Genomic DNA, 120,288 nt, shown 5'->3' on the forward strand with positions numbered 1-120,288 from the left:
GTATGGGGACCAACAAATGAGACAACAAACATGAAACCCAAGACCCATTATGGTGGCAAATATTGCAAAACTGGAAGGACAAACATCCTCCATCTACAACTCAGTGGCCTGAAGATCTCACTGCCCCATTCTCTGATTAAATGTGTCTTCATCTTGGTAAGTGAGTTGTTCACTATGAATCTGGACACTTCTTAAGATATCGCAACCAAATTCTGCATGGGAGTTCCTGAGATCAAGGAGCAGGTTCAAAATAGCTGAGGTTTCTTCCATAATGGGGAAAAACTGATTTTAATAACTGAATACAGAATATTTGTCACTTAAGAGAAGTGTTGAAGCTGCAAAGAGACAGAGGGAAGTCAATTAATATAGCAGGGATTTATTTTACAGAAATAAAGTGACTGTAAAGAAAGAGAAGAAAAACTACAAATGTATTTCTTTCTGAGAACCTGGCATCTAGAATATTCAGACTTCTATTTGTATCCTTTGAATAATTTTGTGTACTTGATCAATTCTTTTTCATTTTTTTAATCTTTCTTTTCTTCTATTTTATATATTTTTATCTATTTTTGCATTTTTTCCTTTTCTTTTTGGAATATATGAATGTAATCTTTAATTTATGCTTTCTCTGTAATTTTTTTAAAAATGCAATAAAGATTTAAAAAAATAATAAAAAGCAAGCAAGCTGAGGGTTTTCTTCTTCTTCTCATGGGCTAACACAGCTACTTTTGACTTTTAAGAAAAATGTTCCAAATACATAGAGCTGGTGCCCCCACATGAATCCAATACTGCTAAAATCTAAAGAGCTCTCCCCTGGGGCACCCTGTCATTGTGCAACAGGAATTAGGTAAGGCCATAGGGGAAAAGGCGGGCTGTATATCAGAGAAGCTGTTTACGAGTCCTCTTAATTGAGGATAGCACACCCACAATGTCATCGTTTGTGCAATCAGGCTCAAATTGGTTTTAATTAAATCTCAGCCAAGTAGTTTGAACCAGCGACATCTGTCCCATCCCCAGCTGCTTCAGAACGTGCTTCTGATCATTTTTCTTTCTTCTGGGGACAGTTTACCTTTCCATTCCTCCTTTGTGGGATAACTGAATGTAAATAACTGTAGCAATAGGACTGTCCCCCAAACTCCATGCTTGGGACTCCGTCCTTGATGGTGTCCTGTGTATGTGTAGGATGGGGAAAGCCAACATAGCGCTCCTCAAAAGTTGCCGCACAGCAGACCTTGAGACTCCATAGCATCTCTTTGAACAAGATGAGTTCTGTGCAAATCAAAAGCTTGCCAATATATTTTACTATCATAGCCCACCCAAAAGCAGTGTCTTAGCAGTTCTAGACCTTGCAATACTTTGGGACAAACTGAGCACCCATTCTTGTGCTTTTAAGGCAACACGCACCTTGCAGTCCAGTGCACTCAGCTCTAAACATTGTGCGACATCTTCCGACAGAACTGCAACCCCGAATGCTCTTTCTCTCTAGAGATTCCCAGTGAAGTCAGTGCACGACCTGTCTTTCAAGCAAAAGCGATAGACACAACAAACTCAAGGTGTTCAACTGTTTGAGTGCGACTGTTTAGGACATGCAACCGTAACATTCCCAGCAGTCTGGTTGTATCCAGAGTTTTAGAAGCCAAGGGATAAGATGTGATAAGCTAGTAAAACAAAATGATTCAAGCAACAATTTAGCAGAACTAGACTAATCCTTGTATTGTATAAATGTAAGTTAGTAGGGAGATAAAAAGAGACTATATAAGAAATATGCAACTGTGTGGTATAAAGTACAGTGAGATTAATTGGAAGTCATTTTTAATTTTTTTCTTTATAAGTTTTATAATTGATTTCAGTATCGGGAGTATAAATGATGTTAGTTATACTAATTTTGTTGTTTCCTATATTGTTGTTTGTTTGACTTCATTATTTGTTTAATTGTTTGTATGTTTCCCTATAAATTTATTTACTTTAAATCAATAAAGATACACTTAAAAAAAAAATGATTCAAGCAACAGGTAGCTAAAAGTGGTGGTGGATGTAGATCAGGTGCTTTGAGAGAAAATTACCATACTCTTAGAGCCTAAACCAGCACCACAGTGTAGTAAATAGCTGTATTACAGATTTGTAACCCCTTAGATTCAGCCAGAACACAGACAGTGAACATAAAGGTTCAAACCAGCAACTACAGCCCAATTCTGCATGGAGGCTGCAGGTGAAGCTGTGGGAACATCCCTCACTACTGATAAATCAAGGATGTTGTTTCCTGCCGTTTGGCTGTGACAAGAGGTGCTCCTTCTTCCCAGCCCACAGGATGCTACTTGTACCACACTATATTAGTATAAAAAGACAAGATAGGATACCCTGTTGTTTATGGGCACATCCTGCCACCTACTGACAAGACCCGTGCTAGACATTTTAAGACGCTGCTGCCACTCTTTCCCAACCTCCTTTGTTTGCACTTATGAGGACATCTCACTAGGACAGCAACCTGGGTTGTTGCTGTTTTAATGCAAATCTTGTTAGGCAAAGGTAAAGGGACTCCTGACCATTAGGTCCAGTCGTGGCCGACTCTGTGGTTGCGGCGCTTATCTCGCTTTACTGGCCGAGGGAGCTGGTGTACATCTTCCGGGTCATGTGGCCAGCATGACTAAGCCGCTTCTGGCAAACCAGAGCAGCACACGGAAACACCGTTTACCTTCCCGCCAGAGCGGTACCTATTTATCTACTTGCACTTTGACTTGCTTTCGAACTGCTAGGTTGGCAGGAGCAGGGACCGAGCAATGGGAGCTCACCCCGTCGCGGGGATTCAAACCACCGACCTTCTGATTGGCAAGTCCTAGGCTCTGTGGTTTAACCCACAGCGCCACCAGCATCCCTCTTAGGAGGAAGTAAATTGCTCCTGTTTTCAATTAACTATTGTGAGTGACTGAAGCTAGAAGCCTTGAAGAATATTGGGGGAGGGACAGGGGAGAGAAGAGAGAAATGGAATAAGTCTTTCCCCCCTCTTAGTTTCACCAGCCCCACATTCCAGTATGGAATTAAGTATTTTAGCCTTTTTCGTAATGGCGTCCCGGTTTAGAAATGCCTTCCCCAAAGAAAGGTATACCCGGTGCTGACTGTCGGATCTCTAGTGCCAAGTAACAACCTTCCTATTTGCCCAGGCATTTTAGACCTTGCCTACTTCAACCTATCCCATTAAAAAAAAAAAAAGTTTGATATTTTGGGGGTTTTGGAACCTTTTGATGGTGGGCAGTTAAAGTATTGCAAAGCAGGAGACTTGCTTTCTGTTCCACCCTGAATAGGCTGTCACTGGAAGGCATCTTCCTGGGAGACTTCCATCCCAATACTGGATGGGAGTCACAAGGGAGCACTATCTGCTCTGAAGCCTCATCCCACTGCAGGGAAAATAACTCTCTTTGCAACTAGAACAGGACAGCAGAGAAGAGACACAGCAATGCCTCCTAGCTGCCGGGAGAGAAGAGGCAACAGATCTGGTAGCAGAGTGGGAGAGCTAAAAATAATCCCAAGGTATTTCAAAGCTGGCAACTCACATGCTCCTTGGCTTTCAGATAGTACAGGCATGTCCAACTTTCAAGAGACTGAGATCTACTCCCACTACAAAAAAACTGGCAGTGATCTACCGAAGTTTCGAGCTTTTTTGGGGGGGGGAGGAGCTCCCACAATCTACCACAGAGCCCTCGCGATCTACCAGATGCTCACAATCTCACAATCTACCTGTTCGCCATCCCTGAAATAGTACATAGGATAGAGGAGTCTAAAAAGCCCAGGACCCTCTTGTGGCTCATTTTCCAGAAGGAATGTATTCAGCGTTGAGTACAGTGGTGCCTTGGTTCTCAAACTTAATCCATTCCGGGAGTCAGTTCGACTACCGAAACCATTCGAAAACCAAGGTGCAGCTTCTGACTGAGTGCAGGAACTTCCTGAGGCCAATCAGAAGCCACGGAAGCCGTGTCGGAACAATTACGGCATTTGGGAGCCAAGCCGTTTGGGAACCAAGGTACCACTGTATGCACTTCCAGAGTTAACACTAAATACATTACTTCTGGTAAATGAGTCACCATAGCCGCCAGATGGCTGTGAAAATTTGTATCCCAGGCTTTTTAGACTCTTCTACCCATGTACTATCTGAAACCAAAGGGGCACATGGGTTGCCAGGTGTGAATTTTGTTCCAGCTCTCCTACCACACTACAGTGGGAAGCAGCATTTCCTCTATTTCTGCTCCAAAACTCATTTGCAGGCTAAACAGGGACCGCATTTTCCAAACCGGTCAAAGGTCTCAATAGTATCTGCTTGTATGAGACAAGAGCAAGCAGTCCAATCATCTCTAACTTTTTTTGTTTTTGAAGCTGCCAATAATAAAGGAGGGGATCCAGCTTGGAATTTTTGCCTTTTCTTCTGGCACATCAGAGAAGTAGATAGGGAAAATTGTGCATCTCTCGAGAAATACCAGTGTAATATTAAACAGAAGAACGATTTCTGACCACCTTCCAGCCACAAGAGGAAGACCAAGCTGGGAAGAAATGTATCTTAACCCTAAACAGCTTTGCTTGGCAATCCTCTTTCTCCTTTCACATCTTATTTATCTTTGTGCCAGTGCATTGAGAGTGGGAGCAAAATGTGTTTCTCCAACTTTGTGGGGGAATATATGGATGCAGAGTTGCGCTGGGCAGTTAGCAGCAAGAAACAGAACTTGCCACCGATACTGAAAAGGCAGGAATAACTGAGCACTGGGCCTTTCATAACCTTTAAAATCAAATGAGACCATTTTGCTTTGTTGTCATTTTCAGGGTGCTATTTTCATTCCACATTCCTCTGCCAAATGGCTGCACCAGTGGATAATATAAATATATTTATTCGGTGTAATTGCCTCCGAGACCAATCCCATTCTAGTACTTCTACTCTGAATCCCAGAGGAAAGCTAAGAGAAGATTACAGAACCCCCAGGTTGCTAAGATCACTAGGCATGAAGTTCCAAGGTTGAGTCTAGAAAAATTCCACTGTATACACTTCGCTCTGCTTCTGGAAGTAGCAGATGACTGCCATATTGCCCAATGCGTACAACACTAGTCAGTCTTGCTGGTCCTGATGGCTTAATGCGGTCATCCAAAAAGAGGACCGTTTAAATACCCCGCCATCTTGGCTGCTGCTCTGTCCTTGTATTAAAATGTTTCTTCCTGTTTTCTGGCACAGTGGAAGCATTCCGACATCTCAGACGGGCTTCTTTAGTTTGTCAATAGCAAGCTGACTTTCAGACATTTGCTGCTGCTTGCGTTTCTTTATGTCCCGGTAAGCTTGGACAACCCTTTCTCTTTCCTCCTGCACAATCCTCTGGCGAGCAAGGGATGTGTGGAACACTTTTGGAGTGGAGGGTGTCCCACCGGAGCCCAAGAGAGATGTCAGCAGAAGCTCCTTCTTGCCGGCCTGGAATGTAAGAGAGATTGGCTCAAGTTAAAGAAGCACACAGAGGAAAGAGGTTATAGATTGAGTATGAACATGAACACAGAATCAGCTTACAGAAAACAAACAAACAAACAAACCCTGAAATACCCGAAACTCTGATACTAGTTTGATAATAGTATTGCTAACACCAAACCAGTGTTCTTCCCCAAGCTTTGCTACCGATCGTGTAAAATTATTTCCTGTATAGGTAGCAGGGTCACTGGCAAAGTTAGAAGACACAGATAGAATTTCATGCAGCTACATAACTTACCTTGTCTTTGACAACACTCTTTCTAGGTTTCGCTGTAATTGTTGGGGGCTGTTCAGCAACCTCACCAAACTTCACCGAGTCTGAAAGGAATGGCAAAGAGGTAAGCTCCAAGGGACTGAATTGAGATGGAGATAGGAGCCTGACTCTAGCCTGAAGTCCAGTCTAGAGGCTAATACAGCCACTCCTATTTGTCATGTCACAGCAAAGAACAAGTGCCTTTCCGTCCTGTACGCTAATCCCCACAGTACACAGTAACAGAGACTATGGTTCAGCTCCCATTCAAATGTACCTGTCCCTATTACAAAATTCAGCACAATGCAACTACACTTTTATATATTTCAGCTGGGAATTTGTTGCTTTGGACATAAAGGTGTGCCCTAAAAAGCAGGTGTCCAAACTTTGGAAGTGGAGCCGGAACCAAGCTTCCTCTTGACCATAGATTTGCTTGATATCAAAGACCACCAGGCTTTGGCTTTTAATTATCTGGTTTCTTCAGTGTTTGGTATGTTTTAGTCCTACCTTTTAAAAATACGAACAAGTTTGCATTTTTATTCTGTTTCAGCTTTATGTTGGTTTTACTCCATGTGTTATTTATTTATTTATTTGTTGTTATTACATTTGATTAAAAAAGTGACTAATGAGTAACAACAACAACAACTGACAGAGAGACTGGTGGTTCAATTGATGAAAGTGTTTGCAGTGCTAAAAACTCCTAACAGCAGCTCTCCATGGCTGGATGCTACAGCAGATGGCATGTAGCTTAAGGGTGCATTCATTTTCCAATCGTGCTTGGCTGTGTTGTTTGTATGTGTGGAATTTTAGGTGTTTTTAAGCTGCCCTGAGTGGGGATTTTGCACCAGAAGAGCGGGATAATAAATAATAGGCAACTGATTTAACATATCACTGTAAACAGTGATATGCTAAATCAACTTTCTGTTCCCGCACAAACGGCAAGTTTTTGTTTTCTAAAGTACAAAGAAAGAAAGATACTTTTTGAGTTGAACTGAGTAGACTACAGCCTTATGAAGATCCAGACAAATCCCATAATCGAAAGCAATTGTGTATCCTATTGTAACATAAGTCAACACCACAATCCTTCTCCTCAGTAAGAAATTCTCAATATCCAGATAGAACTACCACCACAAAAATAAATGCACACTCAAAGCACCCATTGGAAAAAAATATACATGCAGGAAACATCAAGAAAGATGTGGTGGTTTTCAAATCCTTGGAATTCTGTAGCAGAGATTTGGGGTGTTCTGAAACTCTGAAGAAAGCCAAAGAGTCATACATTGAAAAATATTTCCCCTACCTTTGAGAAAGTCTTTCTCCAGCAATGCTGCTTTTTTCTCCTCTTTCTTCCTACGGATTTTATCCAGCTTCTTCTTCTGAAAACTAGAAAGCAAGTTTTGTTGAAGAAAGGATGCAACAGGAGCTGTACACATGAATTTCAACGGAGGATGAAGGGAATACAATTCAGGGCCCCAATCAGAGCAAAGAGGGCTACAAAACTACTGTGTCAGTAAAAGGCATTGTGTACCTGGCTACTGGCCACCTGTGGCCAAGTGCAGATGCCTGGGTACCAGGATGGTGCCTGACATCTCCACCACCTGGAGGTGCATGCCTGAACCGTTTGCACACACTAATACCACATCCCGTATAATTCTATCAGTTATATTTTATCTGCACAATGGGAATGAATTTTAGGAACCAAATTGCTTTTTCTGTGCTGCCTGAGCTGGAGCAGTGAAGAACGTTAACAGTTTGTTGTTGTAGCTTGCCTTCACTTACCCCACCCCACTGCCTTGCTCACAGTTGTGAAGAATATTCTTACATTATGAATAGTCTGTGTCACCATTAAGAAAAAGAGGTAGGAACAGGCCAATATCTCTGTGGACTGTCCCTGGATCAAGTGACTTTTCTTCCTTAAGTTTGCAAAGTTCTCACCCTAGCTCAAGGTTGTCATCTGAACTTGCCAGATGTTTAACTGAGAATCAATCACAGACAGCCCATCATTTGAAAAATAAGACTTTAGAGCCATCTTGCCCCAAAATGGCAATGAGACATTTCATTTTGGTGACAGTAAGCTTGGTTTAAGGAACCATTTGGCACCTAGCTTATATATCTGAGTTTCCAACATTAGCTGCAAACTAAGGACGTGGGTGGCGCTGTGGGTTAAACCACAGAGCCTAGGGCTTGCCAATCAGAAGGTTGGTGGTTCAAATCCCTGCGACGGGGTGAGCTCCCGTTGCTCGGTCCCTGCTCCTGCCAACCTAGCAGTTTGAAAACACGTCAAATTGCAAGTAGATAAATAGGTACCACTCCGGCGGGAAGGTAAACAGCGTTTCCATGCGCTGCTCTGGTTCGCCAGAAGTGGCTTAGTCATGCTGGCCACATGACCCAGAAGCTGTACGCCGGCTCCCTTGGCCCATAAAGTGAGATGAGCGCTGCAACCCGAGTCTACGACTGGACCTAATGGTCAGGGGTCCCTTTACCTAAGGGATCAAGCTTACTCTTTCTTCCTCTGGGACTTTTCTGGGACTGGCTCTTCTTTTTCAGGTTCACGCTGCAGCTGGTATTTGGTAAGGAACATCACATGCTGAGTTTCCCGCTCAATGCGCCCGATGTAGGTAGAATCTCCCTCTCCTTTTCGCCGCTTGAATTTTGGCACAGGTATGTCGCCCTCCAGTATATGACTTGGTTGCTTTTCTGAGATGAAAACACAAACTATTACAGTCTTACTGTGCCCAACAGCACCCAGAGAAATAAAGCAAGATGAAGACAAAAAAACCCTTTATTTCCCTGGCCCTCTGCAAAACAAAAATAGACAAGCACAGCATCTATTTGACAGTGGTCCAAGCTAGAGCAGTCTAACATACTTCTGTGGGGCATAAATGGGTGTCACACCATGTCCAACCACCCTAGATTTCCCCACCCCCAAAATGTCACAGTCCTGGTGCTAGCTAGGAGGACTGGCTCCGCAACTGAATATAGGATCAAATTACATTGGAATCCATTAACTTCCCAATATAGCATGTGTTTTTTCCATTGATTGTGTTTATTATTACAGAGCTCCTTAGTACTGGCCCTCTGCCATAAGCAGGCAACGGATGTTGTTGCCAAAAGACAAATGGATTGGCAATGAGTTATTTATTTCCTTAATAAATTTACACCCAGTTTTCACGAAAACAAATCCAGAACAGTTATGCTGTTAATGACTGATCAATTCCCTATGCCAAAGCTTAATGAACTGAAAGTTGCAGAGGGACGTATTGTGCTATTATGGTAAAGAGACAGTAATCCTAGAATTGTAGAGTTGGAAGGACCCTGAGGATCACCTAGTCCAGGCATTCCCAACCTGCAGCCCTCCAGATGTTTTGGCCTACAACTCCCATGATCCCTAGCTAACAGGACCAGTGTTCAGGAATGATGGGAATTGTAGTCCAAAACTTCTGGAGGGCCGAAGGTTGGGGATGCCTGATCTAGTCCAATCCCCTGCAATGCACAAATATGCAGCTGTCCCATATAGGGATCGAACCTGCAACCTTGGTGTTATCAGAACCATGCTCTAACCAACTGAGCTATCAGAGTTGGGTCCATAGTGTATGTTGGAAAAACATGAAGACTGTTTTTTTACCCTTTTTCTTTTTCTTCTTGCTCTTGGGGTTCTTTAATTCATCACGGCTCCTCATTATTTCCCGCAACCGAAAAGGAATTTCTTGCTCATCTAGGCACTGAGTTTTCTTCTTCTTCATTTCTCTACAGGTTTTAAAAGGGGGGTGTTATTGGCAAGCTTGTTATTGGCAGTTTGTTTCAACAACAGCTGCCACCAATTAAAATTTCAAAATTCCTTTGTTAAGTATGACTTGAAGACCAGCTTGAATGACAGGTTTAGAGCAGCTGTCCATCACACAGGCAACTAGCAGGCAAAAGCTTGTGCTCACAATTTCACAGGCTGCTCCATATTAGAATGTCAAGGCTACACCATCTGTACGGGGCAGCTACAACAATGCCCACATACAGGACAGCTGCAACAGCATCATTTATTTGATTGATGTCACAGCATCATGACATCAATGTTTTAAGCAGGGGTACCTATGCCCCTCCAGATGTTGCAGGGCTAAAACTCCCATAACCTCTGACAAGCAACAGAAATTGGGAAGCCAAGACCTGAAGGGAAACAGGGTAAGCACTCCTGGTATAAAGTGGCAATTGATTACATTTACCCGAAAGCAACACAAGATTAGGATAATAGTTATAGTTTAGCAACACCTGGAAGGTGTTTATATATACAGTGGTACCTCGGGTTAAGAACTTAATTCATTCCAGAGGTCCCTTCTTAACCTGAAACTGCTCTTAACCTGAGGTACCACTTTAGCTAATGGGGCCTCCTGCTGCCGCTGCACGATTTCAGTTCTCATCCTGAAGCAAAGTTCTTAACCTGAAGCACTATTTCTGGGTTAACGGAGTCTGTTACTTGAAGCGTATGTAACCTGAGGCACCACTGTATGTCGAACACTGAGCACTGAGTCTACCACTACTGATCATCTGAATAAAAACAATGAACCTCAAGCTTGACCTCAAGTTTAAGCCGCACCCACCCCGAGTACAGTATTAAAGCAAGTTTTGTTGCGTGAGTTTTGGTGATCTTGAGCCAGGTTCCAGACGCAGCTGACATTCCCAGTGCCAAAAAAAAGAGAGAGAAAGAAACCCCAAAGACACGCTTACCCCACTACCGGGAATCGCACAACCGAAACCCGACATCGGCCGGCTTTTTGAGCAAGCCTCTGAAAAACCTTTCAATCCTCAGCTCCGCGTCTGCGATAAGGAGGGTGATGCGCATCACGCGGGCCTACCTTACAGGGCTGTTGTTTGCCAGCACCCCCCCCCCCGGGACAACGCGCACACCGAAACATCACCGGCGGGATAAACACTCACCTGCCCCTTGGAGCAGCCCCTTCCCGCGAGGCGGTGGCAGCAGTCGCCACCTGCGTCCGCGCCTTCCTTTTGCCCATCGCGCCTCTTCTTTCCTTTCCGCTTCACCCACGTGCGCCAGCTCTACTTCCGGTGCCCCCCCTTTGCCCGCTCTCCATTGGCTGAGCGCTTTTTTTTTCACACGCCCACCGTTTGACATCTCGTCGTTCCCCTCCCTCGAGGCCGCTGAGATCATTGGCCGAGAGAGATGTCAGTCTCGGCGCCCGGAGCAGGGACGGGGCGTGGCTTCTTCCCAGGCAATCCGGAGCTGATGTTGATGCTGCTGTTAGTGGGCGCCCTCCGCTGCAGCCGGCGGCTGGCCGGGGCTCAGGCTGCAGCAGCAGCAGCAGCGGCCGGGCGCTCGCCGGGGAAGGTGAGGGGGTCCGGCGGCGGGGCGAAGCTGCTGAAGGGCACAATTGCATGCCTGGTCCTGAGCGCGTTTCCTGGGCAGCGGGTCGCTCTTGCCCGCGGACGGAGAAGCTGCTGGGAGGAGGCAAAGGGAGAGAGCAGCCTGGAGTCGGCTGTGCCTAAAATGCCCGCTTGAAGAGGCACCCCGCTTTTCCCTTTCGCTTTTTAGAGTTACAGGCCTCAGGAGATGGCTTGTGGCTTGTTTATAGGGCGCCACAGCAAATAGCAATAATGTTGTGGCGACTGTTTCTAGAAGGGGATTTGTGTGTTGCTCCACCATGAAAGACTCTGATCACAATTATTATTACCATTATTATTATTATTATTGTAGAATAGTGGGTAGACATGGCAGATGACACAGCGATTTCTCCAAAGCAGCTCTTTATTTTATAAGCTGGAACAGAAAACTGAACAGCAAACAGCTCAGCCGGCCTGCTTTTATAGGCAGCCGGCTGTCAACATTGTAGCAACAACAACCCAGAGTTTCCCGCCTAAAATAACTGACGTGGACCTGAGTGAAAACTATCTACAGACCTGAGTGAAAACTATCTACAATATCCCCCTGCTGGCCCAGGATGAACTTCACTACATAACAATTATTATCATCATCATCATTATTATTATTTAATACCCTGCCCAGTGTTTTTATTCTAGAAAATAAGGGGCCAGTACTCACCATGAAGTTGGTACACTTAGTGCCACATTTTAAACCAGTGTTTTCTTTTAGAAAAGGTGCCAACCCTGCATACCCCATAAAAAAAAAAGAAAGCACTGATCCTATCTGACTGGGTTGCCAATGGCTCCAGGCAGCTTCCATTATCATCATCATTATCATTACAGTCAAACCTTGGTTCCTAAACAACTCTGTCATTGTATGTTTTGATTCCCAGACGCCGAAAACCCGGAAGTAAATGTTCCGGTTTTCGAACATTTTTTTGGAACTCAAGCGTCCAGCATGGCTTACACTTGAGTGCAAGAAGCTCTCGCAACCAATTGGAAGCCACGCCTCAGTTGTCAAACGTTTCGGAAGCCGAACGGTATTCCAGAACGGATTACGTTTGACAACCAAGATTTGACTGTATTTTATTTGTACCCTGCCCAGTGTTTTTCTTCTAAAAAAGGGGAGGGGAAGTACTCGCCATGAAGTTGTTACAGTAAGCACCATATTTTTAACCAGTGATTTTCTTCTAGAAGAAAAAAGTGCCGGTACGGCATGCCCTCATAAAAAAGCACTCACCCTGCCCACCTGACTGGGTTGCCCCAGCCACTCTGGGCAGCTTCCAACATATACAAAAACATATTGAAACAGTAAACATTAAGAACTTCCCAATACAGGGCTGCCTTCAGATGTCTTCTGAAGGTTGCGTAGTTCTTCATCTCCTTGTCACTTGATGGGAGAGTGTGCCACTCAGCTATAATAGCCCTAGATGTTTTCCCCAAGTCCTCAGCATCCCCCAACCCACAGGAACCATGGATCAGGGGTGGTGGGACTTGGAAGTCCAGTAACAGCACCTGGAGGACCACAGGTTTGCATCTCCCTGTGTGGCATTTAGTATACATGCATTTGTTGATGCTCCATTTCTCTTCAGACTTCCCCCAACACACACTTTATTTACGGGACTTGTTGCCTCAAAACGTGATAGCTGACTGAGATGGTTTTAACAGGAGTTGGGCAGATTCAAGGAGGATGGCTGCTTGCCCCAGAGGCAAGACGTACAAGTTTAATATGTCACAGATTTTTAAACCGTTCGGAGTTTGAATTTGTCATTACTGATACTGCAATTGGGATATACGTTATAGCACATGGGTAGGCAAACTAAGGCCCAGGGGCCGGATCCGGCCCAATTGCCTTCTAAATCTGACCCGCGAACGGTCCGGGAATCAGCATATTTTTACATGAGTAGAATGTGTCCTTTTATTTAAAATGCATCTCTGGGTTATCTGTGGGGCCTGCCTGGTGTTTTTACATAAGTAGAATGTGTGCTTTTGTTTAAAATGTATCTCTGGGGCATAGGAATTTGTTTTTCTTTTCCCCAAAAAAATATAGTCCGGCCCCCCACAAAGTCTGAGGGACAGTGGACCGGCCCTCTGCTGAAAAAGTTTGCTGACCCCTGGTATAGCACGTGTTACAAATTCTATGAATAAAATACATGAAATCTGGCAGGTCACACCCTGGGTTGGATGGGAAGTACTGGAAATAAGCGGCGGGGATATAGAAAGGGTTTAATCCATTTGTTTCTGTTTTTGTTCTTGCTAGGAATGCATCTATCTATCCGGGCACTCACACAATAGTGGGACTGCAGTGCTTTTGCACAGATCCCATCACAAGTACTTAGTTAACTTGTGGAGGTTTCCTGCAATGCTGATGGTCGATGGACGGCGGTACATGCACGCAGATGCACAGGGCAATGGTTCCAAAAATGCTACTTCCCTGATGGACAAGGAGCCTGGCTCCAAGGAAGAGGCTGCTTCTTCAGAGGACAAAGATTCTGCTTTTGCCATCCCTCCAACACTTCTCCCCCCCACAAACTGTTGTATGAGTGGATGCCACAACTGTGTGTGGATTGCATACACTGACGAGCTTCTGAAGTATTACCAGGACGGTGGAGAACAGGCATTAGCAGCTGTGGACAAACACATACAGGATGAGAATATAAAAACGATCTTAAAGATGGAGATCAGATTCCGAATGAAGAAAGACTGAAACCTTTTTAGAAGAAAAACAACAACACTGTCACAGCTACATACCTCATGCCTGGTCTTGGGCCATAACAGATTATGAAGGAAAAATCTATCCTGATTGTTTATTCTCCCTTTTCTGAAGTAGAAGGGGCAATTCTAATTTTATACAGGAGTCCCAGTATTATTAAGCCTATTGAGATGATATGCAGTCCTAATATTCAGTTAAATTTAAACTACCTGTTCTTAAAAAGATGTCCTTAACCTGTATCCTATGATGACTATTATGTTTAACTGTATTTATTATTTAATAATGGGGGGAAATACTGGTTTAAGATCAGAGTTAAGGCTGTCTCAGGTTGGCTGACGATATAACAAGAGTGCCACTCAGTAGGATGATAATGTTATTTACTATGACTGTTCAAAGAGCTTAGCGTGCATTATTTCAGTAATCCTTATAGCTGTCCTGTTACATAGATTGAGGATGAGCCATAAAAGTGAATGGCTTCCATTGTCCTCTACTTCCCCCATAAAAGGCCTACAATCAGCAGTGCTGCTAAGGATTCAGCAAAACAATATTGAGCAGGGCAGAGGGCTTGGCAGATTTTGTCTCCATTTCCAGCAGTGCTGCCAATTGTAGCTCTTACTTTCCCCCCTCAATGATAGGAAGAGTTTTTTCTAGGCTTTTGTGGAAGAGAACTAGCACCCACAAAAGTGCATGCCCCTTCTAGGCCAGAAGGCGCAACCGACTGGAAACCCAGTGTATCAAGAGGCATATATTTCTGCGTAATATTATTATTGGGGAGCTGCCTAACCATGTGATACCTGCATATAGAGCACTGCCTATGATTGCCAACTGACCACAAAAAAACTGGCAAAACTGGCTTTGTACCTTTAAGATCACTGTTGACTGGCACAAATCTGCCAGTGAACCTTTTTTGCAGAATGGATGAACATTGTGCTGGCTGTTAAAGGAGCCAATTAAAAAGATGGCATTCCTAAAAAAGAGAAATTTCCATTTGGTTGTGTTAATTCCACTTAATTCAGACCAGCCAACAATAGCCTTGCTTCATCGGTAAAAAGGCACAAACCGCATTTCAAAATCCCAGCGAAGGATCTTGTGCAAAGCTTTGCATTTCCTCTGGCCCCTTCTAGAAAAGCAAACCACCACCCTTGTCCTTGGTTTGCCTACCAGGATAATATCACTTACGATCCTTTCCTAACCCCCTTGCTCTAAAGGATTTCTCAGACAGCCTAATCGCAGGTCACTTTAATGGAACTGCTGAACGTTCCACGAATTACAGCTAGCTAGACTTTAGTAAATAGGATTAAGCTACATTCTGTTAAGTGAACACAGCTGGATCACTTTGTGTACCAACTTTTTTAAAAGAAATGCTTAATTTGGTGCAAGTGGCGTGAAACTCATTGTACTGAAATGCATTGGTAGGAATTCTTGCCTGTGAGAAAGAAGGACACCAGAAGCCTTGAATTCACCACCCCACCTTATGTTTACACAGACAGCCCTTTGTTTGTGATTCTTGCACAGAGTATAGCTGCAGCTATCTTCTTACTTTAAGATCACCAGCTCTTTTTTTTAACCAGTTCCCGTGGCAGTGCCTCCCAAAGCAACTTGATGGGCATATATTTTAAGGTGCAAAAGCAGGTCAGGTCAGGTCAGGTCAGGACAGGTTTTGTTTTGTTTTCTAGCCAGATGGCAAGCTTACTTTCAGGACATTTTGCTTTGTAATGATCTCTTCTTTCCTATTGGGGGAGTGGTGTGGAGGAACATTTTGCAAGCAATATAGACCATTAGGTGGAAATGGCCTTAGCTCCCTGTAACCTACAGTTTCCTATTGCTCTGCTGAACAGCTGATCATTAAAGGGGACCTCTCTGCATCTTCTTGCACCCTTCTCTGCCCCTGAGTGCAATGCATTGAGAAGTCTTGCCTGCAGCCATCATCTCCCACAATCACTCAGCACTTGGTTGTTGCAGATCTTGTTTGTACAAGTATTCCACAACTGCTGTCTAAACATAGATAACACTTGGTAATTTGGGTTGTTCTGCTGGATGCCTCCAAACTCCTCTCACTAAGCCTTGCCATTCCTGCCCAAACCATGTAAAACAGAAGTGGGTGTGCAGGCCCAATTATTTTGATTTCATATGGCGACAATGTCTGCTGGCACAGGAGTATATGAGCCAGTGTGGTGTAGCGGTTAAGAGCGGTAGACTCGTAATCTGGTGAATCGGGTTCGTGTCCCTGCTCCTCCACATGCAGCTGCTGGGTGACCTTGGGCCAGTCACACTTCTCCGAAGTCTCTCAGCCTCACTCACCTCACAGAGTGTTTGTTGTGGGGGAGGAAGGGAAAAGGAGATTGTTAGCCGCTTTGAGACTCCTTTGGGTAGTGATAAAGCGGGATTTCAAATCCAAACTCCTCCTCCTCCTCTTCTTCAAACTGCACAGAACATCATTGGGCATGTAGTGTCATGGAAGCGCATTTGTCTACTGGTTCTAGAGGCAACGGGCAGATGCTGAGTCTTATCACAATTGATCTGGAAAAATTTCCATACATTTCCCCCGCTCCCCCTGTTCTGAACATCCAGCCCACAATGTACCTGTCATTGAGGTTGAAACCGGATTAGAAACAAGAGATATAATCCTATTAGGAGGAGCAGAATAAATCTAGCAAACCCCTTTGAAACCTCTCCAGAGTGTTTGCAAGCTAGAGATACACTCACTGGCAACTCTTAATTCTTGCTGCAGTGGTTCAGGCAAAGGTTGACACTGGCGTCTGGTGAGTAGCAGCCCCCTTATGTTTTTCTTTGGCTCCTAGTTACTGACCTGTTTAGCCCACCCAACTTGCAGCTTCTGCTTTAATGTGGGTCCCGTTGTGGTTGTATTCCTGGGAGGACAGACCCTGCTATAGGAGCGGAGGCCCACGGGTGCAACAGACTCTGTGTTGAATTTTATTCTAATGCTTCTTCAGCCATGGGATGTCACTGGGTAGCTATGGGCAAATACTGCTTTTCTGCCATAGGGTGGCTATTAGCATGCAGAATAATAATAATTTTATTCTTTGCACCCTGCCTATCTAACTGGGTTGCCCAGCCACTCTGGGCAGCTTCCAACAAATATAAAAGCATCATAAAACTGACTGATCCTGCAATGCTATGCATACTGACATGGGAGGAAGTGAGACTTCCAAGGAATAGCAAGGCAGCCAAAATATTTAAAAAATGAACAGCTTTTTGTAGCTTGACGAGACAGCTTGGCGTTGACAAATAACAATGAAGTTAATGGATACAGAAGCATAAAAGTAGATGTGGCTAATTTTGTATAATTAAACAATGGGGTGAATGTGCGCATTTATTTGACTGGCTGCATATCTGAATCATAACTTTTTTAATGGTTTGGCTTTTTAGATACAAGGTGTGGGAATCCTCAAAACAGCAATTAAGCTGCTAAGTCTTCCCTCATTTGCTAGAATATCTGTGGAATAAATATCATGATCTGTGTGATCTGGATAAATTAACATTACTGAGACTGGGAGTAGCAGGGCTATGCAGGATATGCATCAGTTTTCAGAGAGGGATGGTAATAACTAATGAACAAAAATAAAATCCTCTCCTCTTGAAATAATAATCCTGTAAACAAGTGCAAATATTAGCAAGCTTGTTTACTGGAGAGGGGGAGAAAAGGTTTAATCAGATTAGCATTTGTTTAGGGATTTATCTATGAACAAAATAAACGCAACAGTGCACCAGACCAATGGCCCATTTATCCTAGTGTCCTAACGACAACAGCCGGCAGCTTTTCTTTGGCTAGGCTGTGCGATCTGCTGAGGGCACATAAAGCAACAAACCAAATTTAGCTGTCCATTGGGTGCGCACTGGGCACATTCTATCTGCACTGCTGTGTGTCAAGTGCATTGCCATGCCAGGTGTGTTTGGCACGCATCATTCGCCGAGAATAAATTTCACATGGCACTCTCCTCCTGTGCAACCCCATTCCAGTGTCTTCTTGCCCTCATTCCTAGGGATGAAAGTGAAATAGAAAACATCAGGTGAGTTGAACAGGGAGCGGCTTCTACAAGGCCAATATAGGTATTTCCTGAATCCTAGTAAGCTACTTTTTGAGTGGCTCTGAACATTATACAGTGGTACCTCGGGTTAAGTGCTTAATTCGTTCCGGACATCCGTTCTTAACCTGAAACTGTTCTTAACCTGAAGCACCACTTTAGCTAATGGGGCCTCCTGCCGCCGCTGCGCCGCCGGACCACAATTTCTGTTCTCATCCTGAAGCAAAGTTCTTAACCTGAGGTACTATTTCTGGGTTAGCGGAGTCTGTAACCTGAAGCGTATGTAACCCGAGGTACCACTGTAATCCGAAGTTTCAGATGGAATAATTAGTGTTTCAACATCAATGCTTGGTCCACATGTGGGTTCCAGTCCAAGTGTAGAGATAGTCAAGTCACATGAACTACAAACTAAATATTTTGCTCTGTGCTACTTAAAAGAGTGAATGGTGATGAACCTGGAACGATACGATACAATACGATACAATATGATAATCTTTATTGTCATTGTCCCATACAGAACAATGAAATTGAAAAAGTCTACATCAGACATTCAAAAACCAACAAGCCTGCTATCCCAGCTATCCCAGCCCGGTTAACCCCCCAAAAACTCTGATACCCCATAATTAAATAAAATATACTCCCACAGAGACTACCTTACACTGCATTTAAAACCAACATCACATTTGGATAGAAACTGTTTCTCAGGTGGCTAGTCTTAGTCTTTATAACCCTGTACCTTCTTCCAGAAGGCAGAAGCTAAAAGAGATAATTTCCGGGGTGCGCACTATCCTGCACTATCCCTGCAGCTTTCTTATGGCACCTGGAAGCATAGATTTGATCCAAAGTGGGAAGAGTACACCCAATTATTCTCTCCGCAGTCTTTACAACCCTGGACAGCATTGTTTTTTCCCTGACCATGCAGCTCCCAAACCACACACACAGACCATAAGTTAATACACTCTCAACAGTACAATGGTAAAATGCCATCAACAGGTCCTGGAACTGTTATGTATGGAAATATCTGTGAGGAATTGTGTCTTAGAAGGCAAAAGCTTTACCCTGGCATCTTCAGGTGGGTTTGGGAATGCCCCCTGCCTGAAACCCTGCAGAGCCACTACCAGTTAGTATTAACTTCACTGGATTAGATGAGTTAATGGTCTGACTCAGTATATATATTCTGGAGTTAAAGATGTTGCACCTCATTTGTTTCTCTTCTTTGGAACACGAACTCAAGATGTGATGGAAGTTCAACAGCTGACGTAATTAGCTGTCCGCAGAAACACTAGACCTGGGAGTATAATTCTTTTCCTTCCTTTCTTCACAACAGATTAAACCACAGGAATTGGAAGCCATTTTTGGTGCCACGGCGTTTTCTCTTCACGGCAGCCATGAGCCTCGAACCTCCCAAGCCGGAAATCAAATCGGCCACCAGAGTGACTGGAGGTCCTGTCACCCCGAGAAAAGGACCCCCCAAATTCAAGCAGAGGCAAACCAGGCAGTTTAAAAGCAAGCCACCAAAGAAGGGTGTCCAAGGGTGAGAGATGGAGACGTTGCTTGGGTGAAGAGGACTGATTTCACTTTCCTCCAAAAACAGCCAGTGTGGTGTCGTGGTTAAGAGCAGTAGTCTTGTAATCTGGTGAACCGGGTTTGCTTCCCCGCTCCTCCACATGCAGCTGCTGGGTGACCTTGGGCTAGTCACACTTCTCTGAAGTCTCTCAGCCTCACTCACCTCACAGAGTGTTTGTTGTGGGGGAGGAATGTTAGCCGCTTTGAGACTCCTTCAGGTAGTGATAAAGTGGGATATCAAATCCAAACTCCTACTCTTCTTCTTCTTCTTCTTCTTCTTCTTCTTCTTCTTCTTCTTCTTCTTCTTCTTCTCCTCCTCCTCCTCCTCCTCCTCCTCCTCCTCCTCCTTCTTCTTCTTCTTCTTCTTCTTCTTCTTCTTCTTCTTCTTCTTCTTCTTCTTCTTCTTCTTCTTCTTCTTCTTCCCCACCACTATCAACAGCTAGCATCCCTACCAGTCCAGGAGCAGTTTTAAAACCATTGTTTTGTGTATAGGAAGCAGGAGCTACCTGGGGTGTTTTGTCACCTGCTGCGTACCCTCCAACATTCCTCCAGTGAAAATAGAGACGTCCCATTCTATAATGATAATTTTACTATTTACATCCCACACATCTTACTGGGTTGCCCCAGCCACTCTGGGCAGCTTCTGGGATGGCTTCTCTAAATCAGGGATGTCCCTGGAAAATAGGGACACCTGGAGGGTCTGCTGCTGACAGGAGGGGAGGTATTCTGCAGAGCTTTGACACTGGTAATAATAATAATAATAATAATAATAATAATAATAATAATAATAAATTATTTATACCCCGCCCATCTGGCTGAGTTTCCCCAGCCACTCTGGGCGGCTTCCAATCAAGTCCCCTAGAGGCTGGGGAGACCAGCAGCAAAGCTGGGTGGCAGAACATGGCTGCCACCACTTAGGTAGGTGCCGTCTGAGGTAACCGCCTCACCCTGCTTCATGAGGGTGGGCCAGCTTTAGAGAACACATTCAGTCTATAGGTCACACATTTAGTTCCAGTCTTCACAGCAGGTTTCAACAACATTCCTGTTTCTCCTCTCCTGCACCCAGATGACTCAAAATGGGAATTTCTGTGTTTGCCACAATGCTAGCAATTTTGGGGGATTCGGATAAACCGTGGTATAGGGTCCCCCAAAATAAAGGAGAAACTTTCTATGAGTGGAATTCAATGCAATGCTAAGTGGGATATGCAAACAGGGAACAAGGTCTGCTCACACATAAATAACTGTATTTTTCCATGTATAAGACTGTATTTTCCCCTAAATTTTTAAAGTTTGAAATTGGGGGTCGTCTTATACATGGAACGTTGCAATTAAATATTCTTAATTTTGGGCTCAAAAAATAGGGGTCGTCTTATACATGGGGGCGTCTTATACACGGAAATATACAGTACCTTCCTTCTCCTTCCTTCCCTCCTTTCCTTCATGTACCCCCATATTTGTCTAGGCGTTCCCTTAACCTTCCAGTGCAGATTTATGGGGTACACATGGGCAAGGGAGGTGAAGTTCTGTTGCGTGATTGGACCCTGCTCTGCACATGCAACACCTTGAATCCTGCCCTGGGATAACAATTGCCATCCATACACATTTTTTATCTGACGGTATTGGGATTTAAACTAGTGAAGCTATCCAGTTTGCACCCACAAGGAACAGAATGGTTTCTTATGAGTCAGCATGCCAGCCTGCTATGTGGAACAGCAAGTCAGAATGCTGACTCATTAATCAATCTGTTGGTAACTGAGGGCACAGGTCCAATCCTGCTGCTTGTAACATTCTTCTCTCTGCCAGCAGATTTTTGTGGCTGGGAACGATTTCTTTACAAGCAGCAGGTTGGAACGTTTCCCATCAGTGAATCTAGTCATTTGCCTATTCAGGAACAAATCTCCTTTACAATGCCTCTTCCACTATCATCTTTCTCAATTAAGGAACTCACTTTCTCACTGCCAACCTAGCAGTTTGAAAGCATGTCAAAGTGCAAGTAGATAAATAGGTACCACTGCGGCGGGAAGGTAAACGGCATTTCCGTGCGCTGCTCTGGTTCGCCAGAAGCGGCTTAGTCATGCTGGCCACATGGCCTGGAAGCTGTATGCCGGCTCCCTCAGCCAATAAAGTGAGATGAGCGCCACAACCCTAGAGTCGGTCATGACTGGACCTAATGGTCAAGGGTCCCTTTACCTTTAATATGTCAGGCACCATGGCAATAGTAATATGTCAGGCACCATGGCCTTTTAGACTGTGTTTCGGTTGTGTCCTGCAAGGAATCTGCAGCAACTTTGCCCAAAGCTGGTGAGGGTTCTGCCATGTATGGAATTATTGAATCAGTGGCTGTCCTGAGACTTAAGCTCTTGCATGGAAAAATAACCATTCTGCCTTAAACTGCTCCACGTGGAGCCCTATAAAGAAATGATATCAGGGATAGACAACATGTTGCCCTCCAGATTTTATTGGACCACAACTCTCATTATCCCTGGTTGTTGGTCAGGTTAGCTGGGGCTGATGGGAGTTGTCGTCCAACATCTGGAGGGCATCACATTGGCCATCCATGGATTATATAATGTGGAGGAATGATCCCGGTTGGGTGAAAAAGCCAAATGCATCGTAGACTGCTCTTTCTCTTTTCCTTTGCAGATTTGGCGATGACATCCCTGGTATGGAGGGCTTGGGGACAGGTACCAAAGATTCCTATTTTTAGCACACCGCACAACATTAATCTGCACCTTTGTTAGTACAAAAACTGCCTGGTTTCTCTTTATTGACATTTTCCCCCTACCAAGGAATCTATGTGTTTTGCCTAAGGATGGAGGCAGGCCTGGGAACCAGCTTGTGTTTTTGTCCTGAGATTGTTTCTCCTTCCCATAAGGCCTTAGTGCAACCCACTACCTCCACAGCACTTGCAGCGCTTTCTTTGCGTGTCTGCTAGTGCTACCTCCTGCCATTCATTGGTTGAGGGCTGTTTTTAATCACTTGTCTTGGCATCCCCACTTTTGGGTAAGGCCATGCCAACATACCATGCAGTGTTTTGATAGAGTCCCCTCTCTCTAAAGCACCACTGCACAGAAACTGAAGTCCTTACTTCACATGAGCTACATTTATGATTATGAACCCCCACAATTGCTTCCTCAACCAGTGTGAGAGCCAGTGTGGTGTAGTGGTTAAGAGTGATGGACTCGTAATCTGGTGAACCGGGTTCGCGTCTCCGCTCCTCCGCATGCAGCTATTGGGTTTACCTTGGGCTAGTCACACTTCTCTGAAGTCTCTCAGCCTCACTCACCTCACAGAGTGTTGTGGGGGAGGAAGGGAAAGGAGATTGTGAGCCACTTTGAGACACCTTAGGGTAGTGATAAAGGAGGATATCAAATCCAAACTCTTCTTCTTCAGTTGTCACCATAGGCCTTTGGGGCAGATTTCAGCACAGAAGCACAATGGCCTTTGGCAATAAGCATATACATAGGTTGCCCTGATGCTTCTCTCTTTCTTTCAGATATTACTGTGATCTGCCCCTGGGAAGCCTTCAGCCACTTGGAGCTACACGAGCTGGCCCAATATGGCATCGTATAAACACACAGAGGGCAAACGTGGGGCTGCAAGGATATTTGCCTTCCCTCCAGTTGAGGAGGCAGCTTCTGTGACCTTCCTTCTATCTCTGCTCCTAGCCTCTTCAAATCAACCAACTTTGCAGAAATCAGCTCTTGGCCTCCAGCAATTGATAAAACCAAAATAAAACCCAAGTTAGCAAGTATTACGCTTGACTTGAGGTCTATCTGCGATGAACCTCCCCCCATTGCAGCTATAGTTTGCAAAAATAGACATCTTTACATGTATAGTAGTTTCTCCATTTTACTATGACATCATACCCTCCCAACATTTATCCAATGAAAATAGGGATTTCCCATTCCATTATGATAATTTTACTACTCCACACATCTTACTGGGTTGCCCCAGCCACTCTGGGCAGCTTCCAACATATATAAAAACATAATAAAACATTAAACATTTTTTAAAAATCCCTATCCAGGATTGCCTTCAGGTGGCTTGGGGGTTAGATAACTCCATACCCTCCAATGTTTCTCCTATGAAAATAGGAATGTCCTAAGGAAAAGCAGGACATTCCGGGATCAAATCAGAAACTGGGATGGGCTTCTGTAAATCAGGGACTGTCCCTGGAAAATAGGGACACCTGGAGGGACTGCGCAGTGATCCCGCTTGCAGTCCTGGCTTCTGGGATTCAGAATATTTTTTTTCTTGTTTTCCTCTTCCAAAAACTAGGTGTGTCTTATGGTCTGGTGCGTCTTATAGAGTGAAAAATACAGTAGTTTCTCCAGAGAGGTTGTAGGGTAGCCATAAAAGGTTTGCTGGCTTGTAATCTCTGTTTTCACTGCCTGCTGAAAGGCATACAGAGAGGGGATAGGTAAGATTCCTACCGGCGTATGTTCCCTAAATCTTGCCATTGCAGAGGAACACACCTTAGGAATGTTGGTTTTGGGAAGAGTGGGGGAAGCCAGTGGTTGGGCCAAAAATGCTTTCTAGGCACATTTTAGAAACCGGCTTTGAGAAAGGGCTACAGGAAACTAATGGATGGATTTCCACAAGAACATTCCACAACACATGGAGGCCAGATCCTGAAAGGGAGCTGTTCCGCTGCAACACTCTTCTTCTTTCTCTATATTTTGGAGGGTGTGTCGCAGGAAGAAAGACAGTACTGATGGAACAGAATGCAGCCGGAGGAGAATCAGGGACAGAGAATAAGGAGGAAGGGTATGACGTAAGCAAGAGAAATCCAAGCACAAAGGGTCTCCCTGTCCTTCATACCAGGTGCAAACCCTGCTCTGAGGAATTAAACAGTATATCATAACAGGGTGAAATAGACTCTGAGTCCTTTAGTGATTTCATGCTCTTTATTGCAGCTTGTAAAACAGTGACTGAATTGCCCCCCAAACCTCAGGCTTTTATATACATTATTTGCACAATGAGTCCCATCTGATTGACTGATTCTGCTTCCCTCCTGGAGCCTGATTGGTCTTTTCCTGCAGGCCAATCAGTTGTTGCATTCTAGGATCCTACTTGCCTATTGTTCTAGGATCCAAGCTTAGTACATAACACCCCTCCTCTCTAAGTTCCTGTTGCGCTCAGAAGGTTATTCTGGATTCATAGTTTGCAGCAGATCATGAGCAAAATCCCTTTTGTCTCTGATGATAGGAGAGCAAATGTGTTTCCTCCCTGTCACTGGAATCCCGAGTCCTAGCAAGGACAATGCCTGCCAGGAGCTTAGCGGTCAGTAATAAGCTTCCTACTTCAATCACAATCAGAAGCACACAATACAAGCCAATCACTCCCGCATGATTATTAAGCCATCTGCTCAGCTGGGGAACGCAGCCTCCGAGATAGATGGTGCTTTGAGCCACAAACTCCTCCAGGGCCAGGGTGCCAAAGCCACACTGGGAATTCGGGATGGTGCCGTTTTCCAGTGGATCCAGGCAGCAGGAAGCTGGGACGCCACAGGCTTGCACTCCTGGAGAACTGCAGTTAAAATATCTGGAATGTAATAACAGGAAGAATCATTTCACAGAGGTTCTCTGCCTCTTCCAGCACACCCACTCTGTTTTCTGCATGTGAATGCAGAAGATATCCAGGCAAAGGATGGCATTCCTGCTGGTAAGGATGGTCTGCACATGGATTCGCTAACTTGACCAGGACCGATGCATGCAGAGGCATACTTTGCAAAAGGAAACTGCACACCCAGCACTGTGTGCACAGTGTGATCCATGCGTAATTGACTTTAGGCATGCGTTGCTGAATGGACGGACGGCAGCAGCAGGTTTGACACTGCCTGTTAGGGTTTGAGCTCACAGCAATTCTTGAACGGAGGACGGGAGAGGTGGCAGGTGTGGATTCAAGCTGTGCACCACTTACCAGCTCACACCAAAGGAGGGGAGCACAGAGAGAGACCAGATGCGGCAGCTAAGGAAGCCTCTTAACAAGAACGAGCCAGAGCAGCTCATACAGTACTTCCTGCCAGTGTTAAAGCCAATTGTGCCAATTATCAGTGGGTCTGCACATGCAGGTCCTGAGTAAATACGTTAAATCTGTACGTGAACGTTGCCTTGGAACAAAAGATGAGACTAAACTGACACAGCCTTAGAAACTGTCCAGCACTTCTTGCATTTACAGACAATAACATGGCACAATATGCTTTTATAAAGGGCAAAAACCCCACAAAAATTACAAGTTTGTTATTGTACTTATCCTAAACTTAACCTAATACCTCAATGTTTGTAAGGTTTTTTCTGTTGTCTTTTCACATGGCTGTATCTTAACAACTGTTATTTCCCCCCATAATCTTATTTTACCTTGTGCACTTATAATTTTATACTAGGTACAATTCCTTTTTCAATGAAGAATGTGTGTGTGGAAAGATGAAGGAGATGAATATTAGCAGCCCAGAAACAATAGACAAGATTTTCTGCGGCTGTGAGGTTTCCTTGCATATTCTGGAGCCGATCCAGAGAAAATTAGTCATGCTTAAGTTATTCACAAGCAACATGTCCCACTGATTTTAGTGTGGCTAAACTGCTTATTGACTGGGCCCTCTCTCAGCATGATTCTGGTTAGAAATGAACTCAATTAGGTCTCTTAAAATGAAAGCAAGCAGGAGGATCAACCCAGATTAGTAGCCCAGGTGAAACCCAAGTAAAATGTGAATACCATGCTGGTGAAGCAAGATGGGCATTGATCAATCACACACTGTCTTCCTAGGCTTCCCAGGCTTCTTGCAAGCATTATGTGAGGAGAACACAATATAGTTTTGTTTCAATCACATAAACTGTAGATGAAAATAATAATAATAATAATAATAATAATAATAATAATAATAATAATTTATTTGTACCCTGCCCATCTGGCTGGGTTTTCCCCAGCCACTCTGGGCGGCTTCCAACAAAGATTAAAAATACATTAAAATGTCACACATTAAAAACTTCTCTGAGCAGGGCTGCCTTCAGGTGTCTTCTAAATTTTAGGTAGTTGTTTATCTTTTTGAAATCTGATGGAAGGGCGTTCCACAGGGTGGGCGCCACTACCGAGAAGGCCCTCTGTCTGGTTCCCTGTAAGCTCACTTCTCTCAATGAGGGAACTGCCAGAAGGCCCTCTGCGCTGGATCTCAGTGTCTGGGCTGAACGATGGGGGTGGAGATGCTCCTTCAGGTATACTGGGCCAAGGCCATTTAGGGCTTTAAAGGTCAACACCAACACTTTGAATTGTTGAAAACAGATGGCATTATTAGCAATTTTGATTGATGGGTGATGATGACGATGATTGGGCTACATTGTGCTGTGATGTGCTAATGTTCTCCCACCTTTCCTAGGTGTTAACAGAACAGGGCAAGGGGAATTCTCCAAGTAGGCTCATACTCACAAATTTGTTTTCCAGTCTAGGTAGGATTCCACCCCACAGCACTGCAGGCCCATCTGAATTTCATCCATGATGAATTTGAGATCTGGGTCATCCTGGTATCGTAACACGGCCACCGTGAGGGACTCTTGCAAGGAGGTCTTGATTTGGCGTCTCAGAGAAAAGAAAACGATTCCACCCAGAGTTTCCAGGATCACAAACATCATGATTCCTCCCGTAAAAAGCTTCAAGAGGCAGGTGTTTTCAAAGAGGGCTCCTAGGCAGCCCAAGAGAGAGATCGTGCTGGCTACAAGACCCGCTAACACAAAAAAGAGCATGGGGTCGCTGCCCAAATAAGTTATCCGCTCACTTGCCAGTGACTCTTTGTCGGAGAGACCCCAGATCCCTATGGCCAAAATGAGCAATCCTGTAATGGAGAAGGCCAGATTCCAAACAAAGGTCAAGTATTTCACACAGTGGCTAAGTGAATCCAGAGGGTGATGGGAAGATGGGCAGAGGCGCCATTTTCTAGTCCGTTTCCAAAGATGCCATGCTTCTCTTCCTCTGCTGGGATTCAGCAGGGAGCCCTGTGCATTAGAGGGGCAAAAGATGTCCACTTTGTCCACCTAAACAAAGAAGAGAACCAAAGAAAATGTAGACCAAGTGTCAGAGATAAGGAACAAAACCAAAAAGGGAGGTACAGGAAGCATTTCCCCTCCTATAATATCCTGTTGTATAACTGGAGGCCTTTGGCATAACAGTAGGGTAGAGAGCAGGGACACGGGTGGTGCTGTGGTCTAAACCACTGAGCCTAGGGCTTACCGATCAGAAGGTCAGCGGTTCGAATCCCTGCAACGGGGTGAGCTCCTGTTGCTCAGTCCCTGCTCTTGCCAACCTAGCAGTTCTAAAGCACGTCAAAGTGCAAGTAGATAAATAGGTAACACTCCAGCAAGAAGGTAAACGGTGTCTCTGTGCGCTGCTCTGGTTCACCAGAAGCAGCTTAGTCATGCTGGCCACATGACCCGGAAGCTGTATGCCGGCTCCTTCAGCCAATAAAGTGAGATGAGCGCCACAACCCTAGAGTCGGTCATGACTGGACCTAATGGTCAGGGGTCACTTTACTTTTAGGGTAGAGAACAGAGGACAGGGCAGAAAAGAGATTTTTGATTAACTTATATGGCAGAGGGGAATAATACATTATGGCTGCGTTATCATCTAGTCAGTGAAGACTTGATCCCCTGTGGCTTTACTTTATAAGACAGCTGGAGGCAGAAGCATAGATTAAGGGAAGATCCACACCATACATTTAAAGTACAGTGGTACCTTGGGTTACATACGCTTCAGGTTACAGACTCCGCAAATAGTGCTTCAAGTTAAGAAATTTGCTTCAGGATGAGAACAGAAATCGTGCTCCGGCGGTGTGGCAGCAGCAGCATTAGGCCCCATTAGCGAAAGTGGTGCTTCAGGTTAAGAACAGACCTCCGGAACAAATTAAGTACTTAACCCAAGGTACCACTGTACATTCAATGAACATTTAATATACATGACTCCCCTCAGAGAATCTTGGGAACTGAGTTTACCCCTCACAGAGCTGCAATGTAATCATCTAGAGTCCCCAAGATTCTTTGGGGGGAAGCCATTTGTTTTAAATTATGACTGGGAACTGCCCTATGCATAGTGATGACAGAGGTTTCTGATGTATCACTGCTGAGCTATAGTGGGCAGAGGGCAACATTATGGGGAAATCTGATGGGAAGGACAAAGCATATGTGATCCATTCAAGAGAGAGAAGAGGCCATTTAAAATGACTGAGGGAAGCGGCAGGCAAAGTGATTGATGGTGTGATTGAACTTGGAATAGAATAAAAGGTACGTATGTAAGACCAAGGAACGTCAAATTGTCATTTTAAGGCATTCTTCTTAGTAGACAGGCTAATACACAGTCTTAGGTATATTTCATTGGAAGAATGTCTGACAGAACTCAGGGGACTTACTTCAACGTAAACTTATTTAGGATTATTCTTAATATTTTCATATTGATGACCATGCAGCATGATGGACTAGGGAAAAATTCCGTCTCTGCAGAATTAGGTCAACAGTCTTTCTTTCTTTCTTTCTTTCTTTCTTTCTTTCTTTCTTTCTTTCTTTCTTTCTTTCTTTCTTTCTTTCGCTCTCTTTCTCTCTCTCTGTCTCTCCCCACCACGTGCTATTAGAAAATCTCATTTGTTTTCCCCTCCACACAAATAGGAAAATGATGCCATATATAGAGGACTAAAGATCTCCAAAGACAAGGGTAAACTCAGAAACAATATGCAAATCAAAATAATTACCTTTGGTAGCAATGCACTGGTTTCATCAACTTCCATCTTGTTGTCCTGCAAAGATAGTCCTAGCAAAAAAGGATTTAAAAATGCAGCAAGTTTCTCTCTCATATTTCTAAGGCTGTAAAAGCAATTAATTGGATATCATTCTGCCCTTCTCCTGGCTAATCAAGTGAGAAAGCTGCAAATGTTATGCACTGCGTAGGGGGAGGGAGTTTCAGGGCAGACCCCGCTACAGTCATACTTGTATCATGTGAGAAATCACATTTCCTGGCTCAAAGAGGCCACCTTTGTGTTGCTTATGAATTATCCACTAAGTAGTTATATGTTCCAAGCTATAATTAATACCACACAACTGAATGCATTTCATACACACACACATATATAATATTCAGACTTACAAAGATAAGGGTTGCTGCTGCACTGTAGCCTTTCACGACAGATAAAATTGCAAGATCAAGATGAGATTCACCTTACCCTGAAAATTAGCTATGTCCTTATTTGGCCCAAATTCTTAACTGTACTGCCAAACAGGAGAAACACTGAACATCAAAAAGAGCATAAAAGCATCACAGTTTTACATTCTGCAGAACTTCTGATCTGTAACATATGGATTCAAGTTCCAATTCAGTCATGGATTTGCTGAGTGGCCATAAAGAAATTCCAAGCTCTGGCTTCCCATCTGTAAAATAGAAATGTGACAGATCAGGGGTGCCAACTTGAATAAAATATGGGGGGGTGCAAGCTGATAAGCCCCACCCTACATAATTCAGCACATGACACGGTGCACACTCACTATTTGAATACCATGAACTGGTGGGGGGGGTGTTAACCTCCCTTCATACGCCCCTGTGGGGGGGATATGCTGTGAGTCCCTGTGTTCTACAACCGTTCTAAAAGTAAACAACTATTTCTCTAAAAGAAGCCAACAACTTTGGGGTCCCCCCCTAAAAAAAGGTCGACAACTCTGGGTAACCTAGGGGCGCCGGGTGGATCTTTGTACCCCGGTGCCACATATGCTGAAGACGGCCCTGTGAATGAGCTCAGTAGAAGGCAGTTCTCTCCTCCTGTTCTGCTTAGGAGTGTCTCCTTCTTTCCTCTTTACAGACTGTAGTTTCAAGGATGGGATTGGGGCAACGACAAGATGATTGTCACCTCCACTTGGGTTGACTGTGTGCTATAAGACCGGTCTCCTCATACTGCAGGGTCTTCCATTTTAGAGTGTACATTCAAAGAAGGGGAGGGGAGGGCAAGTGCCCTGCTGCAGGAATTCCTTTAGCTAATGGGGCCTCCTGCTGCCGCTGCGCCACTGCTGCACGATTTCTGTTCTCATCCTGAAGCAAAGTTCTTAACCTGAGGTAATATTTCTGGGTTAGCGGAGTCTGTAACCTGAAGCGTATGTAATCCGAGGTACCACTGTATGTATATATATATGTGTGTGTGTGTGTGTGTGTGTGTATCGCTTTGGTTCATGCAATGCCGCTCTGTCAGTAGAACCAATGTTATATATATGTTATATATGATTATATGTACAGACACACACACACATATATGTGTGTTATGTGTGTGTGTGTGTGTAACAAAAATCCTAGAACAAGCACTGGAATTGCCATTGCTAGTTAAAACCGTTTCCCCGTCTGCCATAAGCCATTCTCAGGCAGGAGAAGGGAAAGCATGAATGAATCGCGACTGGAGAGAGCAGCTTCCAGAGGACATTTTGGAGCAACTGCGCGCATTACAAGACATGGGAAGCACAACTGCATTGAAACTTAACGACGAAACAAAAGTTGGCAGACGGCTTGCTACCTTTCTAAGAAACTTCTCTTCATAAATAAATAAATAAATAAAACCTTCTGGCGGGGCGTGTCACGTGCGCGGCGTAGAATCCGCGTGGAACCTATGATCTCTCTCGTGAGAGAGAGACCAGAGACGGAGTCCTGAGTGGGCGGAGCCTAAGCGCAAAAGAAGAAGAAGAAAGGGCGGGGGGAGAGCAGCGGACCGTTTCTCCCCCGGAACCTTGTTGCCTCCGCTTGCGTTACCGGGCGGGAACGGTGACGCGGCACTATTGGCGGTGCACAAGCTGGCTGGCAGACAGGAGGCGGCGCTACCGGTGCCGGGGCAGGACGCGGGGTCGGGAGCGGTGGCGAGGACATGGCGGAGAATATTGTAAGTTGGGCTTGAGGGGGGGGGGGAGAGAAAAGAAGGGGGCACCTGGGGTCATCTGTCGTCGTCCTATTCCCGCCCCCAGCCAGCCAGCCCTGGGTTGCCCCGGGTTCCCCCGACGTGAGGCCTGTGAGGGAACAGGAGGCGCCGCCGCTCCCTCCCTCCCTCTTTGTCATGGTGAGGGAGGCGGCGAGTCTTGGGAGCGCCCCCCCTGCCCCGACTGCCTCGCCCTGCCTCTGGATCCCCACCCCAGTGGGGGGGGGGGTGGCATTGGCCAACTGTGTCTGATTCCCCTCCAGCTTCTCCATGCAGGTTCTGTGAAGGAGGCGGAAGAATGATTTCTCCGTGGGGGATACCTCGGCCCTTCTTTCTGAGAGAGGGGGGGGCGGTCCGGCCTGGAGATACTGGCACTGGCGGTGGCTTGCGTCCGACGTCCCCCCCCCCCAAAAAAAAACCACAACAACTTGGAAGTATCAAGCGATCCCTCTTCTGCTTTCACCAAAGGGCGGAGGAGTGCGGAAAAGACGGGGCACCGCAGGGCTAAGCCGCTTTAATCACAATTTCTTCTCTCCCCCCCACCCCCCAAAGGGAGAACAGTGGGAGCTGCAGTTCCCGACGTTGGGGGGGAGGGGCTGCGAACTAAGAATTCCCAGCAGAGCACCAAACTACAATTCCCAGAATCCTCTAGGTGAAACCATGACACTTCAGCTAGCATAAAACTAAAAAAAAAACCAGTGTGCATATGCCTAGTTAGTCTCCCTTAACTTCTGTCAAAAACCCATGGAAGCGGGGAGCATGTGCGGCCAGTGTGCAACCCACGGGAACATAGTTTCTGCAACAGCAACTGTCTTTTTTGTTTTGCCTTCGGTTTAGTGACCATTTTATTTCTCAGCGTCCAGGTTCAGTTGCTATTTTTTCAAGATCAATGTGCTGTTGGGCTATTTAGCGGCCTGCCCTTGTGTGTGTGCATGCGTGCAAGTGTGGGCATAGGGGTGAGTGGGGCAAGTGGTGTTGGATCCTTAATATTTTTCAGAATTAAGTAGGAGGGTAGCACACAGGCTGTAATTGTAATTCTGGGCCTCGTGAGATAAGTAACTCTTAATGTATGGTCATAAGTAGCTGAGTTATTTTCCACTTGAAGCTTTAGATGCATTTATATCCATCTGACAATACCCAGTTAGGTTGGGCACAAGGCAAAAAAACAACAACCCCTGGATTTAACTTGTAGAAAATTCATAAGCATTCTTGGCTTAGCTCCAGTTGTAGAATGTCAGAGGATTATGTTCCTTACTGAATAAGGGAAACTTAGTTCATGCTAGAATGTGGGAATACTCCAGCAGTTGCCTTACATTAAGTTGTTCTTGTGAAGAAGCCTTCACATTGTTTTCCTATCTCCATGTGGACAAGGTGAGAAATTAATCCCTTCAAATATAAGTTGAGTTAAGGCATTTTTAATGGAACGAAGGAAGAAAATTTAGGGAATTATTTGAGGCATTTGGGAAAGAACAGATTTATCTTAATGCCATATGCAACATAGGAAGCTCTCCTGCACCAGGACAGTCTATACTAGCCAAGTATAAGCTACTCTTAATTGGCTGCAGCTTTGCAGCATCTTAGACAAAAACCTCTCATGTTACTTGCTGCTTGACCCTTTTTTAATTGGAGATACTACAGACGAAATGCAGGACATTCTGTGTGCAAAGTGTGTGCTCTACTTGTGTGCTCCACCTCCTTCCTATAGATGTTTGAAGACTCTGTTCCATAAGAGCACACACGTCTGAAGGTTGAATTACATATAGTGTGGGTGTATCCCTCCCTATAGTGCATAGAGATTAATATCACATAGGCATGAACACATAATCATGAGAAACCATGGGCAGCTTGAAATGCTGTCTTTTGAATTATTAGGTCACTAGTACTCAGTTTTCTCAACAGCCTGGTCCTGTGAAGATTCAGGTGTATGTAACTGCATAGGAGCGGACAGCACAAGTTATAGTAATGTGTGTGTGTTAGCTAGATGTAGCTTATGCCATTGTTAATAAATTGTTGCCAGTATCTATGATAGTCTTGACCATATGTATCAATATTCATTAACTGTCCATACAAGTAAACGAGGCAGGGCCTTATTTGGGCATTTTTGGCATGCAGTCAGAGCCTTCAGTCTCTAGAGCGAGACTGGTGTGGTTTTAATGGCATTCTAGTTAAACCTGTTTTTGGTAGGGTTAGATCATCCACTTTGATTGTAGCTAAACGGAATGTAAGTGCCACTGTTTAACCTGCTTAAAAGGTAGGTTGTTTATGTAGTATTCTTTGTGGCAATTAAATGCTCCACTTGGTTGCTGACACCTGGTTTTCAGTGTAAACCAAATTTTAGTAGTAGAACTGAGTCAGCATAGTTTTCAGTAGGAAGTGCAAATCACATGAAAGACTTGACAGACGATAGTTTTAGGAAAGTGCTCTTGTTGGGGCTTCTCTCAAAATTATCTTGTCCTTGCCTGTCTAGGAAACAGGGTAGTTTCCCTGCTTGTAAAGGATTCTAATGCATGTCACTATTATAAGATTCTGACTTACAGGTGGCATTTAATATTGGCGGGTTTCTTGGATGATATTCTGTGCTTTGGGCTATCTGCTGAGGCAGCTTATCTGCCTATCATCATCATCTGGACACTGCAACCTTTCAGTTTCAAAAACCTTTAAGGTTACTTTTCTAAAGCTACACAGCAAGCATTTTAAAAGTGTCTTCTAATAGTCTTTTATGTTATCACGATTGAGGAATACTACAGTTTCAGAGTAATTATGGACAAATGCTATATACTGTATTATTCAGATCCATTTTTCTCTCTATGTGTGATTGGCATGTTAACACCCACAAGGTGAGTGCTGGTTGCTATTCTGTGTGCCGTCTACACCAATGGATGGAGCTTTGGGGAATGTATCCTGCCTTTTGGAGAGGGGCTTTCCACTCAAATCATTATTTGCCCGCCCTCTGCTACTTGTTTCTAATTTGGGCATGCACTTTCTGTACTGCATGTGCACACTTTGGGAGAGGGGAAAATAATCACAGAAGTGCACCAGAGCAAACATTACTAGCTCTTAGTTGTCATATGTCCCAATAAATTAAATATAGGCTTTCACTTTTTTGGAAGGTGGGATGCAGGGTTATACATTCCCATTTGGTTTTAATTTAAAAACATAGGGAGACCTTGAACATAAGGGGCATTTAGCTATGTTAAACTGCTAATTGATTTGAGGGACAAGGTGGGGTGTGTCAATAAAAAAACAAAACAAAATCCCATATCCATAAGGTGCACAACTGCACATTACTCCCCTCCAAAAAAAGTACTGCAGCATGGAATACTGGACATTCTGATAAAGAGGTCTTACCTAATTCTGTGTAATTTTTTAAAAAATAAATAGGTTATTGGTTTTAGATGTATAAATAAGACAATACAAGCTAACATCCATTAACAATGTTTATATATGGTAGGTGCATCAGTGGGATGGAGCAGGCTGACTCAATAGTTACTATTTTTTTAAAAAAATAATAATCCCAGTGTATTTACCATGATCTCAGAAGTAATTCCCACATTTACTGTGTGAAAATAGTGAGCAAATTGATCCTGCGAACTGTGTGTGCCTTCAGCATGTGGCAGTCTGAGGGAAGAGAGGTCTTTCATTTAGGCTGGTGGAAGCATAACAGTTAAGTTGTGTTCCAATGAGCAAATGGAAAATATGGGTTTGGTCACCATGGACTGCTAGACACATGACAAACCACCCATCCAAAAATGCACCAGTGAGCTTCCACACCAGCAATGACTGCAGTTTTTATAACTGGCCATTTTTACTTACTGAATTTTCCATGGTAAGGGAAAATCTGGATTCAACAAAGAAAAAGTATAGGCTGGCATTTTGATGGCAGCAGTGCCATGTGGATGCTGTGAAAAGATGTGTGTATGAGCACCAATTCCCCCAGTAAATTCCCATCTGGAAAAGCCCACAAGTTTGAAGGTGATTTTTCAAATGGAAAAGAAAAGACCTATTGCATGCTGTTGAAATTCAGGGTTGGGCCTGGAATTAATAGCGTGACTTGGTCTTAGTATTAGTCATTCTGCTTTCACTCCAGAGTGGAATACTACAGAGAGTCACTGCATGTTTACTGACAAGTCAGTTCTGTTGAATTCAGTGGGACTTGCTCCCAGGCAACATGCTGCTTTGTCATGTTGGATTTTGTTAGGTAATAAAAGCAAACATCAGAAAAATTGAATGTTAAAACAGTGTTACAAAACCACATTATGTTTATATACTTAAAACTCATAGAAAGTATCAAGGTGGTGCAAAGCAGTATGTGCCAGTACAATAAAAAATAAAACACTATTCAAACAATGCAAGATATATGCCCTAACTGTATGTGTACATTTAAAACATGGGCAGAACAATCTAAAGAGGGTGAATGAGGAAGAACCCAAGACAGAGGAACCACCAAATCCAAAGGCCTGTCAGGTTTATGTCAACAGAATAAAAGCAATGTTTGTTTCCTTTCCTCTTTCCCTTTCTGCAGTCTTTTAAAAGACAAATCCCTTCCATTGGTCCCAGTAGATGGGAAAATAAGTACCGTATTGGCCCGAATATAAGCTGCACCGAAATATAGTCATACCTTTAGTTACGTACTGCTCTGGTTACGTAACTAAAGGTTATGGACGTGGCAAACCTGGCAGTGTTTACTTCCAGGTTCGCTGCACACGCAGAAGCGTTCTGCGTGCTTCATGCATGCACAGAAGCGATCTGCACGCACGCACAGTAGCGGCCCTCTACTTATGGACTTTTTGGGGTGTGGCCAGTACCCCGGAAGAGATCATGTTCGTAAGTAGAGGTACCACTGTATAAGCCACACCTTTAAAACTGGAGGTGAAAAAAAGAAGAAACACCCAAATATAAGCTGCTCCCTTCTTCACTGGCTGCATACTGGGTAGGGTGGGGGAGCCATGCTATGTTGCCGGCACCCTTTCCCCATCCTTCCTTCCTCGCTTTCTCCCTTTCTGGCCTTGGGGAAAGGGGGAGACTTTGCCATGCTCCTGGAGCTGTTTGCCCCGCACTCCTGGCTGCATACTGTAAGGTCGCGAATAGCAGCCGCACTTTAACTATTCATGGTTGAAATTTTGGGGGAAAGTGAGGCTTATATTCAGGCCAATACGGTATGTTGGAACCAGAGCCAATGTACTCACCCTGTCCCTGTTGTGTGTGTGTTGGGAACAGGAGAAATTCGGATCCAGCGCCTCCCTTAACATACTCACCTACTACATGATGGGGGAGACAGCTGCAAAAATTTCCATGACTGCAGCATGGAGACATCCATGCTCCACCCACCAAGAGGCAGACCTCTTGCTCCACCCATGGAGAGGTAGATCCACAAAATCCTGTGACCCCTAGGTTACCTTCTAGGGACTTAAGGATAGCTCTCCAGCTGAGGTTGCCCTTCATTTTTTCACAGGGCAAAATTGCAAAGGGATATCAGATTATTTTTCTTGACCTCTATGTATGAAAGCTTCAGAAGTGTAAAACAAGGCAGCAGTGCTTCAGGCCCAAGATTACCTTCCTAGGGACAATTACCTTGAGCTGTTGTTTTCCCAGAGTAGATAGCTGCCTTTCTTTTTCCATCTCAAGAGATTGCTCCATTGTTGCATGTCCCGTAGGACTTGCATGATTTAATGCACTGTACTGCTGTGGTGTTTGAACTCTAGCTGCAGTTGGCCCTGCCACCATGTGCAGTGGTCAGAAATGATGGAAGCTGTAGTTCATCAGCATCTGGAAGACCAGTTTCCCCACCCCTGTGCTAAAATGAGAGCCACTGGCAGTTAATGTAATTTGTAATTGATGTAATTTTTTTTTCTGCTAAGAGAACAGCCTGAAAACTCATGAATGTTTATTGCTGAGCTTGCATATAATTCCTGCTGTTTTTGATTTGTAAACTCAGTCTCTATCAGGAAAATAACTTAGAAACCTATCATTGTGTGTCTTTAAAAAAGATTGTATGAAAATGCTTTAGATTTTACTATTCCACTTATTCCTCTTCCTGCCAGTTATACATTCCTGCATTAAATTTTGTATTACTGTCCTCTTAGGGAATTTCAGGCTGCATTTGTGCTGGTTTATTTCCTACATTTAAAAGCCAGTTCTCTATGTTCAGCCTCTTTTGCCCCAAAACTCAGAACTTCACAGTTTTGTTTTATTTCTAATTTTCTTCAAAACCTTTGCCATTCTTAATAGATAATTCGTGTCCAATCACCCGATGGAGTGAAACGCATCACAGCAACAAAGCGGGAAACTGCTGCAACGTTTCTGAAAAAGGTATTATAGCATGGCATATTCTTTGCTGTTCTTCTAAGGAAGCAACAATAGGGAACCTCTGTTTTCGCATCACAGCCAGTTTGTGCACCTGCTCTTTAGGCTTTGGTTGGATTTACCCAGAAGCTTTCTTTGACGATGATTTAACATAATTAGAAGAGAGTAGTGATGGCTTTGTGGTTCAACACACATCACAGAAGAAGCTAATCTTTCCAAAATTAAACTCCAACACCCTTTGGTTGGAAACCCGCATTTGAAACTTTTATCAAAGCCTAACCTCAGTGCATCGTAAAATGTCACCAGGGCTGTTTCAATCAGAGGTGTATTTTTTATTTTTATTTTTAAAAAAAACCTTTTGATGGCAGAGGATCAGATGTAGTGGTTCAATACACCAGGCACTTACAAGCTTTACAAGTAGTGGGGTGGCCTCTGTGTTTATGCTTGCTTCTTTGGGGACTAGGGGGATTGATTTGTATGCTCATAAGCCAAAACAGTGACTGTGGTGCAAAATTCATCTGTTAGTTGGGAACCTCTTCCATAATTTAGTTGCCAAGCAAAACAAATCAGATGTCTTGATGCAGCCTGAGTCTGTAGTCCAAAGCATCTATGGCAGGAATTGAGTTATATTGAATCCAGTGGAACTTGAGCAAAAATGGTTTCAGATTGGACTGTGTTATTATAACTTATTGTATGGCTGCCTTTTTAACTGAAATATAACCAAAGTGGTATGCAACACAAACAATATTTCATTTCCAAACACTACTCAGCAATAAAATTTATGCTCAATATAAGCTTCATGAAAACGGCCTAAAATTGCAATGCAACTGAAACCAAAACCATAAGTACTGTAATTCAGGTTTTCACCTATAGAACCTGTACAGTGGCATACGTCAAAATTTAGGGAAGATCTTCCAGTAGGCAAGGACCCACAAATACACTTGCAAGTGCCCCATTTTTATTTTTATTTTGCTCTATCAAGAGGATGACAGAGGGTCTCCACTGTTCTTGGAGACGTTTGAGGACAGTCCCTGGCTCCAAGTTGACTCAGAAGCATGGAAGAATGGCAGAGGCTTTTTCTGAGACTGCCCTGAACCACAGTGATTGTTGGAAAACCCTGACATTTCCTGCTGCTTTCTCAGCACCTGAGGCTTACTGCAGTGGGGTTAAGCTCTTAGCCCTTTTTCAGCAGGGGCTCTTCCCCACCTCCATTGTACTAAACTTTGTTACCCACTGCCAATGGAACAAGTTCTTTTTATGGGAAGTGGCTAGGTGAAACCCCACTGAGAGCAAACTCCATAATCCAAGACTGGCGTTTCTTACACTGAGCTCCATTTTCAAAGTCGAATGGCTGATTTGGACAACTGTTTAATTTATAACCATCTTATCAGCTCTAATGGGCTTTATTTTGTGCATTTGCCAGAGTTGCAGTAAGGTACTTTGCCTAATTACCTATACAACTAAACAACAGATTATGTTTCCACAGTAATTCCCATGTACTTTTACCTGTGAACAGGAAGACTTGAAAGATCTTGATGACATTTTCCTCTTCTAATCTGTATTTTACTTTCATTTAGAAATTTCTTTTACCAGGTTTAAACAATTGGGAGTGCACCAGTTGGGCTTGCCTGCTCCCTGTTTTCCGGAGTGAAAATTATTCCCTGAAATGGGCCTAACCCTGTTTCAGCATTGACTTCAACGTTAATTGCTGACAAGTGTAGCTTAATTTGAAATTTCCACCCATACAATGTCTACATAATATGTATTGTGGATTCTGTGAGTGTACATTTCAGATATTTCCGCTTCCACTTTTGTGTAATAAACTCCATGTGGAGATAACATCTGAGTCTTGTGTTGTAGGGATAAACATACCGTAACTGTATGAGATTTCTGCTGTAGACATTATGTTCTCTTTTTTTTCTAGGTTGCAAAAGAATTTGGCTTCAGAAATAATGGATTTTCTGTGTACATCAATAGAAACAGGACTGGTGAGATCACATCATCTCCCAATAAGTCCCTCAACTTATTAAAAATCAAGTAAGTACTTTGCAAAAGACATGGAGCCACTGTTGGACTATAGTAGGCTCTGTTTCTTTTTGGCCAAGGCTGCTCAGATTTCTTGACAGTGCCTCTCTTGGCAACTGAACAAAAATACCCACTCTAATATTCCCTATGTGGTGTTGTCTGTCCTATTTATGTCTATGGGTTTAGATGAAGCAGATCTCTTGAATCAAGATTTTGCAAGAATTATGAAGTACTACTTAGTAACGTATTCTAATATGTTACAGTGCATTAATTCTTTTTTGACCCCCAAAATTGTTTTAATCCATTTCTTTCTTTGTTTACATGCACTTGGTCTAGAAAGGAGATGGGAGAGTTGGGCTGCTTCTGCTGCACAATTTTTCCTTGGATACCTAATTTCATGATACAGTGGTACCTTGGTTTTCGAACGTCTCCGTCGACGAACATTTCGGTTTTCAAATGCCGTAAACCCGGAAGTAAATGTTTTGGTTTTCGAACTCACCTTGGAAGTGGAACAGGCTTCCATATTGAGTTTTCAGTTTTAGAACATTTCAGAACTCGAACGGTCTTCCAGAACGGATTATGTTCGAAAACCAAGGTACCACTGTACTAGTTAAAATAAAATGGATTTTAGAATACTATATGCTCAATATTGTAAGAACCAAATTTGGAAGGGATGTTGCTTGCCCTCTAATGGCAATGCTGGATCTATTGGACCCTTCAGCTTGGATACAGACACGGGGGTCCCGTTCCTGGCCCCTGTGTGTGTTGGCGGAGCATGCATAAGCCCTGCCCCGTTCTGCCCTCTTCCAGATCTAAATGGTACACACATGTTGTTGGCAGTCGTGATAGCAATTGACAACAATTAAAACAGTAATAATTATTATTCTGATAAAATTAAAATGGGGTAGAGCAGTAGCTAATTCCCAGCGAAACAAGGAAGTTCTCACTTGTTTGTAAAAAGCCAGCAGGGAGGAAGCTGTTTCATTTCCCTTGGATGGATGTTCTATTTAAGGGCAGGTGACTAATTGGCTCCTCTGTTAGCTTTTCCTTTTCTTTTTTAATTGCCTTTCGCTTTGGAACGAAAAAGCAGCTGAACAGCAGCCAGATGCACCTATGTTTTCTTTAATTGCATGAACTCTAATGGATAAGTCTCCTGCTTATAGGCTAATTTGTGGCTTAGCAATAAGTTTCCTAGCTGTTCCTGTTGGTTTGCAGAGTATGGCATGCAGTCTTCATGTTTTTTGCACTTAACATTACATCCAGTCTGACGCCTCGTGCATTCAGGTTTACATGGGTTGAATAATGAGCCCATTGGAAATCTGTGCTTACCCACTTTTGTTTAGAAATGTAGTAGAAGCAGCAAAAGCAGTAATATTTTACCATCATCCTGGAACGATATTGTCAAGTAGGTAAACCATTTTACAGATAAAAGCAGAACACCAGAAAACATTGTTTTTAGTAATAAAACGATCCTATTGTAGCATCTCGGACTTCCTGACTAACTGTCTTCATTACAGTTAATAGAATAAAGAATTAAAAATAAACCCAGAAAATAATAATATTAATAATAAAGTAATTTCAGTGCCATTAAAGGAATTCAAAACTATACTATTGCCTTAGAGTCAGGAGTAATTTTGACTGCATTCAAAGAAATAGTTTGCAGTAAATTAATTTTGTCTTTGACCCATCTCATCAGATCTCAGAAAAGCCGTCAATTTTGACATTAAAATGAATTTCCAACCTTGATCCATTCATTGATATTAATTACTAAAGGGGACTTCCATTTCTGCACAAGCAGCATTATTCCAGGAACTGTCTATTAGATATTTTGTGTAATTTAATCGTAATAATAATAGAATGGTATTTCATATCCCAATACACTGCTTGTTTTCTGACTTTTTTGCAGTAAGCTACATTTCCATCACATATGAAAATGGTCTCCTGGTTCCTTCCTACACCTCCAACACATTTTTGCCTTGTTTCTATTTTGCTTAACATCACAGGACTTAAATACCAGTATTGCCTTACAGTAGTTTCCCCTTATTGTTATAGTCTATGAGAATCTCTGGCATAAAACCCAGACTCTCACGGAGATATTGCTACCAACACCTTGCACCACTAACCCAAGCACATTAGTTCACTTGCTCAAAAACAGTTGATATTTTCTGGATAGTAGCCTTTTCCAAGTGCACGTAGCTTCTTATTTTTTATTATTTTATCTAAATAGAGCGCTCCTTCTCCAGTTCTTAAAGCTGTGGTCTGAGTCTGCTAAGCTTGGATGTTTCTGTTTAGGAGAAGAAAAGTTAGGCTTGGTGTAGCAAGGTTCTTTCCAGAACCCTGGCACAGAGCCGGCTCAGCTATTAAGCAGACTGAGGCGACTACCTCAGGTGGCAGAAGTCCGCAAGGTGGCAGAAGAGAGACTGGAACAAAAGAGACACCGGAAGCAGCCAAAATTGTGCGAGATCTTGTTGAGCGTGCAAGATTTCAGCAAGATCTTGCCTGAAATTGGTGCTGTTTATCTGCCAGCAGTGAAGGTGGCAGGGCAGGCAGAGAAGCAGCAGCAGCAGTAGGTATGGTGTTGGCAGCAGGAGGGCAGGGCAAGATGACACTTCCTGCTTTGCCTCAAGCAGCAAAATGGGATGTGCTGCCCCTACCCTGGTGAATAGCCTTCCCCCTGTCTGCTGTTCTTGGTAGCCTATCAATAACGATAGAAGGGAATGTGCTGTTTAGAAGGAGAATCTGGAAAAGCTTTTATGTTTTCCATGGATTCTCAATTGTTCCATCCCTGATTGGGGAGGAGAGATGGGAACATCTTTAAAATGTAGCACTGGACAGAAGTTGAGTGATTGTGCTCTGTTGGCTCATCTTGGGGAAACTGCATCACCGAAAACCACGTCTTTAAAAAAGCAGCATCATTGATTGGCGTAAATTAGAAAGAAACATCATGCAGAGAGCCAGAGATTCTTTTAAGATTGCAGTCCTCTGCACAGGTACTTGAGCACAACTAGATTTAACTTCCAAGTTAGCATGCACACGAATGCTCTGTAACTGATGCAGTGGTACCTTGGGTTACAGACGCTTCAAGTTACAGACTCCGCTAACCCAGAAGTAGTACCTCGGGTTAAGAACTTCGCTTCAGGATGAGAACAGAAATCACATGGCAATCACGCGGCAGCAGCAGGAGGCCCCATTAGCTAAAGTGGTGCTTCAGGTTAAGAACAGTTTCAGGTTAAGAACGGACCTCCGGAACAAATTAAGTTCTTAACCCGAGGTACCACTGTACTGATTTAGGCTGGATCCGGAGCTCCTGCTTGAGGAAAGGTGGGAGCATTTCCCCCCCTTCAGCCCCCTATGCCCCCCGAAAAGTTGCTCTGAAGGGTTAGAAGGACCATTCTACAGGGGACTACAAGGGGAAGGGAATGGGTAAAAAAAATTCTCCCTTCCTCCTCCAGTAGGAGCCTTCATAAGACCTTATTTCTTCTGGATTAGAAAAAGCCTTTCCCTTTGCAGAAGGGACACTCTAGATCCAACCTGTAATGTATAGTGCTAATGTCAAGACTATAGAACAGGCAGGTGGTCCCCCAGGCCTCTGAATCCGGACTCCTGTTCTCACGTAAGCCATACCCTCTTACCCCTAGGATCTACCCCACCAGTCCTGTTCCATGGTGAGTGGCCATGCAGGAGAAAATAGCTTCCTGTAAGGACCACTTATGGGACGCGGGTGGCGCTGTGGGTTAAACCACAGAGCCTAGGACTTGCCGATAAGAAGGTTGGCAGTTCGAATCCCTGTGACAGGGTGAGCGCCCGTTGCTTGGTCCCAGCTCCTGCCAACCTAGCAGTATCAGGCTTCTGTATACGCGGCCCGTCATTTCCCACCAGGTGCAGCCCTTGGAGCCAATATGGCGAATGTGTAGGCTACACATAATTGCTTGTGAATTATCAACACTGAGGCACTGGGGTGGGGTGGTACCTAAGTATGAAAGTGGTGTTCATTTTCATAATTGAAATTTCATAATTTCCATTTTCCCCAGAGTGGCTGGGGAAACTCAGACAGATGGGTGGGGTATAAATAATTATTTTTTTTAATTTATTTATTTATTTATTTGGTAATGGTTTTGTCACATTTTTGTCTCCAATTATAGGCATGGGGATATGCTGTTTCTCTTTCCCTCGAGTCCAGCTGGCTCTTCCTCTGAGAACATGGATACATCATCGATGTCTCAAGGAGTTCGCCCTCTAGGTGTTCCCCAGGTGGTAGAAGATGAAATTGACCAGTACCTAATAAAACAAGATGGAAAGATTTACAGGAACAAAGATCAGCAACAGTAAATACCATTGCACTTTCTCTCTGCACTTTATAGAGCAGTTCTCAAAGCTGCATAATATTACACGGGGACATTTACTGTTATAAGCTTTTCCAAGCCTAATTAATGTCAATCCATGCGATTCACCTTGCAGCACTCACTCTTCTCAGATTGCTGGCAAGCAGGTCATATGAAAAGGGACCAGGGAAGGGGCTGTATGGGTCTATTTCAAGGTTCTTTGTCAGGGGACAAAAGGTCAGGATTTTAAAGGTGAGGATTGCTGCATTGATATCTAGCCCAGATAGTGAACATAGTGGTAGGGACATCCTTAAGAAAGCCAGCCTCGCAGTTTGAGAACCCTTGTGAAAAAGCTACCAGTTCTGTCTCTGTGCTGTCCAAGCTGTAAATTAGTCGTTTATACCACAGCGGTTGTATGACTTGACTCAGTAATATTTATTTTATTTATTAGATTGATACACCGCCCTTCATCATAAGATCTCAGGGCAGTTCACAGAATAAAATACTGGATAGAAACAAGCAAATAAGTAAAACACAACAGCAAAACAATAACCCCCTTCCCACAAATGCATTTAAAAGGCTATAGAATATTAATCGGCCAAAGGCCTAGTTGAAGAAGAACGCTGGCGCCTCAAAATATATAATGAGGTTGCCAGGTGAACCTCCTTGGGGAGAGCATTCCATAAACGGGGAGCCACTACAGAGATGGCCCGTTCTCGTGTTGCCACCCTCCAGACCTCACATGGAGGAGGCACATGAAGAAGGGCCTCAGATGATAAACGCAGAGTCCAGGACAGTTTTATCTGGGGAGAGATGGTCCTTCAGGTATTGTGGCTCCGAGCTGTTTCAATACATACTGTTACCCAGTCAATACAGAATTTGCAAAAGTTATATCATGTAGTATGTTAATGGATGATCCCCACCGCACCCCAATAATAAATAAACCATCTGTAATATTGTAAGGTAATGTGTATGGTGCTGCAACAGCCCATCACTCTTGCACAAAAAGTGTTAGTGTTTTGGAGAACAATGAGATGACTAGCCTTGCTAGTCGTCGTCACATTTGAAGTTGGTTCAAATGTTGATGTTTCTATAAATACGAAAAACAATAAAACTCGCATTACAGAAAGGCTGTGTGTATATTTAGTTGTCGTTTCAAAGAAGCTGTGAAAATGGAACCCAGTGCACACAGTAGCAGGCGTCATGATTCTAGAGCCTCTGCCTGGTTTTATGTCTTTGTCTTTATGCTGCCTCTTTTTCTTTGAGTTGAAATAGCCACATACCTACAGAGATGTCACAGGTTTTGTCAATTATGTTGAGACTCCAGCTTAGAGTTACCATGTATTTCCTTTATGGAAGCTTTAAAGAAGCTTGAAACGCTCAGCTCTCAAGAGGAATATTGAAGACATCCCGTGGTTTGACCTGTGACTGGGAAGGGACATTGTGACTACCTGTTGGCCGCTTGTTCACTGTAACGATCATCCTATTGGTAGTAACTTGCAGAAGAGTTGGACTTAAAATTTAAAAATGGCATGGTTCAATTTAAAATGTAATAGCTCCGTTTTGCCCCTTTATATGACCTTGCATACATGTAAATCATTGCTTCGGTGAAGATCAAAAAGTGGAAGCCCTTGAATAGTGAACTTTTGTCTAGACATTTTTAACAGCAGTTCAGTGATAAAAATTGTGCTCATAAAACCATCAAAGGCAACATTCTCTGCTCTTTTGTTAAGAGGCTATGCCTAACTTCCTACATATATTCCTGGAGAATGTATTATGTTGTTGCTAGCAATAGCGACAGACTAACATTTATTAAGGAAGGAACCAACAGTGAACCAAGAAACTGATTCTTAGAAGGCTATATGAGTGCTGAGCGCTAGAGCCGTATTTCATTGAATGAGGATGCCCTGCCTAGTGTTTCTCATTATCCTTTATCAGCTGGTATACACTGCACCTGTCCTAAAAAAATAGCCAATCTGTGTATTGCAAAAAACTATGGTGTCTTAATTCAGCGCTCTAAATAATTAGTTTCTGATACCTGGTGGTGAAAACTAAAGCTAGATGATACAGTAATTTAATTAGCAGGTGTAGGCTTCTCTGATATGTTAATGTCTGACTATTATGATGATTATTATTTTTAAAGCAGACTTGCTGCTGGTTTTTTCCAGTTACTTCTTTTAAATTTGTTAACTCTGTAAAAAATGTATGAAAACTTCAGAGTGCTTTTCGGCTGCTAGGGAACATGGTTGTTGACTTTTGTTTCTCTTTACACAGATGTCGACATGGCCCGCTGGGCAAATGTGTGCACTGTGTACCATTAGAGGTAAGGAGTAAAACTGTAGCTGCTATGGTAATATTTTACTTGTTAAAATGTCCCCCCCCCCCGAATATAGTTGCTTTAATGGCAGCAATTGAGAGGACGCTGCTGAAACATTAATGTGTCCTGTCTGTGCTGATAATGGCCAAAGAGGCTGAACAAGTCCCTTGGATATATCTCGTCTGAGCAGTACTTGCATTTATCAGGCTTTTGACATCTGTTTTTCTGCAGTAGTGGATTGAGCAGGCTATATCACTAAATGCTCAAGCAAAGCTCTCTCTCCTCCTGCCCTCACTAAATTTGTGTGCATTTTGCTTTCTTGGCATTATGGATTTTCCGTTCGTTTGCAGAGGTGCACCTCAGAACAACTTGTGCTGTATTCTTATATACTGCAACAGTTCTGATTATTATTTCCTCTCTCAGTTGTGTAGAGATCTTCCAATAGAGACAAACGGGGACACATTCACCCGTGCCAGAGTTCTCCAGGCATGCTTGATCAGTTAGCCTTTAGCTCTGCCAGTTAAAAAGAAGAAGACTATTCTACCCATGAGACAGGTTGGGTTTCTGAAGACAATTTGAGTGGGGCTAACACTTCTACTGTCTGGAGAAAGGCCTCCACCATTCTTGTCAGGCTAGTAACAGCTGTGGAAAAGAAGCACAAAGCTTTCTGATTCTTTCCACATTGAATGCTAGCAAAGGAGTTCGGACAAAAACATCCATTTGTTCAGTGATCAATGTGTTATCAAGTAGGTGTCTGACCTGGTTTTCCTTTGTGCATTTCTTTTTTTGGCAGCCTTTTGATGAGGATTATTTAAACCATCTGGAACCCCCTGTGAAGCATATGTCATTCCATGCCTACATCAGGAAACTGACCGGAGGCGCAGACAAGTAAGAAACCTGCACCTTTTCTTCAGAGAAAACTCTTTATAGATGATAAAACAGAATGTGAAAATCCTTAAGATTATTTATAGCCGGGGAAACTAATTCACTTCAAGCAGTGGCAAAAAGGTAATTTTCAAAACAGTTTTGCAGAGGGGAGGAAAGATTGAGAACTTTGTAGTTATTTCCCTCCCTTAATCAGCAGATCTTTTCCTAAACCAGGACCACAGATTGATGCCATTGGCATTGTTTTGTGAAGGGGGGTTGCATTTATTTAAGTCAATGAATTGTGATCTCATATACATTGCAAGAACACTGCAAGGACTCTGTACACGCACAAAAGAGGTGTGAGACGAAAGCAACCTGCAGATGCTCTAGTTGATGTTGATCTTTCACACACAGACTCCAGTCCATGTGTCGCTGAGTCCTGTATCCCTGTTTCCAGCATGTCTTGACATTTTTGCTAATGCCAGCTATAATGAGGGGAGATAGGTTGACTTCTGCAATGCATTGCTAGTTACACCCCACCCCCAGATTTACACTTGGGCCTGGGACATGTTGTGCGAGCCTGACGAAATGTTCTGATCTGATGTCTGTTGCACACCACTCAGCATAGGAGCTTCTTTTGTTTTTATAAATACTTGGGTGGTAAGTATGTCCTTTGTTTTCCCTGTTTAGGGGGAAGTTTGTTGCCCTTGAAAACATTAGCTGCAAGATTAAATCTGGGTGTGAGGGACATCCCCCGTGGCCAGAAGGCATTTGCACTAAGTGCCAGCCAAGTGCCATCACACTCAACAGGCAGGTAAGATCAGAACAGCAGAGGCATTTGTTATGTCTGCTGTTTTTCTTTTTGGAAATGAATGTCCAGCTTAGATTTGGGTGCGTTTTTCCCTTGGTGTAAACACGGTTGGTTAGCTTTTGCACAGGATGACAGGGACACGTTCTTATTCCTTGTAACTGGAGGACTCATGTTCTTGGCATGAGATAGGAGAGGAGCCTTTAGTGGATTTGAGAACCACCTGCTCAGATTTCTTAATACGATCACAAAAAGCTGTGGACTTGTAAGAATGGAGTAAGTGGTTGGTGAAAAGGGATCTAGGTGTTATTTTCTTTGAATTCCTGTAATGTATACTGGCTCTGTTCAGTCATAATTCTCAACTGGGTTTTAGATTTAACGTGAAGGAACCTCAGGCTTATGAGTTTTGCTTCCTGCTCCTTTGGGTCAGCCACAGCGAGGGAGTTTGGAAGCTCTTGCTTCCATTTTCAACTAACTGATTCATTATGTCCCAAGCCAGGCATACTGGTTAGTTGATTTGGGAGAACAAGCCAACTTAACCAAGGTCAATGACCCTTGCTTGTTTCTGTAGACTGTAGTTAATGCTAACCACGGTTTTAGCTTTGACTATCACAGTCATCCATGGTGAACTGAAAATATAAATGAAAGCTTCCATCTTGTTTCTCATGGCTCCATCGGAGAAGGAAGACAAATATGTGAGTCTAAGGCAGGGGTCGGCAAGGTTTATCTTGCCTGGGCCAAATCAATCCCGCAGAGATCCCTCTGTGGGTTGGATTGCGCACGCGTGCTGGCGATTTTCAGTGCTGCGGAAGGCGAGTCCCCGCACTGCACTGTGATGGTTTAGCACAGCTCAGTTTAGGGGCGGCTTGTGGGCCAGTCAAACGATTTCTGCAAGCTGCTTCTGGCTCATGGGCCTTACGTTGGTGACCCCTGGTCTAAGGCTCATGTATAGCACTAAACCATGGTTGAGCATTAACAGCTGAACTAGATTGCTGATTTTCCGTGTGAGAACTATTTTGTTAGGGGGGATGGGTTTTGAAAAAGTGGTAGAATAGTAGGGGCAAACGATTTCTCTCCACTGTTTTCCTCACTGATCCATAGCCTATACAGCCAAGGCAAGTCAGTTGAGAATAAAGAGGTGTCAGTCTGTGAGACAGAATTGAGTTAGAATATAGGAAGCTCAAATCTTATGTAGACTGGGTGACTGTGTTGAACATCATTGATCCTTATCAAAGGGCTTTGCTTGATACATTATTATGCTTTTCAAACGGCAGAAATACAGGCATGTGGATAACATCATGTTTGAGAACCATACAATTGCAGATCGTTTCTTGGACTTCTGGAGGAAAACGGGAAACCAGCATTTTGGGTATTTATACGGGAAGTATACAGAGCACAAGGACATCCCTCTAGGTATCCGAGCTGAGGTTGCTGCCATCTATGAACCTCCACAGGTAACAGATGCTCCGCTGTAAAATGTCTTGGTTTGCTCCATTTGGAAAGGCGCCTGGGAAACAGAATAGACCTTAGCACTTGCTGACACTGGAGTAAAACTGTCAACTTTAAAGCATGCAGCTATTTTGTGGTGACGAAGCCTCTCCACAAATGGCACATGTGTCAGCTTTGTGACTTTATAGTCCTGATACTGTGCATTTATATATGCAAGTAAGTTCTCACTGAGCTCAGTGGGGTCTACTTCTATGTAATTGTGCATGGGGTTATGACTCACCGTATTTCGGAGGCGAGGCAGTGGTACTGCTTCATACCCCATGGAGAACCTGTCTTGCCCACAGCATTTGTAGCCATCTCTGCAAAGAACCTGTTTATTGTTTGCTTTGGCCACCTTGAGAGAAGCTACTACCAGGGCAAACAACAAACAGATCACTGTAGTTTTCGCACTATAAGACGCACCAGACCATAAGACGCACCTAGTTTTTAGAGGAGGAAAATAAGAAAAAAAAATATTCTGAATCCCAAAGACATGTTCTGTTACATAAGCTGGCTGATTGTGGGTGTGGGTGGGTGTGGAGTACACACACACACAACACACATAGCCGCACAAAGCCTCTTCAGGACAGGGGGAGCCTTCATCCCGCTGCCCTGAAGAGGCTTCGCGCGGCTAAGCCAGAAGCTAGAACAGCGAGAGGGATCGCTGCGCAGCGATCCCTCTTGCTGTTCTGGCTTCTGGGATAGCTGCACAGCCTGCATTTGCTCCATAAGACGCACACACATTTCCCCTTACTTTTTAGGAGGGGGAAGTGTGTCTTATAGAGCGAAAAATATGGTATTTGCAAATATGGCTGCGACACTGCTGTGGACTAGACAGATTGACTGGGGCAAGGGGGCAGCAACAACCTCTTCTTTTCCCCTTTTCAACAGAGCTCTAGATGGCAGAAAAGGGTAATTGAAAGAGGCTCTGATCTTATGAATATTGCACAAAGTCCCATTGAAATTGATAGGATTTAGAGTGCAATCCTAATCACATTTACTCAGAAGTCCTGTTGAATTCAAAGGAACTTAACTCCCAGATAAGTGGGGTTCATTTTGCAGCCTTGGGGAGCAATCCTAATTGACGCCCCCTTAGCCTTGTAGCCACCACCATATCCTCAGCCTTCATCACATGTGAAGATGTTGGGCATATTGTTGTGCAGTGATTGGGCCCAGTGCCTTCTGGATTCCCACGGATAAAAAGGTGGCAGGGGAGCGCCAATGCTTTGCCCTGCTGCACCAGCCGCTATTGGACTATAGCAGCTTATGGTGGACTGGAAATATTTGAACCTGTATGGTCGTGTAAAGTCACTAGGTGGCACCAGCAGCTGGGTCTCATAGCTGCAAGAGGAAGTTGAGTAGTGTGATTCAGATGAATGCTAAGGGGGAACTACAACTTCCCAACGGAATGGAAATTTCTAGTAGAATAAGTTTGTATAAATATATAATTTTCTAAATTAAGGTAAGGGAGTGTCTACAGGCACCAAGCGAAAACATTCCTCTTTAACTAGGCCTTTTGCTGTTAAACAATCTATATAGCCTTTTCAATATGGATGTGTGTTATTGCACATTTTATTATTATGTTATGTATTTTGTGTGGGTTTTTTTTGGTCATCTGCCCTCCGATCCTTGAATGAAGAGCTGGGCTGCTTTCAACATACATAAAAACGTAATAAAACACCAAACATTTTAAAACTTCCCTATACAGGGCTGTTTTCAGTTGTCTTTTGAAGGTTGTATAGTTACTTAGCTCCTTGACATCTGATGGGAGGATGTTCCACAGGGTGGGTGCAACTACCAAGAAGGCCGCTTGTCTTTATAGTTTCTCTGCCCATTATTAGCATCAAAATATATAGCATTTTCCACCATGCAACTTTAACATAGTGACCAGAGAGCAGCAAGTGAGGATACTAGGACCAAGTAGTTTTCACAGTACTTACTAGTGTATCAGGTTGTAGTTGAGGAAAGAGGACAGTCTGTTGTCCTACGATCCTCCTTTGGCCATTTTATAAAATGCTGTCTCAATATATAGTGGTGACCTTGGAAGTGTTGGTGGGGAGCTCCTACTGAGGAGGGAGCTCCTTGCTTATGCATAAAATATATGTCTGTTGGGTGATTTGAGACATGCAAGCAGTAATAATTCATTGGTGCGCTGTTCAGTGGCAAGATTCATGAGTTTCTGTTAAGTTGCAAAATAAACTTACATCAGCGCCCTTGAATCCTCTGCACACCATGAAGCTAAGTGTTGAGCACTTTGTTCGCTTGCCAGTTTGTGTGTTTTGGTATTGCATCATGGTGCAATGTGTAGAAACCAACAAGCAGCCATGCTAGAGGGGTTGTTCTCTGGTTTTGTGGCTCCTGTGTGATTTATCAGAGCTGCACTAATGCTTGTTCAGCCCAAGATAAATAGATAGCGTCTACAGTTCCCATTTTAGATTCGCGATGATTGGCAGCTATTATGTCGCTGAAACCAGGTGAATTAAAAGCATTGAGTTTGGAACTGATGCAAACACTATTGCTGTGATTTGCAAGAGAGGCTGTGTTCCTTGGTATCCTGGCAACCCTTCAAGATCTCTGCTGGCTTGGCCAAAGGCAGACAAGAGTTATAGTAGATCTGAGACATCCTTGATCCAGTTCAGTCGCCCTGTTAGTTGAGATACCACCTGATTTAATGCATCTGTTTCATCAACAAGAAAACTTTGGGTGGAAGGTCTAAAAATAGCTGATGTTGCCTGTCAGTTAAATACAAGCTTATTCTTTCTGGAAGAGAAAACCCAGCTTGTCAAGTATGTAACAGAATATGGTAGTAGAGTTCTAAGGAGGAAGAATGGGAGGTGTCAATTCAAAATATTGATGGAGGATGACTTTTGATTGTTCCCCTACATTAATATATATTTAATATATTTGCAAGTAGAACAGTGCCACAGCAAAAAGTCAGCCGGGCTTTCTCCCTGATAAGTTAATTATTTACTTGCTGATGAACTTTCACATGGGAAAGCATTCAAAACAGCACCCCCACTATTCAGTCTGAAGTGATATTTGGTCAGTAGAGCATGGGACTCTTAATCTCAGGGTCATGGGTCAAGCCCGTTAGGCAAAATACTTAGAGAAAAACTCTGACTCTCAAAGCATGTTTGAGAGAGAATCCACAATCCAGAGAGAAGTCTCTGCACTCCTGAGATATATTCCTGAGTGCTTTCCCATATTTTATGCTTCCATATGGCACAGAATTTGACTTTTGAGATAGAGACTAGCTTGAATGTGAGGTGCTTATGGCAGATTTTTATAGCATGCGAAGGGAAATTATCACTGTTAGCTGCCTGTTAAATTTTCGTATCAGTATTCATATAATACAAATAATGAATCAAGATTAAGGGGAAGAATCGTAATTAAAAGTTTAGTCTTAGGAAACACATATCGTACCATAGGGTGGTTCATAAGTATTTGGAAAGAAAAGAGGCTTCTAATAACTATATAGAATTATTGAAAATCCAGCCTTCTGTTTTCAGTCAGATAAGTAGGAAGCTAAGGAGCAGGGCAGAATTAGATAAGAGTGTTGAAGTTGGAAAGGGAGGAGAGACTAGAAGATAAGAAATCTGTAAATTAGAGACTAGAGAATAAAAGGTCGTGGGTCAGGTGGCTTAACTTAAAATTAATTAATACCTTGTGACACATTAACGTCCATCCATCAAAAAAATATTGCTGGGTGCCCTATATAGGTAAGGAATCCAATGTTAAGCAAACAGTGATGGCGAGGGTAAAATTGCCAATGCGTGAGATACTAGAAGGATTTCTAGATCACAAGCTTTAAACACAATTTGTAAGAGGCTTTGTTTTTTTAAAAATACTTCATTTGCTCCTTGCTTAAGAAGATTTGATGCAACCCCAATGGGGATCACAGCTGGGCAGAGTGCTGCTGAGCTTGAGTCCTGCTTCTGATCTTCCTATGGACATCTGCTTGACTAGTGAGAACAGGATATTGAACTAGATGGGTCATAGCCTCATCCTTCAGGCCTCCTCTTAGATTTTTACGGGTGAAAGAATGTAGGTTTCTTTACAGTTATGTGTTGGGAAATGACTGGTTTTCGTAGAGAAGCATAGCTCATTGTTTGTTCAAATTAATATTCAATAGAACCAGCAGTCAAAAGCCTGGTGTCACACGTATCAATGTAACTGCAGCGAGACACAGCAGCTTGTCAATATTCATTCTCCTGACATTCCTATCGTTTCTTTCTCGAGAATGAAACATTTTGTCTCCTTGGGATGCTAAATGTCCACCCCTGTTTGCAAACTGGTTCTCTGTTGCTTTTCTCTTTATTTTCAGATTGGTACACAAAACAGTCTGGAACTCCTAGAAGACCCAAAGGCGGAGATTGTGGATGAGATTGCAACCAAGCTGGGCCTGAGGAAGGTAATAAAAACGTGTGTGGGCCAGGATATAGGGGAAAACCTTTGAAAGGAGCTGGAAGGTTGGCAAATGTACGGGATCTGGTTTGTTGGAAGCTAATTGGGCTAGTGTTGTTTCAGCATGCAGGCTGTACTGGAGGTTTTGTGACCTGTGCAGCTTTTTTCTGCTGCATAGTCCTGAGCCAATATGAAACTGAGTGGAAAGTGTGGGTTGGTGTAGTTAAGCAGATCTGTGTTGCCAGTAGCACATGCAGATGTGGTCGCATAGTTTTGAATTCCTCAGTCTGCTGATCAGGCTCCTGCTTATCAGCTGTTTATTATAAAGGCAGGTGAAGCAGGAATCTTGGTGCAGCTCCTTAAACAGTGCCCCAGCTGTGCCTTTCTGATATGACTGGGGTAGAGAAGATTTCCCCTCTTGGAAATCTCCTCCTTAATCTGCAGACTGTCAGCTTTTTAATAAATCCTGACACCACCCTTACGCAGATGCCTTTCAGATCCATACTTAGTTTTCTTGCCTTTATGAAGATACTGCTTGTGTTGCAAAAATAAAGGATAAAATACATTGCTTCCTCACCCTCCAAAAAGGGTTGAGTGGGTCATATAGGGCAGATTAGTCATTCAATTTGGGTTTATATAAGGCATCTGTGTTTAAGAAACAAAACAATTTGTTTTTGTTTGAATCTAGCTTTTGTTTTATCCTGGTTTTATGGTTATTTTGCTATACAGATCATCACTAATAACATCTACAAAGCATATCAGGTTTAGCTCTTGATATTTGTTGCAAGTGTAACAGCAACATCTGAACAGCAACTGAGTGCTTGAACAGTGAGCAATGGATATGAATACTGTATGGATCTACATTTCAGAAAGGCTTGCACTTATTTAGCATGATCAAGTGGGATTCAGGAAATAGGAAATTTGAGAGGGTTCCCTTTTAGATTAACCAGCATAGAAACTTGATACCTTGAGAGCACTTCTGTGAACTGCTTTTGACTCTACAGTGTGGACACAGAAAAGTAAATGTATTTTTATGGGCAAGGTGCGGAGGAGAATCCCTGCAGTCTCCAGATCTTTCCGTAAGGAGGCATAAAACTGCCTGTCTCACCAGTTGTCTCTGCAAATGTGTGAATTGTATTCAAATGAGGTCTGTGTAGCTAAGGGAGCAATTTCCTTCAGGCTGCTGTTGAGCAGGCTTTCTCTAAGAGCTTCCTCTAGCCAAGAACATTTTGTACCAATGTGGGAAGGTCATCTTTAAAAAAAATGGTAGAAGAATAAAATGAGCATTTGTGTTTTAAGGTTGGCTGGATATTCACAGATCTGGTCTCAGAGGATACGCGGAAGGGGACTGTCCGGTATAGCCGGAACAAGGTGAGAAGCGAGCTTTTTCTTTTTTGTCCTTGCACTCTTTTATTTGCAGGCTTTGAAGGGGGGGGGGGGAACCACCTTAAGCAGAGAACTATGTGTGTAGATTGATGCCTTGCTTTTAAGGGTGGGCCTTCTTTATTAAAATTAGAATAATGCATGAGTTTGGAGGGAATTTAGAGGAGCCATGAATGATTTAGAATGGAGCTTTGTACGGATAGGATGTCAGGATGGTTTGAAATCTGTCTGGATTCTTGGATACCTGGCGAAGGTGCACTACAAACACAAAATCCTAGTTCTCTTTCCCTTAAATACGACTTCACTTCATCTTGCTTGTTTTTAAAATGTTTCAGCAGCGCCAATACCATAAGATCCCATTGTAACTTGTTCTTGTATCTATCTAAGCTTACAAGAGTGCTTTTGTATACCTTCCTTGATTTTCCAAATCTCCCGCAGCATTGGTCACAGGAAGCAAGCTCTTATTCTGCAGTTTGTTTCAACCCAGCACATAGCAATGTTCCACATACCTGATTATTGTTAATGCTTCCCTCTGCTGGATAATTTCTGTCTAGTTTTCCTCCTGTCTTCTGAATCCTCTTTCTAGACAGACTTAACACATTTGCTGCCCTTACTTGGACCTTCCATAGTGAATTATCTCAACCAACCACTATTCTGTGACCATAACCAAGTACCATAAGCTAATAGTAGGCTTTGCCTACTTCCACTATAGTGAAAATCAGGCAGAAATCTAAAACAGCCTGCTTGCTCATGATGAAGTACACCCCATTGCATTATTCATTTTATAGTTTGATCACACATTGGGGAAATTAACCTTTCACGGGGAAGTTATTGTCTGGGTTCTCCTTCTGCCCTAAATTTGCCACCTCCGTTCTTTACATCAACCAGATGTGAGCATGAAGACCTTGGACCATATGTCAGGCTCAAGATGTTTTTCACCTCAGCTTGTAGACTTTCGTTAGATTCTGGGCAATCTTAACTTCCGCGAATCTGAAAACCAGTAAATTTTTTAGTTGTCATAGTTCTAAAGAGAGCTCATAAAACCTGTGTCCTAAAAGTTCAGCGACCAGAAGCCAAATAAACTTGCCTGATTTATTTCTCGTTTTAAAAAACTCCTTTAAAAAGCTTGGTTTTCCTAGTATGATAGGAATTGTTTGCTGAAACTAAAGCTTTGCAGGTTGTAGTGCTTATGCGTAGTGATGATTTTCCAAGATGGTCATCTGTGCTAGATTTAGAAGTTACTAATCCATGCTTCATTTTAGAAAGCACTTCTGGGTTACCTTAAATGCCACTTGTGCAATGGCTCCGTCTCTTTAACAGTGTCTTGCCTTCTCGCCTTCTTTAGGATGCTTATTTCTTAAGTGCAGAAGAGTGCATCACAGCTGGGCATTTTCAGAATCAGCACCCAAACATTTGCCGCCTGTCCCCAGATGGTCACTTTGGATCCAAGTTTTTCACTGTGGTGGCTACAGGTAAATCAAAACAAAATGCAGCCTCTTTTGCAAACACCTGAAATGTTTCATAACCCTCCACCTCCACTCCATTAAAGCAGCAAGCTTTTCAGAAATTGAGACCAGTAAAAGAAAACAGTGTTTTTGGCCATGAGGTGGTTTCTAACTGCATGTGCTTAGGAACCCTTCGCAGGCTAAAAAAACCCCGCAAACCCAGGAGCACTGGGGCTTGCATGTATGCCCTTGCCGCCATTCTCTGTTTTTAAGCCTGAGTGTTTTCAACTTTAGTTGAAGAGGAAACCTCCTTCCCCTCCCCAAAATGGAGTTTGGTTATTTGGAAATGCTTATGTTAATAATGTTAAAACCGTATGTTTTTTGTGTGCATGAATTAAAGCCAGTCATTCTGCCTTCCCATTACATCTTATACTGGGGTGGGAGGTGCAGTTGCTGATAAACAATATGCATCTTTCCTTTCCTTTGGTTTAAGAATCTCCTTGACAAATGCCCCTCCATGTGCAATATTTAATAAAGCTTTTCAGTGGTACCTTTTGCTAAGATGAGGACTGTGAGATGAAGCTGAAATCTCCTGATTGTATGAGAAAGTGTTGCTTAGTGCTGCATGCACAAGAAAAGTCTACAGCACAACATAAAAATAACAGTGGCCTGGCCTGGCACTGTACTGTTCTCTGATAATGGTGGAAACCCAGTAAAACATAAAACTATTTGCGGGTGTAAATGTATAAACTGTGCAAATACATGTGACCTCTTCACTGTATGCAGTCATTTATGTGACTTCTTAACAAATCCCCTCTATCTGGATACCTCTCTTGGAAAGTTGTGTACTGTTTGCCATTTGAAACTCTTAAGCCAATACAGACTCAGAAGAAGAGTCCTTTGTACAGTCATACCTCGGGTTGCGAGCCCTGTGGGTTGCGAGTTTTCGGATTGTGGATCACACCGAACCTGGAAGTACAGTGGTACCTTGGGTTAAGTACTTAATTCGTTCCGGAGGTCCGTTCTTAACCTGAAACTATTCTTAACCTGAAGCACCACTTTAGTTAATGGGGCCTCCTGCTGCCGCTGCGCCGCCGGACCATGATTTCTGTTCTTATCCTGAAGCAAAGTTCTTAACCTGAGGTACTATTTCTGGGTTAGTGGAGTCTGTAACTCGAAGTGTATTAACCTGAAGTGTATGTAACCCGAGGTATCACTGTACAGGAACGGATTACTTCCAGTGTTCATGTATGCACAGAAGCACAAAATGACATGTGCAGAAGCGCCAAATTGCGTTACACGCGTGCGCTGATGCGGCGCTGCGGGTTGTGAGCGCTGCAGGTTGCGAACGTCCCTCCCGCATGGATCACGTTCACAACCCGAGGTATGACTATACTTAAGGCAGAAAATCTGGATTTGATGAACTTACATTTATTGGCTCAGCGACATCTTATATCCATTTTGAGTGTGCTACAACCTGTGTACATATATACCTTCTCCTTCTTGAGTGTCTTAAAGGTACCTTTTATCTCCAGGTGGTCCTGACAACCAAGTCCACTTTGAGGGCTACCAGGTATCCAACCAGTGCATGGCTCTAGTACGTGACGAGTGCTTGTTGCCATGCCGCGATGCTCCAGAGCTCGGCTATGCAAAGGAATCCAGCAGTGAACAATATGTGCCTGATGTGTTCTATAAGGCAAGTGTGGATAACCTCCATTGACATGTGGTCCTTTCCCATTTCTGGGAAAGGGGTATGGTTCATTCTCTTATTTTCTGTAAGGTAACTAAACAGTAGTGGCAAGCCATGGAGGGTGGCCCTTTCCCAATACTTAACGTCTGGAATTTCCTTCTGCCCTTGGGAGGGTGCTTAGCCTTCTCCTGAAAGGCTGTTGGAAGCCTAGGCTAATGGGTTTTCATGCCCAAGCTAGCTGTCAAAGAAAAAGGTGCACTAGCTGTTCTATCATCTTTCTCTGGGTTGATTGCTGTATGGGCAGCAGTTTTCCTGGCACCCCCTTCCTTCCTCTCCTACCTAGCTCTGGAGACAACCTGTCTTGTCTGCCCAGGGCATTGGAAGGTGTTGCCATTGAGTCATATCTCCTGTCTACATTGGCATGTTTGGCCCATGTTGTTCAGAGCAGTGCATCAGCGTTGGGGAGCCACCTAAGTCAAGATTCTGCCATGGCTCCACAGTTGCTGCTTTTGATGTTGTCTCTATCGGATCCACAACAACACCTCTGAACCTTGACATTATAGGGCAGGCATAGGCAAACTCGGCCCTCCAGGTGTTTTGGGACTACAACTCCCATCATCCCTAGCTAACAGGACCAGTGGTCGGGGATGATGGGAATTGTAGTCTCAAAACATCTGGAGGGCCGAGTTTGCCTATGCCTGTTTTAGGGGGTCATCAGAACAGTAAGCTGTTGTATTGACTGAGTATAATTTGGAGCATGCATTCTTGCACATACACACACAAGCTTGCAAACAGCAGTTCAGCAATATGTATGGAAATACAGATTTGCAATAGTTTCTTGTATAAATAAGCTCAATTTCCCTTTTCTTGAAAATCCTCCTATCATACTCCAGATCCTATTCAGCTTCAGTCAGAGGTAAGCTACTTTGTGCCCCCTATCGGGCCCTCTGAATTAATGATGCCACTTGTGTTTGGCTGTGACTGCCACCCCTCTTGTTGAGTTCGGATTCCTGACTAATGTTTGCTGTTTCCTTTGCCCAATTATGCTTAGGTGAGATGCTCAGTGAAGCAAAACGATGCAGCAATAAAAGCTGCAGGTTTCTGACAGTCAGCGAGAATAGTTTTTGTTACGTAGGATATACTTATAAGACACCCGGTGAGCAGCATCAGTTGCTGCATAGTGACAAGTAGCAAAATAGAAAACGTGGATTCAGAGAAGGTAAATTTCGTGGTGGGAGGGAGAGGGAGGGAGGATGAGAGCTTTGAGTGGAGAACAATGTAAAAAAAGGCATGGGTAGATCCAGAAGATTGGGCAGCAGGTAGGATAAAAATAATTCCTCTGTTCTGTTAGTACAAGCAGACAGCATTTTTCTTCCCCCCCTTATGTCTGCCTTATATGTTGCTATTCAAGAAACAAAAAAATTGAGATATTTTCAGTACTTCACTTTGTGTGTATGTGTGCTTTCCAAACCAGAAAATTCTGAAGCAGACTTTAGAAGACTGAAATCTGATTACTCTCTTCTTTTTTTAGTATTGTGGGTTTTTTTTATCCTCTCAGCAAAAGTCTCCCTAAGATGGCAGCATTTTGTAAGCAGTAATTAGTATGTGCAGCCGACACCCAATGCACAAAGTGTTGACGGTGGCACTCCGGAATGGGAATTTACTAAGGCCTCCGCTATCAGTCCCACTTCTGTTTACTTGTACAGTGCGAAGCCATTTTGTGTAGGGTTCTCACTTACACTTTTCAATCCTGCAGTACAGAAATTTCCAGCTATGGCTTGTGACTCAAAATTACATTGCTTCTACATTCTTTGAATACAACCTTGCCTGGCTATATAGCTGTCACTTGAATTGATCACTGAGCCTTTAAAATTCAGGCTGCTCGGAAATATACTCTGGAATTCAGGCAAGTGTTTCAATAATCCTTGAGCCAGATGCAACGTAATGAAATCACTGGAAAGTTTAGTAAATTCTGTGTTTAAGGACCATTTGCGCCTTGATAAATGTGGAAGACCTGGCTCTTTAGACAATACTTTATCACAGATTTTGTGAGTGACAGCTTCATAAAGGATCGTTAAGACATTGTCTTGATGCCAGAATATCTCTGGTAGGCTCTGGCCCTGTTAGAATACGAAGCACAGCCTTAGTCGTCAAGTACGGCTTTTCTTATTTTATTTGGCTGGTTATACTTCTATACTTTTCAGTTCCTGCCTTGTACAGTAGGGGAGAGATATTGTTTATGCCATATGACTTTATGACAACTTAGCGGGAACAACTTGTGGTCACCTTTTACATATTCATTCACAGAAAACACAGGAGCAAAATAATCCAAAGGTTCTGAAAATAAAATGTTTTCTTTTTTGAAGTCCATTCACTGCGTTTTGAACTTTTCACTCTGTCAAGGTTATTTTACCGTTCTTTTCGTAAAAGGCAGGTGTGTTGAACCGAAGGTGAGACTGTCTCAGAAGGCTTGCAAATGCCCTTTAATGGGGAGTTGCTGCAAGGATGAGCTCACATATGCTTATAGATTCCCTTCCTTTTAATATATGCTAGTTGGCTCGCTTTGATGCAGTGCTTATCTGGGGTGCTGGGCTGTTGGGCCAGAGAGGGAAGCTATCTGTAAGCCTTGGATAGTTGCCACCTGTGCCCTCATGGCGCCAGGTGGATTGATGGGAGGTTCTGGCCAAACTGATGCATGCTATCATTTGTATAAGTAATGAATGAATATTTTTCTGGGTGCAGACAAGTCATGACGACACCTCACTGCTGTGGTGTCTGACCCACGTCTGTAGTAGCTTTGTGGGGTTTGCAGGCTGTGTTGAAAGCTTACATTTCCCTTTAATATAGCACTATTCTGGCGTTCTTGACATCCTCCTTTGCTATCCCTGCAGCAAACCATTTTTTGCACAGACCCTCCTTTGGGCCTGTGGTTCAGAACAAAAGGTTGCCTTATTTTCTCCGTATTCTGTCCTTACTGTGGTATTAGGAGCACTTAACACTCAACGCCCCATTCTTGTGAGATGAAGGAATATATTTTGATCCAGGCCAGGGGTTTAGCTAAGGGAGGCTGTTGTCCTGCAGTGTTGGTTTATAACATGCCCAGAACAGGAAGACGTTAATGAGCTACTTGGACTAAATTATTTATTGGGGTAAAAGCTTTTTAAAGGTTGGTCTCTTGGCAGCCAGCTACTACAAACCAGCACAACTACCTTTCCAGAAAATTAGGAGAGATCTGCACTGGAGCTTTTTGGAGTGTGTGTGTGTGTGTGTGTGTGTGTGTGTATGGGTTAAGCACTCACATGAAAGAGCTTTTAGAAATTTGTTGGATCCGCCCCAAGAAGCCAATGTTTGTGTAATGTGGAGTACATTTATCTCACAAGGTTAGCAGCAGTTTAAATACAGCAGAAGCTATTGAACCCCTGTGTCGTCTAGCTGGGCAGGAGAACAGATGCTCTTTAAACTCCTGCAGGCAGAGAAGAGGTGATGTATGTAAAATCAGAGAGACTTGAAGCGGTGCCTATGTGAAACTTTGCTCATTGCATAAAGTATCCAGTCCTGGTATATTGTTTCTATACTTTTGGAAAACGTTATTTCACGAAGTTGTCTCAGTTGCTTGCTGCACAAAAGAAGCCCATGTTGGGATCAAAGCCACACGTCTAGTGCGTTACTGGCTGCAGGGCCTCAGTGAGCCTAGAGGTGCTTAAAGGGTAAATAACAGGCTTCTTCTCTCTTGAGCCATCCTTGGGTGGTGCGCATCAGTGCGTGTTTGTGGGACAGGGCCGGAGGCTCTTGCACCCATGACGGCATGTTCCAGCCATTGCTTGTTCCCATGAGAACAAGTATGACTCACTCATATCTCAAAAAGCACCAAAACAGGAAAACCAACAGCACCAGGTTTGCTCCAACTTTATGGAGCCAGGCATTTTTCTGACGCCTCTGGCCGTGCAAGACTTTTATGTCTTTACCACTCTCTTTATTTTGGCCCCTTAAAGACTAAATCAGCACTGGCAGCAATGCTTTTAACTGCATCTGGATGCTGAAATTTGACTGGTGTGAAGGGCTTGAGGCTTATGCTGGTGTGAACATTAGGAGTTTTGAGAACCAGAACAAAAAAAGCTGTTTAAATAGCTGTTCTCGCTGTTGAAGAACACTTCCTCCCCTCACCCACCAATGGAGAGAGTGTCTGGAATGGAAAGTCTGATTCCCTGTGTTATTTATTTCATGTATTAATCACTTCCTATGAAGCATCTCAGTACAATACAATACAATACAAACACGTATAAAACAATTACAGATATAAAAACAATTTAAAATCCAGTACAGAGACTGACTGAAATAAAAAATTTCCACTGAGGAGGCCTTGCTGAAAGCAAGAAGTCTTCAACCAATGTTAAAAAGACATCAGAGATTGTGCCCGTTTGATATGTAACAGGAGAGCATTCCAAGGGCAGGTGCTGCCACGCTAAATGCCTGATTCAGATACCATGTGGAATGGACTTCCTGATAAGATGGCATCTGCAGGAGGCCCTCTTCTGCACAGTGTAATGATTGCTTTGGTACATAATGGCTGAGACTGTCTTTTGGGTATCCTAGTCTCAAGTTGTATAGGGCTTTGTCACCGATTCCAGCACCTTGAACTTAGTCTGTTAGCTAAGAATTAAGGCAACCTTTATATCATTATTACATCCAACACCTGAGTAATTTGTAATGGGTTTTTATGCTTTATAAACTGCTTAGAAGCAGTTTGGCATCATGTAGAATATCAATTACTTGATAAAAGTACATTTCTCTTCTTTTCAGCTGGATGTGGGCAGGCAGAGTATATGTGACTTCATGTAGCACCGGAAATAAGAGTTGCTAGGTTAACCATTTATAATGGAGAAAGGCCTGATTGCATTATTTTCAAGAATGTAGGAGGCTTGAGTATGCTATCTTAGAAGACAATTCTTTCCTATCTCAACCAGTATCCTCTTTCCAACTTACTTAAGCTTGGAATGTATTTTGCCCTTGCGAGTCTGAATAAGAGAATTTCCTGGCTGAATAATACGCTGCGTTCCTTTCATAGGTCTTTATCGAATGTCAACAGAGACCAAGCCTAGAGGTTTTATAGGGCTGGGAGAGAACTTCTGACAAGCAGATGTTGTTTGACTTACATTTCGCATAACACTAGATGTCTATAAATTTTAGGTCTCCTTTCCTAAAATATATTGGCATTAGTTATCATAGCATAGTCAGATGAAATCACTGGAAGCTGTGAGAGCCGAACACTCTTTAAAATTTGGCATTTTCATCCATTTGCAATTTGCATTAATGGAGAGCAGTTCTCCATTTTTATGTTTCTGGGTGTTTCAAACACCTCCTCCTCTTCTTCCTGAAGCAGCATCCAGCCAGTCTGCTAAGTTTGACTTTCCATTATCTGGCTGTCATCTTATTGGGCACCCCTGTGAGTCTTATGCTCTTGAAGTTGGTTGCTGCACCGCAGGACTCCAGCTCTAGACTTATTTCATGGATGTCTCAACATTCCATCAAATGCAGCGTGCCAAAAAAGAAAAGGGGGGGGGAATCCAAAGGGGAATCTGAATTTTATGGATCCTTTGAAGCAGAGTAGCAAAGGTTTAGTGCTTTTGCAGGACTCTGCTCCCTTGTTGACTTTTGAAAAATACATATGATCTTAGGACCAATGCAAAGATGTCATCTTTCCCAGTGAGTTATGTTGTTGTTGATGTTCTAACGTCCAGGAAATGTTTGGGGTTGGTAGAAGATGAAAGGCACTTGAGGACACTTGTGTTACCGATAGACATTTGCCCCTTGCATCGTTCTTTTACAGACTGAAAAAACTGGATACGGTTTTGCATTTAGGCTGTCGCTTCAGCTTTGTATGGTACGCTGGTCTAAAGAATTGCCAGCTGCTAGATTTTAGTATGATATATCAGGTTTCCTCTTGTCAAGTCATTCCAGTGGCAATACTGGAAGGCCAAGCACTCTCTATTAAGAGCTGCCTGGTACTTGTTTTCTTCTAAAAAACCAGTACTCCTGGGTATTGAGTTATGAGCACTTGATATGTACGAGACCTTTAATTCAGTCTGGGTATAAATTGAGAATCCTGATGTTCTGTTGATGTTGCCTTGAGACAGGGACATGAGACGCTGAGCACATACTTGCTTGGTTGTTGGAAACATTCAGAATACTCAGGATTCCTTTGCCCAGCAAATGCTTATGATATTTGTCCAGCCTCTTCCCACTCCCCCATATTTATAGAGCTGTACAGGGTTCTTTATGCCAGATTTCCAGTGACATATCCACTGAAATGTTCTCATCAACTTTCCTAGTTCCCAGCTTGCCTTTTGCTTATGAAACATCTACTTTCTAGCTCCAAATAGCCTGTTGTGTACCCCATTGCTACAGACTAGTTTTCTGCCCCCTACCTACTTTCTCTGGCCCCAATATAACCCATTTATACACTTCGCTACTTTCTTATTTCTTTTTTAAGAGGAAAGCAGAAAACTAGCCAATACCAGGATTGCCAGTTCAGCCGGCACTAGAATGGGGGCTATTTATTCCCCACATTTATTCTCGGTGCAACTCCTCTCTCATGTGGAAGAGTGACCCTGGTGACTCATATTTCAGCTTGTCATTCCACATGCCTCTCCATCCTTCTCTGCAGTGCTGCTGTCTACCGACCTGTATCGCCTATCTGTACTTGCACATTTAATTGTGCTGGGGATAGGTAGTTTTGTCAGCCCAGAAGGTTTTCATGTAGTTGTGTCAAGGCACTGCGGACAGGATGGTGGTCCCAGACAGACTGGACAACGCGTTGTACTTCCGCAGCTGGAATTTTTTTAATGTTTTGCAACACGTTGCATAGAAGTACAGAATGGTGTATGTTGATAAAGCTCCCAAAAAAGGTTTCATTTAGTAGTTGCTGTGACTGTTCACTTAAGGAAACAATGTCTCGTATATTAAGCATAATTTGAGTCTCCTTTTCTATGGCTAAGGACCCCTACCCACTCTCCTGCATGTGTGCTATTAGGTAGCCCAATCCCTTCTAAAACTCCAGGCTATCTGGGAGTCAGAGACTGAAACCACATTGCTATTTCCAGGGCTTCCTCAATCACGGGCAGATGCTTTTTGGCTTGTCAAAACAGTCGCAACCATTCTCAGCCAGGTAACAAGCAGCCCTGTCATTTCTCGCTGGGGTCTGTAAAAACTTCTCCCAGCTGAAGCAGCAGGGTGGCAGAAGTATGCTGCTTCCAGTCCAAAGGTGTAGCTGAGGTTTATGTGTGTGCATTTTAATTCAGGATAAGGTACATATAGCAAGCTTAAGACTCTAGGAATGTAATCCTTTGCATGTCTACTCAAAATCCCGCTGATTCATTAGGGCACCCCCCACAAATAAGTCTGTATGGGGTTGTAGCCTCAATCACTTACATATAGGGAGTATTTGGGAGCCCAACAAAGTCCCAGTGTTAGGTCATCTATAATCCTGATTACCCCATTTTTGCCTTTCATCACCATAGAGTGCTGCAGCTGTGACACATGCAATTCATTACAAAAGTAAATAAAACAGGAAGTATCACAATGCCAACCCATTAGTTTGCGTAATTTTAGCTTACGAAATGCATTGTTGCAGAATGACGTGATGGCAACTCACTGGGCTTTTAAACATTTGTTAGACAAATTCATGGATTATAGTAAAAAAAATAATAATTATGGCATAAAAACTGAAAGGAGACCCATCCTGCCCGCAGACTTGCAATTTAGTATAATTCAAGTCCAACTGTGGGTCCGAAATGGGGTCTCTTCACAGCTGTGAGCCACGTTAGCTGAACGACATCTCTGCTTACCAGAGGCTGGAGACAGTGAAGTGGCTGCAACCATATTATGTTGCTTGTGAGCCACCAAAGCCATTTAGCTGTTGCGGCTGGAAATCTGGACCTTGATATGACCCAGCAAGGCAGGTTTTTCCCCCTTTCCTGCAGCCATAGATCAAAGCCCCAGCACTGTTGCTGTCCTCTAATCTCTAAATCTTAATTATTTTTTCATATAAAGGGTTACCTCCTGACAGTGTGCTTTCATAGAGCATTTCTCTTTCCTGCCCCCACCAATAGCTTTGACAGTAACACTCCTGCATTTAAGAGCTTGCCAAGGGCCTTAGTCATAGATGCATCCTTGACATTCAGAGATTTCTTGCCTCGGCTTGTTGGGTAGAGGAAGTTCTCTTGTAGCAGCTGCTTGCTGCTGTCATTTACTCCTTTCCCAGATATGCTAGTGGCCACGTATTGGCAATCTTTGTAATATTGAATAGATTGACCGGCTCTGCATACACATTTTGGTTATGAGTGATCAGTTATAAGGACTGTATCTTCAGAACAATCCACGCATTTGTACAGTGCTGGATCTTGAAATAATACACTTGAACTCCACACAAGTTCTTGCTTTGTCTGTATTTGTTCTTTCCACTGTACTGTTCTACTTCAATTGAAGTAGCAGATGTGAGGCACCATGATAGTGTCAAATGGTACCTGTACCTTGAAGCATTCCATCCCGCTGCTTTTGCCGATTCGCTTCTCGCTTAAAGATTCTGCAAGAGGCAAAAATATCCCGTCGGCAATAGAGAGAAGTGTTGCAGACCAACTGCTGAATTTGTACCAGAGCTCTTCCTCAAGAGAGGGGTTAAAATAGGACGTTTCTCCTTGCTAAAGTATTCAGGTGTGGTTGGAAAGCCTTGGGTAAGAACTAAATGCCCCCACTTCCTTATCTTGCAAAAGCAATTCAAGGGTAGATGTTAGAGCCCCTATACGAGGGTACTATCTCTGGTGGCAAATAGCTCCCTTTGGAAACCAGGTCTGTAGCACCCTGCACATTTCATTCCATCAGTCCCCAAATAAATATTTGCAAGGAAGGTATTGTTTCCCTCACTGTCTCTCAACCAAAGTTTGTTAAGGCCTATAAAAAAATGTAAATTGCTAGTACACTACATGTGTGCATGTAGCGAGGGTCATGAGTCCCTACCTTTTTTTTGTTTTTTTTTTTTTGAGGGACAGGATTTACAAATACCACTTGCAGTGGAGAAGATAGAAGGTTCAATTTTATCGATAGGGGATGCCATTCAGATTTTAGTAACTGGACTTTAAAAAATAATAATGTAAAAAGTGTTTTTCATTTAAATCCCTGAAGGGAAATATGAAAGTCAACAGGTGCTGGGGAAAAATGTCTCTGCATATTAGAACTTAATTGGATTTGAAGATGCGTTCCAGGTGGGCTAATTATATGGGTGGTATAGCAGGTTGTTTCTTGCGCGGGCAGATCTACAAGTTGGTTTCATTGGATTTGATCTTGCTCTTTGCAGCCTTTTCAAGATTAAGGGCAGCCTCATAGAACAGCTTCTCATGTTCTGCTGGCTGAATGCTGCAATGCAGAGCTAGAAGTATGGGAAGTGTCCCTAGAAAAGGCATAGGCACCTTTTCCTCCCTTTACACCTTGCCCCCCAAAAGGGAAGAGGCATGGGATAAAATCCTGTGGAGCGCAATGAGTATTGACTGCTCCTGTAGAAAAGCGCAAGATTCCCCAAATAAATGCTGTGAAGACATGCCCATAAACAAGAAATGGGCTTTTAAGCTAGTAAATGCCATCGGAAAAATTCCATCCTCCTCCCATATCTCTTGCTAGAGCTCAAGATATCTAAAGGTTCAAGCCCCTGGGCTTGTTGCCGAAGATATTACAACACCAAACAGTCTGTCTTATTTGAGAAATGAAAAGTATCTGTGAGTTTTCCCTCTATAATCAGCATTTCTTTAAAAGAATGCCTACAGGCTTATCATGTTTCGGGCAGGTGTCTGATTGGAAATGCCATGGATTTTCCTACAGTGAGAGAGGTCGGTGATAATTAATAATATGCTGCGTGTTTCCACTTAAGTATAAACAGCTGCTTTTTCCCATGAATCTTTCTAGCCATCTTTACACACAAACTGGGTTGATGAAACTTGGCATGTTCATTGTTGCTTGTTCTTTGGAATTTTTAATTTTGAGAAGCGTTACCACCTCTCCCCCCTCCCCATTTGGGAACGTGGTGAAAATTCACCAGAGAGCACCCCACAGTTTCATATCAGTAAATTGAGGAGCAAACCTTGGTGAGTCTAGGAGAGGGTTTTCCGATCGCCCAAAAATTGTTGATCTGAAATGGATTTGTATCGCAATTTGCATGAGGTACAGAGAAACTTCCCTAAGACTCTCATTCCCCATGACAGCAGGGAAACAGTCGTCCTGGACAGAGCTATCTCACCCCCAAAGGGCCTCATCTAGCAACTTCTCTGCCTCTCTCTGGGTCAGCTACCTTGGCCCCGAAGGAATGAGCTCACACCAAGCACACACCCACAACTTCAGTTCAGCGGGCAGATAGGCATCAATGTGACCTTTTGTGTAATACACTAGGTAGCCCCCAGCCCCGATCTGCTGCCTTTATTAAGTAAGCTTACTTGGGAGGTTGGGATTTGTTAGAAAAAAATATTGGCAGGGGTAGTAGTCTGCCCTTGACTCCTTGCCATGCTGCCAAACTCAACTGCTTAGCTCACTTGTTACCTTGGCTTGGCAATGGGCCTGAGATGGTGCTCACCTCTTGCTCACGGAACCCCTTGGTTACCTGCAGAGCGAGAAATGGCTTTTCATACATGCATAGCACAGCGTGTTCCTGGCAACCCCTTTTGTTGAATATCAGAAATGTTCTGTTCAAAAATTGAATATAGTGGTACCTTGGTACCAGAACGACTTGGCTCCTGAATGCCACAAACCCAGAAGTGAGTGTTCTGGTTTGTGAACGTTTTCCGGAAGCCGAACGTCCAACGCAGCTTCCGTTTGAGTGCAGGAACCTCCTGCAGCCAATCAGAAGCCACACCTTGGTTTTTGAACAGTTTCAGGTGTTGAACGGACTTCTGGAACGGGTTAAGTTCACCGTACATAGAAATTCAGTGTGATCTGGATTTTTCTTTGTTCTCTGTGTAAGAAAGCAACAGTCTTAAATAAGAAAAAGATGAAAATTTGAACCTGTAGCTTTCAGAATTGTAGTGATGACCGAAGCACTTGTCTGCATCTTGGAAGTATTGATTAGCAGTGCTCATCAGAAATGTCAATCTTAGGACTTTGTCTCCCTTTCTGACTGCTTGCAATGGAGGTTTGTGTGTGTGTGTGTGTGTGTGTGTGTGTGTGTGTGTGTATTCTGTTTCTACACCCTCCCTCAATCTTTCTGGCAATAAATCAAACATGGAGATTGACAGCTGTGTCCGAGTACTTGTCCTTGGGATCTGCCTCATAGTCACATTTTGCTTTTGGAAGCTTAGCAAATGTAAACTTTTATGTAAGGTCTCTGATTGGAAATTACAAATGTATAATTTATATAGGTCTGAGTGAATGATTTATATCCTGTTAAGTGGTGATTTAGGTGGAAAATACAACCCCCACTTGCAGAATCTTTAATGAAAAGTGTCTGTTCTTACGAATTTATTTCTGAAGCAGTGTTTGAGCTCGGTGTGTTTGACATAAATCAGGTCTAATTGTCAGTTTGTGATTAATGAACATATGCTAGTCATCTCCCCCCCACCCCATAATTGAACTTGTGTTCAATTCATCAGACAGAGCGCAACAGGTTTAGGCTTTGTCAGATTGTGTGCCTTTTGTAGCCCCTGATTTCAGAGAGGATGGCTCGGGGCTTCTCCTTTTTTTGAAACTGCAGAGGGATGGGAAAATGAGACTTTATTTGAAGGCTAAGGTTTTTGGATTCAACAGGGCAGCTTGTCAAAATGTCAGTTGGATTGGCGAAGTCTTGGAATGCAAAGGCAACACAGTCCAGGCTGATCTGCTAGACCAGGGTTTCCCCAATTTGGGTCTCCAGCTGGTTTTGGACTACAATTCCCATCATCCCTGACCACTGGTCCTGGGCATAAAATCTATACAGGTGTGGGAGGATTCCCATGTTCTGTTTAAAATATGTGACCAACAGTACAATCTGTTCTACAGTGCAATATGGAACAAGTCCTGAAAGGTCAGTTTGTATATGAGAACCAGAAGCTCTCTTCCTTGCTCCCCCAACCTACCCCCCCTTTTTAAAGAGCCTTCAAAAATTGCTGCCTCGTTAACACTAATAACCGTTTCAGTTAACCTAGTTCACATAGAGATTTCTCCCTGCTATATTGCACAAAGGATAGCTGAGGGATGGCGGGAGCACTTAGTTTGCCTGAGCAGTACAATTGTCCAAATCTAGGATGGAATAATTGTGCTAGATGGGACATCTGTGTAACTCCATGAGGGGGTGAATTGGGAGGTCCTGTTAAATCAGGCTTGGCATCACACCTACTTTTTTTTGTTGGTAGTAAGGCAACTTTTAAGGGACGCGGGTGGCGCTGTGGGTAAAACCTCAGTGCCTAGGACTTGCTGATCGTATGGTCGGTGGTTCGAATCCCCGCGGCGGGGTGAGCTCCCGTCTTTCGGTCCCAGCTCCTGCCCACCTAGCAGTTCGAAAGCACTCTTAAGTGCAAGTAGATAAATAGGTACCGCTTTATAGCGGGAAGGTAAACGGCATTTCCGTGTGCTGCGCTGGTGCTGGCTCGCCAGAGCAGCTTCGTCACGCTGGCCACGTGACCCGGAAGTGTCTGCGGACAGCGCTGGCTCCCGGCCTCTTAAGTGAGATGAGCACACAACCCTAGAGTCGGACACGACTGGCCCATACGGGCAGGGGTACCTTTAACTTTAAGGCAACTTTAATTGTTCTAGAATTAAGTTATTTCATATTACTGCAAAACTGTTAGCCTTACTTGGTTAGACATGCATTTGCTGCAGGGGTGAGTGGCTTCTGTCTTTCATAGTCTACACTGAAAAACAAAGAAACACAGCCACAGCCTTGAATTCCCACGTTCCACTTGATATGTGTGTAAATTTCTAAAGCAAGTGTGTGTATTTGGGATCTCCGTATAGTTAGGGTGTAATCGATCTTCAATATATAGTCATGTTTAAGAATATAAGTTGTTTCTTACTGGACCAGATCAAGATTCAGTTATGCAGCTTTCTTTGCAAGAATCTAGTTAACCAGATTGCTGTGATCCACTGAGAATTAGCCAGTAGCCCACATGCAGCACACCAACCCCTGATCTATATTTCTCCTTAGCAATTTTGCATTGATCATTCAATCTAACTAGTAGACTTCTATTGTTTCAGGATATAGACAAGTTTGGCAACGAGATTACTCAGCTAGCTCGTCCACTCCCTGTGGAGTACCTAATCATAGATGTAAGTATCTGCTACACTTTTCTTTTCTTTTTCTTTTGCAGAGGGAAATAAAAACGGGCTAACCTCACCCCAACACTGAAGTTGAAATTTTTCACTTTGTTCCTTTCTTTAGCCGCCCTGCCTTTGTTAGGAAGCTAAATGTTAGCAAGCAGCTCGTAAGTCAACGCGGTTTTATTTTGGACTAGTGGTGATGTGAAACTTCAGGAAAGCTTTTAGCCTCCTTGTTAGGTGCTGCTTGGAGCACCTCGCTGCTCTTGCAAAATGACATTTATCCATTAGATGAGTAGAAACTGTCACCCCCCCCCCCCACAGAGATGCTGGTGATTACATCACCAGGAGCTTGTTAGCTAGTGTCGGTTGTACCTTTCACTGGAGTGATTAAGCAGTCTGCTGCTTATAGTGAAGGAGCCAGACATGGTTTGACTGTCTGGCTGGAAAATGGGTGGTTTTCTGATGTACAGTAAGGATATGTGTGCATGGTATCAAGGAGCAATAAATGGCCACGGAGCTTGGATTTAGCATTAAAATGATGGGAGGAAACTATTCTACCAGATGGGAGCATGTAGTAGTATAGTGATGATTCATCAGCAGACGATATGATAGTACAGGCACCGGTATGATTCACTGCAACAGCATGTAATATAGGCTGGAAACTTGAACACGGTCCTCCTCCTTGTCCATGTATTTACATAGCTGCTCAAGCGTTGGGATACAGGCATTTAATGCCTGATTCATGCCACAGTGATGGCCATTGTGTTGAGCCTGCAAACTTTGTATTCCTATTGACAGCCCAGAAACATATTTATTACCCCAGCAGCAAAGGCATCTCTCTGTGTGTGTTTGGACTACCTGGGGTATAATTAAAATGAAAGGAGATTGACAGAACATGTACTTAGGAGGCGTCTGAAAAAAGAGACAAAACCGAATTTCTGAAGCCTCTCTTTACGGTTCTGCTTTTTTGTTATTCTCTAATGACTTGAGCTATTTCTGCAACTTTGGTTTTGGCTGCAAATTTTGCCAATCCCTGATTGAAAAGTCCTTTATCAGTAAGGCTCCATAGAATTGCAGTTGGGATATGCTAGCTCTTCACTTTCAGATATAACAGCTTGTAATATTAGTCCGCCTTGGGCAACGAGTGGGAGAGCAAGCAAGCATGGTATCCTCCCTGCTGGATCCAAAGATCACAGCCACCTCACATTAGCAAAGTTTACAAGCCCTCCAGAAGGTGATGTGATTTTATTATTTAAAAAATGCAGTTTCAGGAAGGGCATTGATAGTTTGAACTGCTGAAGGCTTCAGCCCAGTATTCCTTCCTTTTCTGTATCAGAAGATGGACCCACTCTAGAACAGCCAATTCAAGCTTGCATGTTCCTGAATCAGCCGTGCTTTTTGAAAATGAATTCCTTGTTGCACTCTGCTTGTTTAGCCATGCATGCTGAAGTATCTCCTTGGGAAATAAGGTGGGCGTTAGATTGAGGCCTAAGCATGGAACCCAACGCAAGAAATAAGGCAGTCATCATCTCAACTTTTTTTTTCTTTTTTAAAATTTAAGATTACTACTACGTTCCCCAAAGATCCAGTTTACACATTTTCTATTTCTCAAAATCCATTCCCTATTGAGAATCGTGACGTTCTGGGAGAAACTCAGGTATGTGCAAATCGTATTTGGGGTGGGTGCCAGGGTGGGAAGGGGGGCGGCTTTAAACAATTTAACTGACTTTAATGTTTAAAGATCATAGGATGTTGTGCAAAAAAACATCAACAACAATGGTTGGCTGCAGATGCTAAGTAGTCTAAAAAGCTCCCATTTGCAGTTGGTTATTGTGCTGAATTTGTGTGTGGGAGTAGCAGTTCTGTGGGGAGAAATTGCACGTAATCACATAAAATGTACTCTTAACTGTGAAGTATGTACATCAGAAGTCAGAACGTGGCTTGCGTAGATGATTGTAAGAGAAACGTTCTTGCACAATTCCTCATTTCCCCCCTAGAAACAGAAATGTTGCATTTTGCATCCCAGTAATAGGTCTCCCCAATGCACACAAGTATTTGTAGGTGTATGCACCTTCAGCTATCCTCTTGCCTACTATTGCTTGGGCAAAAGGTCCCCTGCAGTATATGGCAGAAGGAAAAGCATGAACACTGTGAAGAAAGAGCTGCGCTTGGGAGAGACGACACCCTAATCTGCCTTGCCCTTTCTGTTCCTGCTGCGGACACAATTTGAGCTTGTGTCTGTGGAACTGCTGGGTCTAGAAACAAATGAGACTAGCTCAGCTTTTCATTCTAGTTATCCTGGCGACTCCTGTCAGCCAGCAAGGTCCACATATAAGTAAGTAAGTACATTTTTATTTATACCCCGCCCTCCACAGCCAAGACCAGGCTCAAGGCGGCTAACATCACATATCAAATACATTAAAACACAATCAAACAATTAATTAATATACAGCTTAAAAATTAGAATCAGGATACAATTAAATGACTGCCCATTAATAATAATAATAATAATAATAATAATAATAATAATAATAATAATAATAATTTATTATTTATACCCTGCCCATCTGGCTGAGTTTCCCCAGCCACTCCTACAGCCATAGGGGTTGGGAACCTCAAGTATTCATCAGGCCAGCTATCCATGTTGGTCCCACATGAGCCGATAAAAGGACCAAAGAGGTAACTTACATGGTCCCATAGAGGGGGGGTCAAACTGGTCCCAGACAGAAGGCCAGGTGGAACAACTCCATCTTGCAGGCCCTGCGGAAAGATGTCAAGTCCCTCAGGGCCCTGGTCTCCTGCGATAGAGTGTTCCACCAGGCTGGGGCCAAAGCCGAAAAGGCCTTGGCCCTGGTTGAGGCCAGTTTAACCTCCTTGAGGCTCGGGACCTCCAAGATATTATTATTTGCGAACCGTAAAGTCCTCCGCGGGGCATACCAGGAGAGGCGGTCCCGTAAGTACAGCCTTGTGCATGGAACGTCCTTAGTTTAAGCCTCTGGTTATAAACAGTGAATGCAAGTGAAAAGTAGTGTGTCTGTCCCTAGTTGCCCTTGGTGGCTATTTCAAGTAGCTAATGGCAGATGCTTTTGAAGAATACTGAGCAAGATCAAGAATGGTCTAAACTTTCTCTGGTACTCCGTCCATTCATTGTTGTTTTTCTGACTGTTTTCATATCAGAGAGAGAACAAGGAGCTTAGGAAAGAAAGGAATGGCAGGTATATTCTGGTTGGGTTGGGGATATTACAGAACTTTGTGTCTTTTCCCCAATGCACTTGTTTGACTTGCTAGGACAGTATTGGCCATTTATTCACTCCTCTTGTTGAGAGATCTGGTGTCATTTCACATCCCCTTATTCCTACATCTGAATAAAAATAATTGCTCTCTTGATTTGAGAATGTGTCCTGGTAGAGCTTCATTGACCAGAGTGATTAATCTGACAGGTTTTTATTACTATCATTGTTATTTGTTTGCAACTTTTTTAACGGAAAAAACTCTTGAGTGACTTAACGTGATAAGATGCAACAGTTAAAAACAATTAAAATCGGAAAATGTAAAGCAATGTATCGTATTAGATAGGGGTAGATAGCACAGGCACCGGCCGTTTTAGGCGCATTCAGTGCATGCGCAGCCATGCACACAAGCATCACCACAACCTGAAAATGGTCAGAAAAGGAGGCAGGGCAGAGTGGGCTGGCATGTGCTCCGTTGCTATGTTAGGAGGTCAGGAACGCATACTCCTCCCCACGCGAAACAGTCATTCCCTGTAGTGCTGCCTATACCAACCAATCCTAAGAACACTGAAATGTTTATCCTCTTGACAATTTCTACAGGACTTCCACAGTCTGGCAACTTACCTGTCCCAGAACACATCCTCAGTGTTCCTCGACATCATCTCCGATTTCCATCTGCTCCTCTTCTTGGTCACCAACGAAGTGATGCCTTTAAGGGTATGTAATGAGAAGGAAGTTAATTCTGGTGAACGGTGTGAGTTCTTGCAAAGAGAGTTCTGTATATTTAAGGGGATGGGCACCTCTGGACTCCACACAGTGTACCTTGCTTGCTTGCAGAAAGCTACATGCTTCTCTTTACATTCGCCTTCTGGCAAAGCATCTTTTCTCAGACACCACAGGCTGCCCTAGCTCTTGAAGTGCCTCTTCAAGGTTGGTGGCAAAGATGCTCGTGGGATTTAAGTGCGGCAGTCTCAGCTTGGCCTTTGTGTTGTTTGTATTGGTATGTTCTTGGACAAGACAAGAGCCAACTTGGATGTCACACTGACAACTGGAAGCACTTCATGTAATTTCTCTGAATCGAAAATTCCTGCAGTAAACCATTGCATGATCAGTTGCCCAGTCTTACCAAGGCCAGCAACTTCCTGTGTTTGCGTCTCCTCCCATGCCTCCGCCCTCTTTTTATTGGCTGGGCAGCTGGCGAATATAACATCTGGAATGCTCTTCATCCCCCCCAAAAACGTAAACACCAAAAGGGGGTGTGTGACCAAGCCCTGTGCCATGTATGGAGAACTGCAATGATTCAGCATTTGCAGAAGAGCTGGGTCTACCAGTAGGCAACTGGAGAGCAGGACCAGTCAGATATGCTTTGTGTTAGATAACAAGACAAAAACACTGAACAATGTATTTACTCCCTTATTATTACTATTTTTTTAAAAAAAACAAAAACCTGAATACTTACATTTAGTGCCAAAAAGGTGGGGCAAGTGTGGTGACAAGATAGGCATGTAGCCCATAAAAAGGGGGAGGTACTTCACATTTTCACTGCATTTTGTCTTTTGGGGTTATTTGCCAGTTTCTGAATTGGGCTGATGTATATTAGTGAGAGACATGTACAGTATGCACACTCAGAAGTCTTAAGTCTGCACCTCTGAAGTGGCCTCTAGTGCCCTCTGCTGTTTGGAGCACAAGATGTCCCCCTTCAGCTAAGTCATGGTCCGTGAATCAGTGTGTTTTTACATGAGTAGAATGTGTCCTTTTATTTAAAATGCATCTCTGGGTTATTTGTGGGGTATAGGAATCTGTTCATTTATTTTTTTCAAAATATAGTCCGCCCCCCCCCAAGGTCTGAGGGACAGTGGACCCGACCATCTGCTGAAAAAGTTTGCTGACCCCTGTTTTATAGGGTTGCTGGCCCTTTAAGCTGGAAGGGAGGTAGAGAGCACGCCTGAGATGGCACTGGGATGCTGTTAGATTGTTGGAAACTGAAGTGTATCTTTACTGCCAGTCAACACAAGCTTTTCTGCTTGCCTGATGAGACAATCAGCCATCTCTCCCCCAGCCCCATGTGCTTCTTCTGGGACTCTTCCAACCCTCCCCCAGAGCCAGTTTGGGTGTATGGGGAAAGGGCGGGGAGCCCCACTGTGATATTGGTGGTCTTTGTGGGGATGTTCGCTGGCAAGACGACTTAGCTGTGTCTGGCCCTACAGATGTGTTATTTGAAAGGATGCCTTATTGTTAAATAAGCAGTCATGTTACCACTATGGTTGGTGGATTTGGGGAGGTGGGGGCAGCTCTGGAGAAAAGAGATTCTTCCTGAACAGCCCCACATATCCTTGAGGTAAATGGGATTAGCTGTGACCTGACCCATCATCTCTCTTCCAGGATAGCATCAGCTTGTTGCTGGAGGCAGTCAGGACTCGGAATGAAGAGCTTGCACAGACTTGGAAGAAATCTGAGCAATGGGCCACCATTGAACAGCTTTGCAGTATGTCATGTCTTTTCCCTTTGATACTAGGATTTGGGCACCTCTGCAGAGATGCTGGAGAGCTTTGGTTTTATCTGTTATCAGATCACCCAGGGCTGTGATTTGGTGTCTGAGTTCCCTCAGTCACTTGGGGGCGGGGGGAGATCTCAGTAGGAAGGAAGGGGCTTGAGCAAGGATAGCAGTTTTCCTGGCCAAAAAAAAGAAATATTTGTGAAACAGTCTGCGGGCAAGCGTGTAATCCTTGTGGATAAACAACACGGTGAACTTGATCTAGTGCAGGAGAGCAAATAAAGTCTCTCACAAATAATACTATGAGGGGATTCAAAGCTGTACAGACCTTGCAGAAGAGGAGAAAATATAGTTGGCATATAGTAAAGGTAAAGGGACCCCTGACCATTAGGTCCAGTCGCAGACGACTCTGGGGTTGTGGCGCTCATCTCGCTTTATTGGCCAAGGGAGCCGGTGTACAGCTTCCGGGTCATGTGGCCAGCATGACTAAGCCGCTTCTGGCGAACCAGAGCAGCGCAAGGAAACGCTGTTTACCTTCCTGCTGGAGCGGTACCTATTTATCTACTTGCACTTTGACTTGCTTTCAAACTGCTAGGTTGGCAGGAACAGGGACCGAGCAATGGGAGTTCACCCCGTTGCAGGGATTCGAACCGCCGACCTTCTGATCAGCAAGTCCTAGGCTCTGTGGTTTAACCCACAGCACCACCTGCGTCCAGTTGGCATATAGCTCTGCACAAACTAGAGAAAGCTACCCTTTTCTGTAATGTTCAGCTGAAAATTCCCCCACTTTGTCAGAGCTTTCCTAACCCCCCTGCTGAATCTTGTTGTGTGTTTTTTTAATCCCTTTTTCTAGGCACAGTTGGAGTTCAGCTTCCAGGACTCCAAGAATATGGTGCCATGGGTGGTTCGACACACGCCACAACCTCCGCCATGTGGGCCTGCCAGCACTGCACCTTCATGAACCAGCCGGGCACAGATCACTGCGAGATGTGCAGCCTCCCACGTAGCTAGGCCCCCTCTCGGCTTAGCATTCGGGGCGGCCCTTACAGACCAACTGGCGGAAATACAGAGGCAAACCCTTAGCCAGGCGGGGGACTGTTCTTCCTCCTGGGATGACGCACCCTGAGGGTCAGGGCAGGTGGGGGAGGGGCAGGGAGCGACCCACGTCGTGGGCACTCGGTGCCATCCAGCGGGTGACAGCTTGCCGGTGGAACTGGATGTTTTAGGGGGAGGGATACGGCACAGCCCCTCTGCCTGGCACTGCTGCCTTGTCTTTTCTTTGCTCTCAGTATTGTAGAAAGCCAGCCAGTGGTCATGTTTCCCTGGAGCTGCCGTCGCGCAACCCCGTGGGCACATGGCAGTGTGGTCATGCTGCGCCCGCCCCCCCAATCAGCTTGCATGCCACAAGCTTCCCCCAGCCTTAAGCCAGTCACAGTGAGGCAAGGCAGTTGTGTTGAAGGGGTAAATTGGGTCCCCAGGCCAGCTTGCCTAATGTTGCTCCCTTGACATGCTTTTTGCATTTAGCCCCAGAATCGCTGGGTCCCTGGTGCCTGCGTCACTTCGGTCCAGCCTCTAATTAGAGCTTCCAAATTGAGTGACCTGCACTGGCAGAACATACAGTTGCTTTGTAGCCCCCCGGGCTAAGTCCCAGAGAGAGGAAGAGGAGGAGAGAACACGCTTCTCAACTTCGTAGGATGTCTACAGTCGTCCAGCCCAGACACAATGGCCACAGATTTAAAGAGCTCTATCAAAACAGCTGTCTCCTGGTGCTTCTCAGCTAGAGCTAGGTAACAGAGGGCCGTTCTTGCCCAAATCGGGCAGTGGGGACCAGCTGGCTTCCCGAACTGGAAGCGGGTCGCAATTTGGCAGCATCATCCTGGCTGTTTCAGGGTTGGGCAGGCTGTTCGCGAGCAGTTTGCTTGCTCCAGATTTCCATATGCTGTCATCCCTTTGCATTTAAAGCCAATTCCTGGTCTTTGTAGCTGTGAGCAGGCAAACCTCACAAGTACCTTTCCTCGTGCCTGTTAGCGACTTAAATAGCATCCCAGCAGGGAAAGCTAAATGGAACGTTTGTCGGCATCTTGAAAGGAGCTTTGTCTTCCTGCAGCGCGATCCAGGCAAATTGCAGCCGAGGCGCTGGAAATTCTCCTGCCTCCAGAACACTTACCTGCCTCCTCTTCCCATAACCACATTTTTAGCAGTGCCCTTGAGCTCCTCATGTCTTTTGATGTGTGAGCTCCTCCATTGCCATACAGAGATGTGCTTTCATTGTCCAAAAATTCCCAGCACCTCTGCCAGCAGTGTTAGGGCACATTTGGTTCCTCTTGCACAGCAGTATTTCTGCACCTAACTAGTCTGTTCATCCCCCAGGCAACTCCCATCAGTTTTATAGCAGAGAAGCAAGGCATTCATGCCATCCATTGGGTTATGGGGACAGAGGGCATCCCGTAATTTTTATCTTGTTAGGTGCCCACCCCAGCAAAATGTGCCTCCACCCCAGCTACCAGTTTTCTTTGTGGGCCTGTAGGCCTGGCTCCCAGACAGCTGCCATGAGCGACGCAGTCTCTACCTTTCCATGGCTGGAAATACCTAGGGCTTTGTCCGTCAGGTGTTTGAACCAACACTTCACCTGGCCCTTGTTATTGCTGACAGGACGTGCAGCTCTCTTCTTTCCCGGGTTTGTGTTTTGACTAGATTCCTTGAGCTCACCGGGCTGTAGCTACTCTTGCTATTCCTTTTCATTCTGTGGGTTGCAGAGGTGTGTGTTTGGTTTGGACTGGAGTTGACTGAATAACAGCCCTGCAAATAAAAAAATATATTAAAAGCGTCTGAAATGGATGCCTCCTGGTCTGTTCTTTTGCCCGCCTTGTCCTCTTGTGTTTGCTTTTTCTTCCCATCCGTTTTGAACTTGTGCAGCTCTTGGATTAACAGAGCTTTCCCCAGACAAAGCTTTGAATATTCTTCAGGGCAGTGCCCCAGTGAGAATCCTTTTGATCCGAGCTCCCCACTTCAAACCTTGTAGTCTTTGCCTGCCATAAATGCTTGCTAAGGACTTTGGCAACTGCAGGAGGGGAGCAAAATGTGGCATTTCAGCAGCCCTTCTGCTGAAGGTGGTGAAGCTTTGTCTAGAGAAAAATAGTACAGTGGTACCTTGGTTGTTGAACTTAACCCATTCTGGAAGTCCGTTCCGAGAGTCTGTTTGACTCCCAAAACGGTTCGAAAACCAAGGTGCTGCTTCCAATTGGCTACAGGAGCTTCCTGCACTCGATCAGAAGCCGTGTTGGGCACTCAGCTTCCAAAAAACATTCACAAACTGGAACACTCACTTCCAGGTTTGCAGCGTTTGGGAGCTGATTTGTTTGGGAACCAAGCCGTTTGACAACCAAGGTACCACTGTACTAGGCAAAGCTTTAGTATCTCATCTCAGAGCTCTACCAAGCAAAGCATACAGTTGTCACTTAGGTGTTTATAGTGTAGCTTTAGATCAGCCTCTCTCAACCTGTGGGTCCCCAGATGTTGTTGAACTACAACTCCCATCACCCCTAGCTAGCAAGGCCACAGCTCAGGGTCCTGAAGGACCAGGTGCGCAACCTGGGAGTCATTTTGGACTCACAGCTGTCCATGGAGGCACAGGTCAAATCTGTGTCCAGGGCAGCTGTTTACCAGCTCCATCTGGCACGTAGGCTGAGACCCTATCTGCCTGCGGACTGTCTTGCCAGAGTGGTGCATGCTCTGTTTATCTCCCGCTTGGACTACTGCAATGCACTCTACGTGGGGCTACCTTTGAAGGTGACTCGGAAACTACAACTAATCCAGAATGCGGCAGCTAGACTGGTGACTGACCGCCGAGACCATATAACACCGGTCTTGAAAGACCTACATTGGCTCCCAGTATGTTTCCGAGCACAATTCAAAGTGTTGGTGCTGACCTTTAAAGCCCTAAACGGCCTCGATCCAGTATACCTGAAGGAGCGTCTCCACCCCCATCATTCTGCCCGGACACTGAGGTCCAGCGCCGAGGGCCTTCTGGCGGTTCCCTCATTGCGAGAAGCAAAGCTACAGGGAACCAGGCAGAGGGCCTTCTCGGTAGTGGCGCCCGCCCTGTGGAATGCCCTTCCAGCAGATGTCAAAGCGATAAACAACTACCTGACATTCAGAAGACATCTTAAGGCAGCCCTGTTCAGGGAAGTTTTTAACGTGTGATATTTTACTGTATTTTTGGTTTTTATGGAAGCCGCCCAGAGTGGCTGGGGTGGCCCAGCCAGATGGGCGGGGTATAAATAATAAATTATTATTATTATTATTATTATTATTATTATTATTATTATTATTTAGATGAAGAGCTCACTTGAGTAGTCTAGGAGGGGGAAGCTTAGAAGGATCTTGCTAAAAGTGCTTCGCAAGCCAGTCTCCCTTGTTTTGGCTTTGTTTCTGCCCATACAACAAAGTGGCAGCAAAACATTTTAAATTGTAAAAGGGATTGTTTTATTGTAAAACACTCAATATTCCTCAGACTTGCAACTTAGAGTTTGTTAAGCTTCCTGAACCGTACATGCATCCTGCCCAACATCAGTTGTCCCTGACTACAGCAGAAACAGGTGAATGAGTGAGCCACTTCTTCCAAAGGACAGTTTTGTTAATTGGCTTCAAGGAACAATGGGCTTGCGGGATTCTTGGGTTTTCAACTCTCATTTGACCATGGTTTTTTAGGAGTCAGACTTTTAATTTCGAATGTTTACAAGGGGAGGTAGTGAGTTTGGGCTGAAAGTTGCAGTGGGCTAATTCGGTACTAGTAGGGAGCTGCTTTAATGCTTATTTTTCAGAGAATGGATTCCAAAGAGCCAGATTTCTGACTATTCAAAGCATACGCAATGGAAATAAGAGTGACCAATACACACACACACACACAGACTAGTAGGGATCCCCTGCAGCCTCCAGCATGGACAATTGCACATCCAATTTGTTCACAACATGCCAAGTGGCAACTTGCCATAATTCTGAAAAATTGCACTAGCAAAGGGGTTTAAGGTTAGGTCCAGCTTGTGAAATCCTTTTTAAGATAATATGGACTTGGAAGGTGCTCAATATGAAGCTGAAAGAGAATTCTATAGGCAGACATGGGTTTTCTGGATTTCTATGAAGTGTCCCAACACTTGAACCCTTCACCCAAAGCTCATTAGCTTTCGAAAATTGCCTTCCTTGTACACGTGTCAACTGGCTTTGAAGAAAACTTCCCTGTTTGCATACATGCAGTAAATCCCCCTCCAGCAAAATACTGGATTCCTGCTTTTGCCCTGGGCAGTTTGCAGTGCCAGCTTTCTAGGAAAATCGTGACCTGGCCCTGTCCAGATTTTAGGTTCTTAAATGGGAAAAGGTCTTAATGCTGGGCAGAGCCCTAGCAATAAACGATGTTGCTGCCCTCAAACGCTGTCACTTGGCAGAAAAGGAAATGACACAGAAATGAGCCGGCAATTTCTGTCCCGTAAAGAAGACCAGCATCCAAGGTGACAGCTGAATTCTGGAATATCCACCAAAGCATTGACTTGAGAGTTAATGGATTCTTGGAGCTGGAGAGAACTTGAGACAGGTAGAAAAGCCACATGTTGATGAGCATATGCACTTCCACTCCACAGCTCCTGTGAAGACCCATCATACCCTAAGTGAAAGAGATGAAGTTTAAGAGAAAGGTCAGAGCCTCTTCTGATGAATATTTCACTCCATCCAAAAGAAAGCAAGTTCTGGGAGGGGTTGTCTTCTTGTACAGTAGCCCTTAGCAGAAGAGCAGGGAGCCTGTGGTCCTCCCAAATGTTACAAGGCTCCAGCTGCCATCATCCTTGATCATGCTGATGGGTGTTGGGAATCCAAAGACCACATGTTCCCTGCCTCTGCCTTAGCATCAACAGTGACCTTGGACACCCAAATCCAACTTGTGCAGAGGGATTGGATTGCAAACTTTCTCTGAAGCTCCGTAACAAAGCAAAGACAGTTCAATTGGGCAGGAGAGAGCTCTCTTACCCTCTTCCGCCACGTGTCTGTGTCCTGAATTGTACTTTTGCAATTTCTGGGAGTTGTTCCACTGTCATGTAGGTTTCCTTCTTCCTCCCTCCCCCCCCCCCACCCTTTTGAAGGAAAAAAGCCATGACCTGGGGGCCTCTCAATAGGCCCAAAGGATCTGTTTGCAATTAGAAGACTGCTGTGTGGCTTGGCAGAATTCCAGGGCAGCTTGGCTATAAGGCGAAGAGAGGCAGACCTTGGCCAGAGAGAGAGAGAGAGAGAGAAGAAAACCCTTGGACTTGAAAGAGCAACTGCCACAATTTACCATCTCTGATTCTCTGTTCAACAGGTAAGGAGTTTCTCCTTTTTTGCAGTCTATAAACCTAGTTCTGAGCATTATTGGCTCTCAAGCTACTTGGGGAGAACGTTCTTTAAAGGGGTTGCCGGGTTTTTGGGGTACCCTTTAAAAGGTAAAGGGACCCCTGACCATTAAGTCCAGCCCCAGACGATGGGTTGCGGCTCTCATCTCGCTTTACTGGCCGAGGGAGCCGGTGTTTGTCCGCAGACAGCTTCCGGGTCATGTGGCCAGCATGACTAAGCCGCTTCTGGCAAACCAGAGCAGCACACGGAGACGCCGTTTACCTTCCCACCAGAGCGGCACTTATTTATCTACTTGCACTGGCGTGCTTTCGAACTACTAGGTTGGCAGGAGCTGGGACCGAGCAACGGGGGCTCATCCCGTCATGGGGATTTGAAACGCCGACTTTCTGATCGACCAGCCCTAGGCTCAGTGGTTTAGACCACAGGACCACCCGCGTCCCATGGGGTACCCTTTGCTAGTGCCAGATCTCTTGTCTCCTATTCGGACACAGTTCCCAGCAGTGTCTCCTGTATGTTATTGGGGCCCATTGCAGTGGCTCTGATGTCTTGGAAGAGAATTAATAGAGGAGGCAAGCAAGGGTCCCAGGATGAAGACAGCACACAAAAGTTCTGAGCTGTCATACTGTCTGTTCTTAGCCTCTCATCCAAACAGCTTGTCAGCACAAAAATCACAGGAAAGAATGGAGTTAACATCCGAGAAGATTCTAGTGTATCCAGCCCTGCGAAGTATCTGCTGTTTCTTCATGTTTTGGATTAAAATGTTTGGGGTTACCCTTGAGATCACGGGTAGGAAGCAGATGCAAGCAAAGGATAAGCCAACATTTTCCAGCGACCAAGCAGAAGCATGTAGAGCAACCCAGATAAACAGCCTGACTACGCAGATAATTATTGTTGGGCCGGGCAAAATGAAGAGAGCCTTCTGTTACTGGTCCCAAGGCTACAGATTAGAGATTCTGCCTTGCTCCTTGTCTGCAGTCGCTACTGTAGATGCAGGTTTGGTATGTCTCCTGTCCCGTGCTGCCAGCCCTTCTTAGCTCTGTCTCCACTACAAGGATGTAGCAAATGCTTTTCTGGCTGCTCCAGACCCTCCAAGTGTCCCTATTTTCCAGGGACAGTCCCAGATTTACAGAAGCCATCCCAGTTTCTGATATGATCCCAGAATGTCCCGCTTTTCCTTTGTTGTTGTTTAGTCATTTAGTTGTGTCCGACTCTTTGTGACCCCATGGACCAGAGCACGCCAGGCACTCCGGTCTTCCACTGCCTCCTGCAGTTTGGTCAAACTCATGCTGGTAGCTTCGAGAACACTGTCCAACCATCTCCTCCTCTGTCATCCTCTTCTCCTTGTGCCCTCCATCTTTCCCAACATCAGGGTCTTTTCCAGGGAGTCTTCTCTTCTCATGAGGTGGCCAAAGTATTGGAGCCTCAGCTTCAGGATCTGTCCTTCCAGTGAGCAGTCAGGGCTGATTTCCTTCAGAATGGATAGGTTTGATCTTCTTGCAGTCCATGAGACTCTCAAGAGTCTCCTCCACCACTTTTCCTTAGGACGTCCCTATTTTCATTGGAGAAATGTTGGAGGGTATGGAGTTATGCAGCCCCCAAGTCAAAGAGATAAGTAACTATACAACCTTCAGAAGACATCTGAAGGCAGCCCTGCATAGGGAAGTTTTTAAGGGTTTTTAAATGTTCTGTTATGTTTTTTTATATGGTAGAAACCACCCAGAGTGGCTGAGGCAATAATAATAAAATTATTCTTATGAAATAGGTAGGACGTCCCTATTTTCATCGCAGAAATGTTGGAGGGTATGCCTTTCTCTCCTCCCCCAAATAAGAGTAGAAGGTTTAATGCCATACTTGTGGGTACACAACATTGGCATGTTTTGTGGCATGGAAACAACTCAGGAAAACCTGGGTCCAGATTCTTGCATCACTGGTTCACACCACTGGGCCGCATTCCCTTTGTGCCTGACGCACACAGACTTGCCAGGATCTGACCTATAAGTGGACACATGCAAATGTGACGTTGCTATGGCTGCAGTGCCAGAGAGGCCCTTTTTTTCCCTTTTCCATTTGGTATGAACAGCTTGTGACCATCCCGGCTGGGAAATGTCCATATGGGAGCCATCAAAGCGATAGGGGTGAGGAAAGGGGACTGTTGTTGCGGAACTAGTACTTGGGGAAGGGAGGCTTTTCTGATGCACTTTTCCTTCTCCTGTCCCTCTGCAAAGGCACCATGAGACAGATCTTCTCCCTACTGCTTTTGGTGGCAATCTGTTGTGCTGCCAAACCAAAGAGGCAGCAGGCAACGTCAGAATGGGACTACAGATCTGAAGGTAAGGTTCCAGATTTGCTGGGTGCCAAAGAGTGGGCTGGTGCCACGCAAAGCTTGTTTTGTCTTTTGTTTCATTTCCATTTGTTTCATTCCATTTGGGGCTGCAGATTTCCCGGTTTTACTATCCATGCGCAGGTCCTGCCTTCTTGGTTTTGCAAAGCTAACACAAAACTAATAGGGTACATGGGCTCTAGCCAGCCAACTCACACTGGACAGATAAAGTAAGCTTGGTTTCTGAACTGTCAGCATAAAAACCCCACTTTTGTGAAGGTTTTGAACACAAGACCCAAATCTCCCCTGCATACATTCGCAATGCTTTTGAAACTGTGGACAGAAGATTAAACTTCCACTCTGCCCCTATCCTGTAGAGCTTTAATACTGTTTGAGCATTTTTTGATTTACCCATAAATCCATTCCCACTCTCTATATCTTGTCACCATGATATACTTGAGGATATACTTCCAGGGATATACTTCTAGGGAAACAAATTCCCTGAAATTAAATGTTTAAAGAATGGCAGTTCTGTATATTCCCCTCCCTCTCTTGGCATATGTAGTCTCGACATCAAATATAATAACACTTCAGTTTCTAAAGAGGCTTCCATGTTCTCAGTTGTGTATGTTTTGTATTAGGATGTATTTTTGGTCTTTATATAAACTTCTTAATCCATCAACAGATGTGAACAAGGTGGGTTACATAGTTTTAAAATGCAGCTGATAAACCAAGTTTATTCTAATTCCATCTGTCTTAGGATGGATTTCATATGTGCGCTTTTTGTTTGCAATTATTTAGTCTGACAAATGATTCAAATTCTGGTCTGATGGAAATGGTGGCGGAGTCCTCCCTTTCCGAGCCAGGAAATGGAACTGCAGAACTGCTATAGTTCAGAGAAAGGTCTATGTTCTTCTATATTATTACAGTCGTACCTTGGATCCCAAACATCTTGGTACTCGGACGTTTTGACTCCCAAACACCGCAAACCTGAAATGAGTGTTCCGGTTTGCAAACATTCTTGTGAACGCTTCCTGCAGCCAATCAGAAGCCGCATCTTGGTTTCCAAACATTTTGGAAGTTGAACGGACTTCCAGAACAGATTCTGTTTGACTTCCAAGGTACGACTGTATTACTACTATGATATTCTCTCATACTCCCAATTCTCTCTTCCAGCTGAAAAAGTAAACATGAGGGGATGTGCCAACCTCACTGTTGTTCTGGACAACTGGAAGTTTGCTATTGTGTCTCAAATGAAGAATCTTCTCCTCTTTGACCACCAGTCTGTGTTGCCTGACTATGGAAGGTGAGCCTGGGTAGTAAAGGTGGCAACAAAATGGACTTCTGCTGTGATCTGTGCAAACCTGCTGTACAGTCACCATCTTGGGTTCGGCAGGTCATGTATGGCCGCCTACTTGGGACTCAATAAAGCAGCCTGTTTGGCAGCAATCTTGGAAGTGCGTGGCCAAGGGGCTGTTTTCAGTTTTGTGGGCTACAAGTTGTAAAAGCAGTGCCTCCCAAACTTGGGTCTCCTGCTGTTTTTGGACTACAACTCCCATCATCCCTATCTAGCAGGACCAGTGATGGGAGTTGTAGTCCAAAAACAGCTGGAGACCCAAGTTTGGGGGGACACTGTTGTGAAGGCTCTGTCTTAACCTGTTACCCTCCAGGTGTTGTAGGACTACAACTCCCATCATTCCTGAGCGTCGGCCATGTTGGCTGAGGTTCATGGGTGTTGGAAGTTCATCAGAATCTGGACAGCCACAGGTCCCTCATTCCCTCACCTAAAGCCACTGGCTCAACGAGAGGCATCTGCCTCTGTCAGTCCGTGCTATACTGTGAAGAAATCCCCTGTAAGTAAACTTTGGTTTTTGTAGCTGGTTTTTGGGTGGTTGCCCTGCCTAGATACTCTGCATGCAGTTTGGCGTTATGGGAAGATCTTGCTCTTCCTTAAGCTCTGAACTTTTGCCAAAGTGTTTCTCCCTTAAGTATTATTGCAGTGTCCTATTATCCAAGAACAATCCTGGATTTACAGAAGCCATCTGATTTGATCCCAGAATGCTCTGGGTTGCCTTAGGTTGTCCCTGTTTTCATTGGAAAAATTTTGGAGGGTATGGAGTTATGCAATCACCCCAAGCCAAGGAGACAAATACAGTAACTATACAACCTTTAGAAGACATCTGAAGGCAGCCCTGTATAGGGAAGTTTTTCCCTGTACAGTGGTACCTCGGGTTAAGAACTTAATTCATTCTGGAGGTCTGTTCTTAACCTGAAACTGTTCTTAACCTGAGGTACCACTTTAGCTAATGGGGCCTCCCACACCGCCACCGCCGCGCGATTTCTGTTCTCATCCTGAAGCAAAGTTCTTAACCCGAGGTACTATTTCTGGGTTAGTGAAGTCTTTAACTAAAACGTCTGTAACCTGAAGCATCTGTAACCCAAGGTACCACTGTATAGGGAAGTTAAAATGTATAATGTTTTATTATGCTTTTATATATGGTGGAAGCCGCCCAGAATGGCTGGGGCAACCCAGTCAGATAAGCAGGATATAAATAACAGAAGAAGAAGAATTAATATTATTATCAGGGCTTTTTTTCCAGCTGGAACTCAGTTCCGGCACTTCTGCTGTGCAGAGGCAGAACAAGGTGGGTGCAGTGGGTGCAGTCTGCCCTGGGTGCCATCCTGGGGAGGGGGGTGTGACAAAATCCCAGCCGGGTCCAATCACAGATAATGAAGATGGAATAGGACATCCCTGTTTTCACTGGAGAAATGTTGGTGGGTGTGTTATTGGTTGCTGTGGAAGTGCTCCTTGCTTTGGGCTTTGTAGCCCACTATAGAGGAATTTCTCGTTTCTTTTACACCTTCCCTTGCTTCTTTCCTTTCTAGGATCAAGCCACTTTCCGACGCCCTCAACGACCTGTACCTAGAATTCAATGCCCTCAAGGAACGGCTTGGAGAACTGACCACGCGCTTTGAAGGAGTGGAGTCTTTTGTGGATGAGATGAACAAAAAAGGCCAGAGCCAGCCTGTTGCTAAGACCCCCCTCAGGGTTGCCCAACCAGAGGTGGAGAAAGCAAGTTTCCCCTTGCCAGCCAAGCGCCGGAGGGTCCTGATCCGGAATGGGAGAAAACCCACAGAATCACTGACAGGTGGAACACAGTAGAAAACTTTGCTGAGGGGTCTCCTCCTCTCTTCCGGAGTGTTCCGGATCTTACCGACTCCTTTAGAGACCAAATGTATCTGTCAGTCTATCCTTTTTTCCCCCTCTGAAAGTCTGGATTCAGTGAGAGACAGAGACTTAGATAGAAGCCTTTCCTTGGCTAGTGAGTCTGTGGCGACAATTCCACTATGTGCTTGCATTGCAAAAGGTATAGGGAGGATGGATTCTGGGGACTGTAGAATTTAGCTGCATGGTTCCATCTAGAGAGGGTGCTTTGATTCTCAAGGCGGCCTGTTCCTTAAAATCCTCTCACACAGCTCAACCTGACTGGGAACGAGGTACCTCTCAGTATTATCAGTATTGTACAGATCTCAGCAAAGGTCATGTCCTGCACTTTGCACATTTCCAGTGTCGTAGAACCTTGAGAACAAATATTGCAGTGGCCACAGCACCGGTGTCACAGGTAATCGTTGTAGTCGAGCACAGTCGAAGGAAGTGTCTGGCAGTTGCGTAGGAATCTGTTCATTTCTGACAGCTGCAGCCAACGCCTTACATTTCATCGTAGGATGTAGTAATGATTAGACTTCCAGGGCACAGAATCTTATGGAGGATGCCAGTGCATAGGCTTTTGCCTTCCAGATGTTGTGCTCTAGAGTTTCCCATAAGCATTAACATGTACAGCCTCAAGAAATACTGAATGCAACTGAGGAATAATCGCATCTGTTCCCCCCGCCCGCCCTCTTGCTAGTGGGAGCAAATGAAGGCAGTTGATAAATAGCAACGAAACTGTGCTTGCACATACTGCGGAAGCAAGCAGATAACTCTGAATTCAGACTCTAAATTAGTTTTTTCTCCCCTGTGTGTCCATTTTTAAGTGCAAACTCAATCTCTTCTCGCATACCAGAAAGAGTGTTCAGTCAGGAGCAGCTATGCTTTTCCTAGATGTAGGTTTATTGAAGTGACAGGCGCCATAAACGTGCGTGCAGACCCTATGCAGGTTATGTAAAGGAGTGTGCAGATGCCATACTTGGTGATAGCGCACTGAAAATCTCAGCCACGTTATGCCTAAATGGCACCTTGGACGGAAACCTAGTCATGCTTTGAAAGCGAAGTCATGCCATTTGAATTAGGTAGTCGGCTCCCCTGGCTGCCATTTGCTTCTTAGCCTGGAATGTTGCTTTTCCTTTAAATAAAATAAAAATAAAAACGACCCACCTCCACCCAGTGTCCCGAGAAAACCAGCAGAATGAAGTGTAAACAGGATCTGTCTTCCCTTGCCGCCCACCCCCAACTTGGCTCCACAAGCCGAGGCCCCTTCTCGGAAATGGGAAATGCCGTGCCAGATAGCCAAACATCACAGATTAGCTGGAGCCAGATTATGAGTAACTGAGTTTTATATAATACTCCCCATTCCCCTGGGGAGCTAACAGACACTCCTCTCTCTCAATGTTCGGTATGGCTGATGGGCACTTGCCATTCATTTCCCTGCATCTTGCCCCCACCCCAGCCTCCTTCTCAGGGCCAACATGTTAGCATTTGGATGATGGGAAGGCAAGGCTGTGGAGAATCGTTGACATTCCCACCCCCAACCAGCCCAGCAGGTTTAAATTGCTGCGAGGCACAGGAGATTTCAAGTGTCAACGCCTGGGATTCAGCATACCTGACAACACCTCCATACCAAAAAAATAAGTGGTATCAGCCAGTGGTAGAAATATATATATACAGTGGTACCTCGGGTTACAGACTCCGCTAACCCAGAAATAGTACCTCGGGTTAAGAACTTTTACCTCAGCATGAGAACAGAAATCGCGCAGCAGGCCCCATTAGCTAAAGTAGTACCTCAGGTTAAGAACAGTTTCAGGTTAAGAACGGACCTCCAGAATGAATTAAGTTCTTAACCCGAGGTACCACTCTGCGTATGTGTGTGTGTGTGGCAACTAGACATTCTGTTTTGGTGACTGCAACCTTGGTTTAAACTTCTCTTTCAAGTCTGTTTCTGAAATTCTTTTGTAATAAGACAGCTGCTTTGAGATCCTGTATTGAATGTCCTGGGAGACTGAAGTGTTCTCCTACTGGCTTCTCTGTCTTGTGATTCCTGATGTCAAATTTATGTCCATTTATCCTTTGGCATAGGGTTTGGCCTGTTTGTCCAATATAGAGAGCTGAAGCGCACGGCTGGCATTTGATGGCATACACAATGTCAGAAGATGAGCAATTAAATAGGCCTGAGATGGTATATTGGATGTTCCCTTATGAAAAATTTCACCGCACACCACTGGAGATTTCAGTAAAAGTTTGCTTGGAGCGTGTCAGCTATGCAATTCATGCCAGACATTGGTTCGTGGATGTTAAAGCCTCCAAAAGCACCTCCAGGTAAACTCTTAAAACAGGTCAAAAATCATACAGGATAAAACTGCAAGAGATTCAGCTCGATAACTGCCATCGTGGAAGGGTTTCCATACGGAAATGGGGAAAAGTGTGTCCTCCAAGCTTTGCTCCACTTAGTCTCACTTTATATTGCATTAGGTCCGCAAAGTTTTCTACTCACTTTTCTGTTGTTGTTGCCAAACTTTCAACAACATTGCAGGGCAGGCGATTTTCTTCCAGTTGTACAAGTGATTGAATTTTCAGAAAGGTGCCCTGTGGCCAAAGTGGAAAGTGCAACATTTCTCCTGATGAAAAGCTGTTAACACAGAGCTTTCCAAACCATGTGTCGGCTGCAGTGTGTAGCTAGGTGTGTCGTGCAAACACTTCCCCACGCTCTGAGAAGGGGTTAATTTAGCCTCCAGCTGGCTAGCAAAACTGAATTACTGTGCCGCAAAACGATGCATGTCTAAAAAGTGTGTCACCAACATGAAACGTTTGGAAAGCTCTGCTGTAACAAGTCTCCCAGCTATTCAAGTTCAGCTGGAGCATTTGGCACTGAAATCCCTGTATCCGTATTTTATTTTTATATGCTTTCCCCACTATCTTTTAAACTGTAACCTTAAATAAAGACAAACGAGGCAACACACTGTCCCAATAACAGTTGCTTTGCTTATGAAGCTAGAAGCCAAAGTACACCCGTGTTTTGTAGCAAGATGAAGAATCGGTCTAACCTTTGTACGTTGCCAAGTGGATCAAGTCTAAGAACATTTATCAAAGCTTTCATTGGAAGCTTCCTTAAATGTTGCCCTTATTTCAATATAACACTTCCCAAGCCACTTTGTTCCTGACCTAATGGACAAATCTAAGGCAGTACAGAAGCACCAAGGCGCCATCCATCATAGTCACTATGTCACAGTGTTGAAGTCCTTTACTTGTACAGATGCAGCTCATGGCCTGTCCGAAGTGGAATGCCAAATTTGGGAATGAATCATTCTGTAGCTTCTCATATGCTGTACTTTTACTCTAAATGCAAACATGTTTTAAAAAGGGCTTTTAAAAAATCAGATTACTACCTTTAGCTCTGATAACTTTTATAATACCAGGCGCGCGCGCGCGCTCTCTCTCTCTCTCTGTCTCTCTATGTATGTATGTATGTATGTATATAATAGTTCTACATGAAAAATCCCCAAAGCTACAAAACTTCCACACTTGCGTACATCTAACCTTTTAATAGTCCCTGCCCTCAGGCTGAAAACCTTACTAGTTTCGCAAGCCATTCTGGGAGACCTGTTGGTTTTGTTTTGGTTTTTTTTAAGAACAGACTAAAAATACTTCAAATAATAATAATAATAATAATAATAATAATAATAATTGCACTTTTTTATTTTGGCTGTGTGATTTTTGTGACTGATGCAAGAGCTTTGAATGGTTTTTAAGTGCAGCAACTACAGTGGTGAGATGAACATGTATGGTTTATTACTGCATATGGAAGGCATAATGGTCAGAAGTAACAAGGACTTGAATGACTGGATTCTGTGCTGAAGGGAGAAGCCAGCCTCTGGATTAGGCCCAAACGCACCTGATTTATCAGTTCCACATTTCTCCCTGCTCCCCATGGCTCAGTCTTCCGCTTTATCCTGATTTATTTCCCAAATATAGCTCTGTCCCACGGCGGGCAGTGATGCCCTCTGCTGGTTCCACAGTGCTTTAACTCCCTTTTTGCTTTTTACGCCAAGAATCGGTGGCACCAGCTCTTAGAACATACCTATTTTCTGTAGCCCTGAAAGCTGGGGATCGACCGGAAAATGAACTAAGCACCTTATAAGAGAAAAAAGAAGAGGGATCTGCAGGGCCAGAACAAGGGACAGTCTAGTCCTGCATGCAAGCCTGGTATTCAGAGGTAGACTGTCTCTGCACATGGGCGCTCCATCCCTCTCCCGGGCTTGCAGTTTTCTTCAAGCAGATTTCCCTCCCGGCCACGTTTGCATTTATAACTCGAATGCAGTTTGAGCCCTCAGCCCTATGCAGGGCATCTGAACCAACCTCTCGTCCGCTACCCCCCGCCCCGCCCCGCCCCGCCCCGTTGTTTCCCCTTCTAGCCCGCGAAGCCGTCCTAAAACAAGACGAGAAGTACGCATTGCATTGCACGGGGATCATTGCAGCGGGTTGCGCTAGATGACCCTCGGAGTACCCTTTCCACAACCCGACGGTTCTCGAGAGGCCCCACCTCCCCATGCACACAGCTTCGCCCTGCCCGCCCCCCTAGCAACGCAGAGCCTACTCTTCACCCCCCCCCCCACTCCGCCCTTTTTAATATTTTTTTGCGGCATGCCGTAAACCATCCCTTCCCGCTACAGGCAGTCGCAGGGCGAGGAGACGAGAGACGGGGAGAGCCTGGAAGGGGAGGTGCCGCCCGCGCCCGCCAGCTGCTGGGGGCATTAGAGCAGCGGCGGCGCCCCGGGGGGTGGGCTGCGGAGGCGGGGCCACAGTAACAACCCCGCCCCTTTTGCTGGTGGGGTGGTGGAAAGAGAAAGCGGGGCTGAATCGCTCGCCTGCGTGGGAACTGGTTGCTTAGATCCCCCATTGGGGCGTATTGGTTCCCCCCTCTCCCTTTTACCTTATTGGGAGTGGCTTTTGCTGTCTCCGTGGGAGGGGTGCTGGTGGGGTTTGCCCCCTCCCCTCCCTCCCTCCCCCGTGTGGGTTTCTAATTCATCCCCCTTTCTCTCCCCCCTCCCTTGAAAGAAAGAGGGGAGGGTGCTCACGTCGGGGTGGGCTCGCCTCGCCCAGGTAGGCTGGTCCCTTTGTGTGGCAGGGGAGGGCGCCTCCATCGTTGGTTCTCCTCCTCCTCTTCCTCCCCCCACGTGTTTTAAGGAGAAAAGGGGCCGCCCCAGGCAAGACTCTCGCCTCCTCGCCCGACCCTGCTGCTGCATGCGTGTCCTCCTCCGCGTCCCTTTTCCAGGCTGGCACCGGGGGGGTCGTCGTCATGGCACAGGTGGGGCACCGGGTGGATTACCTGGCGGGCTTCTGTTGCCCGGTGGGGGGGCTGGCGGCTGGCAAGCCCCGCGTGCTTTGCCATGAGAACCAGATTTACCTCTCCAACGGCACCGAGTTCGTCTACGTTTACGACCAAGAGGGGAGGTTGATGAAGGTAAGCGGGGGGCCTTTGATTCTGCTGACCCAGATTGGTCCCTTTTGCTACAGGGGGTGGGGTGGGGGACACGCGCGGAGAAACTGGGTCAGATGCTGTGAGGCAGGCAGAACATCCCCCCCCCTTGATGCAAACTCTTTGAAACGCTAATGGCAGGTGCACAGGATGTCACACATCTGCAGGCTGCACGGATTTATCTGGAATTGCTTCCTCGCCTTGCTTCTAATTGCTAACCTCGTCTAAAATTGCCCCATCGGAGTGCAGGAAAAAACCCCCACCGTTTTAGGCACCCAGATTTTGTATGCCACATAACGTTTTGGGGAATGTGAGGGGTCAGTTCGCCAGCAAAGTAAAAGCTCGATCTACCGTCTTGGTAGTTCAGTTTCTGTGTGGTCCTTTTTTTTTTGTTCATCGCCCCTTAGAAGGTGGCAACAGCTGCTGGCTGCTTCTATGCATGGGCAGAAGATATAGCTGTGTGTTTTGTGTGTCTGCACCGATCCACCCTTTGGTGACTTCACAGCAAACCCAAGTATTGCATTTTAAGCATATACCCCAGAGGGTGGGGAAGGTATCGCTGTATGCACGGTTATGTTTTAATAGAACATTTCTATTCCCCCCCTCCCCGCTGCCCCCATTGTGCTCAGAGGAAGAAGACTATGGCTGTATTGTGTCAGAGCAATTGGCATTTCTCTAGGAGATCTGGTTGAGAGACGGTTGAGAACCAAAGCCCTGGACTTGCATGAACTTTGCTGTGTGCACCAGGGATGTGGAACCTGTAGCCCTCCAGGTGTTGATGGACCGCAGCTCGCATCATTCCTAATAGCTGTGCTGGTTGGCGCTGATGGGAACTGAGAATCCCAACAACCTCTCAAGGGTTACATGTTCACTATGCCTGGTGTGAAGAGAGTTTACACATACGTATTCATGTGCTCATGGAAGAGAACAGAGTGCCAGGCTCTGTACATCTGTTCAGCCACTAAATTGTAGCCAGTACCTTTTCTGGGACCAAATCTAGGTTTGCTTTGCAAGCTTCCAAGCAGATGTGCATAGGCGTTTAGAGCAAGAAGCGGAGTGAAAAGGATTCTGTGTGGCTACACATCCAGATTTGGTGTGCCTTGTCACCTGCTTGCCTCGGCAACTGTAGCATGAGGCATAGCACCCTATGCCTCCCCTCCCCATCCCTTTATTTCTGTGATAAGATTACATAATGATTTGGGGATTGGTTCTGCAGATGATCTTGTATATTACCTGTTGGACGCCTCATCTCAACATAACCACCTGTGGCTTTTGGATGTTTGTCTCATGTGCAATTGACAGGCAAGGCTCCCTGATGTGCCAACCTGAGCTTAAGCATCTAAATCCTCAATTAGGTCTTCTGCTGACTTTCCAATTCACTCTCTCACTCTTAGCAGCCTTTTTTTTGCAGCAGGTCGGTTGTCTGTACTACATAATCGACTTACATATGGCATCCAATTTTTGACATCTGCCTGTGGTGGTCTGGGCTTGTTTTTGTGTGTGTCATCTGTCAGATAGAAATCTGCTTCTACCCTCTGGGGGTAGTTCTGTTAAACCAAAGTTTAGAACTGTAAAATATGGGGTGTTCTTTGTTCTGTTCATTTGCACTGCCTATCGTCCCTGTCGTTGAGCGACTGAAGTCTTTTCGTAGGGATTCTATCATTTTCCCCTGTTACTGCCTTTTGGGCCCATGACAAGCCTTAGCGCTATGCTAAATGTATCCCTTTAATTTATTCCCTTGATTGTTTCTAAGGAGCCCGTGATTATGGTAATATCTGGCTCAGCCTCCCACACTATTCTCTTGCACAGAGAAGTAGGTCACAAACGGGTTAACACTTCTTCCTTTTAATGCTGCTGATTCCCCAGATCACATGTGATGCTGGAACATCTAGTGTTTGCCAGATTTCTCATCCTTAAGAAGGTGCTCACTTTGCAACCCTCCGAATTGCTGTTGCAGCTTTCACTGCAGACAGGCACGTGGGGCTACTGCCTGCTCCTTCGCTCCCGAAATGGAGGCCCATCTTGCATGAAATATGTCACTTGTTCATCAGCAGAGCGCAGCAGCAATGGCAACTGCTAGCAGCTTAAAATGAGGAATTACATATAGACTGCTAGATAATATAAACTCCGCTTATTGCAATGGATGCTCCTCAGAGAAAATGGCAGGAGTTGTACATCCTCGGCAGAGAGAGGAAAAATAAGATCCTGCTGATTTATGTGAGGGAAGGCTATGTTAAATCAAAGTGTGTGCAGACATAACAGCTTCGGATGACACACCACTGGGTATACGGAATGGTACCCAGAGGATGTTGTGTCTGGCCAGACTCAGGATAGGATACAGGAGGTAATAGATGCTCCTGGGAAACTTGCTTCTTTTTCATGTGGCTACAGCATTTGGAGGAGAAATTCCCACGGTACCCTTGGGGTGGAACCCAACGTTGCACTATTACAAACGTTCGGCGTGCTCACGAATTGCAGCCTGCCAGATGGAAAGATGATTTTGGGGCGTGTGGGAGCAGCGGGGTGGGGAGGCCTCTTGCATTGGCTTCAACTGATGAGATGTGTTAGGTGAACCCCACCCCTTGTGTTATTACAATAGGGAAGCTCTGGGATAGCTCAGTCAGTAGAGAGCACGAGACTCTTAACCTCAGGGTTGTGGGTTCGAATCCCACATTGGGCAAAAGATTCCTGCACTGCAAGGTGGTTGGACTAGATGGCCCCTTACAATTCTGTGATTCTATTGATTATTTTCAAATGAACTTTGTGGCACCTTTGAAAGCAGACAGGTGTTGACTTTGTACTGGCTTTGCACCCACACCTTTGACCGCAGAGCAGCGTGGATGAATTAAGGTGAAGCTTCTTCCGTTGTGTCTTCATGACGGGCAAAACTCCACTTCCTGATTTTCACCATGCCAGGCTGCTGCTAATAACGCAGGAGATTGCCAATCTTTTATTTTTCTTTTAGTGGCCAATCTTATGTGTTAGGCTTTAGCAGTCATGAAGAAGCAAGACTGGTGTTCTGCCATTTTGGCTTCTTTGGAGTGAAGAAGGTTTATATTAGGTCACTTTAGACCAGTGTTTCCCATACTTGGGTCTCCCTTAGCCAGCAGGACCAATGGTTAGGGATGATGGGAATTGTAGTTCAAAAACAGCTGGGGACCCAAGTTTGGGAAACACTGCTTTAGATGATCAACAGCCTGCTCTGGGTGTGTGTCCATAGACCTGGCCTTCCTGCGGGGTCAAAATGTGTCTCAACCAGGGGATGGGGTTCCTCCTTCCCTTGTAGGATTACTGAAGACCTTCTAAGACCTTCTCCTTTCCCTTTCCTTGGCCTGTTTCCTTCCTAGGCTGTCTACAGGTTCCCCGATCAAGTTTGGCACGTGGAGCTTCTGCCTCTCCACCAGCAGCTCTATATCCTGTGCGCTGGAGTTGGTATTTACTGTGTTTCCTTGGACTACCAAAGCAGGTGAGAGACAGGGTGAAGGCGTTACCTGGCAGGTGTTTCATACCTGTTTCTGAGGGCTCCAGGTTCTTCCACAAGGCTGGATTAGTGGTCTGGGCTGGAAGGCCTGGGCTATCAAGGAATGGCTCCTACTCTATGCTTACTGTTCTCACGTCCTTGGAAATGGAGATTTCTTAGGAATTAATGATCAAGTTGCCACCAATGTTGGCGACCAGACTATCTTCTTCCTTACCAGGCTTAGAACATTTTCAGTGACATGATTCAAACAGACCCATTCATTTGTCATGTTTATATTGCAGTCCTGTGCCCACTTACCTGTAGGTAAGTCCCAGTGGGCTCAGTTGGGCTTGAATACTTAGTTGAGTATTCACATACAGAATTGTGTGTTTTTACACTTCTCCCAGTGGCCCTTTCACGGTTACCGACTGTCATTTTGTAGTTTCTTCATTCTGCTTTTTAAGATAAAGCGGTAGAGCATCTGATTTGCATGCAGAAGGTCTCGGGTTCAGGTAGGGCTGGGAGAGGTGTCCTATCTGAAAACCTGGAAAGCCACTGCCAGCCAGTGTAGCAATTATTATTATTATTAATATTATTATTATTATTATATTATTATTATTATTATTATTATTATTATTATTATTCTGCCCTTTATCGAAAGATCTCAGGGCACTGTACAACGTTAAGAACATGTTTTATGGTGCATAATAATAACAACATAACATAAAGCATAATAATAGAATAGCTCAGTTGGTTTGAGTGTAGTTCTGATAATGCCAATGTCGCAGGTTCAATCCCCGTATGGGTCAGCTGAATATTCCTGGGTTGCAGGGGGTTGGGTTGGATGATCCTCAGGGTCCCTTCCAGCTCTACAGTTTAATAATAAGGAAGAACAAGCACAGCTTGATAATAAAATTATTATTATTATTATTATTATTACTGAGCTAGATGGACCAATTGCTCTGACTCTGTATCTGCAGTTTTCAGGCAGAGAATTGGCCCACACAGCAGCAACCTCAGTCAGTATTTTTTTTTTTTAATGGTAATAGCAGCCAGAAAGAGGGGTGATAATGTTTGTGTTTGCAGCACTAGGGAAGCTAGTCTTTAGCATTCTCCACTCCCTCTGTACCTTTTTGCCTAGTTAAAATTGCCACCTCTCCATTTTGCCATATGGTACAGTTTCTAAATGGGAAAATGGTGAGGGGTGGATATTAAACCTCTCCCTCCCCAATGCTGCAGCCCCAGTCTGAATCCCTTTGAGTTGTAGCCAACGAAATCATTGCATGTGCAGGACATCTTTCCTGAGCAGAATTTCCCCTCTTTGCATCTCCCCTCCAGGCCACCCTCCCCAATAAGACTCTGGGGGGGCGGTCCTCCAACCCTCCGGAGCCGATTTGGGCAGCGGCAAGGAGAGGAAGAGGGAGTCCTGTTCCACTTGCAGAAGTTGTTCCTCGCATGCAGTGATTCGGTTGGGCGCCACGCACTCCTTTGGGGCAGCCACTGTCCTGTTTGTGGTTCTCCTGCTTTGCATCTGAGGTGCCTGTTTGCCTTCTTGTGCCTCTCTGCCACAGCTCCCCATCTTCCCAAGCTGTTTTGTGAGTCTTCAGGACAGCAAAAGGGTTAAGTGGCGGCAGGGGGTTTGCTCTCCCTCCAGAGCAGTAGCTTCCCTCTCCTTTACCCAGCTGGCTGCTCAGCTCTGTGAATCACTGCCACCTCCACCTTTGTTTCTGAGCTATACCCTTTGGCTCCGCTGAGAGCTTTCCCTTGTTTGCTTTGAAGGTTAGCGAAGCGGGCAGACAGCGAGGAAAACGACTGCTTCTCCAGCGTCCTCCCCATGGGCTCCAACACCTGCACCTTCCCCGACGCCACGCTTTGCACCTTCACGCTGCTCAACGACGTCCTGGTCACCCTCTCGCAAGTCCAGGGGAAGTGGTGCATGAACCTACACAACCTCCCGGGCCCTGAGGACCGGGGGAACTTGCCACGCCAACCCATAAGCCATGTGGATATCACCACCAGCACCAACAACGACGGGGACCTGTCTCTGGCGCACTTCCTCCCCGTCCTGTGTTGCGCCTCATCCCCCAGCGCCACCGACCACAAGGAAGGCCTGCGCCACTCGGGGGGCTTCGTGCTGGAAGAGCCTCTCTTCAGCCTCCTCTTTGGCGTCGATGCTGCCATGTTGGATTCTCCCATGATCCTCTGCGGCTTCCCAGACGGGCAGCTCTGCTCCGTGCCCTTGAAGGCCCTGAGCTCTCCCGACAACCGCAGTTGCGAAGATTCGCCCATCAAGATCCTCCACCACTTGGAGGAGCCGGTTGTCTTCATCGGGGCCCTGAGGACAGAGCGGAGGTCCCCAGAGGCAGAGGAGCTGTCCGCCTACGGAGACTTGGGCTGCGACTGTGTCGTGGCGCTGGGTCACTATGGCAAAATGGTGGCCATCAAGGCGGCTCAGGGAGAGGAAGTCAAGGTCCCGGAGCTCCGCGAGTATTGCCTGCAGGGGCCCGTCCTGTGCGCGGCCTGTAGCGGGGGAAGCCGCATGTACTACAGCACCCATTCCGACATCTATGCCGTCGACTTGGACAGCAACATCCCGGAGGCTGAGAAGGTGGAGGACGCGGCAGGGACCCTTCCGTCCGCTCTGTCTCCCGCCAGCTTGAGCATCTGCAGTGTGGTGGCGCTCTCCTTGTCTTCCCGGGAGTCGGAAGGTACTGCAATGTGTCAGGGAATTACTCTGTGGGCTTAAAGTATCAGGAATAACTTGGGCATGGGGCCATTGTGAGCATGCAGCCCTCAAAATGGCTGCTTGTAAATGGCGAGATGAAGGCAGATGAGTTGTGAGGAAGTGGTGGCCAGGATGCACCTTAGCTGGGGCCTGGCTGTAGTCCCTCCCACTCCTTACATCAGGCCTGCACTGCTCTGCGACACCATTGGCTCTCTGTCATGTGGGCAGGATTTGGTTCCACAAACAGGCCAGAGAACCAATGAGGATGGGATTTGGGTCCACGAAGAGGCCAGAGAACCAATGGGGGCAGGATTTGGTTCCACAAACAGGCCAGAGAACCAATGGGGACGGGATTTGGCCCCACAAACAGGCCAGAGAACCAATGAGGATGGGATTTGGGTCCACGAAGAGGCCAGAGAACCAATGGGGGCAGGATTTGGTTCCACAAACAGGCCAGAGAACCAATGGGGACGGGATTTGGCCCCACAAACAGGCCAGAGAACAATGGGGGTGGGATTTGAGTCCACAAACAGACCAGACTATTTTAAATCTGTCCTTACGCTGGCAGACAAGTCTCCTGGGCCAGATGTGGCCCTGAGAGAGGTGCCACTTGCAGCCCTTTCAGTTGCCAATACAGAAATAGGAAAGGGGCCGGGCAAAGGAAGACAGTCTTGTGACTCTGGGCGGAAGCTTGGGGCCTTGCTGTGCCCACCTTCCTGTTCCTTTTCCCAAGTGCTCCCCACCCCTCAACAACGTTAGCTGCTGCTCAGGGCTCTGGAGACTCTTGCCCCTGCCCACAGTTCCTGTCAGCAAGCTCCTTCAGCCCCCACCACACTCTGAGCCTTAGCACGCTGTGGGTGAGCTACAGCCAGCATGGTCCCAGGTCATCCCCAGGCTGCAGGCTTTGGCCAAAGGTGGGGCCTTTGCCGATGAAGCAACCTGTGTCCCCCTGAGACACAGGGGGCCGTATCTTCAGGGTCTGCCCCAAAGTTCTCCTTCGCTACCATCCCTCCTTAAGGCCCCCATTTCCCTGTGAGCCATTCATGCCAAGCCCCGCAAGTTGGGCCTAGCCAGTCAAGGAGTGGGGAGTTCTCTTGTTCTGAGGAGAAAATGGAAACATTTGCCTGCCAGCCTGACTGCCTGCATGTCTCCAGCCTCATCCCAAGGCCTGCTTTCTTCTCTAGAGAGAGATAGAGAGAGAGACGAAGGCCTCCGGCAGAAGCTGTGCCCATCCTGCGCTGGCTCCAGGGTGCCACGGTTCTCTCTTTCTTCAGCATCCTGCACAGAGGGGAGCTTAGGGCCAGCACAGAGCAACCCCAGGCGCTAAGAGAAGCAGAAGGAATTGAATGGCAGTTCAGGAGCTCTGCCTCCTCTGGCAAAATGGCTCTGTAACGCTGTAGCCATTCAGAGTCTGGGTTTTTTTTCTTGTGTGGAACAGCTGCATTGTGCTTGCTCACCATGCAAGAGGCATTAATATCCTGTGTGCAGGAAGCAGCCTTCCTCTCGCCCTCGACGAGGATCAATAAAGGCTCAGCGGCTGCCATTTGTCTCTTGCCTTCAGAGCAGATCAGGAGTGGGGCCGCTTAGCCTGCCAGGATGGGATTAAGAAGTGTGGGGCTCTTTGCACCCACTCTTCCCATCAGGGCAGCATCAGGGATGTTGCCCAGACTCAGAATTACAGCATTTACTTCATTGTGAATATTTGGGTTTCTACAACGCAGGAAATGTCTTTCATGTACTGGGCTGTTGAACTGAGCAGGAAAGGAAGATGGCGTTGCCTGAGAGGGCAGACAAAATAGCATTGACACAGGGCACGTGCCCTCATAAGAACTAGGACCTTAGGTTTGTTGGTTTGTTAATTGAATCCTGAAGATCTCAGGGAGGCAGATTTTGCCCGTAGCCTTCTCCCATGTCCTGTCCGGACACCACCCTGCCCGCAGGCTAGTTCTCTCATCTAAAGAGCTTGCAAATCGGGAGATGGAACAAAACTGAGGAACAACGCGGCCACACAGAACCAAGTGAAAAGAGGCCATCTGGCCCCTGTGCTCAGCCGAGACAGGATTCTGCAGGGAGCATGTATGTGTGAGTTTGCACGTCTTCTCCCGAGTGCTGCCGAACTCTTCTCGGAAGCGGGTTCTCCGTGCCCTCGCAGCCCACCCCCCTTCGGCTGCCTGTCACTTCGCTTCAGCATCACTCCTGACAGCGATCCTCTGTGGGGACCAAGTAGCGGGAAGCCGCTTGTGCCTGCCTGTTCCCCTGGATAAGGGAGCGCAGTTTGCCTGGCAGCAAGGAGCCTTTGTAGCAAGGTGGCTGATGCATCAGCAGCAAGGATCCTTTCCCCCTTCCTTTGGCTCCCTTTCCTGCTCGGTCCCCAGGGCGGCTCTGCATCTTTCTCACTCCCCCCTGGTTCCATCGCTTTCCACCCCCCCACCCCACCCCCACCCCGTGTGATCGGTTTCCTAGTGAGGGGCGTGGCAACTTCCGAATTTGCTTTGTTCCCACTGATGCAGCTGTGGCGGCTCCCGAATATTCAGCACAGTCTCATAAGGTTCATGGTCTTCCTCACCACACCTTGCAGCTGCTCCTGCGTGCAAATAGAAAATTGCAGCCTCATGATTAGCACTCCAGTGTTTTTCAGACCTCCCCCTCTTTTTTTTTTAAATATGGCTTCGGCAAGAATTCTTGTCTGACTTACCTTTCTTCCCCTGAAGCCCCAGTACAGTGGTACCTCCAGTTAACTTAATTCGTTCCGGGGGTCTGTTCTTAACCTGAGGTACCACTTTAGCTAATGGGGCCTCCCGCTGCTGCCACACCGCCACCACGCAATTTCTGTTCTCATCCTGAAGCAAAGTTCTTAACCTGAGGTACTATTTCTGGGTTAGCGGAGTCTGTAACCTGAAGCGTCTGTAACCTGAGGTACCACTGTACTGGAATTCTAGACCAAGCATGGGCAAGAAACTCGATGGGGGATTATTGCTGGATCTCAGGATGGCAAGGATTCACGAGTCCCAACGGTTACAACAAAATGAAACACACACCCCAGAAATATACTGCTGAAATAAAGAAAGCAGTAGGCAAAGCTGGGCGTAGGTTACTGTCTGGAAGAATTGCGATCTCAGTTTAGCCCTGACGCTCAAAACAAAATGGTGGACTCAGGATTCCTCACTGCAGAGATGGAGAGCCTGTGGGGGAAGGGGCGGTGGGAGCGGCCCGCCTCGGGTGTCATCACTGAGGGGGGTGACATTCGGCACACCGCACGCCAGCGACTCCTAAGCATACCCCGAACTGTTGGGGGAAGGGGCGGAGCTGCGCTGCTTTGCCGGCAGCATTCCCCCCCTTTCCCCTTCATTTTGACAGCTCAGGGGAGGCTTGGGAGTCACAGGTGGGCGGTGTCCCATTGCCCCCCCCCCCGCTTCTGGGCTGCTTCCTGGGGAGGGGAGCCCAAGCTGTCAAAAGGAAGAGGGAAGGGAGGAAGGCTCCTGGCAAAGTTGCGCGGCTTGGCCCCACCCCCACCCAGGAAGCAGTCCCCTGGGACGCCCGCCCTGCCCCATGGCCCCACCCCCGGGTGCACCGCTCCGGGTTCTGGAGCAGCTAGCTCCGCTTCTGTGTGGGTGTTGCCCTTGCACTGCAGCTCCCATAATCCCTTGCCAATGGCCATTCTGTTTTTTTCTTCTTCAAAAAAATTGATTGGTTTTCACAAAATTATAAACAAACAAACATAAATCTTAATCTTATTAAAATTACACTTATTAACATTATTAAGGGACTTCCTCTCTTCCCCTTGGTTGAATTTCAATGCATATCTTTTTAACGGTTTTCCAAATCATAATTCTTATAAACTTAACTTAATCATTTAACATCCTTATATCTTTTCAATTCGAAATTAAACATAATAATTCGTCACTTCACTTATATAAACTCCTAAGCCAATCAAGTACCTGCAAGCTATTTCCAATTAATTTAATTTGACATATTTAACTACATAATCATTTAATTTTGTCCATTCTTCCTGATACTCCTCCTCCTTCTGGTTAGGTCAGCTAGGACCTGACCTGCCAATGACCATTCTGGCTGGGGCTGATGGGAGCTGGGAGTTCGACAACATCCCTGCTTTGATCCAAAGTGTATGACTTTTGCACCTGGCTCTCTGATTGGTAGGTCTCAAGGTTCTGCTGAAAACCTTAAGGGTGGTTGAGGTGAGGCCTACATCCTCCTGAAGCCGTTTTCTAGCACCCCACCCACTGCCCCAGTCTCCATCTCTTGTGTGCGTTTCTTTCCTCAGGTGAGTCCGAGCTTCTGGCGTTATCTGCCAAAGGCCGCCTCATGACCTGCGGCTTGTGCAGCCCAGATGATACGCAGCCTTTCAAGATGAACCCTGACAAAGCTGGGCAGAGGATCAAGGAGCTGCTGTCTGGGATAGGCCATGTCTCTGAAAGGTAGGAGCTGTCTGGTATTTGCATCCCTCTGCCTCCCTCTCTTCTCTGTCCCTCATGCACACAACATACTGCACACACCAGATGTTTTGTGTGTTTTTTCCTTTCCTTTTTCTTAGTGCATATAGAGAAAAATGCAAAACTTAGTATCAAATATCTTTTTTCCTTTTTTTGGGGGGGGGTCCAAGCTAAGACTTTGATCTAAATAAAATAAAAACATAAAGTGAGGCAGAGTGTGTGGTTTTTTTTGGGGGGGGAGAAAGGAATAAAGAAAGAAAGGGAGAGAAATAAAGAAAAAGAACTAGAAAAGAGGTTTAAAGAGAGAGACAAATAAAATTCAGAAGGTAAGGGACTTCCGATTCTTTGTCCACTATATATAAGCAATATTCACTTCATCCACCCCAGTATGAATGAAGTCATTTTCTACAAACAAACGTTATCTTCAACCCTCAAATCCTAACACCGTTCTTTCATTTTCTTTTTCACGCAAAATGTTTATGAGAGGATTCCAACCTTTAACAAATGTTAACAATGACTTTTTTCGTATCAACCATGTCAATTTCGCCATCTCAGCCAAGTCCGTTAGTTTTAGCAGCCGTTCTTCCATTGTTGGTAATATTGAAGCCTTCCATCTTTGTACATGTAAAAGCCTTGCAGCCGTAACACACCGGGTGTTTTCATATGAATATCTTGCAATGCCAACGGGATTGTCCTTCCTCAGAAACTGGTATGGGGAGGTCAGCTTTGGCAATCTGATAGCAACATCCAAGGATCAAAAGCTGGCCACAGGTGCCTTGCAAACAGGTTGGCAATTATAGCTCTGTTTGGGCATGCAGCCCATCATTTAATTCTGTTGGCTGGGCTCCACCATTGTCTGCAACTGGGGACTAAAACAGAGAGTTTGCCGGCTCCCTGCATGATTTTGAACCCTGGGTGTGCTTGTACAGCAGGTAGCCTTTTTCGGACCGCACCCATTTCCCCTGCCCCACCTGAAGAAAAGGCATGGAAAGCAGCAGGGCTGGGCAAAAGGAGAGTGGCGGTTCTTGTTTTCTCCAGTGTTCTTGCAGAGGATTTCCTGTGCATGTTCATTTCTGGCAGGCGAGTGCCTTTGGCCCCCTGTTAATTCGTCTTTCCTTTTGTGTGTGTATCCACGCCAGCTCTAGGCCTTCCCTGTAATCCGTTAGGACCTGCAGGCTCCACTAGCAGTGCCGGCATGACTGCGTTTCTCTCTCCTCCCCCCCCCCCCGGTCTCTGCAGAGTGTCATCGCTGAAGAAGGTCGTGGACCAGAAGAACCGCGCTCTGACGTGTCTGAACCAGGTGATGAACGTGAGTGCGGCTTTGCTGTCCGGCCAGAGCAACCAGAAGCCCATCACTTGCACCATCACCACCCACTGGAGCCACATCCTGGTCCAGGACAGCTTGGCGGTCTCCTGTGTTTTGGAGAACGCCAGCGAGTGCACCCTGGAGCGCGGCTGGACCTTCTGCGTCCAGCTCTTCGCCAGCTCCTGCGACTTCGAAGAGGACTCGTCCGATTCCGCCACCACCTACACCTTCCCCATAGACCAGCTCCTCCCTGGGAACAAGACGGAGGTGACTCTCCCACTGGGCCCCGCCGAGGGCTCCAAGCTGGAGCTGCCCTTCATGGTCTCCTGCTCCCTCTACTACAGCCTGCGGGAGATCCTGGGCACCGTCTCAGAGTCCACCGACCTGCTGGACGACCTGCTCTCCGACGACTCCACGGGCCTCTCCCCGGACAGAGAGGGCATCTGCCTGCCCCTGAAGGAAGTCACCGTTGACCTCCTGCAGTGCCTCCGCTTGGGCACCACCAACGGCAGCCTCTCTGAAGCCTCCCCTCCTGCAGCTGCTCTCCCCCTCCCTGCGGACCCCCTCGACACCTTCCTGAAGCTGTCCCAGATGCAGTCTGACCTCGAGAGCGTCGAAGGCGGCGGCGGCGAGCTGGTCCCAAGAGCTCTCGGCCCTCTGGGAGAGGCGTACTTGGCTCCCTCCGTGGCCTCGATCAAGGTGTCCTCTGAGCTGCTGAGAACCACCCTGAAGGACTTCTGTGCAGGTGTGTGATGCTTTGGGGTTACCGGTGACCACCTTCCTTTCTCTCTGCATCTCCCTGGTGAGGGTTTTTAGCGCCTGCTGAGCCCACCTGCATTGGCAGGTTCTTAAATGCTTATTCACACACACACACACACACACACACACACACACACATATGCTGGGAGAAGTGGCTTGTTTTGCATGCAGAGGAGGCTGTTTGCATGATGGGGAGCTTCCTTGTCAATGGGCTGGTTTTATCCCGTCCCTGGGCAGCAACGTGCGGCCAGCTGTCATTTTATTTCGTCGCATCCCGTTTACAGCCCCTCTCGTCCTCCAAAAGGAGTTCAGAGCAACTCCCATATGCTTCCTCAGGGTGTCCTCACCCAGATCTGGCAGCTCACTTGGCCAGGCCCTGCTTTAGCCTCTCTTTTGGAAAAGGCATTTATATCTGCCGTTGGGCTGTTCTGTTTGCCAACTCACCCCTCCTGGCGCAGAGGAGAATAATGCAAGCTGCCCGACTCGGGCTTTGGCTCCGGCTCTGTCTCCAGGCCAAAGGCAAGCTGTGTAGAAACAGTTTTACTTAAAACTCACAGTGGCCGTCTACCCACAACAAACCTTGTAGAGAAAATGCTGGGTTTGTGCTCATACCTTCGTTTCCAAGGATGTTGTTGCAGGAGCCCACTTGACCCTGGCTGGTTAAAAATAATCTCAGAAAACACCCATCCTCTGGCTGTTAATGAGTAGCATGTGGCCATGTTTATTCCTTAGTTTGGATGTTTTTCGTTACTTTGAATTCCAGAGAAATCAGTGCTACAGCGGTGGTGTTCTTGTGAAGGTATCCCCGGGGGCATATATCCCTTGAGAAAGACTTTCCTAGGTTGAGTATTCTGTGCTAAGCCTAGGACTGATATTGGAAGAAGATTATTATTCTGCTTGTGAGCTGTTGGCCTTGCAGGACCCCAAACAACTTTTCTAAGCACCTTTTCCCACCAAAATATGCCCCGCAGAGGACCTTAAGGTCACTGAATAACCATAGTTTAGAGGTCCCGGGCCCTAAGGAAGTCAGACTATCCTCCACCAGGGCCAGGGCCTTCTCAGTGATGGCTTCGACCTGGTGGAATGCTCTGTCCCATGAGACCAGAGCCCTGCAGGATTTAACCTCCTTCTGCAGGGCCTGTAAGACAGAGCTATTCCGCCTGGCTTTCAATTTGAATTTAGCCTGATCTTTTATTCCCCTTCCTTCCCTCCCCCTCCCCTTTTTATGAAATTACCCGCTTTGGGATCCCACAGCCAATTCTTCCCTGGTCTCCTCGCTGGCCCAAATAGGACTAATTTAGCCAGCTAGCCCTGGTGACCCTCTAATGTTTATTGGATGGATTTTTCCCCAAATTGATTTTTGAACTTTGAATTTATTGTTATTCATGCTTATATACTGTATTTTATGCTGTTTTTTGTTGTATCACAATTAAGTGTTTTAAATTTGTTGTTAACCGCCCTGAGCCCGGTTTTCTGAACCAGGAAGGGCGAGGTATAAATAACAAAATTATTATCTATTATTATTAACTATGAAGGCAGCTAATTTCAAGGCCAGGCAACTCTGCAGTGAAGATTTTCAATTGTTGGTGGATGATCCTTGCAGAATCCTTTATGGAACCATAGTTACATCAAACCAGAGAGGCAAACTTGGGTCTTCCTCTCTTCTCTGATTTAGTGCTGCATACTAGCACCCTAAAGTTTGAAAATGATTCCCAAATTCTTCAGCAGGGTAGGGAAAACTCTGCTGCCAAGCGAGGAGTTGCACCTGGACCTGCACCTTTTCCCCATTTGATAAAAGGGGGCTTTGAAGTAAAGAAATGATAACGCCATTGGCACACACTAGCAAAAAAAACCCGCAGGATGGCCCTCCTCATCTGTAGTTCCCAGTCTGCAGATCCTACTTCCAGCCAAGGCTGGCGTGCAAGGTTTGCCAAAATATTTTCCCCAAGGAGCATCAAATCCTGTATTTACAGTTAATTAAGCTGGGTATAAATTTGCATAATTGTCCTCATTGGGTTGGGTTGTTGTCGTAGTAAGATTCAAATGCCTTTGCCAAGAATGATGGCCATGGTGGCGAGATTAGGATCTGGGGGTTCCCTTGATCCATCTGCTGGAACTGTGGATCCAGCTCCCGCCAGCTAAGGTGGGGTGCCTTTTGAGCTGCTGCACCTGCAGCCAGGAGAGCAGCCTAGGACAGGCACATGTGCTTTTGCGAAGCATTAAATTTGGGATTGGGTCTTTTGCCTACAAACCAGGTGTGTGCCCTAGCCTTGGACCGTCTGCTGCAACTGGCCGCTCCTTTCACCCCACCAAGTTGGCAACCAGTATCAAATCACCCCTTTGCTTGGCTTGCAAATATTCTGCCCCCTGCCATATTGCACTGCGGGACAATCAGAAGAACCGGCGGGGCTATGGGATCTTTCGCGCTCCCTGTTAATTTGCATCGGGAACAGCCCTGCCTTGTGCCGCTGCGGCAAATAATCCCGGCCAGCAGCTTCCCAGGCGCTTCAGGTGGTTGGTGCAGGGTGGAAATCGGGGACAGGGGCAGTCGATGGCACCTGCGAGCCGCCCACAATTCACACGTGCTTAATGATGGTGTCTGCTCTTCTCCGTTGTCGCTGCTCAGATGTCTCGCTCTGCTGCGCTGTGCTACGATGGCTGCTGGCGGAGAACGCCGAGGCGGACGCCCTGCAGAGCCAGGATGCAGCAGCCGTGCGGGGGCTGGCCCCAGATGGAGGCGAAGTGCAGTTGAACATCCGAGAGGCAAGGCATGAGTCGTGGGCTGGGCCTAAGGGAGACGGGTGTAGGGTTATCCTCCTGCGGGCACTTTGGCCAAGACAGAACCTGGCGTGGTTTGGGTTAGAATGTTGAAAAGTTCCTGACAGCAGCAGCCTCTGCCCTTGGGTCAAAGCTCTCATCTTGCAGTCCCTCTTTCAGGTACCTGGAGTAGTGTCTCTGCTGGCCTCATAAGATCCCGGAGCCTGACCTTAGATTATAAGAAGCCTGAATATGGCAGAGGGAAAAGAGATCTTGGGAATACCTGGATAGGAAGCTTGAAGCAATTGAATTACAGCTTTTTGCCAGGCTTTTCTGCACGCCTTGCATGACGCGTGGGGTGAGGAGACCCATAGCTCTGCACAGGCCTTGGTACATCTGTAGACCTCTGCATGTCCTGCCCACCCCACCCCCCTCTCTTGTCTCCAAGTTGGGAAAGTGCTGCTGTATATGCAGAAGAGAGGTGGAGCAACTCAGCCCATGGCTGGAATTTCTGCATGCCAGAATCACAGTGGCTAGGTTGGGCTGAAAGCATCCTTTTCTGAGTACTATAGCACTAGGTGTAAGGGAGAATTCCCTATAGCAAGTTGTGTGTGTATGTGTCAGGCAGGCAGGCAACCTATTAAACAAGAGCAGTGGAAACTGCTGGAGCAAATGCCCTGGTTTCTGACCCCTGTCATCTTTTTCTCAGTTGCTTCACTCACAAAGTAAAGTCTTGCAAGTTTAACCTTGGAAAGACGGGTGGGTTTCTGGCATACGAGAATCGGTGCCTCTCCAAATGTCGCTGAAGTCCCAAGTCCCACCAGTGCCAGCCCCCATATCCCACAGTCAGGGATGATAGGAGTTGCAGCTCAACACCACGTGGAAGGCCACAGACTCCCCACCTCTCCTCTAGCTTACCCAAAGGCAGATTCTACAAAGTCATGCTGGGTGCAACAGCCTTCTATCTAGTCCAGGGATGGGGTACCTTTTGCAGCCCTTTTGGGCAGACCTTCCAGGGCCTGCATGCCAGGGGCTAGAGGCAAACATGGACAGGGCAGAAAATGTGACTCCCACCTTTGTAGAGTAGGCCACATTACACACACACTCTCCCTTTCTCTTTTCCATTCAGGCTAGCAAGACACATCACAGTTCAAGGACTCATTCTAACCAGGCAGGAGTGCTTGTTAATAAGGGCATGGAAATGGGGCCAGGGAGGGGTAGTCTGAAAGGGGGTGGGCCAGTTTGGACAGAGTCCCGGGGGGCCAGATGGAAAAGGCCTGAGTTTCCCCAACCGAAGGGCTCAGCTGCGTTTGGTCTCCTTTGCCCTCAGTTACTGAGATATGAATATTGCTACCGCTTGACTGCAGGAGCCTGGTCCAAGGCACTAAATAAACGGGTTTCTCTTGCTCATCAGCTCTGCCGCATTTCAAGGGGGAGGGTGATCAGACAGGAGCTTTGGCTGCCCCCCCTTTAATCCTCTTGCCGCGGCACATAGCCGATGTTAATTGCTAGCTGGCTCTGCCACCGTGGCCGGTAAACCCCCCGAGGGGGTGGCAGAGCGCTGGCAACCACCCGGCCCCTCTGGCTTTGCGCAAGGGAGCGTTAATAACGCCAGCAGTGATTAGTGGCCGTGCTAATTCTGCTCTGGCTGGCCCTTGCGGATTAAGCTCATTGGGGTGCATTTCAGTGGGGCACGGACAACAAGCCCTTTCATTTCGGCAGGGCGCAGGGGCTTCTGGCCCAGCGTTTCAGCTGGCCACCACCGGGGTGCCAATTCATGCCCATGTTTGGTGGGTCTCAGCATCATCTGGGTAAATTCAGGAGAGGGGAGAAGTGGGCGATCTGTGGATCTGTTAATTAAAGCTGCTCCCCTGGCATCTCCTTGGAGTCTGGGAAGTTACTGGGCACTGTCTTGCCACGGTTGGAGGAGAGATAATAGTGGAAGAGGGTAGGACGGGAAATGATTAATTTCCCCCAGAATCTGCAGAAGCGTGCAACAAAATATTAGACCCAAGGGGACCAAATGCCGTCTTCGCCACCAATATGGCAAGCTGTGCCAGCCACCTGCTTACATCCCCTGTAAAATGGAAATGGATGGTGGGCTTTTTCTGAAAACAGACCAGTGAGGCGCTTTGCCGCTGGGCTTTTTAATTTGCACTGTTTGGATGAATTTGCGGCAATGGTGTGTCCTCGTTATCCGCCAGGTGGCTGTCAGTGAACTGAACCCAGCAGGCCCCATCCAAGCGGTGGAGATCATAATCCAGAGCTCACCAATGGAAAACATGTCCCAGCTGCACCATGCTGTGGTCAGGCGCATTCAGGTACCTGAGATTTCAGATAAGTGGGAGGGGGAGAGATGCTGTTTTGGGGTTCTGGCATCCATCGGCTTTGGCCAGCATGGGCTAAGAATGGTCAGGGATGGAGGGCCATAGATTACATGTTTACTATTAATGTTTGATATTTTTAATTACATCTGGATAACATGCTCTGGTTATCTCCCGCTTGGACTACTGCAAGGCACTCTTTGTGGGGCTATCTTTGAAGGTGACTCAGAAACTACAACTAATCCGAAATGCAGCAGCTAAACTGGTGACTGGGAGTGGCTGCTGGGACCATATAACACCGGTCTTAAAGGATCTTCATTGGCTCCTAGTGCGTTTCTGAGCACAATTCAAAGTGTTGGTGCTGACCTTTAAAGACCTTAACGGCCTCAACCCAGAATACCCAAAGGAGCATCTCCATCCCCATTGTTCAGCCCAGACACTGAGGTCCAGCTCCAAGAGTCTTCTGCTGGTTTCCTCATTGCAAGAAGTGAGGTTGCAGGGAACCAGGCTGAGGGCTTTCTCGGTGGTGGCACCCGCCCTGTGACACGCCCTCCTGTCAGATGTGAAGAAAATGCAGAACTATCTGACTTTTAGAAAACCTCTGAAGGCGGGCCTATGTAGGGAAGTTTTTTTGTTTGCTGTTTGACAGTGTTTTTAATATTCTGTTGGGAGCCACCCAGAGTGGATGGGGCAACCCAGTCAGATGGGTAACATATAAATAATATTATTATTGTTATTCCCCACTCTAAAGGGTGTGAGAAACAGGAACCCTGTTCTGCCTCATTCCAGTCATCTTTGAAAAGTGTGGGTCCTCTGATTCTCTTATTCGAAGGCAAGGAGCCTGGATTTCTCCATTGGTTAATCTTGCTTTAATGAGCCCCCCACCTTTTTTTAAAAAATGCAGACTCTGATTCTGGAGCAAGCAGCCGAGGACTCTTCTCCCCCAGATATCCGTGTGCAATACCTCCACCAGATCCAAGCCAACCACGAGGTAAGAGGCATTTCTCTCCCTCCCAGTCTCCCAGGTGTCCTTAGGTTCCAGGGGCCACAGAAGCAGATCTTGCGCCACATCTTTGTGCCTGAGTTGTTGCAGGAAGGCTGGAGAGTGGAGTGGTGGTGGTGACGGCAGCAGCAAGGGAGGTGGGTGGGTGAGGCGAATCACATGCAATCCCAGGCCTTTTGCTGCTTGGGTTGAGCTCTGGAATTGCCTCTGCCCAGAGCAGTTAACCAGGGCTTCTCTTTCGACTCTCGCCCGCATCAGGCCACACAGAGACACCTAAACGGAGGAATCCGGGTTGACAGACTAAATGACAGCAAATGGATTTATGGCTTGTTCTGTAATTGCTGGGTTGAGACAGGCAGTTGGGCTGACCCAATCTGGCAGTGACTGCGTTCCGTTCTATTTATGCTTTCCTTGACTTGATTAGCAACCCCCCCTCTCTCTCTTTCTTTCTCTCTTCCTCCCTCCCTCCCTGTCCCTCAACCCTCCCCTCATCCCATGGCTTCAGGCAGACATTTATAATGCATTCCATATGATTTCAGGAACTGGAAATGTTAAATCTCTTTGGCACTAAGGTTTTCACTCAGGGCTTGTCTCCTCTCTCTTCTCTCTCTCACACACCCACCCAAATTCAGCAGCAAAGAAAATTAGATTCTACAATCCGAATGAACTTTACACTGCTTGTGTAATTTGGGGTGGTGGCAAAAAAGGGGATAACCGGGAGGGGGGAGAGGCACCTTGTTCATAGTGGGCTGAATGGCGAGTCGTGGAGAGAGGAGGACTGTTACGTCTAGGGGAGGAATGAGGGAACATGCCACAGGATGTGGTAGACCAATTGGACATCAGCCCGCCTGTTTAAGCCAGCCTTCTAGGTCAGTTGGTTAGGGTAAGAATGCCAGGGTTGCGGTTGCAGGTATGAGACCCATATGGGACAACTGCAGTTTCCTACGTTAACGATCCTTCCAACTCTATGATTCTATTACAGTGGTACCTTGGGTTACAGATGCTTCAGGTTACAGACTCCACTAACCCAGAAATAGTACTTTGGGTTAAGAACTTTGCTTCAGAATGAGAACAGAAATCGTGGGGCGCCGGTGGGAGGCCCCATTAGCTAAAGTGGTACCTCAGGTTAAGAACAGTTTCAGGTTAAGAACGGACCTCCGGAACGAATTAAGTTCATAACCCGAGGTACCACTGTACTCCTTTGCTGCTGCCTCTCACACCAACTGCGCTCCTCGCCTCTCTCTTTCTTTTGGAAGGTGCTGCTAAAAGAGGCACAGTCCCTGCGTGACCGCTTGTGCCTGGGGAACGATCCGGAGGCGACGGTGGAGAAGCTCTTGCACGTCTACCAGCAGCTGCGCAACCCCAGCCTGGTGGTCCTGTGAGCAGGGCATGTGCCGTGGCACTCCGTCTTCAGTGCACCTCGGACGGCTGCGCATACTCTCTTTGCCCTGTGCCGGTGGAATGAAGGGAGCAGCTGGCTGTACACCTTGCAGGCGGACCGAGGGCTGGAACAGAGGCATGGCAGGGAGGAGGAGGAGGAGGAAGGGTATTCCAGCTGGACATGCCCTGGGGAGAGGGGGTGTCTGGCTGGGTCTGCTCTGTGGAGACCCGGCCTTTTTTAATTTATTCTCCTTTCCCCCTGTCCCTTTCTCCACTCACCCGCCCCATTTCAATGTGATTTTTCCCACCACCGCCGCCACCCCCCGGGTTCTGAATCCCTGCCCATTCCTGGCAGATCTGATTGGTTTGTCTTGGCAGCCTCGCACGCAGGCAGAGCCGTCCAAGCAGACGGCCTCTGTGGATGCGTGTCTGTGGTGTGTGTGTCACGCGTGTGTGTACGTGTGTGTGTGTGTAACTTGGATGGCTGACAAGGTGCCGTTGGTGGGTGTGGGTGCCGTGTTGTGGAATCACACTGGACCGTTGCTAGTTTAGCTTCTTTCGCTTTCGGTGACAAGTGGCTTTGCTGTGCCAGGCCTTGGGGGTGGGGGGCGGGGAGGGAGGGAGGGAGGCGGGTTTGGGGGGTGAAGTGGGAGGGGGAGGCCTGTTGAGTTGTGGAGGGAGGGGAAGGGGGCAGATTTTAACCGAGTTTTTGTTCCCTTCCGAGCAAAACGAACAAGCCGACAGTGGGGAAAAAGGGCTATGCCTCTAGCTGTGTTGTGTATTTCGGAAACACTGTGGAAAAACAAGACTCAAAAAACAGGATGCCACATGCATAAGTAACTCAGGGGTGCTGTTCGGATGGTGCCCCTTTTTCTAATGGAGCGCTTTGCTCCTTTTTCCAGTATTTGTCCTTTCTATATAAACAACTTGCTTGTCTTATTTCCATGGTGCAGACTCGTGCAGGGTTGTTTGTGGGGTATGTGGAGTGCATGGGCGGTTTTCTGGGGGGTCTTTTGTGGGGGAGGGGGTTGTGGACGTGTGTGTTTAAGCCTTCCTTTGCAAAAAGCCACATGTCCGAGAGAAAAAACACGCCGTTTTCATAAAGCTGCACGACAGCCTCCCTTTGCTGTGCAGCCTGTCCGCGTCTCCCTCTTCCTTTCTCCTGCTCTGCTGGCAGCTTGGCGACCCCCCACCCACCCACTTTCGCCCCCCGTGGAGCTAATGCAGCTTCCGCTTTAAAAGCTGCCTCTTTTCCCGATGAATAATTGAGAAGCCATTCGGCGCGCTCGCTGGCCGGCACTAAAGGCCATTAGGAAATGCTCCAACACTTGGGGGTGAAAGATGCGAGCACTCTCCCATTGCCTGATCGGGAATAATTGATGTCATGTCTACCCTCTGACCTCCCAGTAGAGTCTCTTCACCTTGAGCCTCTGAGAGCTTCACTTCAGGCAGATGGGGCTACTTCCTCTCCCCACCCTCCTCTGAAGCTACTGGTTCAGCCTGAAAACGGACCGGGGGTGGGGGGACTGTTGTCACAAAAATAAAAGATTGCTGGGTTTTCTTTTTCCTTGCCCAGGCCTGCATTTTGAATCCCAGAGGTGGCCGAAGCTGTTTTCTTTTTGCAGAACTCCACTACATCTCCCTCTCCTATTACACTGCCATTATTATTATTATTAATCCCACCTTTCCTCCATGGACCTCAAGGGTGGAGTGCATTGTTCTCCCCTCCCTATTTTGTCCTCACAATAACCCTGCGAGGTAGGCCAAGCAGCCGACAGCCCCAAGGCAACTTGGGAAGCTTGAGTGGAGGATTTGAACCCTGGTCTCCCAAGTGCTCCTCCGGCACTCTAACCACTACACCATGCTGCTGGCTCACGGGGGGAAACCGGGCCTTCGGAAGCGAGCCTCTCTGTGTGCTATTCTCTGCTTGTGAGAGCTGAGCCGAACTAGGGGTTACAATGAATAGGGAGGGCAGGGGTCAAGGGTGCCTGTTGAAAGGGTCACACAGAGCCATCCCTTCCTTTTGGGAACCAATGCATCCAGGCCAGGGGTTTGCAGCGCGGTGGCCTGGGTCAAGTGGGGAGGGGCTGCTGCGTGCCCCACGCTTTGCGGGTGTGGGGAGGGGGCCGCGCGGCATCCCTCCTCCCGCGCGCCTTTGGAAAGGTTAAGTCTCAGGCGGCGGCTGGTGCCTGTGTCGGTTGCGATTACGCACTCGAGCGCGCCTGCCGCCTGCCTCCCGCTCCTGCTCAGCGAGTCTTGAAGGGAGGAACTGACAGATCTGGGTCTTTGGGTCTCCTCCGTCGCCCTGCAGGGCTAACCTAATTGGATTGCAGCCAAAGCCGCCCAGCCCCGCTTGCTCCTGCGATTGGAGGAGGGAGCCCGGCTCGCAGCCAAGGAGCCCTTTTGCAAAGGTGCTCGCAGCGCAGGGGTGGGGGGAGCGTTGGCTGTGATCCTGCGGAGAAGTCCTGTCTCCCCGCACTCCAGTTGCAAAGGCGACAAGCAGAGCAGGAGCTTTAATGAAGCAAGCGGCCGTCTGACCATAAGCCTGTGAGTCCTATTCGCTGCCAGCCCGTGTCCAAACTGGAGAGAGTTGCTAACTGGGGCGTTCAGACGCAGCACTAACTGGGTTAAGAACCCGGGACCCAGAAGAACCTGCTCTTCTGTGTACCTAAACCTCCGACCGGCCCCTGCCCTATGAAGAGGCTCCCCAGTGTCCCAGAGAAAATGCCTGGGTCTCTGCTTCCATAGCATTTCTCCCTGTAAACTAATTGACTTGGAAGCTCTCGCCTGCTTGCAGCTCTGCTGCTGCCCCACCGATTCCTGCCCGCCTGCTTCTTCGCCGCCCCGTCGCAAAACACAGCCGAGGGGCTTCCGGGAGCGCGTGCGCCTCTGCCTTGCCTGCCTCTTGGATTTCCCAAGAGCCGCGCGCAAAGGCGGCCCTCATTCGGCCGGATAGCAGCTCCGTTGCTTAGAGTGCTGCGCTGAAGACGCCAAGCTTGCAGGTTCGATCCCTGTAAAGGACGGCTGCATATCCCTGCATTGCAGGGGGTTGAGCTAGGACTAGGTGACCCTCGGGTTCCCTTCCAACTGTCTGATTCAAAGCGCTGCACTGGGTGCAGGCGGTTTGGGTGGCTGCCCTGCATGGGTGCTTCCAGCAGGGCAGGGTAAATTATGCTACCGCGATGCTGCCCTTCTCGGCGCCGGTGCTGAGCCTGCAAGATAAAGAACCCACTTGGAACCAGGAGGGAGGCTCTCGGCTGCTTAGGGAAGTCGCAGCACAGCCCATCATATATTTTAGCGTACATGCCGCACGTCTCATGTTCGCCGTCCTTGGATCTGATAACCTGGAAGGTGATCGGTGGGGCTTCCAGCCGAAGCCACTGCCGTCGAGCCGTTCCCGGCTCCAGTGCTCCGCCTTATGCTGCAGGTGGCAGCACGTTCATTGCGCACGGATCTCTCTTCCTTGCTACCGTATCGGGAGAGGCGCTCCGCTCGCATCAGCACCACGAAAGCAAGCAGCAAAAAAATGCTGGAAGGAACCTGTTGAGCGTCAGAAGTTGAATTGCTCCTCCCCTCCCCCCCCCCCAGCTCCTGCAGCTATTTTTAAACGGGCCTCCTTTCCAAGTCCCAGGACAGGTATGGGGAACCTGTGGCATGGCAGAGCTTTTGCTACCCACAGTGCAAACGCTCCTCTTGACCTCCCTGGCCTGCCATGGTCTCCAACAAGCCGGGGTTACTTATTGCTGTGGCACTACGGGAAAAAATATGGGCAAAAGCCACAGTGAGCAAATGGCTTTATCATACTGCATTTGGGCAGCGGGGGGCGCTACTATCTGCACACAACTTCCTCCTCCCAGTCTTCGCAGCACAATGCTAACCGCGTTTGCTCTCACTTATGGGACTTTTAGTGCTTAGGATGGCGCCATACTTTGCAGAAAGCCGTCACAATCCTGTGTCACACTTTGGATCTCTCGCTCACTTGTCTTTATAGCTCTTCCGATTGTCCCTTAGGTGAACCGAAGCAAGGGGCTACCCGCGTGCCCGTTTTGGTGTCACTAACTGAATGGGATAATGCTCCCTTGCCGCTTGCCAACGTAGTTTGAGGGTTTTAGGCATAGAATTACAGAATTGTAGACCCCAATCTAGTCCGACCCTCTGCAGTGCAGGAACCATTTATTGCCTGATGTGGGGCTCAAACCCACGACCACGCTCTACCGACTGAGCTATCCCAGCATACTTTTATGCGCAAGATCCTGGGAACTATAGTTTTCCCCAAACAGCTGTGATTCCCAGCACCCTGGAAAAACTACAGTTCCCATGATTCTTATGCAGGAAGTCATCCGCTTCTAAGCCTAAGGTGTCCACGCAGCCACCTTTTAAATTATATGTTGGGGGTTTCAAAACATGTGAAAGTGGGGAACGGGGTGCATAACAATACGCGAGCCATGGTCCAGCTTAGCTCCATGCAAGCCTTAAAATGACTGTGGTTGCAAAACCTGCATTGTGTCCGTGGTGTCCATTTTTTCCTGTCAGCCTCAACATATATATGCTTTAGGACTTCTACGAGCCAGATCTGATGCATAGCTGTCAAGTGTCCCTTATTGGAAGGGACAGTCCCTTATTCCAGCGCCATGCCCCGCTGCTGTCCCTTATTGATGGATGTCCCTTAAATGATGTCCCTTAAATTTCAAAGGAAGCAGCTCCTCTCCTTCCCTCCCTGCCGGCCAGGGAGGATCCAACTGTGTTGCGTGGCTGTGTTGCTCACCCAATAAGAAGTCTAAGAACGACTGGGGGGGTGGAGCTTGCATGTCTTGTGTGTGGCTAGTTAATGCAAGCTAAGGGGGTTTTCGAATTCTGGACGCCATTTTGTTGCACGTGCTGCTGCAAACTTTGCAGTGCAAAGCCAGACCGGGGAGTCATCTTAAGTTGAGGCTGCATAGGCCTTGTGGTGCATGTGATTCAGATTCTATTCAGTTGAACCTCTGGTTACAAAGTTGGTTGGACAGTGTACTTGACAGTGTACTTCAAGACCAATGTAGGTCTTGAAAGACCTACATTGGCTCCCGGTACGTTTCCGAGCACAATTCAAAGTGTTGATGCTGACCTTTAAAGCCCTAAATGGCCTCGGTCCAGTATATCTGAAGGAGTGTCTCCTCCCCCATCGTTCTGCCCGGACACTGAGGTCCAGCTCCGAGAGCCTTCTGGCGGTTCCCTCCCTGCGAGAGGCCAAGTTGCAGGGAACCAGGCAGAGGGCCTTCTCGGTGGTGGCGCCCGCCCTGTGGAATGCCCTCCCACCGGATGTCAAGGCGATGGACAACTACCTGACATTCAGAAGACATCTGAAGG

General features: G+C 45.9%; 7 protein-coding genes across 12 annotated transcripts; 5 read left to right on the top strand and 2 right to left on the bottom strand.

Moving 5' to 3' along the window:
* Window positions 1-4,852: 4,852 nt before the first annotated feature.
* CCDC137 (coiled-coil domain containing 137) lies at window positions 4,853-10,794 on the bottom strand. 2 transcript variants are annotated; one of them, XM_081903549.1, is made up of 6 exons: window positions 10,665-10,794; window positions 9,364-9,485; window positions 8,240-8,435; window positions 7,039-7,121; window positions 5,727-5,806; window positions 4,853-5,437 (listed from the first exon to the last, which is right to left on the bottom strand). In XM_081903549.1, the coding sequence occupies exons 1-6, from the start codon at window positions 10,739-10,741 to the stop codon at window positions 5,225-5,227; spliced, it is 771 nt and encodes a 256-aa protein (XP_081759675.1). In that variant the 5' UTR covers window positions 10,742-10,794; the 3' UTR covers window positions 4,853-5,224. The 2 variants fall into 2 exon arrangements, with proteins under 2 accessions (XP_081759675.1, XP_081759676.1); XM_081903550.1 differs by having other exon boundaries at window positions 9,364-9,469; window positions 10,646-10,782.
* A 131-nt stretch (window positions 10,795-10,925) lies between these two features.
* Window positions 10,926-14,103, top strand: OXLD1 (oxidoreductase like domain containing 1). Its single transcript, XM_081899940.1, has 2 exons — window positions 10,926-11,073; window positions 13,366-14,103. The coding sequence occupies exons 1-2, from the start codon at window positions 10,972-10,974 to the stop codon at window positions 13,810-13,812; spliced, it is 549 nt and encodes a 182-aa protein (XP_081756066.1). The 5' UTR covers window positions 10,926-10,971; the 3' UTR covers window positions 13,813-14,103.
* A 1,723-nt stretch (window positions 14,104-15,826) lies between these two features.
* On the top strand, window positions 15,827-23,184 carry PDE6G (phosphodiesterase 6G). 2 transcript variants are annotated; one of them, XM_081899961.1, is made up of 4 exons: window positions 15,827-16,580; window positions 19,192-19,398; window positions 22,074-22,114; window positions 22,927-23,184. In XM_081899961.1, the coding sequence occupies exons 2-4, from the start codon at window positions 19,253-19,255 to the stop codon at window positions 23,001-23,003; spliced, it is 264 nt and encodes an 87-aa protein (XP_081756087.1). In that variant the 5' UTR covers window positions 15,827-16,580; window positions 19,192-19,252; the 3' UTR covers window positions 23,004-23,184. The 2 variants fall into 2 exon arrangements, with proteins under 2 accessions (XP_081756087.1, XP_081756086.1); XM_081899960.1 differs by lacking the exon at window positions 15,827-16,580 and adding an exon at window positions 18,919-19,100.
* Window positions 23,185-24,321: 1,137 nt separating this feature from the next.
* TSPAN10 (tetraspanin 10) lies at window positions 24,322-31,103 on the bottom strand. 4 transcript variants are annotated; one of them, XM_081899859.1, is made up of 5 exons: window positions 31,002-31,103; window positions 29,629-29,833; window positions 29,161-29,219; window positions 26,856-27,457; window positions 24,322-24,977 (listed from the first exon to the last, which is right to left on the bottom strand). In XM_081899859.1, exons 3-5 carry the CDS (start codon window positions 29,194-29,196, stop codon window positions 24,608-24,610), a joined length of 1,008 nt encoding a protein of 335 aa, XP_081755985.1. In that variant the 5' UTR covers window positions 29,197-29,219; window positions 29,629-29,833; window positions 31,002-31,103; the 3' UTR covers window positions 24,322-24,607. The 4 variants fall into 4 exon arrangements, with proteins under 4 accessions (XP_081755985.1, XP_081755984.1, XP_081755986.1 ...); XM_081899858.1 differs by having other exon boundaries at window positions 29,553-29,833; XM_081899860.1 differs by lacking the exon at window positions 29,629-29,833 and having other exon boundaries at window positions 31,002-31,072.
* A 49-nt stretch (window positions 31,104-31,152) lies between these two features.
* On the top strand, window positions 31,153-80,226 carry NPLOC4 (NPL4 homolog, ubiquitin recognition factor). The gene is made up of 17 exons (XM_081899711.1): window positions 31,153-31,317; window positions 37,579-37,659; window positions 39,578-39,690; window positions 43,821-44,003; window positions 46,275-46,323; window positions 47,111-47,205; window positions 47,875-47,998; window positions 49,267-49,446; window positions 53,805-53,891; window positions 55,184-55,255; window positions 56,613-56,739; window positions 58,248-58,408; window positions 71,606-71,677; window positions 73,230-73,325; window positions 75,499-75,615; window positions 77,281-77,383; window positions 78,246-80,226. The coding sequence occupies exons 1-17, from the start codon at window positions 31,303-31,305 to the stop codon at window positions 78,401-78,403; spliced, it is 1,833 nt and encodes a 610-aa protein (XP_081755837.1). The 5' UTR covers window positions 31,153-31,302; the 3' UTR covers window positions 78,404-80,226.
* Window positions 80,227-83,547: 3,321 nt separating this feature from the next.
* Window positions 83,548-92,256, top strand: LOC309363535 (uncharacterized protein). Its single transcript, XM_081899945.1, has 4 exons — window positions 83,548-83,735; window positions 85,993-86,097; window positions 87,264-87,393; window positions 88,974-92,256. Exons 2-4 carry the CDS (start codon window positions 85,998-86,000, stop codon window positions 89,248-89,250), a joined length of 507 nt encoding a protein of 168 aa, XP_081756071.1. The 5' UTR covers window positions 83,548-83,735; window positions 85,993-85,997; the 3' UTR covers window positions 89,251-92,256.
* A 1,774-nt stretch (window positions 92,257-94,030) lies between these two features.
* On the top strand, window positions 94,031-115,565 carry FAAP100 (FA core complex associated protein 100). The gene is made up of 9 exons (XM_081899621.1): window positions 94,031-94,762; window positions 98,125-98,243; window positions 100,017-100,945; window positions 105,245-105,398; window positions 106,653-107,464; window positions 110,105-110,241; window positions 112,440-112,556; window positions 113,464-113,550; window positions 114,819-115,565. Exons 1-9 carry the CDS (start codon window positions 94,598-94,600, stop codon window positions 114,942-114,944), a joined length of 2,646 nt encoding a protein of 881 aa, XP_081755747.1. The 5' UTR covers window positions 94,031-94,597; the 3' UTR covers window positions 114,945-115,565.
* Window positions 115,566-120,288: the final 4,723 nt, after the last annotated feature.

This window comes from Podarcis melisellensis, assembly GCF_964234715.1.
Source record: "Podarcis melisellensis genome assembly, chromosome: 2".
Classification (NCBI taxonomy): Eukaryota; Metazoa; Chordata; class Lepidosauria; order Squamata; family Lacertidae; genus Podarcis; species Podarcis melisellensis.

Excerpts from the sequence above, each read along its gene's own strand:
- CCDC137 (XM_081903549.1), bottom strand. The coding sequence starts at position 10,741 with ATGGGCAAAAGGAAGGCGCGGACGCAGGTGGCGACTGCTGCCACCGCC. Across the intron at positions 8,436-9,363 it reads CAAGAAGAAAAAGAAAAAGG|AAAAGCAACCAAGTCATATA; the intron begins GTAAAAAAACAG and ends TTTTCATCTCAG. Across the intron at positions 7,122-8,239 it reads AAGTCCCAGAGGAAGAAAGA|TTTTCAGAAGAAGAAGCTGG; the intron begins GTAAGCTTGATC and ends CTTGCTTTCTAG.
- OXLD1 (XM_081899940.1), top strand. The coding sequence starts at position 10,972 with ATGTTGATGCTGCTGTTAGTGGGCGCCCTCCGCTGCAGCCGGCGGCTG. Across the intron at positions 11,074-13,365 it reads CCGGGCGCTCGCCGGGGAAG|GAATGCATCTATCTATCCGG; the intron begins GTGAGGGGGTCC and ends TGTTCTTGCTAG.
- PDE6G (XM_081899960.1), top strand. The coding sequence starts at position 19,054 with ATGTTGCACCTCATTTGTTTCTCTTCTTTGGAACACGAACTCAAGAT. Across the intron at positions 19,101-19,191 it reads TTGGAACACGAACTCAAGAT|ATTAAACCACAGGAATTGGA; the intron begins GTGATGGAAGTT and ends TCTTCACAACAG. Across the intron at positions 19,399-22,073 it reads CCAAAGAAGGGTGTCCAAGG|ATTTGGCGATGACATCCCTG; the intron begins GTGAGAGATGGA and ends TTTCCTTTGCAG.
- TSPAN10 (XM_081899857.1), bottom strand. The coding sequence starts at position 29,262 with ATGAGAGAGAAACTTGCTGCATTTTTAAATCCTTTTTTGCTAGGACTA. Across the intron at positions 27,458-29,160 it reads CCAGTGCATTGCTACCAAAG|GTGGACAAAGTGGACATCTT; the intron begins GTAATTATTTTG and ends TTCTTTGTTTAG. Across the intron at positions 24,978-26,855 it reads CTAGACTGGAAAACAAATTT|ATATTTTAACTGCAGTTCTC; the intron begins GTGAGTATGAGC and ends ATTACATTCCAG.
- NPLOC4 (XM_081899711.1), top strand. Across the intron at positions 44,004-46,274 it reads AGGAACAAAGATCAGCAACA|ATGTCGACATGGCCCGCTGG; the intron begins GTAAATACCATT and ends CTCTTTACACAG. Across the intron at positions 71,678-73,229 it reads TGGAGTACCTAATCATAGAT|ATTACTACTACGTTCCCCAA; the intron begins GTAAGTATCTGC and ends TTAAAATTTAAG.
- LOC309363535 (XM_081899945.1), top strand. The coding sequence starts at position 85,998 with ATGAGACAGATCTTCTCCCTACTGCTTTTGGTGGCAATCTGTTGTGCT. Across the intron at positions 86,098-87,263 it reads ATGGGACTACAGATCTGAAG|CTGAAAAAGTAAACATGAGG; the intron begins GTAAGGTTCCAG and ends TCTCTCTTCCAG. Across the intron at positions 87,394-88,973 it reads GTGTTGCCTGACTATGGAAG|GATCAAGCCACTTTCCGACG; the intron begins GTGAGCCTGGGT and ends TTTCCTTTCTAG.
- FAAP100 (XM_081899621.1), top strand. The coding sequence starts at position 94,598 with ATGGCACAGGTGGGGCACCGGGTGGATTACCTGGCGGGCTTCTGTTGC. Across the intron at positions 94,763-98,124 it reads AAGAGGGGAGGTTGATGAAG|GCTGTCTACAGGTTCCCCGA; the intron begins GTAAGCGGGGGG and ends TTTCCTTCCTAG. Across the intron at positions 98,244-100,016 it reads TCCTTGGACTACCAAAGCAG|GTTAGCGAAGCGGGCAGACA; the intron begins GTGAGAGACAGG and ends TTTGCTTTGAAG.